We start from the raw sequence: 129,542 nt of genomic DNA, 5'->3' as shown, positions 1-129,542 counted from the left end.
AAGGTCTTTTCCAGTGAGTCAGTTCTTCACATCAGGTAGCCAAAGTATTGGAGTTTCAGCTTCAACATCAGTCCTTCCAATGAATATTCAGGACTGATTTCCTTTAGGATTGACTGGTTGGATCTCCTTGCAGTGGGACTTTGATGGGTCTGGCACACTTGCGGAGATCTCCGCAAGGGACTCTCAAGACTCTTCTCCAACATCATAGTTCAAAAGCATAAATTTTTCAGCACTCAGCTTTCTTTATAGTCCAACTCTCACATCCATACATGACTACTGGAAAAACCATAGCTTTGACTAGATGGACCTTTGTTGGCGAAGTAATGTCTCTGCTTTTTAATATGCTGTCTAGGTTGGTCATAGCTTTTCTTCCAAGGAGCAAGTGTCTTTTAATTTCATGGCTGCAGTCATCATCTGCAGTGATTTTGGAGCCCCCCCAAAACAGTCGGTTTATTATAAATAAACACTGTTTCCACATCTATTTGCCATGAAGGGATGTGACTGGATGCCATGATCTTGGTATTCTGAATGTTGAGTTTTAAGCCAACTTTTTCACTTTCCTCTTTTCACTTTCATCAAGAGGCTCTTTAGTTCTTCTTTGCTTTATGCCATAAGGGTGGTGTCATCTGCATATCTGAGGTTATTGATATTTCTTCTAGCAATCTTGATTCCAGCTTGTGCTTCATCCAGCCTGGCATTTTGCATAATTGATATTTCTCTATATTTCTCTGCATATAAGTTAAATAAGCAGGGTTACAATCTACAACTTTGATGTACTCCTTTCCCAATTTGGAACCAGTCTGTTGTTTCATGTCCAGTTCTAACTGTTGCTTCTTGACCTGCATACTGATTTCTCAGGAGGCAGGTAAGGTGGTCTGGTATTCCCATCTCTTTCAGAATTTTCCACAGTTTGTTGTGAACCACATAGTCAAAGGCTTTGGCGTAGTCAGTAAAGCAGAAATAGATGTTTTTCTGGAACTCTCTTGCTTTTTTGATGATCCAACAGATGTTAGCAATTTGTCTCTTACAATGTTAAACAAGTATAAAAGGGGGAGAAATGGAAATTTTTCTTGATAGTGGAATGTCAACTAATACATGTAGAAGAAATGACGAAATTAGAAAATCGCCATTTTGCAACCATTATACTACTAATTGATTCAGATAGAATTATCAATAGATTTTAAAATCATTGGGTGAAAATTTGCTGGGGAACATGATATTTACACAGTCTGAAAGTATCCTCGGATTTCTTATTCATTCAGTTCAGTTCGATAAAAACAGTACATCTACAGTGGAGACATCTGACAGACAGCACCATAACTAAAAGATCAAAGTTAATATCACCAATTAACAATTAATGGGATAAACTGATATGATGTAACTCTTGGATGTGAGGTATTGAGAAGGATACAGTATCTCTTTTGTAGTATTCCTGTCAAAGATATATGTTCTGAAAATAATCACAAAGAAACTATCAGAAAAATGCAAATTGAGAAACATTCTATCCAACCACTGGCCTGAAAGACTGTGGAACTGTTTTAGATTTAAGAGATTAAAGAGACATGTCACCAAAGGCAATGTGTGACCCTGGATTGGGAGAAAAGTGTTAGAAAGGAATATTTTCAGGACAACTGTTAAAATTTCATAGGGATTGCATATTAGATAATAGTATTATTTAAATATTATTTAACAAACATAGACAACATATTTGGAGAAGGCAATGGCAAGCCACTCCAGTACTTTTGCCTAGAAAATCCCATGGACGGAGGAGCCTGGTAGGCTGCAGTCCTTGGGGTCTCTATGAGTCGGACATGACTGAGCAACTTCACTTTCACTTTTCACTTTCACGCATTGGAGAAGGAAGTGACAACCCACTCCAGTGTTCTTGCCTGGAGAATCCCAGGGACGGGGGAGCCTGGTGGGCTGCCGTCTATGGGGTCACACAGAGTTGGACACGACTGAAGCGACTTAGCAGAAGCAGCAGACAACATATTAAAAAGGAGAAACATCACTTTACCCACAAAGATCCACATAGTCAAAGCTATGGTTTTTCTAGCAGACATGTATGGATGTGAGAGTTGGACCATGAAGAAGACGAATGCTAAAAAATTGATGCTTTTGAACTGTGGTGCTGGAGAAGACTCTTGAGAGTCCGTTGGACTGCAAGGAGCTCCAGCCAGTCCATTCTAAAGGAGATCAATCCTGGGGGTTCATTGGAAGGACTGATGCTAAAGCTGAAGCTCCAATACTTTGGCCACCTCATGCGACGAGTTGACTCACTGGAAAAGACTCTGATGCTAGGAAAGGTTGGGGGCAGGAGGAGAAGGGGACGACAGAGAATGAGATGGCTGGATGGCATCACCGACTCTGTGGACATGAGTTTGAGTGAACTCCGGGAGTTGGTGATGGACAGGGAGGCCTGGCGTGCTGTGATTCATGGGGTCGCGGAGAGTCGGACACGACTGAGTGACTGAACTGAACTGAACTGAAATGTTAAGTATTTTGAATTTTATAATTGTTTTGTGGTTATGGAAAAGGGTACCCTTATTAAGAGATACACACAGCAGTATTTCGAGATAAGAATTTTGATATATGCAACTTTCTGTCAAATGGTTTAGCAAAGATAAGGCAAATGTGGCCAAATGTTAAATTGATAAATCTAGGTAAAGGGTATGTGGTAGTTCATTGTATTGTTCTTGCAACTTTTCTATACTTGAACTTTTTAATTAAAATTAATATATTTCTGTACATATAACTTTTATTTCATTTCATAATTTTATGTTATTATTTTAATTTATTTTATTTTCCTTGTGTAAGATTGTCTGGCTCTTGGAACCTCCACTTGCTCACTGTGCTTCTGCCCTTCACTCTCCCAAAGCAGTGCCTTATTATATTGTGAGTTATGTTGTTTGTAAAAGTGAGAAGGAAATTGGGGCTGGAGGAGGGGGAAGGTTTAAGATTAATGATTGCTGGGAGTAGTATATGAGGGTTCATCTAAGTAGACCAGAAGCCCACATATGTACCCTAGTTAAAAATAGTTCCCATATAGATTTTTTCTCGTTTCATTAATGTTTTAATTGTTCTGTGAATGGGTTCCTCTGGGAATCTGATGAAATGCCACTTATTTAAGAACCAGAAAATACACATAGAGATCCACTAGAGCTAACAACCTCCTCCTTTAAAAGTATATCTTTTGGACAGAAATTAAGACTCATTTCTATCTGATTATTTTAATCAGATAATTAGGCCAACTACCTCCTTCCGCAATCTAGGAATACCACTTGGTTTAGGGATGGATGGAAAGAAGAGAAAGGATTGGTGGGGAATATCAAAAGGTTTCTGGCAAGCCAGAGTTCAGTGTGATGGTGCTGAATGTCTAGAGGTTAGAGAAAAAGAGGCTTGAGGTGGGGGATAAGTAGGAGGAGCTGGCCAAAGGAAAAAAAAAACTTTGGCCACCTGGAAATGCAGTAAGGGTGCCACTGAAAATCACTAGTATATTGTCAATGTAACCCTGACGAAATACATGAGGACTAAGTCAGAATATTGCAACCTTGGGATCCATGATTCAGCTCTGTTTCCTGGGTCCAAAAGATCTACTTCCCCTCTCCAGTTTTAACCCTGTATATCTCTTCTATACTTTTGCTTCCATTAATTGATAATTATATACATTGCAGCCATTACTAATACTATCCTCTTCTTGCCTTTTCCTCTCCCTCATTTTTTGCTCTTCTAGCCACTTTCTCTCTCCCTATTCCACCCTCCACGCTCCACAGGCACCACCACCCTGCCCCTCAGGAAAAGAATTAAAAGGAAAAAGGGAGAAAAGAGAAGATAGGAGAGGCTTCATACAACTCCCATCTTTTTCATCTCCAGTTTATATTGGTGAGGTAGAGTGCTCTAGTCATCAAATTTCGTACTTGCTTGACCTTTAAAATGCAGCATTCCCAGCTCAGGCTGTAAGTCCACTGTACTTGCCATCCAGTTGCTTAAAAAATATTCATGTAACACTTCAGAAAGCAAAAGCCTGTACACATAGAAGGAATTAAGAAAATGATGAAAGTTTGAGATAAGAATTAGTTCTATAACATACTTAACTTAGAATAAAGCAGACATAAATTGGGAATGTGGAATGGGAAGAGGAGGTAGCAAAGAGGTAATAGAAGAATAATTTGAAATGTGAGGAAAGAAAACTTTATGGCTCAGTGCTGTACATCTTTTGCTGAAGCAGATCCCATGAACTTGAAAAATAAATAAGTACCATATGTTCCCTTTATCATAAACAACATCTGCATTTTTGCTGTTTTATCTTTTCAGGACTGAAAAAAGTCAATACACTGGTAGACTTAGGGCTGAATTTAGAGTTAGTTCAAATAAAAAATTGGTAAAGTCTTTATTAAAATGACTTTGCTTAGAAAAAATAGATTACAAAGTTAGAATGACTACCTTCCTTTTTATAGTGCAAAAAGCAGAAAGTACATCAGAAATTCCAAATCATTGACCTGGGCCAATTACAAGTACTTGTTAAGGTGCTATTATGGAAACAAGCTAGAGGATTAACATTATGTAAAGAAAACTTTCTTTGGCTCTTTTAAAGGATGGGTAACCATGTCCTGGTTTTAATTTTTTTGAAGTGTAGTTTTAGCTGTGATGGGTCTTCTCTAAATGAAGAATGTGTGGTCCTCTCTAAACTTGTGAAATAATTTGAAAGATTTTGTACCTCCTCCCAGATGACACATTTCCTTAGGATCTTAAATTTTAAAGGGATCTTAGAATCTTTTGAGTCAATCTTCCCATTTGATACAGAAATCCCCAGATACTTGACAGATGGCATCAAGCCTTGGTTTACTGCTTCATGCTTCATTACATGTCTCTGTAGAAAATATTCTTTCTTCAGTTCTCCAGGCAAAACATCCCTGAATTCACTAGCTACCTGACAATATTTCTATTCCTTTACTCTTTCTTCTTATGCTTTTCTGGACTCTGGTTGTCAAAGTCTCTCTTAAAATATTGTTCTCAAAACTGAATGCAGTAGTCCATATGTAGCGTCAGTGGCTTAGAACACTGGACACTGAGTAGTCCCTACTTTGATTCAGACACTCATAAGAATTCAGCCATAGATTGTGCTAGCTTTCTTTTTTAACAGCCATAGCCTACAGTTAAGATTAAAGCCAACTAAAACCTCTGGCTTTTTAAAAGTAGCAATTAATATTACCATTTTTTTGAGCAATTGCTTTCTAAAAAATGTAAATGTAATTTCTGAGCGTTAAAATGTCATCTTGTTGATTTTAATTATGGTTCCAGATAATAAAATTTTTTGCATTTTTCACTCTGCTGTCTTTCATATTACCTAATCTTAGTTCTCAGAGTCATCTGCAAATTCAAAGCATGCTTCTATGGCCTTACTGCAGTTATTATTCTTTGTATCACCGCTCCTAGTACAAGTGTGTGATTCGTAGTAGGTTCATAACTAGATTGATAAACTGGTAAATAAGGCAAAGCTTGGGTCAGAATTTTAGAGCTTGTCACTAGACATCTAATTTGACTTCTAACAATTTATGGGTCAACATTCATTTGATTTGGTTTTTCATATAACTGTGAGTTCCAGGAAGATTATATGTCTAATGCTGCTTGTTGTTCAGTCATAAGTTGTGTCTGACTCTCTGTGACCCCATGGACCCTCCAGGCTCCTCTGTCCATGAGGTTCTCCAGGCAAGAAGACTGGAGTGGGTTGCCATTTCCATCTCCAAATGCTGCTGGGGTAAGATTTAAAAAAGAGGGTCCTCAACAGTCTAATATCAGTGTTTCAATATATAAGCTACCGTACTCTCTGTTACTTTCCCTTTAGTTCATTTCTTTCTATTATTGTAGTATGTTACTAATCTTCCCTAACCCCTCTTAAGTTGTGCACATCTTTGAGGGTAAAGATCTACTCTTCGTCATTTTTTAATTTCCTTAACTTTTTAGCAGAATTCAACAAGTGCAGTTTCTTTTGACATTCATTGCATTCATGTGCCTAAGCACTATGGCAGACACTGGGCATGCAAACACGAATAAGGCATGGTCTCCCTTCTTGAGAATTTATGGTTTAGAATGGGAACTCTGAAATCTATAACTGAGGAGTGAATTGTGGGTCTACCTGGGCAAGTTGCGTAACCTTTTTCTGCCTCAATTTCTCATCTGTTCAACAGTGCACCTGCCTCAGAGTATTATTGTGGTCAGGGTAGATACATAAACAAATACTAAAAAGAGGTGACAATTAAGAGGTTTGCACAGGGAGCTCAGAGGAGAGGTGATTAGCTCAGTTTAAGGGTTCATTAGAGAGCCTTCCAAAAGATGAAAGTTGAGTAGAGTTGTAAATCCTAAGAGTCAGACAGCTGAAAAATGATGGGACAAGCATTTGAAGACAAAACTGTGTGAGCCATGGTCACGAAGGTATGAAGAGACAAGATGTGCTCAGGTAACTACCATCAGTTGTGAATATCAAGACTTAGTGATGAAAGTATTTACAGATAAAACAGGAAGATACATGGGACCAGGTGGTGAAGGACTCCTTCTTCCCCTTCTAGCCAGACTGCTACTCCTAAACCTTTACACAGAGAAAGTCTAAAGTTGCAGCTGGGCAGGAAGTTGCAACTGGGCAGGAAGCTGCAGGAGTGGTGGATTCCAGCTGTGCAGTGATGAGATGTGAAGGACCAGAGAGAGATTTTGAAGATTACTACCAGGTTTTTGACAGGAGTGAAGAGATACAATCAATTATTGAGAGTATACTATGTGTCATCATTCTGTTGGGCACTAAGGTATGTGAAATAAGGACCCGGCCCTCAAAGAGCACATAATTAATATCATTCAAACATTTAAGTCCTTATTTCTTATCTATCTATCTATATATATATATATCTATATATATACACACACACACACTCTGCTGCTGCTGCTGCTGTTAAGTCACTTCAGTCGTGTCCGACTCTGTGCGACCCCATAGACGGCAGCCCACCAGGCTCCCCCGTCCCTGAGAGCCTGTTAAATAATTTGTAGAAATCAATATAAATTATGTTTGTCTACAGGAGCAAAATGAGTTGTGCTAGGAGTCAGAAGGGGGCTTCCCAGGTGGCCTTAGTGGTAAAGAACCTGCCTGTCAATGAAGGAGATGTCAGAAACACGTGTTTGATCCCTGGATTGGGAAGATCCCCTGGAGGAGGAAATGACAACCCACTGCAGTATTCTTGCCTGGAGAATCCCATGAACAGAGGAGGCTGGTGGGCTATAGTCTCTAGGGTCACAAAGAGTCGGACAAGACTGAAGTGACTTAGCACGCATGCACACATGCAGGAGTCAGATATTTTGCGTTGCTCTTTGCAAGTTCTGGACACATAATTCTGGAGCTTGGTGAGGAGATTTAGGGTGAAAATTTAGAAGTTGATAGTACTGATCTTTGCAGTCAAGTTTGTGGATGGTATCATGCAATAAAAATATCAAGACTGAAGGAAAAGATGTTGCAGCTACTTATTGCCTTATGCTAGTCTAGGAGCTTGTTATGGCTCTGGGAGATAAACTCACAGACTCATGGGGGCCAGGTTTTGCATTTTTGCCATTGTGACTCACCTCTTAAGGGAATAAACATTACAAGCAAGTATATAGTTGTTCTTTTCTCATCTTCAGTCTTGTAAAGTGTGTTCTGTTATGAAAACTGGCACTATGGTAGACTCTCCTTTACTAGTGGACCTGTTCTTTTTGGTCTTGTAGGTATATTTTTGGAGCTGTGAATATGTAAGTTTCAGTTTTTTAAATACAGTCATCAGTTTTGGTCACTATTAATTTTAACTTAGTCTTAGCAGTAACAAGTGTTTGTTGAATTTAAGTTTCTTATATTTGTAACTGAAAAAATTATTTTAAGATTTGCATTTATTTTTGGTTTTCCAGACTGAGGAATATATCCATTTGCTCAGTTCACGGCCTAAAGATAATAAAATACAAAAACAAACCAATTAAAAACTGCCCCTACCTCCCCCTCAGAAAAGAGTGAAGGAGAAGACAGAATCCTACAGCATTTATTTTGCACTCACAGGAGTGAGCAAATGGAGAAATGCAAAAAGAAATGCAGGAAGGCAAAGTGGTTGTCTGAGGAGGCTTTAAAAATATATGAGGAAAGCAAAAAGAAGAGAAAGGCAAAGAAGAGAGGGAAACATGCTCAACTGAATGCAGAGTTCCAGAGAATAGCAAGGAGAGATAAGGCCTTCTTAAATGAATAACACAAAGAAATAGAGGAAAACAATAAAATGGGAAAGACTAGAGATCTCTTCAAGAATATTGGTGATATCAAGGAACATTTCACACAAGGATGAGCAGGATAAAGGACAGAAATTGTAAGGACGTAACAGAAGGAGAAGAGAGTAAGAACAGGTGGCAAAAATACACCGAAGAACTATCCAAGAAAGATCTTAATGACATGGACAACCACATGATGGTGTGGTCACTCACCTAGAACTGGACATGCAAGAGAGTGTGAGGTCAAGTGGGCCTTAGGAAGCATTACAACAAACAAAGCTAGTGGAGGTGATGGCATTCTAGCTGAGCTGTTAAAGTGCTGCACTCAATATGCCAGCAAATTTGGAAAACTCAGCAGTGGCCACAGGACTGGAAAAGGTCACTTTTCATCCCAATTCCAAAAAATGGCCATGCAAAAGAATGTTTCAACTACTATACAATTCCACTCCTTTCACATGCTAACATGATAATGCTCAAAATCTTCCAAGCTAGGTTTCAGCAGTACGTTAACCAAGAACTTCTAGATGTACAGGCTGCGTTTCAAAGAGATAGAGGAACCAGAGATCAAATTGTGAACTTTCACTGGATCATAAAGAAAGCAAGGGAGTTCCAGAAAAACGTATGCTAAATTGATTACTAAAGCCTTTGACTATGTAGATCACAGCAAACTGTGGAAAATTCTTAAAAAGATGAGAGTACCAGACCGTCTTACCTGCCTTCTAAGAAACTTGTATGTGCATCAAGAAGCAACAGTTAGATGAAGAACAGTGTGGAGATTCCTTAAAAAACTGGAAATAAAACTGCCATACTATCCAGCAATCCCACTGCTGGGCATGTACACCAAGGAAACCAGCCTTGAAAGAGACACGTGTGCCCCAGTGTTCATTGCAGCACTGTTTACAATAGCTAGGACATGGAGGCAACCTAGATGTCCAATGGCTGACGAATGGATAAGAAAGTTGTGGTACATATCCACAATGGAATATTATTCAGCTGTTAAAAAGAACACAGTTGTGTTAGTTCTAATGAGGTGGATGAAACTGGAGCCTATTATACAGAGTGAAGTCAGAAAGAAAAACACCAATACAGTATCAGTTCAGTTCAGTTCAGTTCAGTCGCTCAGTCGTGTCCGACTCTCCAATACAGTATATTAACACATATATATGAAATTTAGAAAGATGGTAATGATGACCTGTGTGCAAGATGGCAAAAGAGATACAGATATAAAAAACAGACTTTTGGACTCTGGGAGAAGGCGAGGGTGGGATAATTTGAGAGACTAGCATTGAAACATATTACCATCATGAAATAGATGACCAGTCCAAGTTTGATGCATGAAACAGGGCACTCAAAGCCGGTACACTGGGATGACCCAGAGGGATGGGATGGGGAGGAAGGTGGGAAGGGTATTTGGCATGGGGGGACACATGTAGACCTGTAGCTGATTCATGTCAATGTATGGCAAAAATCATCACAATATTGTGAAGTAATTAGCCTCCAATTAAAATTAATAATTAAAAAAAAGAAGCAACAGTTAAAACCAGGCATGAATCAACTGACTGGTTCAAAATTGGAAAAGGAATATGACAAGGCTATATATTGTCACCCTGCTTATTTAACTTATATGCAGAGTACATCATGCAAAATGCCAGGCCTGATGAATCACAAGCTGGAATCAAGATTGCCAGGAGAAAGATCAACAGTCTTAGGTATGCAGATAATACCACTCAAATGGCAGAAAATGAGGAGGAACTAAGGAGCCTCTTGATGGGGGTGGGGGGAGAAGAGGAAAGTGAAAAACTGGCTTGAAACTCAACATCAAAAAGAAAACTAATATAATGGCGTCTGATCCCATCATTTCCTGACAAATAGAAGGGGAAAAGTGGAAGCAGTGACAGATTTTATTTTCTTGGGCTCCAAAATCCAAAAAGTGACTGCAGCTATGAATTAAAAGTCACTTGCTCCTTGGAAGGAAAGGTATGACAAACCTAGACAGTGTATTAAAAAGCACAAACATCACTTTGCTGACAAAGGTCCTCATAGTCAAAGTTATGGTTTTTCCAGTTATGTACAGATGTGAGAGGTGGACCATAAAGAAGGCTGAACACTGAAGAATTGATGCTTTTGAATTTTGGTGGAGAAGACTCTGGAGAGTCCCTTGGACAGCAAGGAGATCAAACCAGTCAATCCTAGGGGAAATCAATCCTGAATATTCATTGGAAGGACTGATGCTGAAGCTGTAATATTTGGGCCACCTGATATGAAGAGTCAACTCACTGGAAAAGATCCTGATGCTGGGAAAGACTTGAGTGCAGAAAGAGAAGGGGGCGGTAGAGGATGAAGTGGTTGAATAGCATCGAAGACTCGGTGGACATGAATTTGAGCAGACTGTGGAGTTGGTGAAGGACAGGGAAGCCTGGCATGCTGCAGTCCGTGGGGTCACAAAGAGTTGGGCATGACTGAAAGACTGAACAATGGCAATGACAAAATACCTCACCAAGAGAGGCCAGAGAAATAAAAGGAGCACGGATCAAGAGGGAAAAGTATTCTTTAAATCTAGGGAAAATTGAGCTTAAAGGAGGAGAGTTTCAGGAAGGAGGGAGTACTTTCAATCCCTGAACAGATGTCATGCAAGATCAAGATGAAAAGAATTCTTCAGATTTAGCCATGAAGAGATAATGGATGATCTTTGCAGAGGATTTCAGAGTACTGAGGGTGGAAGCCAAACTAATGTGAGTGGGAAGAGGTGAGGAAAAGTGAGTATAGACTGTTCTTTCAAGAAATTTGTCTGTGAAGGAACGAAGATAGAAGAGGATGCAGAGTCAAGAAAAGTTTGGTGTTTTGTTTTATTTTCACTGGTAGAAGTTGAAGCATTTTGGGGGAAGAGTAAGAAGAGAGAAAGATTGAAATAACGTTATTAGACATCATCTATAGAAGGCAATGAAATTTGAATGCAAGTGTCAGGAGATTAGATACCTCCTTTACTCTGATGTGGAGGGTGGGGAGGAAGCAGGGGCAACTTTGGCTGCAGGTAAGTGGGTAGTTGGCAGTCCAGGAAGTTTACTCTTGGTGTCAGTCAGTTTCCTCTGTGAGGTAGAAAGCAGATTATCTGCAGAGTGAAAGTGGAGGAATAGAAAGGTATCAACGAGTTGTGAGAGTTTGAAAATCTGCTCTGAGAATGGGAGAGGAAATTGATTAGGACACATAGAAAATTTCCTGAGCAATAAGAATCTCCAGTTGAGGTGAAAAAAACCATGACTTGGAAGAAACATCAATCCACATGGTCATGGGACTTTGTTTTCTTTAATTAATTAATTCATTTGTATTTTATTTTTGATTGTGCTGGGTCTTTGTTGCTGCATGTGGGCTTTCTCTAGTGGTGGTGAGTGGGGGCTACTCTTCGCTGTGTTTCACTGGCTTCTTTTGTTGTGGAGCACAGGCTTGAGCCAAGTGGGCTCCAATAGTTGTGGCACACAAACTTCGTTGCTCTGAGGCATGTGGAATCTTCCTGGACAGGGGATCAAACCCATGTTGTCATGGGACTTTTTGCAAACACGTTTGGTAGTGTGGTTGTCAGATTGATACAGGGCTTGAATTTACTGGGTGGATCTTACAGAATGTCAAGGGAGTTGAGGATTTGGCAAGAAAATTGCTAAAAACAATTATCATGTAGTCAGGATATATAGGAAAAGAGTAGGAGGACTGATGGGCAAATGGATGGCTCAAGAGTCTGGAGCATGAATGAGATGAGAGTCAGTACAGGAAAGAGCTTGTGGAGTTATGTCTATGCTGATGTATTTAAGCTAGATGTTGTTTTAGATGAGCCTAGGATCCAGGGGATATCCTCAAGAATGGGTGATTAGAGAGAGGAGAAATTGTCTGCCTCTTTCCTCAGTGTTTTCCCAGTTACTTCACACAATCCCTGGAATACAGTAAGTTTTCAATATATGTGTGTTAAAAAAATCAAATACAAATTCTTTATTTTCTATTCCAGTATATTATACCAATTTTCTTCCTCACATATTTCATTAGTTAACTGGAAAGTGAAGAGGAACTAAAAAGCCTCTTAATGAAAGTGAAAGAGGAGAGTGAAAAAGTTGGCTTGAAGCTCAACATTCAGAAAACAAGATCATGGCATTTGGTCCCATCACTTCATGGGAAATAGATGGGGAAACAGTGGAAACAGTGTCAGACTTTATTTTTTTGGACTCCAAAATCACTGAAGATGCTGATTGCAGCCATGAAATTAAAAGATGCTTACTCCTTGGAAGCAAAGTTATGACCAACCTAGATAGTATATTAAAAAGCAGAGACATTAGTTTGCTGACAAAGGCTATGGTTTTTCCTGTGGTCACGTATGGATGTGAGAGTTGGACTGTGAAGAAAACTGATCGCCGAAGAATTGATGCTTTTGAACTGTGGTGTTGGAGAAGACTCTTGAGAGTCCCTTGGACTGCAAGGAGATCCAACCAGTCCATTCTAAAGGAGATCAGTCTTGGGTGTTCATTGGAAGGACTGATGCAAAAGCTGAAGCTCCAATACTTTGGCGACCTCATGCGAAGAATTGACTCACTGGAAAAGACTCTGATGCTGGGAAGGATTGGGGGCAGGAGGAGAAGGAGACGACAGAGAATGAGATGGCTGGATGGCATCACCAGCTTGATGGACATGAGTTTGAGTGAACTCCGGGAGTTGGTGATGGACAGGGAGGCCTGGCGTGCTGTGATTCATGGGGTTGCAAAGAGCTGGACACGACTGAGCGACTGAACTGAAGTGAACTGAACTGAATTATGATAAATTCTCTGAAAGAAAACTACCGCTTGCTATGAGATTGTATAACATGGGGTCCTGATTTAGTCTAGGAGTGAGGGTCAAGAAGTTTTCCTAAGGAAGTGATATTTAAGGTAGGATCAGAAGACTCAGTATGAGTAAATCAGGGAATAACAGGTGGGGAGAATCCTACCACTGAAAGTGAAAAGATGTCTAAATATCTTGAGGCAGGAAAAGGCTGAAAATATTGTAAATGAATAATAAGAATGGAGATAGAAGAATGGGCCCGAAGGGGTAGGTTAGGATCATATTACATGAGGTCCTATATATATAGATCTTGAAGTACATTTTGATCCATTAGACTTGAATTGGAAAAAGTTGACATGCTATTGTTGTTAGCTTATAAATATTAAAAAGAATTATAATGTTATATGGATGTGTGATTATACACAGTGAAATTTGAAAGCTGAAAGATTATATTCGTTTAAGAAGTCTCCCTCCAGCAGCCACCACTTCCTTCTACACCAACTTATTCCTTTGGATTAAACAAAGCACATGAGATAGGCTGCCAAAAACCACTATCAAAATGTACTTAGGTTACACGGAGAGAAAGTCTCTAGGCCTTCTTTGCTGTTTTTTTTCCCCACTGGCTTTCATGATTGGGTTAATTAGGTTTTTGCATAGGGAAAAGATAAGCATATTGATGGAATGCGAAGAAAGCAAGGAGGAGAAGAGACCTTTGGCTGAGGATGGGGAAGCGAGGTTCAGGTAGGCAAGCATTGTTAATGGAGATTTTGAATTTTGGACTGTCCTGTTAAAGCTAAAATTTCAGGGAATATTTGTTTTCACAATTTTGTCTAATATAAATCTACGTAACCTCTAATTTTACTAAAATGGAGAATTACCACAGGCTGGCAGCTGATCCAAGATCCATTTTGGAGGAACTATAGGAAATAACAGGGAAAAACTCCAGAGAAATTCCCAGGGACAACAAAGACTGTTTAGAACACATGTGCATGTGTGTGTGTGTGTACACCTGAAGCCTGGGACCGAAGACTTGTGTGGAAATTAGCAATAGAGGCCCAGACCTCTGATGTAAGTATTCTCGAGGATGACAACCAGGGAAGAACAGAAGCCAGAGTATAGAAAACTGGTGGAGACAGACTGACTCTGAACATTTACTCACATCTCCCTCTGCTCCCCACTCTCTCTAGCACCTAGGAGTACTTCCTTTTAAGGCTGCTGCTCCTTTTTGGGTACAGGGTGGGGTGAGTCTAGAAGTAGGGAGCTGGTCTTAAGAGTTACTTGGCAGCATGGTACCCAGCCTAAGCAACTAATTATGTAGTCTGGTGCTTGGAACTCTCTGACCCTAAGGTTACCCCTTCCTCTCCCCTTGATCTTGCTGGATGTTGACACAGACTGGAATCTACCCTTTGGTCTTTTCTCATGCCAAATGTGAAGACAGAACAGCTGATACCATCAGAGAAATATATGCTCAAAGGCCAAAGCAATGAGATATTTCAAGACCATAACTGTGTCAAAAGAAAGTAACAACCTGGATTACAGATGCCACCAGAAGAAAATACATTAAATCCAATGGTTAACAAACATAAAATAAGCATAATAAGTAATTTATAAGGAAATCATAAAAGTCAAGGGGAAATACTGGACATGAAAAATATGTATGTAATAGTAGAAAGAACAGAATAGACATAGCTAAAAAAAAATTAGTGAGCTAGGTCAGATTAAGGAACTCTTCTGGAAGGAAGGAGGGAAGAATAAAGAAAAACGTAAAATAAAAACTAAGAGATAAAGAAGACTGAACTGGAATGTGACCTTCAACTTATAGAAAATAGGATTGTCAGAAGAGAAAAATAAAAATGGAGAAGAGGAAATATTTTAAGAAGTGTAAAAATTTTATCAGAATTAAAGAAAGATGAAAGACCTTATATTTATGCAGTTCCAATAATGAAATGGAGGTTTTACAGGCAAAAATAAAATTCTAAAATTTCTAGAGAGATGGATCAGATCGACTACAAAGGAACAAGAATCACCAGGATCTCAGGTTTTCCAAGAGTGACAGGAGATAATGGTAATATTTTTAAAGTATTGAAAATATATCCAGCCAAATTGTTATTTAATGTTGAGGGTATAATAATATTTTCAGGCATATTAGGCCTCAAAAGTTTGTTACAAAAGACCCCATATTGAAAAGAATGTTGGAAAAAGCCCTCAAATAGGGAAAGAAGCAAATCCAGGAGATACTACTAGAAGTGTATGAAGTAAAGATAATTAAATACCTGGATAAAGTTGGTGTTGTGTTTTAAAAGTTACCAAAGACCAAGAAAAGAAAACGAGAAGGTATGTCTACCATAACCTAGACTTAAATTTTATACGATATCGAAGGTGGTGTCTTTAAGTTAGACATTGTTAAGATAGAAAAAGTAAAACAATAAATTTAAAGAAAGTAGAAGGAAGGAGATTAGAAAATAGCCAAAATTAATGAAATAGGAAATAAAAATAATACAGATCAACAGGACTAAAAGTTGATTCCTCGAAAAAAACTAATAAAATAGGCAAGCCTATGGCAAGAGTGATCTAGGGAAAAAGTAATTTAAAAACTAGTATTTTCTTATCACCTTTTAATCTCAACTTTAAAACCTCAGATGTCTGGAGCGTGTATGAGATAAGAACAAAATGTGCCATGTTATTGTTTATAATATCATCTCCATACTATACAAACATATTTGAAGAAAATGGGCAAATTCCTGGAAAAATATAATCTACCAATTGAATTAAGAAGAAAGAAAAGGCCTTCATAGTGTTGTAACAAAATTAAAGCAATTTAAAAAATCATCTCACCAATAAAATTTTGGGCCAAGTGGTTTTGCAGAGAATTCTACTAAACTTTCAAGGAACATATCAGATTAAACTTGTACAAACTGTAACAAAAATGAGAGAATACTCCCAACTCACTTATGAGGCCATATAATCTTGATCTTCACATAAAGAAAGGGCAATATGAGAAAAGAGAATTATAGATTATTTCCTTAAGGTTATAAGTATAGAAAACCTAAATAAAGTATTTGCCAACTAAGCCCAGCAAAGTATACAAAATAAAATATATCATGTGGTGTTTTCCCAAAAATGCAGATAGATTCATAGAAAATCCATAAACATAGTTCACATTAACAGCTTCAAGGACAAAAACAGTATAGTTGCCTTTAAAGATTTGGAGAAATATTTCATAGAAAATGAGCATAAATCCATGATAAAAATTCTTAACAAATCAAGAATTTGCTTAACCTAATAAAGAACAGTTATATTATGACAAACATTATACTTATGAGGAATCAATAGTAGTATTCCATTTAACATCAAGAATGATTAAGGGTGCCCAGTATTATCATTTCTATTCAATTTGGTATAGCTAATGCAATAAGGCAAGAAAAAGAAAGTAGAGGCATAAGGATTGAAAAAGAAAGAAAATTGCCAATTATTTGCTAATGACATGATTGTCTCACAGAAAATCAAAAACACCAGAGGTAAAGTATTAATATTATTCAAAATAATAAAGAGAATTTAGCAAAGTCAGTTTATTTCTATACCCCAGCATCAAATAACCATAAAATGTATTAATAATTTAAAAGATGTCACTTATGATGTATTTCAAAAATCAGATATATAGAAATAAAATTTCTTTAAAAGATGTGAAGGACCTCCTTGGAGAAACTTAAAACTATTCAGTATCAGTATCAGTTCAGTTACTCAGGGGTATCCGACTGTTTGTGACCCCATGAACCGCAGCACACCAGGCCTCCCTGTCCATCACCAACTCCTGGAGTCCACCCAAACCCATGTCCATTGAGTCGGTGATGCCATCCAACCATTTCATCCTCTGTCATCCCCTTCTCCTCCTGCCCTCAATCTTTCTCAGCATCAGGGTCTTTTACAATGAGTCAGCTCTTGGCATCAGGTGGCCAAAGTATTGGAGTTTCAACTTCAGCATCAGTCCTTCCAATGAACACCCAGGACTGATCTCCTTTAGGATGGACTGGTTGGATGTCCTTACAGTCCAAGGGACTCTCAAGAGTCTTCAACACCACAGTTCAAAAGCATCAATTCTTCAGCGCTCAGCTTTCTTTATACTCCAACTCTCACATCCATACATGACCACTGGAAAAACCAGAGCCTTGACTAGATGGACCTTTGTTGACCAAGTAATGTCTCTGTTTTTTAATATGCTGTCTAGATTGATCATAACTTTCCTTCCAAGGAGTAAGCATCTTTTAATTTCATGGCTGCAATCACCATCTGAAGTGATTTTGGAGCCCAGAAAAATAAAAGTCAGCCACTGTTTCCACTGTTTCCCCATCTATTTCCCATGAAGTGATGGGACTGGATGCCATGATCTTTGTTTTCTGAATATTGAGCTTTAAGCCAACTTTTACACTCTACTCTTTGACTTTCATCAAGAGACTCTTTAGTTCTTTTTTACTTTGCCATAAGGGTGGTGTCATCTGCATATCTGAGGTCATTGATATTTCTCCCGGCAATCTCGAGTCCAGCTTGTGCTTCCTCCAGCCCAGCGCTTCTCATGATGTACTCTGCATATAAGTTAAATAAGCAGGGTGACAATATACAGCCTTGATGTACTCCTTTTCTTATTTGGAACCAGTCTGTTGTTCCATGTCCAGTTCTAACTTTTGCTTCCTGACCTGCATACAGGTTTCTCAAGAGGTTTCTTTAAACTATTGAGATTCATTAAAGAAATCCTAAGGAAATGAAGAGCAATACTATGATAAATATTTCTTATTTCTTAAATGGAAAAAACTTTAATATTATATTTCAATTCTCCTCATATTGGCTCATAGACTTAATGCAATTCTGACGAAAATTTCTGTAGAATTTTAAAGAAACTTCATAGTTTATTCTAAAATATACATATAGTGTGATGTGCTAAGTTGCTTCAGTTGTGTCCGACTCTGTGCCACCCTGTGGACGTAGCCTGCCAGGCCTCTCTGCCCTCTTCAGGCAAGAATACTGGAGTGGGTTACCATGCCCTCCTCTAAGGGATCTTCCCAACCCAGAGATTGAACCAGCATCTCTTGTGTCTCTTACATTGACAGGTGGGTTCTTTACCACTAGCGCCACCTGTGTACTTGTTCAGAAAATACTTGCTCAGAAAAATTAACTTTGGGGCAGGTAAAAACTCAGAAGCTGGCCCACGTACTATATATATGGTACTTCCGTATATGATAAATGTGCCATGACAGAGTAATAGGGAGTGGATAAACTGCTCAATAAATATATTTGTAATAAGTGGTTACCTATAATGGAAAAAAATATTGATTCCTACCTCATGTCATTTGAAAAGAGTGAAATCCAGATAAATTAAAGACTTAAATGTCAAATGTTAACTTTTATAAATTTTATTAGAAAATATAGGTAAATATATTTATGACTTTGGGGTAGGGAAGCATTTATTAAAGACACATAAAAAGCCTCTAATCATAAAAGAAAAGATCAGTAAATCTGGTTGCATTGAAATTAAGACCTGAACACCAAAGAAAAGATCAATGAATCTGGCTGCATTAAAATCAAGATCTGAGCACCAAAAGATATCTTACAAAAAGAAAAGAGAGAAGATACAAACTGGAAGAAGATGTCTGCAACCCAATTAACCAACAAAGGACTAATAGCAAGAATATAGAGAGGTTTCCTCAAATTAATGAGGAAACCCAGACAATCCAATAGAAAATGGGCAAGAAATACAAATAAGAATTTCACAGAGGAGAAAACACAGATTATCCATAAATCATTATGAGAAGGTCAACTTCATTATTTATTGGAGAAGGCATATTAAAACCACAGTGAAACCAACTTATACCCATTCGATGGGCAGAAATTAAGAAATGGGACAATGCCACATATTGGAGAGAATGTGAATTAACTGGATGTTTTATACAAACTGTTGGGAGTGTAAATGGGTATTACCACTTTGCAAAGTTTTTCATTATCTAATGTTGAACATTTCCATATCCTGTAACCCGGCAATTCTACTGTTAGAAATATACTCAAGAAAAACTGTGTACAATAGGAGAGTTAAGCAGAATGTTCCCAGCAGCACTTACTGTATTCTTACCACTAATAGGATAAATACCTTCAACTACCCACATCCTTCTCAATAGAAAATAGAAAAATAAATTGTGGTAATTTCACACAGTGGCATGTTATGTACAAATAAATAGCTGCAAGCAAAAATATGAATAACCTGAGCAATAAACTTTTTTTAAAAAGGAAATTCCCTAAGATTTTATAGAACGGACACTTTTATAATGTTGAAAATAAAGAAAACTAAAAAATATAATTGTTAGGAAATACATATATGTGATAAAGCTATTAATTTCAAAAGCAAGTTATAATAATAACTGCAAGATTCAAGGAAGGGGAAGTAGAGGAGTAGACTGGGGAGAAGTCCAAAGGTGGGCGTAAATGATTCTTATATTCGGGTGGTTGGCTCATACGTGTTTATCTAATTAATAATAAACAAATTCATAAATGGATACATAGTTCATATAAATAAAAACAAAAGGACCATTTTTAGACAGTGATGAACTATGAATCAAAGATAATCCAATTCTGCTCAGCTGAGTGCATGAACAAGATCAGCTCCCTCACTATGTTTTGCTTTTGTCGTTAGTTATCAATAATCCACCTGACAATCCTATTTTGGGTTACTACTATGATCTCCTTTTTATGGATGCATCAGGCTAGTGCGTGGTAGATTCCAGAACTTGAAATTTCCTCTGTTTGACTCTAGGGCCTAGCCCTTAACAATGGGGTTAGGCTCCTGGTCATGAAGATTGTTTTAATCACGAGGATACCACCCTCAAGTAATTGTTCTGCTGAGGATACCAGTCTCTAGATATGTGAAGGTAAGAGTTCACCGAAGAGTTCATTTAAGCATTTCACCAAAGTATGCCATGGCAAGTTGAGGAATTTGCACATGTGTGTCATAATGGAAAAACTATGTTAAAATGAAGTATCATTGAGTAAGAAAAATTTGAATGCAAGAGAGCTCAAGTGAGAAATGTCATGCACTGCTGGAAGGGAGTGATTCATTCCTCTAGTCTGCATAATGTTCCTTTCTCATATGCCCACACAGGACTGTAAAGATATAGGGAAAGTGTTCACAAAGCCTTTTAGTAGTTGTCAGTGTCCTCTACACCTAATTTATTCTGCTTTGTGACCTCACCCAGGCGCCCTGCTTTCTGGTTTCTTGTGTTTTTGAAGAATATCAAATACGAAACCCAGGCCCCCTCTACTGGTCAGTCACATTTTGACATAGTGAATAAATGTCTTCCTAAATAGGGATCCATCCATCCCGGTGAGGGAAGATAATTTGATGCTTATTTCTAGTGCCCTGATTTTTTTTGGAGGGCAGAGCTGACAGTGAGAAAGAGAGAGGAGTATATATATATTTTTTGCGAAGAACATAGAATGTCACCAAGAAGCTGGTTTGTGGGCAGATGTCATAGAATGACTTGTTCAGAAACTTTGGGGGAAGAAGATTGGAGGTGTGGAGATCAGCTTTAGAGGCAGCATCTGTAGTCTTTGCTTTTCTGCTTAAAAGTGTATTAATTTTCTTTGACTCATCATCAAAGTTAAATTTATTAGGTAATCCCACAGACAGACATTTCTTTTGGATATATCTCTACCCCATTGCCCTTGAGACTGGTGTTCTCCCCTCCTTCCTGTGTTTACATGCCAAATCTATTCATCAGAGTAAAATGAGGACTTCTGAGGGCAGAAATCACATTTAATTTTCTGTCAGGTTCAGCCCCTAACTCCCAAATAGTGCATACCACATGGTAAATAACAATTATGCTACTTAGCTACCCTTCTCAAATTGCCATGTAAGGACAGAAAACATCCCCATCCAGTAGCCCAGGGAAATCCAAATCAGAAGGATGAAAGAAGATGGTGACCACTCCCCAGAAGACTAAATACAGTAATTTTATTTTTGGGCCCATAATCACTATTTGACCGGAAACATTTCAGGATATGTTAGTTCCAAGATGTCGAAGTTCAATAATCAAATTCAGAAAACATCTATTAAAACAACTTCCCTTTTTCTCCACCCCTGAACTTCCAAATCCTTAAACACTAAAGAGAGGAAAACAAGGTGGTTCTTTTATTCTTTTGGATTCACAAGACCCGGACAAAAATTCAGAAGCAACTCTGAGCATCAAGAAGCAAACAGAAGGCTGCAGGTTCTGTAGGCCAGGAGCCAAGAGTCCCGGGTTCTGGTCTCAGCTCCACCAAATGGTGGCTAGGTTAGCACTGGAGAATCGCCTTGGTTTCTTAGTGCCTCCGTCTCTTTATTGGTAAGCTAGTAATAATCATATCTGCTGTATATACTAGGAGAAGGCAATGGCAAGCCACTCCAGTACTCTTGCCTAGAAAATCCCATGGATGGAGGAGCCTGGTGGGCTGCAGTCCATGGGGTCGCTAAGGGTCGGACACGACTGAGTGACTTCACTTTCACTTTTCACTTTCACACATTGGAGAGGGAAATGGCAACCCACTCCAGTGTTCTTGCCTGGAGAATCCCAGGGAAGGGGGAGCCCGGTGGGCTTCCGTCTATGGGGTCACACAGAGTCGGACACGACTGAAGTGACTTAGCAGCAGCAGCAGCAGCAGCAGCAGCTGTATATACTAACCTCACTGGGTAGGTAGATAATGCATGAGAAAGCATTTTGTGATCTCTGTTCCTAGGTTCTTTTCTCATTCTGTATTCTCTGTGGAACAGAGTGGAGGGGATCATATCACACCCACTCTACTCCATCATGTCTACATACTGGAGACTTCTGACAGCTCTCAGACTGGGCCAAGCGAGGCCTACCCTAGCTTTAGAGGCCTACTCTGGCTTTCAGAATCTCACCTCCACCATAAATTATTAAAGAACATGTGGCACTCAGTATTGACATAGCATGGCCATAAGCCTACATATCCACTTCAAAATATTTTTATTGGAGTAAAGGTGATTTACAATGTTCTGCTTATTTCTGCTGTACAACAAAGTGAATTAGTTATATAAACAAAGATCATGGCATCTGGTCCCATCACTTCATGGGAAATAGATGGAAAGACAGTGGAAACAGTGTCAGACTTTATATTTTTGGGCTCCAAAATCACTGCGGATGCTGATTGTAGCCATGAAATTAAAAGACGCTTGCTCCTTGGAAGGAAAGTTATGACCAACCTTGATAGTATATTAAAAAGCAGAGACATTACTTTGCCAACCAAGGTCCGTCTAGTCAAGGCAATGGTTTTTCCTGTGGTCATGTATGGATGTGAGAGTTGGACTGTGAAGAAAGCTGATCGCCGAAGAATCGATGCTTTTGAACTGTGGTGTTGGAGAAGACTCTTGAGAGTCCCTTATACTGCAAGGAGATCCAACCAGTCCATTCTAAAGGAGATCAATCCTGGATGTTCATTGGAGGGACTGATGCTAAAGCTGAAACTGCAATACTTTGGCCACCTCATGTGACGAGTTGACTCACTGGAAAAGACTCTGATGCTGGGAAAGGTTGGGGGCGGGAGGAGAAGGGGACGACAGAGAATGAGATGGCTGGATGGCATCACCGACTCTGTGGACATGAGTTTGAGTGTACTCCGGGAGTTGGTGATGGACAGGGAGGCCTGGCGTGCTGTGATTCATGGGGTCGCGGAGAGTCGGATACGACTGAGCGACTGAACTGAACTGATACATATATCCATTCTTTTTATATTCTTTTCCCATATAAGCCATTACAGAGTATTGAGTAGAGTTCCCTGTGCTATACAGTAGGTCCTTATAAGTTTATATCTAGTAGTGTGTATATGTCAATCCCAATCTCCCAGTTTATCTCTCCCATATCCCCCTTCCCCTATAAGTTTGTTTTCTACATCTGTGACTCTACTTGTGTTTTGTAGGTAAATTCATTTGTATCCATTTTTAAAGACTCCACATATGAACGATATCATGTGACATCGGTCCACCCTAAATATCCACTTTTATAACTAACAACTGTTTGTGTGTGTGTTTGTATGTTAAATCAGTCATATCTGACTCTCTGCGGCCCCACGGACTCCTTTCCATGGGATTTTCCAGGCAAGAATACTGGAGAGAGTCACCATTTCCTGCTCCAGGGGATCTTCTTAACCCACGGATCGAACTCGCATTTCCTGTGTCTTCTGCCTTGGCAAGTGGATTCTTTACCAATAGTGCCACCTGGGAAGCCCAACTAGCACTGTTTGCCCCCAGGAATATGTTTTCCAACATCTCCTGCCTTGTCAGAACAGAAGATGACTCCCTTGGAATGTTAGGAAGGTTTGTGGGTTGTGTTTTCCCAAAGATGGAGTCCCACAGTGCTGGGAAGTGTGGGGAGCATTGGGTGATGAAAATACTTGAGTAAAAGGAAGTACGAATTAATCAGTTCTTCAGACTTCTCTTTCAACAAGAATGAATACATTTTTCCATATCCAATTCAGTTCAGTCGCTCAGTCGTGTCTGACTCTTTGCTACCCCATGAACCGCAGCATGCCAGGCCTCCCTGTCCATGTATAGTTCTCACATCCATACATGACCACTGGAAAAACCACAGCTTTGACTAGACAGGCCTCTGTTGGCAAAGTAAATTCTCTGCTTTTTAATATGCTGTCTAAGTTGGTCATAACTTTTCTTCCGAGGAGTAAGCGTCTTTTAATTTCATGGCTGCAATCACCATCTGCAGTGAAATTGGAGCCCAGAAAAATAAAGTCTGTTACTGTGTCCACTGTTTCCCCATCTATTTGCCATGAAGTGATGGGAGCGGATGCCATGATCTTAGTTTTCTGAATGTTAAGCTTCAAGCCAACTTTTTCACTTTCCTCTTTCACTTTCATCAAGAGGCTCTTTAGCTCTTCTTCACTTTCTGCCATAAGGGTGGTGTCATCTGCATATCTGAGGTTATTGATGTTTCTCCCAGCAATCTTGATTCCAGCTTGTGCTTCATCCAGCCCAGCGTTTCTCATGATGTACTCTGCATTTAAGTTAAATAAGCAGGGTGACAATATACAGCCTCGATATACTCCTTTTCCTATTTGGAACCAGTCCGTTGTTCCATGTGCAGTTCTAAATGTTGCTTCCTGACCTGCATACAGATTTCTCAAGAGGCAGGTCAGGTGGTCTGGCATTCCCATCTCTTTCAGAATTTTCCACAGTTTATTGTGATCCACACAGTCAAAGGCTTTGGCATAGTCAATAAAGTAGAAATAGATGTTTTTCTGGAACTCTCTTGCTTTTTCAATGATCCAGTGGATGTTGGCAATTTGATCTCTGGTTCCTCTGCCTTTTCTAAAACCAGCTTGAACATCTGGAAGTTCACGGTTTACATATTGCTGAAGCTTGGCTTGGAGAATTTTGAGCATGACTTTACTAGCGTGTGAGATGAGTGCAATTGTGTGGTAGTTTGAGCATTTTTGACCTTGCCTTTCTTTGGGATTGGAATGTAAACTGACCTTTTCCAGTCCTGTGGCCACTGCTGAGTTTTCCAAATTTGCTGGCATATTGAGTGCAGCACTTTCCACAGCATCATCTTTCAGGATTTGAAATAGCTCAACTGGAATTCCATCATCTCTACTAGCTTTGTTGATAGTGATGCTTCCTAAGGCCCACTTGACTTCACTTTCCAGGATGTCTGGCTCTCTGTGAGTGATCACACCATCGTGATTATCTGGGTCATGGAGATATTTTTTGTACAGCTCTTCTGTTAAATTATTGGTCTCTAATACTGCTAAGTGTCCACGTGTCTTACTTCTTTTGTGTTCACAGATTTAGGGTGATTTCACAACTATTGCACATGGTGGCTGAGAAATATTTTGCAACATTATATGATTTATAGCCCTCTTAAATTGTATATATGAAGGTCTAATTAAAATATTTATGAAGCATGATACCAATAATTTGCATTGGCAACTAGAAGGGCAATCAGTTCAGTTCAGTTGCTCAGTCGTGTCCGACTCTGCGACCCCATGAACTGCAGGATGCCAGGCCTCCCTGTCCATCACCAACTCCCGGAGTTCACTCAAACTCATGTCCATCGAGTCGATGATGCCATCCAGCCATCTCATTCTGTGTCATCCCCTACTCCTCCTGACCCCAATCCCTTCCAGCATCAGAGTCTTTTCCAGTGAGTCAGCTCTTGGCATCAGGTGGCCAAAGTAATGGAGTTTCAGCTTCAACAAGGGCAATAAATTCTGAATGAAGAATCATTTTATAAACCATTTAATAAAGTTTAATTACATTTAAAAATATTAAATTTAAAATATTTGATTTAAAATGTTGACATTGGATATTCCCTTGCAGTCTAGTAGTTAGGACTCTGTGCTTTTACTGCCAAGGGCATGGGTTCCACCTAGTTCAGCAGCTAAGATCTTGTAAACGACCCCCCCTTAAAAGTTGACATTTATTCTTTTTAATTTATGTTTTCATTTTAATAGATGCTTTTGAATATTTTAGAAGAAATGTAACTTGTTTGATAATATATGAAAAATAATTCTACATTTTTATTCTTACAGTTATTTTAGTTTACACTTATAGTGAAAATATAGTAACATATTATATAGTTTGAACACACTTACATTTTACTTTTATGTCATTATTGTCACGAAAGCACAAATCTTGTGAATATCTTCATTATAACAGCTTAGTGACTTTACTAAATTGAGAGCAAGAAAAATAATAGATGCTTCATAAATATTGACTGATGGAGTAGAAAAATGCAAATTAAAAAATAATAAATCACCTTCAAGAGTATGAATTCTTCCTCAGAGCAAAAATGTACTGTATCATTTTCTCCAGTGGAGTTTTTCCAAATGGAAATGTGAGAGATGTTCCATGATTGAGGAGGGTGGGAGATTTTTCTTAAAGTCTTTCTCAAATAGATTATATCTTCAGGAATACAAAATTTCCCTTTAAGCTTTTATTTATATATGAAAAACAGAGTAGCTGTGAGATTTAAACAAGTAAGATAGACACAGGACTTTGGAGAAGGTTTATTTCCTAAAGATTGTGTTGGGCCATTTTCCCAGGGCTGTGCATTTGCACACGTGTGTGTGTGTGCATGTGTGTGTGTGTGTGTGTGTGTGTGTATGTGTGTGTGGTGCTATGTGCATTTTCAATGGAAAAGTTTAAGAAGTACTGAAAGGGATAATAACTGATGGTTGGACAAGGTTACTATGCCTGGGGAGGGATTGACAAAATTCTCTTAAAATCCTTCATTTGAAGAGGAGTGAGGAATTACACCATGTCACCAGCTTGATGGCTGGTTTTTGTGCGTGGCACAAATGAGACCAGGTCATTAATCCTCTTCCTAAGGGGGTTGGCTAGTTGAACTCTTCTACTCTGCTGAGATGGCCCTACTTTGGTCAACCTAGTGTGAGGCTGCCTGGCTGTTGACAAAAGGGGAGGAGGGAGGACATGGTGCTTTGGAAGAGCAACTGAACGAGTGTTTTCTGCTGAAGGTGGGTAAGTAGTGCTTCCATTTACTCTTCAGGGGGAAAGGAATACCTTGCAGGAAAGTGCTCAAAAATAATCCAAAACATTAGAATTAGAAAGAAACTTAGGGATCATGTAGAGACCAAAACTCTCATTTGTAAATGAGGAAAGGGGGGCCAAACAAAGTTCAGTGAATTTGTGTCAAGTTTTTCACAATTAGTACCAAGGCAGAGATGGGGTGAAGCCACTTAACTCCTAACATGCTTGTTTTGTTTTATTGACTCTTCTCCCTAGGGTTACCACTCTCATGTTGAAGAACTGAGAAAATAGAGCAGAGAGGAACAGAAAGGAGAATGGCATTCACTTAGGATGTCAGAGTGCCTCAGAGAAACAGAACTCAGAGCACAGACCTGCGCAAAGGGAGCACTGCTAACTGTTAATCTGTACCTTTTAGCTGTCCTTAAGACACCTCTCACTTCTGGTTTCAATTCCAAGTTTGGAGATTCCCAGGGCTTCCCTTGTGGCTCAGCTGGTAAAGAATCTGCCTGCAATGTGGGAGACCTGGATTCGATCCTTGGGTTGGGAAGATCCCCTGGAGAAGGGAAAGGCTACCCACTCCACTATTCTGGCCTGGAGAATTCCACGGATTGTTCATAAGGTCAGAAAGAGTCGGACACAACTGAGCGACTTTCACTTCAAAAGAACCCTTATTGTTCAGTCCCTAGGTCATGTCCGACTCTTTGCAATCCCATGGACTGTGGCAATGCCTGGCTTCCCTGTCCTTCACTATCCCCCAGAGTTTGATCAAACTTATGTCCATTGGGTTGGTGATGCCATCCAACCACCTGATCCTCTGATGCTCCTTCCTTCTGCCCTCCATCCCTCCCAGCATCAGGGTCTTTTCTAATGAGTTGGCTCCTCACATCAGGTGGTCAGAATATTAGAGCTTCAGCTTCAGCATCAGTCCTTCCAATGAATACTCAGGACTGATCTCCTTTAGAATGGACTGGTTGGATCTCCTTGTAGTCCAAGGGACTCTCAAGAGTCTTCTCCAACACCACAATTCAAAAGCATCAATTCTTTGGTGCTCAGCCTGCTTTATGGTCCTACTCTCACATCTATACATGACTACTGGAAAAACCATAGCCTTGACTAGATGGACCTTTGTTGGCAAAGTGATGTTTCTGATTTTTAATATACTGTCTAGGTCTGTCATATTTTCTTCCAAGGAGCAAGCGTCTTTTAACTTCATATCTGCAGTCACCATCTGCAGCAATTTTGGAGCCCAAGAAAATAAAACCTGTCACTGTTTCCACATTTTCCCCATCTATTTGCTGTGAAGTGATGGGGCCTGATGCCATGATCTTAGTTTTTTTGATGTTGAGTTTCAATCCAACTTTTTCACTCTCCTCTTTCATTCATCAAGAGGCTCTTTAGTTCCTCTTCTCTTTCTCCATTAGAGTAGTATTATCTGCATATCTGAGGTTGTTGATATTTCTCCCGGCTGTCTTGATTCCAGCTTATGATTCATCCAGCCCAGCATTTCGCATGGTATACTCTGCATAGAAGTTAAATAAGCAGGGTGACAGTATACAGCCTTGTCATACACCTTTCCCAATTTTGAACCAGTCAGTTGTTCCATGCCGGTTCTAACTGTTGCTTCTTGACCCACATACAGGTTTCTCAGGAGGCAGGTAAGGTAGTCTGGTGTTACCATCTCTTTAAGAATTTTCCTCTGTTTGCTGTTTTCCACACAGTCAAAGGCTTTAGTATAGTTAATGAAGCAGAAGTAGATATTTTTTGGAACTCCTTTGCTTTCTCCATGATCCAACGAATGTTGGCAATTTGATCTCTGGTTCTTCTACCTCTTCAAAACCCAGCTTGTACATGGGAATTCTTGGTTCAAATATAGCTGAAGCCTAGCTTGAAGGATTTTGAGCATAACCTTGCTAGCATGCGAAATGAGTGCAATTGTATGGTAGTTTGAACATTCTTTGGCATTGCTTTTCTTTGGGATTAGAATGAAAAATGACCTTTTCCAGTTCTGTGGGCATAGCTGAGTTTTCCAAACTTGCTGACATATTACATGTAGCACTTTCACAGCATCATCTTTTAGGATTTTAAATAGCTTAGCTGGAATTCCATCACCTCCTTTAGTTTTGCTTGTAGTAATGCTTCCTAAGGCCCACTTGACTTCACACTCCAACATGTCCAGCTCTAGGTGAGAGACCACATCATCGTGGTTATCCAGGTCATTAAGACCTTTCTTGCATAGTTACTCTGTGTATTGTTGCCACCTCTTCTTAGTCTCTTCTTCTGTTAGGTCCTTACCACTTCTGTCCTTTATCCTGCCTATCCTTGCATGAAATGTTCCTTTGACCGCTCCGATTTTCTTGAAAGGATCTCGTCTTTCCCTTTCTGTTGTTTTCCTCTATTTCTTGGCATTGTTCATTTAAGAAGGCCTTCTTATCTCTCTTTGCTATTCTCTGCATTCAGTTGGATATATGTTTCCATTTATTTCTTGCCTTTTTCTTCTCTTCTTTCCTCAGCTATTTTTTAAAGCCTCCTCAGACAACCACTTTGCCTTTCTTGCATTTCATTTTCTTTGGGGTGGTTTTGGTCACTGCCTCTTATATAATGTTATGAACCTCCATCCATAATTCTTCAGGCACTATGTCTACCAGATCTAATCCCTTGAATCTATTTGTCACTTCCACTCTATAATCATAAGGGATTTGATTTAGGTCATACCTGAATGACCTAGTGGTTTTCCCTACTTCCTTCAATTTAAGCCTGGATTTTGCAAGAAGGAGCTCATGATCTGAGCCACAATCGGCTCTATGTCTTGTTTTTGCTGACTGTACGTGTACGTTATAATGTTATGTTAGAGTAAAATGAGCATGTTTCAGCAATCCTGTGTCATCAGGATGGATAGAGCATACTCATGCTCATGTGCAAAGACCAGCATGATAACTGTCAACAAAATTTATTCACAGCTTTTTATCTATTTTAAAACACACTTCAAAGGATAATAAAGAGCCCTGGAGATCTGTCAATGCCCTAGCTGTCCATACTATTGCTACTCTCAGGGTGATTGTTGATTAAATCCCTATAAATCTCACTTGCCTTCTTGTAGATACTGTTAGTTATTATAGTGCTTTAATCCAAGCCATTCAGTACTGTCATGAAGAGATGTTTTCCCCTTTCCTTAACAGTTGTCTAAATACCCCTGTTATTACACTATAGACCAGTGATGGAATCTTCTGGGAGAAACGTTGAAAGAATCATAACCTCAGGAAAGGCCTGCAGCTGTACTCTTCGCTATTGATACTAAATGGAATAGATTCACAGGTATAGGCTTTCCTGATGTCTTGGTGACTCTGATGTCACCAAGTGTGTGATTAAATGATGACTGAGGATTTCTGGGACTTTTTTTTTTTTTTCAGGTTGAAAGCAGATGATTTTGTGACAGTAGTTAGCCAATCATACACTAAGATTATAAAATAAAAAATTAATTATCTAGTTGCTGTTCACCGCTCGGTTGTGTTTGGCTCTTCGTGACCCCACGGACTGCAGCACGCCAGGCTTCCCTGTCCTTCACTATCTTCCAGAGTTTGCTCAAACTCATGTTCATTGAGTCGATGATGCCATCCAACCATCTCATTCTCTGTCACCAACTTCTCCTCCTGCCTTCAATCTTTCCCAGCATCAGGTCTTTTCCAATGAGTTGACTCTTCGAATCAGGTGGCCAAAGTACTGAAACTTCAGCTTCTGCATCAGTCCTTCTGGTGAATATTCAGGACTGATTTCCTTTAGGGTTTACTGGTTTGATCTCCTTGCTGTCCAAAGGACTCTCTAGAGTCTTCTCCATCTAGGATGGAAGAAAATTAAGATGAAGTGCTTGCTTGTGGATAGTGTTCTATTTTCTATTGGGAAAATAAGAACATCCCTTTCTTCCTAATTTATCACTAATTTTTGATTTATCAAGTTAACTCTGTTCAAAGTAGAACAAAACATTTTTAAGGGGTGTCTTATTGACATTGGTCTCCCACAGTTCAGAAAAAAATCTATAAAATATCTTAGAAAATGGGTAATATAATAATAAATCAAGAGGAAAATCTAAGAAAAATGTTTTTTCAAGTTACAGCATTTTATTTTATTTATGTAAAAGTTTGAAATATAATTGACATATAACATTCTATTAGTTTTGGAGTACAACATAATGATTTCATATTTGTATGAGTTGCAAAATAATGACTAAGAAAAGTGCTTCTGAGGAAAACAGTAACATACTGATTGGCTTTGTCTGTAAAACTACACAGAACAATGATTAGTACACAAAGTGCCATTTACTTTTACTTTAATTTTTCATGACCATGTCATTATTTACACAGGTTCAGAACAAATCTATCCTTTTCCTATGGGGATTTGATAAAAATTTGTAACAGAAATGTCACATTCAAAACCAAATCTAATTTAATTAGGTATGGTAGGCTCACTATTAAGAAACAAGGACTGCTCTGGAATATTTGGAAAAGATGCCTACAGAATCTTTCCAGAAAACTTTCCTTCTTCTTGCTCTATGACTCGTGGAATCTCAGCCTTTCGGTTAGTAAAGAATGTTATCTCCTGGACTTCCTTGGTGGTCCAGTTTCTAAGAATCTGTCTGCCAATGCAGGGGACATGAGTTTGATCCCTGATCTGGAAGGACTCCACAAGCCTCGGGGCAACTAAACCTATGCTCCACAGCTACTGAAGTCCTTGTTCTGGAGCCTGTGCTCTGCAACAAGAGAAAAGAGCAAGTGAAAGTCGCTCAGTTGCGTCCGACTCTTTGCGACCCCATGGACTGTAGTCCATGGAATTCTCCAGGCCAGGATACTGGAATGGGTAGCCTTTCCCTTCTCCAGGGATTGAACCCAGGTCTCCCGCATTGCGGGCAGATTCTTTATTAGCTGAGCCACCAGGGAAACCTACAACGAGAGAAGCCACCACAATGAGAAGCCCACAAACTTCAACAAAGAGTAGCCCCAGCTCACTGTATCTGGAGAAAGCCCGCGCGTGCCTGCGTGCTAAGATGCTTCAGTTGTGTCCGACTCTGTGTGACCCCATGGACTGTCGCCCGCCAGCCTCCTCTGTCCATGGGATTCTCCAGGCAAGAACACTGGAGTGGGTTGCTATGCCCTCCTCCAGGGCATCTTCCTGACCCAGGGATCGAACCTGCATCTCTTATGTCTCCTGCATTGGCAGGCAGGTTCTTTAGCACTAGCGCCACCTGGGAAACCCAGAGAAAGCCCAAGCATAGCCAAAAATAAAGAAATAATAAAAAAGAAGGCTACTTCCTGACAGGCCAGGAACACTAGCTTACTTAGAGATTTCAGAGAAGGAATTGCACCCCAGTTATACAGCTACTGCAGGTAAAGATCGGCAAAGGCAAACTGGGTGCCTTTTGCTTTTAGACATAGAAAGGACAAGAGGATAGCGATTCAAATACAACACTGTAACACTGGTAGGATCAAAATAGGACTAGGGGCTTTATGAAACCTCTAAAGTGAAGTTGCTCAGTTGTGTCTGACTCTTTGTGACCCCATGGACTGTAGCCTACCAAGCTCCTCCGTCCATGGGATTTTCCAGGCAAGAGTACTGGAGTGGGTTTTCATTTCCTTCTCCAGGGGTTCTTCCTGACCCAGGGATCGAAGCCGGGTCTCCCGCATTGTAGGCAGAGGCTTTTACCGTTTGAGCCACAAGGGAAGTATGACGCCTCTATATAGTCGTTAATTCATCACAAGGCTTTAGTTCTTTTGAACCATACTATAAGGAAACCTTTTCATATTAATCAACATCTCTTGTGTGCTGGGTGTGCTTAGCTATGTCTGACTCTTTGCAACCCTATGAACTGTAGCCCACCAGTCTCCTCTGTCCATGGGATTCTCCAGGCAAGAATACTGGAGTGAGTTGTTATTTCCTCCTCCAGGGCATCTTCCTGACCCATATCTCCTATGTCTCCTTGCACTGGCAGGTGGATTCTTTACCACTGAGCCACTTAGGAAGCCTCACACCTCTTATGACTCCTATATAAATTAAACTGGCCAAATAGGAAAAATCCACCAAGTCAATGACGTGAATCAGAAAATCACTGAACAAACCTGTATGGTCAAGTTTATGCTTCAAGGTCAGGAACTTGCCAAGCAAGCAGGAGTAATACTTGTCCTGCTGGTCTCTTGACTTAGCACATCATGTACCGTAATCACAAACTCATCCCCAAATAAATCAAAAAAGAAATTCCAAATATTTGGCATTCTTAAACTAAAAAAAAAAAGGCAGAATATCCTAACACTAGCCTCTGAATGAAGACCTAAGTAAGGCCTTCTTGTAAGCTGCTCAGAGTCTAATGCAAACAACTTTATTCCTGATTTTTACAATATTGATATCCACAGATCAGCGACAACACTTGCAATATGATACAAACTGATAGTAATCTTGGCAACTTCTCATTTTTTAACTAGATACCTGCTATGTTCTTTGTTTGGAGAACATGTTTGTTATGAAGTATTGTCTCCCTTGCTAAATAGTGAAAGCAAGAAGTCTTTCTTTAAGGGCTCTATGTCTTGAGTTCTCCTTTCACAATTGGTAACTGTTGAAGCTGGGCAAATGAATTCTCCCTGATTTGGTATATGCTCTTGAAGTGTTAGTCACTAAATTGTGTCTGATTCTGTGCGACCCCTTGAACTGTAGCCTGCCAGGTTCCTCTGTCCATGGGATTTCCCAGCAAGAATACTGGAGTAGGTTGCCATTCCCTTCTCCAGGGGATCTTCCCAACTCAGGGATCAAACCTTGGTCTCCTGCATTGCAGGCAGATTCTTTATCACCTGAGCCACCAGGGAAGCCCTGTGTATGCTCTTAGATTTTCATAATAAAAGTTAAAACTGCAGAAGGGCTATACACCATATTAAAGAGATATTGTTGGTGCTTTCATGCAGAGACACAGGGCTTAGTCTAATTTTATCTAGTTTCCAAACTTGAAGGCTACTTGGAAGCTGTGTTCAATTGTAAAGCACATGCTGCTGGTAGAAATGACAGATCATCACAACGATGGCACCGGAGTTGGCATCCTGGATCCAAGGAAAGTTATCTTTGTGGTTGTGAAACTGGTGTTTTCTAGCCTCACTAGTGAGGTTAGGTTCTTTAATGTCAAACAAAAATGAAAGGAGCCAGAGTTTCTATATTATTTTCTGTGTTCAGTGTGCTTGTCAAAAATATATCCCAAAGCTATGGCAACTGAAAAATATTTGTTTTAATCAGTGTTTGGGAAACAAATGCTGGTATTGGCTTTAGGATTGGCTTCTTCAGCATTGACATTGGCAGATTCAATTCACAATAAAGTCCTACAGCATTTGTGTTGTTTTTTAAAATCCCATATGGACTTACTCTGTAAAACCTCTTGGAACACTTGCTCATTTTTTGTTTCCTGGAGGTTTCTTTGGATTTGTTTGGCTTGGTATCATGATTATTTATTATATTTTCCCTTGAAATACAAAAAGAACAAACTTGTTACATTTTGTGATCTATATATTTAACAAGTATTTATTGATCTCCTACTGGGTACAAGGCTTTATTCTTGGCACTCTGGAAAGATATAAAAATCAATCAGAGAAATACTGTGACCCCAAGGTACTTTCAGCCCAATCAGGAAGCCAAGTTATGAACCAGGCATTCGACTAGGTGCTGGGAATGCTGAGGTGAACATAGAAAGTTCGTGACTCTGTGCTACTCCACGTAATTAAGACAGAGAGCACAGAAATCAGAGAAGGCCCTGTGGAAAATGTATCCTTGATGATAGAGTCTTAAAAGACATAGAGTTAACTAGACAAAATTGAGTGGGGTGGAAGGTGTTTTTTAGGGAAACAACCAATATGTATAGAGGCCATGGAATGGAGAAGACACTGAGTCATATCTTTGCTGATCTAAAATCCAGACCCTCCCTGGATTTCAGTTGTCTCAAGGTAACTTTTCTGCCTGGTGGACTCATTTCAGTAATCAAACAAGGTCCTCACAGTTCCTTTTAGTTAAAATTCCAATCCAACCCATTACCTCACAGGAAATATTCACTATGCTCTCTTTATCATATGCACACAAAAAAGGCAGCTCCAAGTTCCCCTAACAGCTGACAGCCTCCCAGCCCATCCAGCGGGGCCAAGTCCCTTCTCTGAGCCTGAGGAAAGGAGGATTTGGGGTGGGTTCTGTGTCAAGTGTGGCGATCGGCCGTGCTGCCTATTCCAGCTCACTTTATTCAAGACTCTTTAGAAAAAAATCACTATTTTAAAATTTAAATGAAATTAACTGATTTTTGGGTGTGTTGGGTCTCTGCTGCTGTTCAGGCTTTTCTCCAGTTGCATCAAGTGGGGGCTACTCTCCAGTTCTAGTGTGCAGGCGTCTCATTGCAATGGTTCCTCTTGCTGCAAAGCACAGACTCTGGGGCTTGCAGGCTTCAGTGGTTATGGCTCCCGGGCCCTACAGGACAGGCTCAATAGCTGTGGAGCACAGACTGAGTGCTCTGGGGCAAGTGGGATCTTGCCGGATCAGGGATCAAGCCTGTGTCTCCTGCATTGGCAGGCAGATTCTTTACCACTGAGCCACCAGGGAAACCCTATTCAAGACTCTTTTATTCATTGTCTCTGGGGTAGGGCTTGGGGTGAAATATTGAGGACACATGTGGACAGGGGGCTCAGGGGCAGTTCTTCAGCCTTCATACCACCTAACTGATCTCAATCTTTAATAAAATTGGTTTTTAGAGATTCTAGATCTCTAAAACAAACAAAACAGAACTACCACCAAGCTTCTTTGTCCCTTTCCCTTTCCCAGCTTTTAGAGAATAAAAGGAAATGACCAAAATTCATGGCCTGAGACGAAGAGGGATGATACAATTATTAGATTCAACTCTCCAACCGGCAGAGGGAGGCCCTCTCTGGTATGAAGAACTAACACCTTTATAGCGCATGCCTGAGAGTCTCAGAACCATAGAGCTCCAAATCCTGCCCCTCCCAATGGGCCATGTGGCCTCTGTGTGAGCTTCCTCAGAGAAGACCTGACACATCTCATTGTTAGCAGCTATCCTCCTGTGTTTCACTGAAATCCCCCTCCCTGCTCTCTCTTGCTCCATGGAATGTCTTGATTTGGGTGGTGTGTGTGTGTGTGTGTGTGTGTGTAGGATAGATTCAATAAATCCATGACAGCTGGAAAATGCACTTTGTAGCAGAAACAGTCTTGTTGCCTCATACAATTATATTAGAAGTGCTCAGCATTCCTAACAACTGATATGCATTAGTCCTTTTTCACATGCTGTTCATTTCCCAGCTGTTACTGCTGTAACAAAGTGCCACCATCCGGGAGGCTTAAACAACAGGAAAGTGTTGTCTCCCAGTTCTGGAGGCTGGAAGTCTGAGATCAAGGTGTTGGCAGGCTTGGTTTCTTCTGAGGGCTGTGAGGCAGAACGTGCTCCCTGCCTCTGCCCTAGCTCCTGGTGGTTGCTGGCTGTCTCTGGTGGTCCTTGGCTTGTAGAAGCATCACCCCAGGTCTGCCTCCCTCTTCACATGACGGCCTCCCTCTGTGAACGTCTGTGTCCAAGTGTCCCCTTTGTATGAGGATACTGACCATATTAGATTAGAGTCCACCTGAGTAACTTCATTTGTGTGAACTAATTATGTCTGCAAAGACTGGGGACTAGGACTTCAACATACGAATTTTGGTGGACACAACTCAACCAATTAACACATGTCCATGCTGCTGCTGCTAAGTCGCTTCTGTCGTGTCTGACTCTGTGCGACCCCATAGACGGCAGCCCACCAGGCTCCCCCATCCCTGAGATTCTCTAGGCAAGAACACTGGAGTGGGTTGCCATTTCCTTCTCCAATGCATGAAAGTTAAAAGTGAAAGAGAAGTCGCTCAGTCGTGTCTGACTCTTAGCGACCCCATGGATTGCAGCCTACCAGGCTCCTCCGTCCGTGGGATTTTCCAGGCAAGAGTACTGGAGTGGGGTGCCATTGCCTTCTCTGAACATATGTCCATGCTTTGCATATATCTGTGATTTTATTCTCACAACACTTTTAGGTAGGAACGTTACCCTCACCTTTTCCCTTATTGTTTCAGAAAGTTACTTGTCAGAAACCAATAAATGTTACAGTAAGTAGAATTTCTATGATATCCTAACACTGCCATCTGGTGGTGGAAACAATTAAAGCGGCTTCTAACTTCCTTGCAAAAGTTGTTCAGTTGCTAAGTCGTGTCTGAGTCTGTGACTTGCCTTACAGGAAATGTTCACTGACTTTTTTTTGTAATTGCAACTTCAGCCAAATAAGTATGAATTCTGCTTGATAAGCTTTGCATCAAATACAATCCATATGAGAAAAATTAAGAATGGAATAGCACAAATTTTGAGTGCTATTGATGGGCTTGATGGGCTCTAACTTTTGCTAATTAAAATACATAGCTCATTATAGAAAACTCTTGAGTGACTAGCCTGTGATAATACATATTCAACAGCTTGTATTTTTGGAAAAACATATTTTGAAAAATTGGTTTCTCTTGATGCCCTTCCTCTGGTGAGTCAGTCTAGACACTATTTCATTCTGCTGTTCAAACTCAGAATTCAAAAATAACTTTAGTTAGCAATTATTGAACTTCCCTGGTGACCCAGTGGTTAAGACTCTGCACTCCCCAATGCAGAGGGCACAGGTTCGATCCCTGGTTGGGGAACTAAGACTTCTGCATGCCTCATGGTGAGGCAGAAAAAAAAAAAAGTAATTTCTAACCATTTACTGTTATTTAAAGGAAAAAAAGAGGCTGTACAGAAGAATTGACTTTGTTGCTTTTCCATCTCTGGGTGTGTTATTTCCTAGGCCTTCATTTGGTACCTCTCTCTGCAGTTTGCTTTCCACTATTAGGTTATTTATTTATTATTTTATACCAGTGTAGTCTTCTGTTTATCCAATGGGTTATAATCTATCACTATATTTATTTATTCTGATGCTTAAATTACCCCACATTTGGCCAATGCTGGCTGCGGGAAACTGGCTACTGTGACCTGTGACATAGGCCCCTCATTCCTGGCTGCATCTTTGCTTTCCTGAAAAAAATCTTTTTCCCCAAACTAATCGAGTATTTTTCCTACTCTGACCATGGAATCAGGCATTTTTTTTAAGCAGCCCTTTTGTAAATCAGCTATACTTCAATTTTAAAAAGGAACCCTGGTGTATTTTAGTGGAGAATGTTATTTACAATCCAGCTAGAGAATATATGTATGTGTATATATACGGTACGTTGGAAATCATGAAGTCACACCAGTATTTCGATCTAATACAAAAGCCCACTCCAGTTTTTCTCTTGTTTGTATCTGCAACTCTCTCCTCTTGTAGTGCGAAACCGGGCCCTTCTTCCCCTTCGTCTGCTTATTTATTTCATCACCTCCCCGTGTGACCTGCCACTCACTGTCCCTGCTGCTCCGCGGCACGTGTGGATGGCCTCCTCACCACTCAGGCCACACCTGAGCCAGGTTTCTGCTCTGGTTTGACCTCTTCCTTATCCTGCTCCGGCCTGACACTCCGATCTATGCCACCAAGCCTCCCCACATCCCCGGACACGGGTACGACCTTCCTCTGACTTACCTAATGGCTTTAGGACTGAAGTGCTCAAGAACAGGAGGGAAGGGAAGAGGAGGGAGACCAGAAAAAGCTGCACACAACTAAAAAAAAAACAAAAAACCAAACTATAGCAAATTCTCTTTCACTCCTTGTGTTCTAATGCAGTTTCATCCCCTACTAGAATGCAAACTCCATGAGAGGAATGTGTATCCGTCTTACTCATCATTTTATGCCTAGCACTTAGCATATATCCTGACACAAAGTAGGTATATGAAAGCATTCTGAATAAAGGAAGGAATGAATACCATGAAAAAATAAAGAACTTTATAGCTACTGTGCTGGGAAACATACATAATTACCAACCAACTTGTCTAAGCCTTAGCCTGACATCTGGCTGTGTGTCATGTCTGCACAGTGTGCGGCAGGCACATAGTAGGTATTCAAGAAACTATTTAAAGAATAAAAACAAATCTTTTTGGTTGCATTGTGTCTTCATTGCTGTGCTGGGCTTTCTCTAGTTGCAGCAAGCGAGGGTTACTCTTCATTGCGGTGCACGGGCTTCTCGTTATGGTGGCTTCTCTTGTTGTGAAGCACGGCTCTAGAAGCATGGGCTTCAGTAGTTGTGGCATGTGGGCTCAAGAGTTGTGGCTCACAGGCTTAATTGTTCTGTGGCATATGGGATCTTCCCGGACCAGGGATCCAACCTGTGTCTCCTGCATTGGCAGGTGGCTTCTTATCCTTTGTACCACCAGGGAAGTCCAGGAAGTTATTTTAAAATGGATAGACCCAAGGAATTATCTGATATATTCATATCATCCAATGTGTGTCACAGTGAAGAAAAAACTGGGAACTATGGCTTTAAATGATGAAACAGATCAACTAAATTTCAAACAATACCAGGATGAATAAGCTCAATGTTCAATATTTTCAAAAGACTTTTTAAGGGACTTCTCAGATGGCACAGTGGTAAAGAATCCTCCTGCCAATGCAGGAGATTCCAGAGACTTGGCTATGATCCCTGGGTTGGGAAGATCCCCTGGAGAGGGAAATGGCAACCTGCGCCAGTATTCTTGTTTGGAAAATTCCATGGACAGAGGACCCTGGTAGGCTATAGTCTATGGGGTCACAAAGAGTCAAACACTACCGAGCATGCAATTATGCAAGATTTAAAAAAAAATATTTATTTGACTGTACTGAGTATTTCAAATCCTAAAATGTGATGCTGTTAAAATGCTGCACTCAATATGTCAGCAAATTTGGAAAACTCAGCAGTGGCCACAGGACAGGAAAAGGTCAGTTTATATTCCAATTCCAAAGAAAGGCAATGCCAAAGAATGTTCAAACTACCACACATTTGCACACATCTCACACGCTAGCAAAGTAATGCTCAGAATTTTCCAAGCTAGGTTTCAACAGTATGTGAACTGAGAAAATCCAGATGTTCAAACTGGATTAGGAAAAGAAGAGGACCCAGATCTCAAATTGCCAACATCCACTGGATCATAGGAAAAGCAAGAGAGTTCCGTAAAAACATCTACTTCTGCTTCATTGACTATGCTAAAACCTTTGACTGTGTGGATCACAATAAACTGTGGAAAATTCTTAAAGAGATGGGAACACCAGACCACCTTACCTGCCTCCTGAGAAACCTGTACGCAAGACAAGAAGCAACAGTTAGAACTGGACATGGAAAAATGGACTGGTTCCAAATTGGGAAAAGAGTACATCAAGGCTGCATATTGTTACCCTGCTTATTTAATTTATATGCAGAGTACATCATGCAAAGTGCCAGGCTGGATGAAGCACAAGCTGAAATCAAGATTTCTGGGAGAAATATCAATAATCTCAGATATGCAGATGACACCACTCTTATGGCAGAAAGTGAAGAGGACCTAAAGAGCCTCTTGATGAAAGTGAAAGAGGAGAATGAAAAAGATGACTTAAAATTCAACATTCAAAAAACAAAGATCATGGCATCTGGTCCCATCACTTCGTGTCAAATAGCTGGGGAACCAATGGAAACAGTGGCAGACTTTATTTTCTTGGGCTCCAAAATCACTGCAAATAGTGACAGCAGCCATGAAATGAAAAGGCACTTGCTCCTTGGAAGAAAAACTATGACAAACCAGGACAGCATATTAAAAAGCAGAGACATAACTTTACCAACAAAGGTCCTTCTAGTCAAAGCTGTGGTTTTTCCAGTAGTCATGTATGGATGTGAGAGTTGGACTATACAGAAAGCTGAGCACCGAAGAACTGATGCTTTTGAATTGTGGTGTTGGAGAAGACTTTTGAGAGTCCCTTGGACAGCAAGGAGATCAAACCAGTCAATCGTAAAGGAAATCAGTCCTGAATATTTCTTGGAAGGACTGATGCTGAAGCTGAAACTCCAGTACTTTGGCCACCTAATGTGAAGAACTGACTCATTGGAAAAGACCCTGATGCTGGGAAAGATTGAAGGCGGGAGGAGAAGGGAATGACAGAGAATCAGATCACCGACTCAAAGGACATGAAATTGAGCTAGCTCCGGGAGTTGGTGGTGGACAGGAAGGCCTGGTGTGCTGCAGTCCACTGGGTCTCAAAGAGTTGGACACGACTGAATGACTGAACTGAACTGAATCAGGCATTAGCTGTGGGACACATGGGACTTTTAGTTGTGGCATGTGGGACCTTTTTTTTTTTTTAGTTGCAGCATGCAAACTCTTAGTTGCAGTGTGCGGGATCTAGTTCCCTGACCAAGGCTCAAACCCAAGACCCTGCATTTGGAGCATGGAGTCTTCACCACTGGATCACTAGGTAAGTTTCTCAATGCTTAATTTGAACATAACACTTAATATTTAGCAAGCCCTTGTTAAATTTGCACGTGTACTCACTAATTCAGTAGTGTTTGGCTCTTTGCAACCCCATGCTAGGCTCTTCTGTCTATGGAATTTTCCAGGCAAGAATACAGAGGTGGGTTGTCATTTCCTTCTCCATGGTATCTTCCTGACCCAGGGATCAAACCTGTGTCTCTTGAGTCTCCTGCACTGGCAGGATTCTTTACCTCTGCGCCTCCTGGGAAGCCTGCTTTATCAAGGAGGCAAAAACATAAAAACAGGTACAAACTTTATTATTAGGGACATAGCATAACATGTAATAGAGCACATGCTTGTGTGCTTAGTCCCTAAGTCATATCTGACTCTTTGTGACCCCGTGGACTGTAGCACGCCAGGTTTCCCTGTCCTTCACTATCTCCAGGAGTTTACTCAAACTCATGTCCATTGAGTTGGTGATTCTATCTAATCATCTCATTCTCTGCCACACTATTCTCCTTTTGCCTTCAAACTGTCCCAACATCAGGGTCTTTCCCAATGAGTTGGCTCTTTGCATCAGATGGCTAAAGTAGTGGAGCTTCAGCTTCAGCAACAGTCTTCCCAGTGAATATTCAGGGTTGATTTCTTTTAGGATTGATTGGTTTGAGCTCCTTGCAGTCCAAGGGACTCTCAAGAGTCTTCTCCAGCACCTCAATTCAAAAGCATCCATTCTTTAGCACTCAGCTTTCCTTCTGTTCTAGCTCTCACATCCGTACACGACTCCTAGAAAAACCACAGCTTTGAGAATGAGGACCTTTGTTGGCAAAGTGATGTCTCTGCTTTTTCCCTCCAAGGAGCAAGTGTCTTTGAATTTTATGGCTGTAGTCACTGTCTGCAGTGATTTTGGAGCCCAAGAAAATAAAATCTGTCACTGCTTCTGATTTTTTTCCCCTTCTATTTGCCATGAAGTCATAAGACCAGAAGCCATGATCTTTGTTTTTTGAATGTTGAATTTCAATCTCTTTTTCATTCTCCTCTTTTACCCTCATCAAGAGGTTCTTTAGTTCCTCTTCATTTTTCTGCCATTAAAGCAGTATCATCTGCATGTCTGAGGTTGTTGATATTTTTCTGGCAATTTTGATACCAACTTGTGATTCATCCAGCCTGGAATTTTGCATGATGTACCCTGCATATAGGTTAAATAAGCAGGGTGACAATATATAGCCTTATCATACTTGTTTCCCAATTTTGGACCAGTCTAACTGTTGCTTCTTGACCTGCATACAGGTTTCTCAGGAGGCAGGTACATTGGTCTGGTACTCCCACACTGGCTGTGTATAAACACAGAATAAGAGATCTGGGGATCCCAGTAGAGAAGACACTAATGAAAAAGGGAAGATGCAGATGGTTATCTCTGATTATAACTTTAAGACTGAATCCTCATTTTAAGTTTTAGTGACATAAGTGTGTATGTGCACACATGCTCAGTTGTGTCAGACTCTGCAACCACATGGAGCTCGCCAGGCTCCTCTGTTCATAGGATTCTCCAGGCAACAATACTGGAGTGGGTGGCCATTTCCTTCTCCAGGGAATCTTCCATACCCAGGGATCAAACCAGTGTCTCTGGCATCTCCTGCATTGGCAGGCAGATTCTTTACCACTAGTGCCACCAAATAAGTTGTTAATTCACCAGCTTCTGTTTACTTGTCCCTATGCTTCCGTCTTCCCAGGTAGTGGGAGTGCTTTCCAAACTAAAATAACTCAATTATCTTCCCCCAACACCAAGGTGGAGTGTGAAAACCATGTCCTCCAAACTTTCAAGCTGAAATATTTAGATGGATTGTACTTCACTCTGAAAGATGAACTGTTCATCCATCCAAGAAGTATTGATGGTTTACTCTGTTCGCGGCACTGCCTCGGGTGCAGGAAGCACACATCTGGCTGGGTGGATTGGATCCCAACCTTCATGGAGCTTGCAGTCTAGTAGGGACCAGAAGACAGGGGGAATGGGGAGGATAAAGCGACACATCACAGAGCCAGGAAGTTTGATGCAAAATAGGAACTTCCATGTTTTGGACAAGGGATCGGTCCTTCAGACCATATGGTCACTCTTTCTTTTTTTAAAAACTTTTTACTTTATATTGGAGTATAGCTGGTTAAAACTGTTAAGATATGGTCACTCTTTTTGCTTGAAATAGTGTTAACTGCACTGAACGCATTTCCTGAAGCAGGCATGAATGATGTTTTGTTATCCACCCTGCTCTCTGCCTTGGTAAGTCAGGCAATTGGCCATGATTAAAATTCACTACATTCGATACCACTCTGACCCAGACGAGTTTACTCTGTCTAGTTTGGGGTTCCATGTGTTAAGCAAAGTTACAAACTATTCAGAAACAAGATATACGAGGAATGGTAAAAAAAGTAAAATCATTAAGCTGATGGTAGGATGTTGCTGGTGTTTTAAATAATGGCCTTCAGAATTTCATATGGTAAATGACTGGTGTTAGGCCACTTTTCTCTGCATTTGAGTCTTAAAGTGTTTGAGATAGTCAGCTCCCCCAAACAAAAAATGGTAAAATCATTAGCATTATTTCTAATATTAATGTTGAGGCTGCAGTGAGACAAACACACAAACAGGACAGTGTGCAATATCAGGACGGGGAACACAGTCCAGCCGAGAAGCCTAGATTCAAACTTCATTTTTAGTTTCTAAATTGTTTCCAAGTTACATATTTCCAAGTTTGGATGTCAGGAGAAAGAAAAACAGATCCCCCGAGGCCACATGCAGAAAGGACTGTAGACACAAACTGACTCACATTCTGCTCCTGCTTTTGGTTTGATTTGATTCTTTGGGAAAAAACAAAACAAAAACAGAGATGAGAATTGCTATGTGTAGGCCAGCCCGATGTTAGCATACGTCAGCTTTGAAAAGCTCCTGGGACTTCTGTCTCCTTGTAATGACTGCCGCTGTACTGAAGAAGAGGAACAGAAGCCAAGCTCCACAGCACACCCTCCAAGGAAAGCACTCTCTTGAAAGTCAGTTACAACAATCAGGTATTTATTTTCTACCACGTGCCAGCCCCTGGGCAAGGTGCTTCTTGGAGGTTCCAGCCCGCTGAGGGGCTGGGTTAAGTGACACAGCCCAAACCAGGGCTCCAGCGGGGGCTCAAACCGTCTCATGCTCACCCCCAGGACCTGATCTGAGCCCTTTCACAGACCTTCTGAGTGTTTCCCTTATAGGAAAATTGCTTCTCTCTCCCTTCCCATTCTTGTCAGTTCAGGGTTCCTTCCAGGCTCCTAATAACCATAGATTTCATTTTCCACCCATCCGGACTCCTTGCTCCTCCCCGCTCGGCCCGGGGAGAACTCGTAAACGTCGTTGGTGACGAAGCCACTTTCCATGCTCACCAGCGTCACGAACCGGCTTTCAGACGGGTTCACGACCACGTTTTCATAGTCACAAGACATGGCGTCGGGCGTGGCCTCTCCGGAGCGCGCTCGGAACGAGATGTTCTTTAGGTCCGGGCGGGGCTCGGCCAGGTCAGCTTCGCTCTGCTTTCGTATGACGTTGTAAACCTCCAGGTCCGGGCTGTTCCCGGGCTGAGGAGCCGGCCAGGTGGGGCGCTGCTCCTTAGTGCTGGGGTCCGGCTGCCCCCGATTCCTAGGAAGACGGAGAACCAGGGCTGAGCAGACAAGGGGCCTGAGAATGTCCCCAGGCCCCGGTCCAGGCAGGAGAGGGGCATCCCTGCGTGGTCACTGCGCTGCACTTCTCATCTGTGTCAGCCTACAGGGCAGGGTTTCGGGTGGGGCAGGAATGAACGAGGGAAGTGTTCTATCTGTCATTCATTCAGCGTGGCCTGAGCACAGAGCAGAACTGGTGATCCTAGGGTCCCCAGAGCCCCCAGAGGGTCTGTGGAGAAAACTGCATGGGGAAAAAGGCCACATTAAAACAAATCCATCTCTAAGGGAAACTGTCCTTCAATTCTGAATGTGGGTAATCAAGCTGAATAGAATTAGTAATATCTTTGACTTGCTCACCAACGGAAATCATAGTTATTTTCATATCACAGTTATTAAGATGCCTTAAAATATTTTATGCTCATCGCTGCTTCAATATTATGATAATTATACCTAAAGAAGCGTTAATAAAGAAGTTCATGTATTACTGTTTCACACACATTTTTGGAAATATTTTGCTAGTATTTTTGTGTCTGTTGCACAAAACGATTAAAACTGTGAGTAGACTCCAGCTTCAAAGTTACAATTCCCAGATTGGGGTGAGCTGCTCAATGGGTAGATAAGGAAGGGAAATCAAGAACCAAGCACAGAGTAAGCAGTTAGAAAATATATCAGTAATTTTTTAAACTGAATTCTGTTTTTTTGGCCATACCAACATTTTTAAAATTTAGATTTATTTATAATTGGAAGATAATTGCATTACAATATTGTGTTGGTTTCTGCCATGAATCAATCACAGGTGTACCTATGTCCCCTCCTTCTTGAACCCTACCACGTCCTATGAACTGAATCCTGTCAATATTTTGTATTAAAAGGAATTAACTAATAAAAATGATTATAGGAAGAGATATTTTTGAGTGCTTATAATATACTCTGCATGTATTAACTGCTTTAATTCTAATAATTCTATAAGGAAGTTATTATTTTTTTAATCTTTTGGCCACGCTGCATGGCATGTGGGATCTTAGTTTCCTGACCAGGGATTGAACCCCTACCCTCTGTACCGGCAGCACAGAATCTTAACTGCTGGACCACCAGGGACGTCCTTAAGGAATTATTATTAAATGAAGTAGGTTCTACATTGAAATCTTATTAGTTTATTCTTAAATCGGTCATCAAAGGGAGTCAAGTCTTAAAATGTACCTTTGCTTTCCTGTTGTGAAGTGGCAATGCCACCTTCTCTATGTAGACCATGATGTTGGGGAATAAAAAGGTAGCTGAGAAGAGTTCTGGGTACCTCTAAAATGGTGGCTCCATGATCCACTAACAGAGGTGCTCTAAGCTACTACCTTAAGTAGCTTCAGTTCAGTTCAGTTCACTGAATAGGTAGCTATTTTGTAGCCATCTATACTTGTGTATTCAAGTAAAAGTCAATTAAAAGGATTCGGCTATTTTACTTTGAATGAAGTGGTTTCATTTCCGAGGTGTGCCAGGAGGCTTTGGAACAGTCGTTTTCATATGGCTCACTATTTACTCCTTTACTCGCTGAAAAAACATTTCTGGAGTGAGAATGCACATGCATGAGAAAACTTTGCTGAGTGATGTGTGGATCCACAGGTGAAGAACGCAGTCTCACCCCTCAAGTCATTTAAAATCTTCCACACCAAAAAATTAAAGAATGTAAGATTACTCTGTTAATTACAACTGAGAACAAATGCTTAGTCCTTCTGAGTGCCCCGAACCCATCAGAAGATTTATTCTCAAATCTGCAGAAGAGATTCTCTTGGAGCTGCCTTGCCTTTTAACGAAGTCCAAGTTCAGAAAACACAAAGGTTTACAGGATCAACATTTTACTTGCCTCCTTCTACAGATCCAAACCCAACATACACCTGTGGTGACCACAAGGAGGAGGAGAAGGAGAATGCTGGGGATTAGGATGTAGGCAAGATTCAAGGCAGCTTCTGAAAAGAAAAGCGCAGATAAAACGTAGTTATGGGTATGGTGTTTTACTGAGTTCTATAAGTTGTTCTAGTGAATTACTGAATGTGACTCCCTGGAATTGCAGTCAGTTGATTAGAAGTGTGGATGGCCTGGGGACCCCTGGATCTTGTGGCTGATAAGATCTTGTGCCCTTGAAGCAAGGGCAGTCTGGGTGGGGACTGAGCCCTTAACCTGTAGGGTCTGTGTTAATTTGGGGTGTCTAGTATCACGGCTGAATTGCAGTACTTCAATATCTTATTTCATTATATGGACACAGTAGATGCTCTTAGGTAGGTGAGAAAAATACTGTTACTTCTATTATGTAAATAACTAAACTGAAAAATTAAGTGTTTGTTTTCTTAAAGTTACCCAGTGACAAAAACTCAGATCTTTCTCTATTTGTTTTAATTGAAATATAGTTGACGTACAATATCATGTTAGTTTCAGATGTATCTTATGTTGATTTGACATTTACACACATTATTAAGCCTAGCTACCAGCCCAGATCTTCCTCTTGAAACTCAAGGTGTGAGTTGAGGTTGAAAGTCCATTAGCACTCCAGTTTATCACCCCATTTTCTTTTATCTTTTATGTCCATTTCCTATATTTGTCTTGTAAAGAAATATTAATCATGGTCTGGGTCTTTCTGCTCTAATTTCTCAACATTCATTCTCAATTCCCACCCCTCCCCCGACCCTGACCCAAATAACTTCTGGGAGGTTCTCAAGTCTCTGACTGTCTTCCTGAAGACTTTTTACCTCCTGTCTCATCTAATCGCCCAAATTGTCTTAGGAAAACTCCCTTTGTATATTTCACTGACAAAATCTAACATTTAATACAGTTTTTACAAAGCCCGGGTGCCCTGTCTGTTTTCATTTTTAAGCAGCCGTGGGAAGAACAAAGCAGGGTGTCTAACCATGGGGAGTTTGTAATCAGGAAGAGCCCCACTATTTTTCCCTGGGAGAGTTCTGTACAGACCTTTGCTTTCTTTCAGTGTTTCTGTGGCATCTTCTTTCTCTGTGTCTTCTGGAAGGATGGGTGTTGCTGGCTCTGTCTCTTCACCTGGAGAGAGACACATGAACTTAGAACCTGGAGAAAGGTATTAACATCCAGATAGTCTCTGAGGTCCTATCAGCTTCGGGGGGGGGGGGGTGGAGGGTGTCAAAAAGCACTAGCAAAGTGACCAGTGCAGTTTATAATCACAGAAAGTGAAAAACTGAATTTGCTGACCGAGAGGTTTACTTTTCGTGATCTTTCTGGTATGACTCTTGCTGCCAAGAATCAAGTAGGAACACAATCAGCAGGCAGCTGACATCAAGGCCCATAAAGTACTGCAGAACACAGGGGAAGGGCCAATGACTCACTTTTAGGACCACAATGATCAGTTTGACTCACTTGTCTCATTAGATTGAATTATTTCTTTCATATTGTCAATAAGGATAAGTAACATCCCAAACTGATTTGTAATTGTTCCTTTTCACATAGTTGAAAGGCAACCCTAGAGCGTGAGATTAATGAATTACGTGTCGTGTCTCGACGTGACATATAACCATCCAAAGAGTTGGTGTCTTTCCATCGAATAATCTGGTCTAAAGAGCATGTGACTCTAAACCTATGGAGAGGTTCTAAACCTGTGAAACAGCCCAAATGAACAGAAATCTCCAATGACAGTCTTACCTCCAGTCCTTGTAGAAGGAACTGTTGGTTTCTCTGCGGCAGAAAGGAATAAGAATCAGAGTAACAGGTAAATCGACACACCATCTGAGTGAAACTGGCTAGGGCACAGCTTCCATTTAGCTGCTCATTCAGTCTTCGAACCAACTTCATTTCATGCTATCAGACCCCAGAACCTGGTTAGTAAGTCCAAAGAATCCCTTCCGCACAAAGACTAGCCTTTCCCCAGCTTTGCTTGGACACTTTTTAAAAAAGCATTAAAACTTTTAAATACGAGAACTTCCAAATATACACAAAAGTGGAAAGATTGGTATAATGAACCCCTATGCAGTGTCAACGCTTATCAACATATGGCTAATCTGGTTTCAACAATGATCCCTATTCCTCCCTGGCTACACCCAGGCCTGAATATTCTATTCTATTCTATTAGGCTGCACTGTCTTGGTTGTGGCATGTGGGATCTAGTTTCTCTGACCCTCTCGTCAAACCCAGGCCCTCTGCATTGAGAGCATGAAGTCTTAGCCACTGGACAACCAGGGAGGTCCCCTGAACTGTTTTAAAGCAATCCAAGACATTTTATCAGTTCCTACTGGGGATGTTTTAGAGCAATGAATACCGACCTCCAAGCCGTGGAGGTGGCTGGGGACTAAGTAGATATGGCCCGCCCCAAAGCAGAGCTGTGATCTGGAACCTGAGCTATTTAAAATGATTCTAAGGGCCTCAGGACAGTCAGGCTCCACAGACAACCTACAGTAATGTTTTTACTTCTGGCTGAAATTGTATGTCTTTTGTACGGGCCGGGACTCTTACTCTGATCAGATACTCTGGGATCACAGAGTCAGAGTCTTTAAGGTCAAAATTTTAGAATTCATAGTCCTAAGGCCAGGATGGGCTTCCCTGGTGGCTAAGATGGTAAAGAATCTGCCTGCAATGCAGGTGACCTGAGTTCGATCCCTGGGTTGGGAAGATCCCCTGGAGAAGGAAATGGCAACCCATTCCAGTATCCTTGCCTGGAGAATCTTATGGACAGAGGAGCCTGGCTGGCTACAGTCTGTGGGATCGTAAATAGTCGGACATGACAGTGAATAACACGCACAGACAAGGCCAGGATGTCAAAGCTATTTTGAAGTTTTATTCAGAAGGGAAACTTTTAATCATATGTGTGTGTGTGTGTGTAAAAGTGGTGCACATCCATTTATTTATTAAAAACATCTGCTATATGATAGAAACACTGTCATGTTGTAAATGTTTTCATAAAAACAAACACAGTTTATCCTGATAATAGCCTTGTGAGTAAGTGCTATTCTGAATTTGTTCTCAAGGAGACTCAGGTACAGGGAAATTAAGCAACTTACTCAAACCTCACGGCTAATAAGTAGCTGAACTGGGAAAATTCAAATGAAAATTTAAGATCACAAGGAGACAAACTCCATGCTAGATATTAGAGATACACACGACTGAAGTGACTTAGCAGCAGCAGCAGCAAATAAAAAGCCGTCCCAGCTCTCTAAGGAACTTACACTCTACAGGATGGCAATAAAATATAGAATTATAGGAGAATATTCATACATATTAATTTTATGATATTATATTACAATACTTCATATATGCAATGACATTTCAGAAAATGATGCAGTCATTTTGTTGTCCCTCCATAGGTCAGTCCACTGGGCAAAACTGCAGTGACCATGGCAAATTAATGCAGCACTTCCATCAGGGGCTGCAATGGTCTGTGACATTGCCTCAGATGATTTGTCTCTGATTTCCACTGAATGTATCTATGCTTCCAGCCCACCCTGGAAGGAATCAAGTGTTCAGATCTGGCTGGCATGCTACCTACTCTGTGTGGTCATGTTGTCAAATTTAGTTTTCGATACTGTCTTTTAACTGGTCGCTTGCCCTCTGGTATAATACGATATTGTGCCATAATGTTGGAGCCATACCAGGTGACCTTCCCCTAGTCCATCAAGTGCAGGGTCAAACGTGTATTTCCAGACTTCATGCCAACCATATAGTGAAGTGGACAAACTTGTCAACAGGCAGTATATGTACTGTGTGGGTGAGGTGTTATGATCCTCATAGGAGGAACACTTAACCTAGTTTTGAGGTTAAGCCCTGGAATGATTCTCAGAGAAAGTGATTTTTTTAAAAAACTTATTTGGAAATAATTGAAAATTTATGAAAATTTGCAAGACTACTGCAAAGAATTCCCGTGTATCCTTCACCCAAATGTTATCATTTTATCACAGTTCATTTGTGTAACTATTCTCCCTGTCTTTCTCTTTATATATATCTCCATATATTTATATCTGTGTCCCGATATCTAAATCTCTATATACACAGACACATATATATATTCACATAGACACATGCATAACTTGTTTTTGGAGAATAAGTTGTAGCCATAGTTACCCATTACTCCCTAAATACCTCAGTGTGTATTTAAACAGGTCTGGGAGGGGCATACGCTATCATAACCATAGTGCAATTATCAAAACCAAAATATCAGCATTGATATGTATAGTATCATCCAACCTACAGATCTTATTCAAGTTATGCCAATTGTCCCAAAAATGCCCTTTATAGAAAATTGCCGTTGTCATCATCAAAGATATAATCCAGGACCATCTATTGTTGTTATGAGAGAAGGTGATGCTTAACCTGAACCTGAAGGCTGAGAATGAGTTGACTGGGAAAGAGGGAAGGCTGTTCCAAGCACTGGAAACAGCAGTTAAGAGATCACGGGGAACTTGGCAAAACGCAGAAGGGAACTGGATGGAGGGAATGAAAGTGGTGAGAACTGGGGCTGCAGTGAGGCGAGGGTCTGCTCCAGCCAGTCCTTCCGTGGCGTGCTGAGGTACGTGAAGCTATCCTGAGAAGGAGGGGTGGTCTACAGAAAGGCAACGTGTTAGTCTTCTTCCATGCGCCCACATCCCTCTGCTCAATCTATTCTTGGTCCTTCTCTGTGTCCTGGGAGGCTGACCTCTGGGGATGAGTCCTGGGGCTCCCTTGTCCTTTGGTTCTTGATTGGACTTAACTAATAGGAGGCAGAAGCAGGAGATTAGAGGGAAGGAGAAGAGACGGGTCCTAGTATTATTCCCCAGACATCTCTCCCACGTCATAGTGGTTTGACAGTACTGTGTTGTCTGGTTACAGCTCCTGTTGGGTGGCTCCTCTTGCATGACTCCAAGATTTCTCTGGGTTCTGCTAAAACCATACCCTCCCTTCGCTCCTTGAAGCCTAGGGGTAGTAATAGTTTCCTGTTGTAGCTGGCCCTTGGGCACTTCACCATCTCATGCTCTGTGTCCACACTTTGGTGAATATAATTTTACTATAGTCCTCTCATTAAATCCTTTGAGTGAACCAACTTTTCCCTGCCAGGACTCAGTCCAATACAGGCAACAGCACAATTAATAAACAATATTAGTTTTTAAAAAACTAACTGGTTCTAACCCCAAAATAAAAGGCTATGAAAACAAGTGCCCAAATCTCACATTTCAAAAAATGTTTATGGTACAAAATTTTAAATCATGGGAATAATAGGATATAATGAACAAAAGTGATGGGCAGCCAGTTTGTCCTAAGTGTGTTGCTTTAATTGCTCTAAAAAAGTGCCCTGCAAGTCAGTTTTGATCCTTACAACCTCCCTGCCTGAGACAACTTGATGGTGACCAGGGGAAGACCAGGTCTCTGAAGAGAAGAATTCGTCTGAAGGGGTGAAGAGGGAGAAAAACAACTTTAGCAGCAAAGGCACAGTCAAGCTCCAACAATTTTTAAATGACAGGATTGTTTAGTCCCATAACTAGAGATAACAAGTCATTCTACTCCTGTCAGGAAAAGATTCAGAATTGAGATCAAGTAGTTAATGGCAACCCACTCCAGTGTTCTTGCCTGGAGAATCCCAGGGACGGGGGAGCCTGGTGGGCTTCCATCTAAGGGGTCGCACAGAGTTGGACACGACTGAAGCGACTTAGCAGCAGTTGGCTTCAGGGTGGTGAAAAACTTCAGTAACAGCTCAAAAATCACTTCATGTTTAGATTGAAGTCCATTAAATGCAGGAATTTGGGAAAGCCTAGCACAGTGAGATTACAGGCTTTTAGCCAATTCAAAACCCTTAATAGATCTAGAAGAAAAAGCTAGTTAAATTTACAAGGCATATATAAAGAGGGTGGCCTAAGGAGTTTAAGCCTGCTCATCAAAGTGACTGCTGTCTGCCCAGTGTCAGTAAAATTGGCATGTATTATAATCTGTCTCCTGTGGTCATTAGCCTGTTTCCTTAAAGCCCGAGAAAATGGCTGGCAGGAGACATGCAAGAAGAATGGCCAGCTTCCTTTCCTATTTCTTCCTTATTCCAAGCTCCTACAGTGTACAACCTCACATATGGAGGGAATAAGAATTGTAACTGTCCACCTGGAAGGCTTTTTATTTCTTGAAGTTCTCATAATTCTTGCTTTATCATCCGTAAATTAGACCCTTTCATTTCTTCATCTCTTAGCATCTAATACCCTCTCCTTTGCTAGAATTACTCCTCAGTGAGGAGGTATCAGGTCATCTCCCTTTACAAGAATTCCCAAAGTTTAACAATGCTGGCATTTGCAACAAGCTTTCTCAGAGACTACGTGACAAGTTCTTGGAACCAGCAGCTGATTATGAAAGGAGAGAGGAGGCTGAGAATGCAGCCACATAACTTGGGAGAGAATTCATTACCATCAGAATATTTGCAGATGAAATTGTTCTTCATGGTACATCGGTCGTCATTCCACTGGAACATGTAAGGGCCCCCGATGCCGGCGGGGGCCGACGGCTGATGGTACATGACCACGCAGACCTCGCTGCCGCAGGAAGGCTCATCCACATACCAGTTCCTGTAGGAGAGGGGTCAACAGTGGAGGCAACTGGAGAAGGATCCTGCAAGACTTCAAAGCCTTTGCTTTCCTATCAAGTTCCACCGAGCTAGGAACTTAAGAGAGAGGGAGGAATTGAAGTGCAGCCAATAAGGAGAACCATGCTTTCGAATATGGACATCACAATCAATCATCTGACATTTGCCACAGCCTCTTTGCAGGGAGGAATATATTACCATATGATGTCTGCAAAGTTATTATGAGAAAAAGCAGCCAGCAGGACCAGTCTGGACAATCTTATTATTTTCTTTGCTTTTGGCTAACTGAGTTTTGTTTCTCTTTTTTAAGAAATCAGATGCACTGGGAGAGGCATGGTTTATTGCATCCAGAGCTCACCCTGCTTCCATCTCCTCATGCTTTTCAGTAGCCACAGCTGCCTTCGGAACTCTGAGGAGTGGCTAGAATATTCAAGCATCTGAGGCTCCAAAACAGGAGCCAGAGTTTGGGAAAAAGCAGGAGACCCAGCTAGTCTTTTTCAGTTTTTAAGTTGTTTCTACTTCATCAGGCTGATGAGACCTTTTGTTAGCCTCTGCTGCCTGATTTCTTGTCTTTGCCTCCCAGTTTCCTGGATGGGGTGCACTGTAGCCCCAGTGGTACTTGGAATTAAATGGTGCTGCTGCCCAGTTAGATCTGTGGGTGCCAGGTTAAAGCCTTGGAGTCCGTAGGTAGTTGAGATGCTGTGAGCACCCAGGCCATGTGCTGACTCAGGGCTGGGCTTTGTACTCTGCTTGGTTACTCACAAGCAGGTTGCTTCCAGGGCCCAGCTCTGCCCTGATGCTCAGACTGTTTAGATGAGCCCTGCTGCTCTGCCTGGCTCTTGTCACAGCCCCTCCTTATGGACACCTAAGAGACAGCTCTCTGTGTACTACCCCAGGAGAGCTCTGCTTGAGTCTGGTGCTGCGGGTTAGCAGAAGGAAAATCCTCTGCTGAACTCATTGGGTTGAATTTGCCTGGACGATAGCTGAACTTGCAACGCTGCTTGGATACTGTGTGGACAGCTGGGGTTCCTGATCAGGGGCTGGGCTCTGCACCTCACTAGTCACCTCCAGGCAATTTTCCAGTCTTGTTGATGGGCCTCCCACTTGTCTGTTCTCCCCACTGGCCTTATGGCTTTATGTTAATTTATTTCACAGATAATGGGATGGATGGAATATGACGCCTGGCATCTAGTTTCTGGACTTGAGCCAGCTTTCAGGCTTGGAACTCACTGCTAGAAAGAGGAAGGACCCTGTGCCACCCCAGTAGGTGCACGTGGTGTATGCATGTGAGCTAAGTTGCTTTGGTCATGTCTGACTCTTGACCATGTGCACGGTAGCCCACCAGGCTCCTCTGTCCCTGGGATTCTCCAGGCAAGAATACTGGAGTGGGTTGCAGTGACCCCCTCCAGGGGATCTTCCCAACCCAGGGATTAAACCTGAGTCTCTTACATTTCCTACACTGGCAGGTGGGTTCTTTACCACTAGCACCACCTGGGAAGCCCCAGGTGCATATGGTATTTTCCTCTATTCTCCCCAAGCGACCTATGAACATATATTCAAGGAACCATACACTGGGGGAAGAGGAATACCCTGATATTACAAAGGCTGTTGGACAGAATGTGCAAGTTAACATTGCTACCCAAAGAGGTGAAGTGTCATTAAGGTTATCCATTTGAGTGGGAACATATTGAGGCTAAGTATTAAGTTCTGTTTCAGGACTGAGGTAGGAGATAGATGGGCCCCCAGGCTGAACAGCTGGTGTTTGTCAAGCAAAGTTGTGTTTGCTTGAGGCTGTGTTCTCACCCAGACAGTCCAAGCACAAAGCTAGTGGGAGAAGCTGTGCTCTGCTGGAATAAAGAGATAAGATGACCACTCTTGAGGTCAAGGAAAAGTTCCCTGTCTGCCCCTGGAAGGCTCATTGGGGGAGGGGGGTCAAAAAGGGAGGGGGCCCATAATAAGTAGGTGCATGGGGGACCGCATGCATCTACAGGCATCTGTGGTAAGATCCACCTTAACAAAAAGTTGTGCGTGTATCTTGGGGAGGGTCCTCGGACCTGTCAGGGGTGAAAAAAGAAACAAGATAACTGCCCAAAGGTAAATGAAGACCCAGAAGGTTTATCCTATATCAGTGATTTCAATCACCTCTTTACTTCACCCCTCCTCATTAGAGAGGGTTCCTGTATCTTTTCTCTCCAGGTGTGTTTTTCTGCCTAGCCGCTGACTTAAACAAATTCCTTCTCTGTGTGTTTACCCATGCTTCCATGGTGGCTCAGTGGTAAAAAAATCTGCCTGCAAGGCAGGTGATGCAGGAGAAGTGGGTTGAATCCCTGGGTCAGGAAGATCCGCTGGAGGAGGAAATGGCAACCCACTCCAATATTCTTGCCTGGAGAATGCCACGAACAGAGGAGCCTGGCGATCTACAGTCCATGGGGTCACGAAGAGCAGGACAGACTGAGCGACTGAGCATGCGCCCATGTGCTCTCCCACGTGCTATGCTGCGTTTCTAATAATAAGCTTTGTACCTGTTTTATGTTTTTGCCTCTATGAGAAATGTATTTTTCAATGGGTCGGGGGAACTTTTCTTTTAGCCTCTAATCCCTGGTAGACTAGTGGCTAGGATTCCTGGTTTTCATCCAGGCTATGTAGGTCCACTGGAGAAGGGAATGGCAAACCACTTCAGTATACTTGCCTTGAGAACCCCATGAACAGTATCAAAGGGCAAAAGGATAGGATACTGAATGAGGAATTCCCCAGGTCGGTAGGTGCCCAATATGCTACTGGAGATCAGTGGAGAAATAACTCTAGAAGGAATGAAGGGATGGAGCCAAAGCAAAACCAATACCCAGTTGTGGATGTGACTGGTGATAGAAGCAAGGTCCGATGCTGTAAAGAGCAATATTGCATAGGAACCTGGAATGTTAGGTCCATGAATCAAGACAAATTGGAAGTGGTCAAACAGGAGATGGCAAGAGTGAACATAGACATTCTAGGAACCAGTGAACTAAAATGCACTGGAATGGGTGAATTTAACTCAGATGACCATTATATTTACTACTGTGGGCAGGAATCCCTTAGAAGGATTTGTAGCCATCATGGTCAACAAAAGAGTCCGAAATGTAGTACTTGGATGCAATCTTAAAAATGACAGAATGATTTCTGTTCATTTCCAAGGCAAACCATTCAGTGTTACAGTAATCCAGGCCTATGCCCCAACCAGTAACGCTGAAGAAGCCGAAGTTGAACGGTTCTATGAAGACCTACAAGACCTTTTAGAACTAACACCCAAAAAAGATGTCCTTTTCATTATAGGGGACTGGAATGCAAAAGTAGGAAGTCAAGAAACACCTGGAGTAACAGGCAAATTTGGCCTTGGAGCACGGAATGAAGCAGGGCAAAGGCTAATAGAGTTTTGCCAAGAGAACACACTGGTCATAGCAAACACCCTCTTCCAACAACACAAGAGAAGACTCTACACATGGACATCACCAGATGGTCAACACTGAAATCAGATTGATTATATTCTTTGCAGCCAAAGATGGAGAAGCTCTATACAGTTAGCAAAAACAAGACCAGGAGCTGACTGTGGCTCAGATCATGAACTCCTTATTGCCAAATTCAGACTTCAATTGAAGAAAGTAGGGAAAACCACTAGACCATTCAGATATGACCTAAATCAAATCCCTTATGATTATACGGTGGAAGTGAGAAATAGATTTAAGGGACTAGATCTGATAGATAGAGTGCCTGATGAACTCTGGACAGAGGTTCGTGACATTGTACAGGAGACAGGGAGCAAGACCATCCCCAAGGAAAAGAAATGCAAAAAAGCAAAATGGCTGTCTGAGGAGGCCTTACAAATAGCTGTGAAAAGAAGAGAAGTGAAAAGCAAAGGAGAAAAGGAAAGATATAAGCATCTGAATGCAGAGTTCCAAAGAAGAGCAAGGAGAGATAAGAAAGCCTTCCTCAGCGATCAATGCAAAGAAATAGAGGAAAACAACAGAATAGGAAAAACAAGAGATCTCTTCAAGAAAATTAGAGATTCCAAGGGAACATTTCATGGAAAGATGGGCTCGATAAAGGACAGAAATGGTATGGACCTAACAGAAGCAGAAGATATTAAGAAGAGGTGGCAAGAATACACAGAAGAACTGTACAAAAAATATCTTCACGACCAAGATAATCACGATAACGTGACCACTGACCTAGAGCCAGACATCTTGGAATGTGAAGTCAAGTGGGCCTTTAGAAAGCATCACTACAAACAAAGCTAGTGGAGGTGATGGAATTCCAGTTGAGCTATTTCAAATCCTGAAAGATGATGCTGTGAAAGTGCTGCACTCAATATGCCAGCGAATTTGGAAAACTCAGCAATGGCCACAGGACTGGAAAAGTTCAGTCTTCATTCCAATCCCAAAGAAAGGCAATGCCAAAGAATGCTCAAACTACTGCATAATTGCACTCATCTCACACGCTAGTAAAGTCATGCTCAAAATTCTGCAAGCCAGGCTTCAGCAATATGTGAACTGTGAATTCCCAGATGTTCAAGCAGGTTTTAGAAAAGGCAGAGGCACCAGGGATCAAATAGCCAACATCCGCTGGATCATGGAGAAAGCAAGAGAGTTTCAGAAAAACATCTATTCTGCTTCATTGACTATGCCAAAGCCTTTGACTGTGTGGATCACAATAAAGTGTGGAAAATTCTGAAAGAGATGGGAATCCCAGACCACCTGACCTGCCTTTGAGAAACCTGTATGTAGGTCAGGAAGCAACAGTCAGAATTGTACATGGAACAACAGACTGGTTCCAAATAGGAAAAGGAGTACGTCAAGGTTGTATATTGTTACCTTGCTTATTTAACTTATATGCAGAGTACATCATGAGGAACGCTGGGCTGGAAGAAGCACAAGCTGGAATCAAGATTGCTGGGAGAAATATCAATCACCTCAGATATGCAGATGACACCACCCTTATGGCAGAAAGTGAAGAGGAACTCAAAAGCCTCTTGATGAAAGTGAAAGAGGAGAGTGAAAAGGTTGGCTTAAAGCTCAACATTCAGAAAACGAAGATCATGGCATCTGGTCCCATCACTTCATGGGAAATAGATGGAAAAACAGTGGAAACAGTGTCAGACTTTATTTTTTTGGGCTCCAAAATCACTGCAGATGCTGATTGCAGCCAGGAAATTAAAAGACGCTTACTCCTTGGAAGGAAAGTTATGACCAACCTAGATAGTATATTAAAAAGCAGAGACATTACTTTGCCAACCAAGTTCCGTCTAGTCAAGGCTATGGTTTTTCCAGTGGTCATGTATGGATGTGAGAGTTGGACTGTGAAGAAAGCTGATTGCCGAAGAATTGATGCTTTTGAACTGTGGTGCTGGAGAAGACTCTTGAGAGTCCCTTGGACTGCAAGGAGATCCAACCAGTCCATTCTAAAGGAGATTGGTCCTGGGTGTTCATTGGAGGGACTGATGCTAAGGCTGAAACTCCAATACTTTGGCTGCCTCATGTGACGAGTTGACTCACTGGAAAAGACTCTGATGCTGGGAAGGATTGGGGGTGGGAGGAGAAGGGGACGACAGAGAATGAGATGGCTGGATGGCATCACTGACTCGATGGACACGAGTTTGAGTGAACTCCGGGAGTTGGTGATGGACAGGGAAGCCTGGTGTGCTGTGTTTCATGGGGTCGCAGAGAATCGGACACGACTGAGCGACTGAACTGAACTGAACTGATGTAGGTCCTCTTCCTGGGAACTAAGATCTCTCTTCAGAACTGCTCAATGCTGTCTCTCTGAGATAAGGACCAGTTCACAGTGGGACCCATCCAGTGGTCATTCTCCAGTTTCAAAATATGTGAATTGAAAACTTATGGGGTAAGAGTTATAATAGTGGAGAAGGTCAAGTGGAAGCCTTGAAATCTGCATTCTTCCCTGTCCTCTTCAAGATAGTAAACAATATCTTATCCAGGCAAACATGACAGAAAGTAGTGCTGCCTCCAAGGACCTAGAAAATGCCAGGATGGTATTCCCCATCACATCTCTATATAATTCACTAGTCTGGCCCCTGCAAATATCAGGCAGATTCTGAAGGATGACACTGGAGGAGCACAGACTCAACCAAGTAGAAGCCTCCATTGCAGCTGCTATGCCATATGTGGCATCTTTGCTAGAGCTGGTTAACATGTCCTTGGGTACCTAGTATGAAGATTTGGTGAATACATTCTTTTTCATCTGTATCAGAAAGAGAATCAGAAACAGTCTGCCTTCATTTGGAATGGATATCAGTATATAGTTATGGTTTTACCCCAGGACTATACTACTTTTCCTACCCTTTGTCATAATATGACACAAAGAGAGACTTCCTGGATATCTTGCAGAAAGTCACCTCGGTCCACCATATTGTTGAAAGTGAAAGTGGAAAGTCTCTCAGTCAAGTCCCACTCTTTGTGACCCCATGACTATACAGTTCATGGAATTCTCCAGGCCAGAATACTGGAGTATTTCCTTCTCCAGGGGATCTTCCCAACCTAGGGATTGAACTCAGGTCTTCCACGTTGCAGGCAGATTCTTTCCATCTGAGACACAAGGGAAGCCCAAGAATACTGGCGTGGGTAGCCTATCCCTTCTCCAGGGGATCTTCCTGACCCAGGAATTGAACCAGGGTCTGCTGCATTGCAGATGGATTCTTTTACAACTGAGCTATCAGGGAAGCCCCAAGGTTGGAGATAAATGCTATGAATATTCAGGGGCCTGCTACTTCATGAAAATGTGTAGGTGTTTTGTAGTCTAGGGAATGCCACAACACCTCTTTCAAGTTAAGGTTAAATTGTTTCATCTCACAATAATTTGAAGCATCTTGAGATCATTTGAAGAAGGAAGCCTAGCATGTGGTAGGTCCCTTTGGGCTCTAGAGGTGGCATATTTCATACCTGGGAATACTGTTCTGGTCTATATACCTGTTGACATCAAAGGCAGCTGTCTCTGAGTGGGGTCCAGAGCCAAAAAGGACTCTGAAGCAGTTCTAGGCTGTGATGGAAGCGGACTTCCCACTTGCGCCATATGATCCATCAGACCCTATTGTAAGAGGCATCAGTGGTGAGAAGAACAACGCCATGTAGCATCCACACACGCTCCAATGAGAGAATCGCAATGCAAACCCTTAAGATTCTGTAGCAAGGCCATATCACCTGTAACTGAGAAAGAAACCACCTTTTGCAAGGAACTCTGGCTTGCTACTAGGCAAGGAGTACCAAGAGACTGCACAATCCAACTTGCTCAGTGACAGTGAGATACTGTCAGACGTACATAGTCAAGAGATTAGGCAGGAATCAACTCATTATAAAATGGAAGAGGTATATTTAGGACCAAAGGGCATGCACAAACAGAGCAGACCGCCATGACATCTTCCTCTATTGCACCAGAGCCTATCCCTCAGCTTATACCTATAGCTGCATAAGGCAATCCCTTATGACCCACTGATAAAGGTAGCCTTAGGTTAGCCAAGCATGGAGGGACAACTCCGAATGGACAGCAGCTGTACTACAGCCCCACTCAGAGGTGGTTTTGAAAGGTCCAGTGGTGAAGAGACCACCTCCCAATGGCCAGAGCTTTGTTGGTGTGCCTACTTAACCACTTGGTATGTAAAGAGAAGTTACTGGACATTAGACTAAGGCAAAGAGCTTGGTCAGCTGATCAGGAGTCTAAAAGGAGAAAGAGTGGGAGGCTGAGGACAAGGAGCTCTTGGATAGAGTGACGTGAACAGACATATGGGAGTAGGTATAAAGTATGAAAATCTACCATATGTTAAAGCCCAGCAAAAAGCCTCCAGCACAGAAGAGGCACTGACTAACCAGGGAGACAAAACAGCTCAGCCCGTGAGCAGCTGCCCCTCTGCTGATGTAACAGGCGTGTACTAGACTGGCCATGGTGGCAGGAGGGAGGCCATGCATGGGCTCTGCAGTAGCTGTTCCCACTAACCAAGGCTGATCCAGCTACTGCCAAATCCAACCTGCAGGGAACAGAGACTGGCCTAGCATTTGGTGGCAACTTGACCCCACTGGACTCCTTTCACCCTGAAAGGGGCCATGATTCGTGTTGATAGGAATAGATAATCTGGGCATTGGTTTGCCTTTCCTACCTCAGGACCTTAGCATCACTATCCAAATACTTAACACAGTCTTTGACCTACCAGCTCAGGATTCTAAATAAGATCTAATCAGACTAAAAAACTGAGTTTCTACCAAAGGAGATGTGGGAGTAGGCAGGGGATTTACTAGTCGGACCACACACTTCACTCTCCTAAAGCTGCCAATCAGACGGAATGAGGAATGAGCTTATTGAAAACATACCCAAAGCACTAACTGAGTGGCAATACTTGTGGGGAGGGGGCAACATCCTCCCAGATGCAGTGCAGACTTTGAATCATCGACTTTTGTGTCATCCTGTGTCATGCAAGAGTATTCTGGGGTCTGGAAGCCAAGGGGTGTAGAAGAAAAATTTGAAACTAACAGAGGTTGGCTCATGAAGTTAAGGAAAGAAACTGTCTCCATAACATAAAAGTGCATGGTGAAGCAGTAGATGCTGCTTAGAAGCTGAAGCAAGTTATTCAGAAGATCTAGCTAAAGATAACTCACAAAGGTGGCCTCACTAAACCACAGATTTTCAGTGTAGAATAAACAGCCTTTTAATGGAAGATACCATCCAGGACTTTCATAGTTTAGAGAGGAGAATTCAATGTTTGGCTTCAAAGCTTCAAAGAGCAGGATGACTGGAGGGGATGTATGTGTGCATATCTGCTCAGGCTCCTCTGTCCGTGGAATTTTCTAGGCAAGAATACAGGGGTGGGTTCCCATTTTCTACAACCCAGGGATCGAACCTGAGTCTCTTGCATCTCCTGTATTGGCAGGCAGATTCTTTACTACCGATGGCACCTAGGAAGCCCGATATATGTACACTTACAGCTGATTCACTTCGCTGTACAGTAGAAACTAACCCAACATTGTAAAGCAATGTTAGTCCAATAAAAAAGATTTTTTTAAAAAGTTGACACAGGGAATTTGCTCTAAGGTTCAGGAAACTCAAACAGGGGCTCTGTATCAACCTAGAGGGATGGGATGGGCAGAGAGATGGGAGGGAGCTTAAAAAGGGAGGGGATATATGTACACCTACGGCTGATTCATGTTGAGGTCTGACAGAAAACAGCAAAATTCCGTAAAGCAATTATCCTTCAATAATAAAAAAAAAATAATAATAATAAAAAAAGCCGACACAGCCGGTGGTTTTAAGTTGAAGGTAGTTTTCACCAATCATTTTGAAAATTTTAGGACCCTTAAGAAATACTCTACATCTACTTGGCCTTTGCTGTATAAATGGGACAACAAAGCCTGGATGACAGCACAACTGTTCACAGCATGACTGAATATTTTAAGCCCCCTGTTGAGACCTACTATCAGAAAAACGATTCCTTTCCAAGTATTACTTCTCCTTGATGATGCAACTAGTCACCCAAGTGCTCTGATGGAGATGTACAATGGGATTATTGTCATTTTCATGCCTGGTAACACAACATCCATTCTGCAGTCCATGGATAAAGAAGTAATTTTGATGTTTAAGCTTTATTCTTTAAGAAAGACATTTCTCAAGGCTATAGCTTGCAAAAGGAGAACCCTTGCTTACCATCCTTGGCAGTACCCACTTGGGGAATTTGTGCTTCTTATCTCTGCAATGTTGAGGCGTGTGGGTTTAGAGGGCCTGGTACCCAAAGGAGGAATCCTTCCACCAGAAGATACACCACGACTGTTGTTGAACCAATGGCTGCCACTTGGACACCAAGGGATCCTTGTGTCCAGGAACCAGCAAGAAAGAGGAGTCACTGTCTTTTCAGGAGGTACTGACCCTAATCATGAGGTGACGGTATCTCTGCTGTTATAGGCAGGGGGATATGTTGGGCACTCAGGTATCTACTTGGGTACCTGTTGGTACTCATGAGCTCCATTTTGATGGTAAATTGAAAAGTGAAATCACTCCAGACTGAGAAATTCAAGTTGACTAGGGCTTCACACTCCTCAGGGATAAGGGTCTGGGTCTTCCCACAAGGTAAGCAAGCCACTGAGGCTCCCTGAGAAGACAGGAGGGGATCCTTGACAGGCTGGAGGAGGTGAGGGGGGCTCAGTAAGTATAAGTCATGGCTCTGGGGACGAGCTGAAGTGGTGGAGAGGGTAGTTCCTCCTGCTAATCTTTTTTAAAATTTCTCCCAGGAGTACTTCCCTGGCCACCCAGTGGTGAAGAATCATGCCTTCCAATGCAGGGGACACAGGTTTGATCCCTGGTTGGGGAACTAGAATCCTGCATGCCATGGGCAGCTAAGTTTGCCCCTGGCAACTAGAGAGCCTGTGTGCCGCAATGAAGACCCAGAGCAGACAAAAAAAAAGTTTCTCCTGGGAAGAGAGGCCCATGAGAATCTTGGAGGAGATGCTCCTGGAACTTAAACGAAGGTGTGGGTCAGAATAGCCAAATGGGTGGGCTTCGATAAATGCTGACACACTGTCTTAAATGGAGTAGGTAAAAAGAGATATATTCTTATGTTCATTCTTTTGATTGAAACTGAGTTTAAACTTTTCCCCCATATGATTGTTTACCAGTTAGAGTGTCTATTTTGTGAACTGTTTGCTCAGGTCTTTTGCTCATGGGTTTTATTGACATTTAAACATTTAGGGTTTTACTGACTTATATATACTATTTATTATAAAAAGATAGTAACTGTTAAATTTGCTAAAGCACGTTTCCCGTCTTAAGTCTGCCTTTCAATTTTGATATTTGTTGACATTTTCCCATGTCACCGCTTTCCTCAGGGAGGGATGATGGCAGTTCCGTGGTGCCAGGGCGAGAATGTGAAGGGAGTCCAATACTGGAGGTTTCGAAGGGTTCTGCAGACTGCAGGCTTCTTTGTGTCCCCTCTCGGCCAATCCAGAGAATTAGATCTGGCTCTAATTTCTTGCCCATCATCATAATTCCAGAGAAGGCAATGGCACCCCACTCCAGTACTCTTGCCTGGAAAATCCCAGGGACAGCGGAGCCTGGTAGGCTGAAGTCCATGGGGTCGCTAAGAGTCAGACACGACTGAGCGACTTCTCTTTCACTTTTCACTTTCATGCATTGGAGAAGGAAATGGCAATCCACTCCAGTGTTCTTGCCTGGAGAATCCCAAGCATGGCGGAGCCTGGTGGGCTGCCGTCTATGGGATCGCACAGAGTCAGACACGACTGAAGCGACTTAGCAGCAGCAGCAGCATCATAATTCCTTGTTGTCTAAAGCCCTTCAGCCCCATCGGCATTGAATCTCTCAATGGGCCTGCAATCACACTCCTGGGCATATACTCAGAGAAAACCACAATTCAAAAGTATACATGCACCCCAATGTTCACTACAGCAGTGTTTACAGTAGCCAAGACGTGCAAGCAGCCTAAATGTCCATCAACAGAGGAATGGATACAAGATGTGGTACATGTATGCAATGGAATATTACTCAGCCATAAAAAGAACAAAACAATGTCATTTGCAGCAACATGGATGAATATAGAGATTGTCACACTGAATGAAATCAGTCAGACAGAGAAAGACAAATATCATATGATATCATTAATACGTGGAATCTAAAAAAAATGGTACAAATGGACTTATTTACAAAATATAAATAGAGTCACAGATGTAGAAAACAACCTTATGGTTACCAAGGTGTAAGAGAGTGGAGGGAGGGATAAATTGGGAGATTGGGATTGACATATACACACTACTATATATAAAATAGATAACTAACAAGGACCTACTATACAGCACAGGGAATCTACTCGGTACTCTGTAATGGCTTATAAGGGAAAGGTCCTAAAAAAGGGTGGATGTATGTACATGTATAACTGATTCACTTTGCTGTACATCTGAAACTAACACAATGGAAATCAACCATATTCTCATAAAAATTTAAAAAAAATCTCTCATTAGGGTTCTAGTCCAAAAGGCCAGGTAGCCAGAACCGCTGACATCATGCATTGTGTGCTATTGAAGCAGTGCGTCTGGGCCACCCTCCTGGGCAGAGCTCTCTGGACATGAGCTGGGCCCAAGTTAAGGCTGATTTATCACCCTTGCCACACTGCTTCTGTCCATAGCTGTGCCAGTGCTGCTATCCCCTTGGGGCTCTGCCCAGCTGGGCTTCTCTTCCTGACTGGCACCAGGGATCTAGCCTGCCTCTTTCTTGAGCTGTGTCAGGTGAGTTAGCTGCTGTGAGTTCCGCACACTTACCTAAATGCTGCTGTGCTTCCATCGATCCAGGCATAAAGGTCCTGGCAGGCTGTGCCATTGCTTTGTTTGTCCTCATGCCTCCTGAGCCCAATCCAGAAATCGCCATCAGAAGCCAGGAGGTTTTCAATGAACTTTTCTATCAGTCTCTGTTCATCTTCAGACTCAATGCTGACTAGCTGGCCCCCGTTCCTCCTGCAGGCTGCTCTGGCTTCCTCAAAGTTCAGTCTTTGAGAAGCGTCACGGAAGTAAATGACTTCATAACAAGGCTTCTGGGTTCCTAACCGGCAGACTGGCTGACCTGGAGAAGAAAAGAAGCCTACCTGTTTTAGTGCCCCCCAGCACATGCTCCGGAGAAGGCAATGGCAACCCACTCCAGTACTCTTGCCTGGAGAATCCCAGGGATGGCGGAGCCTGGTGGTCTATGGGGTTGCACAGAGTCGGACACGACTGAAGCAACTTAGCAGCAGCAACAGCATATGCTCAGATGGTAAAGAATCTGTCTGCAATGCAGGAGACCTGGGTTCGATTCCTGGACAGGGAAGATGACCTAGAGAAGGAAATGGCTACCCACTCCAGTATTCTTGCTGGGAGAATTCCACAGACAGAGGAGCCTGGCGGGCTCCAGTCCATGTGGTCGCAAAGAGTCGGACCCGACTGAGCGACTAACACTTAAAATATAGCAGAGCAGGGACACTTGGAGACATCTCAATGAAGCTGGGCAGGAATTCTGATTACTCATCAGTAGACTGTTTTAGTGTCATTTAGGCTTTCAGAGCAAATTAATACCCCTTCCAGTGTGGAGATGTAGTGATTTAGACTCTGATGCCTAAATTGTGTAGGACCTCCATGCTTTGTTTATTCCATTACAGATGATTGAAAAGCAGACATTTAAAATTAATCTTTAAAAGAGCGGTGGATGAAGATTTATTGTTTCACTTAAAGGCGCACAAACAACACTTTCATGCCATTTGGGAGTCTCAGGAGATAGTGTGGTTTAAAGTGAGTTATCTCTGGTTGGGGTTCCCTTCAGGTAAAAGAGGCATTCTGAAGTCTGGTGTGGGCTTCTCAACCTTGGAACCCTCTGCCTAGGTAACAGGACTGAGAATTCACCCAGTCTGTGGTATAAGCAGAAGCTATGAGCATCAGATCCAAGGGGATTTCTGCTACTGGTCTTACTTAAAGACAACAGCTAAGGTTTAGTGAACTCTTACTATGTGCCATGCATTACACTAAGGGCTTTTACATTTACATACATACCTTATCTCACTGAACACTCAGAGTAAACCTCTGCTGTAGACATTGTTTATGCCTCATTTTACAGATGAGAAAACTGAGGCTCAGAGAAATTTGCTTGGCTAAGGTCACATAGGGCTTCCCAGGTGGTGCTAGTCATAAAGAACTCACCTGCCAATGCAGGAGACACAAGAGACATGTGTTCGAGCCCCCATGCCAACGAAAGCTCAGGTTGCACCAGGAGCCCATGTAATCTGTCTCATCTGACACCTGAAGGCCGAAGATGAAGACAAATGGATGGGACTCGACTGAGGACAGATTACAAATCCTTCATCAGTACACACCACCCTAGCTCGTGTCTGGGCTCCTGAAGCCATTTTTGATCTGTTCTGTTCAGTCACTAACTCAGGTTCAACTCTTTGCAACCCCATGGACTGCAGCACGCCAGGCTTCTTTGTTCATCACCATCTCCTGAAGCATGAATTGCTCAAACTCAAGTCCATCGAGCTGATGATGCCATCCAACCATCTCATTCTCTGTCATCTCCTTCTCCTTCCCTCAATTTTTCCCAGCATCAGTCTTTTCCAATGAGTCAGCTCGTCGCATCAGGTGGCAAAAGCACTGAAGATTCAGCTTCAGCATCAGTCCTTCCAATGAATGTTCAGGGTTGATTTCCTTTAGGATGAACTGGTTTGATCTCCTTGCAGTCCAAGTGACTCTCTAGAGTCTTCTCCAACACCACAATTCAAAAGCATCAATCCTTCAGTGGTCAGCCTTCCTTATGGTCCAACTCTCACACCTGTACATGACTACTGGAAAAACCATAGCTTTGACTATATGGACCTTTGTTGGCAAAGTGATGTCTCTGTTTTTTAATACACTGTCTACGTTTGTCATAACTTTTCTTCCAAGGAGCAAGAGTCTTTTAATTTCATGATTGCAATTCTGCACCCAAAACATTAGCCTCATCGCTCCTTTGTCCAGTCAGTATGTACTTAGTGTACTGGTGCCTGGTGCTGTGCTAGGTGCTGGGAATACAGAAACACATATGCTTCCGAGCCCACAGGAAGACACAGTATATGTTTCTGGATCCAGCTGTACAGTGAAAACCAGATTTCAACAAGGAGAATCCCTTGCAATGGAGAGCCAGTTCTTGGGCTCTTGATGTTAATTGCTGCCACAGAGCGAGGAGTTGAGGATTTGTGTTTGGAAAACTCTTTCCAGCTCTCATAGAATGTTTTCATTTTCCTAACTTGTTTTGCAACTGTGCAGGGAGCCAGATAGCATTCGTTAGTCTCCAAACTGCCCAGAGTACAGGGCAAAAGGCTGCAGACAGTGAACTGCATTTTCAGTGCTTAAATGGGACACAATACATACAGATAATCCAGAAAGCTCTGTGAATTCTTATTTTCAATTTCTTCTTTCATTGCTTTTGTAAATAAATTCCTAAATGAAAAACGTTGGTTTTTCACTTTGCATCTTCTCCCTTTCTCTGCCATTTTTCTCCTGTTGCTAAATAGAGAAACTCTAGCAGGACTGCTCCATCAGAAAATTAGGAGGCCTCCTAAGAGGAGCATTCTCACTGAGGAGGTATTCTGGAGACCTGGGGAAGGCTGGGCCAGCTCAGCTTCTAGGGGTCCTTAAAGGTGGCTCCAGATGAGGAAGCAGAGGAAAAACAAATGAGTCCCAGGAACCCCAAATCTGGAGGTGAATTTACTGGCAGCCTCCATTTTTCCATCGTTGGATCATCAAGGTGATCATCGTAACACCCTAAACGAGTTTCCTGTATGGCCCAGCCTGGCCACACATCCCCAGTCAGCTAGTGAGTGCCAGAGTGACCCAGAGTTGGAAGAAGGCCCAGGGCTCATCTGGTCCCCTTGCTTTCAGGAAGTGTCTCTCGTCTCTCACTTGCAGGAAAGGGAAGGGCGGGAGGGACTTCTGTTCCTCTTCGTGGAGGACAGAGCCCGGGGACGCGGTCACCCAAACAGCTGAATTCGGTTACCCTCCCATTTTGCCGCTCGGCACCCCACCCCATCCTGAAACCAACTTGAGTCTCTCAATCAACTTCGGAAGGATAGATAACTGAGCGGAGGTTTTCTTTCTCCTCCATCCCTCGTGGCCCATCTGTTGCCTGCAAAGGCCACGAAGGAAACCCGAGAAGGGACATGCGAAACTAATGCAAGAGGCAAGAAGCCAGAGCACTGTACCTCCTCTGAAGTCCAAGTCCGCGGCTGCAGGCACACGACAGGAGGAAGGAAGCCGAGAGTCATTCCCCCCAGTAAGGCGGGGCTTGTCCCGCGCTAAGTAGGCTGCTTTTCTAAGCGCTCTCTTTCCAGGCGCGGGATCCTGCCGCCCTCCCTACCCCCCATCAAAAGAGACCAGGAGTAACAGGCTGGGTTCCCACGGCACAGCTGAGCTAGAATCGCTACTGTACACTCCTCGCCCCCCACCCCACCCCCGTACCCGGGGACAGGAGACCTCCTCGGTGGGCAGGACAAGCCCTGTGTGGGGGTCCCGGGGACTACTGAGACTCGCTCAGTGGAGCCCACCGAGGGGCCCCTCCTGGAGCAGTTTGCTCACTGTCCCATCTAGCCTCCATCTCCCGGTATCTGGTAACCCTGGGCGGGGAGTGGACGTCGAGCTGTCCAGGACACGCAGGGAACCGGCGCTGGGCTCAGCCGCCCGGCGATTGCTCCTCTAGAAGCAGCGGGAGCCGGTGGGGCTGAGTCCACTGGTGGGGCGGGGGCGCCACCCCTCCACCCTCTCCTCGGAGGGCCAGAGAAGAGGCGCCGTGGCCCTGAAGACGGTCAGCCGCAGCCGGGGTGCCGAGGGTGCCGCAGCCGAGCGCGCCTGGGAACCAGCCCCCGCCCCAGCGCGCGCACTCACCGCTGAGCAGGCGACCTGTCGCTCCCCGGAGCCCCGCCAGCAGCGCGGCCAGCAGCACGGCCAGCGGCGCCGCTCCCCGCGGCATGGCCCGGCTCGGGGGCGCCTCCCGACCCCGGGGCGCTACGGCGGTGGAGCGGGCCGACCCGCAGCGGCGCGCTCCGCAACGCCAACCGCGGGCGGCTGCAGCATCTCCCCAGCACCGACGGACCCGGCACCGGGAGGAGGCGGGGAGGGCGAGGATCCAGCCTGTCGCCCCTCCGCCCCCGGGGACGTCACTGCGGAGGGGGCAGCCGCGCCGGCGGCCCGCCCCCTAGAGCCTCCTCCAGCGCGCTCGGCGCCAGACACCCGGCCCGCCCCGCTCGGAGCTTCCCAGGGACATCCTGCGATTGCCCGGGGCGCAGAGCCGAGGAAAATCCGGGTCTGGCTTCTCCGAAATCCGGTGAAGACAGCACTGGCTAAAATCCGACCGGGTCTCGCCCCAACTCCTCCTCCCAGCGTCCTCGGCTCCGCCTTTGGGCCAGCGGGAGAAGCAAACTCCGAGACCTGGCGGGACTCAGGAGGCTGCTGTCCAGGCCTTCGGGGCTACGTCTAAGAAAGGAGCTGTGGACGGAGAGAATAGACGCGCACCTAGGCGGGGTGCCCACTGGCCAGGCAAGTTATGCTGCAGCGTGGATACCGTCCAGCGGAGGCTAAGTTGGAGCTGTGGCTGAGAGAAGAGTGGCTCTCCCAGAGCGTCCTTGAGACCAGCGAGGAAATAATACCGCTTTTTGCAGAGGACATGGGTGTGGGTGATGGTTCGGTCTCGTGGTAGAAAGGAGGTGACCTTCTCCCCGTCCCCCCAGGAAAGAGTGACCCTCGTTTCCTGTGGTAAAACTTTCCTCAGGAACCCAGCCTCAGTGTGTGCTCCTTCTTCCAAACTCTCACAATAGTCCTGTTTTACATTTGCACCTTGTTGTAAACAAAATGTCTTCAAATATATTCAAATAATAAAAGTAAGACCCCTGTCCAAAAACTAAAGTGCTAAGTGCTGAAAGGTGGGTCTGATTTGCATACTCCCCTCCCCCATCCCCGCCCTGTCTGGTCCACTGACTTCTGAGTTTTGGTCTCAGATGGAGCCAACTCAGTTTGAGACAAACAGGCCAGATTGATCACAGGCTGGGGCATCTGTTTTCAGTATCAGCTGACCTTTTGGGAAGCTCTGCTACTGCAGAAAGGGCAGCATTGGCAGGAGGAGGGCTGATCTTTAAGGCAAGTTCATTTACAGCCTGTCCTTATGCCTGAATTAGAATATTTCATGTCCAACACACATGCTTTCTAGAAATTCCTGATTATCAAAACATCCAAAGAGTGGGTTGATATGGTGAGTAGAAGCACTTGATTTGGCCAGTCAACATTTGAAATTGTTTCTGGTTCTGCTTTTTTTCACTTAATGTCTCTGTGGACTCCAACAAGTTTCTTTGCCTACATTTAACTCTTGGTAATAAAAATCACTTTAACTTGTGAAGTTTTGATAAGGCAACTGGGTATGTAAGTGTGCAGATAGCTGGACACTTAATGGCAATTACAAAGGATTTATTTCCAATCTTACAGCACGTATTACAGCTTAGAGACGCTGTTTAACCTTGGCCCAAATAATTAAATTGTGTCCTGAGTTCTCCCTTGGATACCCTGGCCCTTGGTCCAGACGGACATTGTTGAGGTATGCAGTCAATCTAATGTAGATTACAATAGTGACCCCAATTCTTCACCCCTCCCTATATCCACACCCTTTAACTAGGTGAATTTGCAGTTCTTCTTACTAAAGGAGCAGAGTACATTGCCCCCATCCCTTGTCCTTGTGTTTGACCAACAGAATGAGCTTAGACTGGAAAAAGCCTCACATGGTTTTGTTTGTTCTCTTGCTTCTCTGCCACCCTCTGAGAGCTCAGATATCCCACTTGTCCAGGTAGATCCCAGAGAAGACATCTGGGGCGGAGCAGCCTCTGTCAATCAACAGACATATAGTGAGAAGCACAGCAGCCCTGCAGCCAGAAGCTGAGCTATCTGGCCAGACTTAGACATTCAAATCCTCAGCAGACCTCCAGATATATAAGCAATAATAAATGTTTTAGATCACTTTGTTATGCAATGCTGTTGCAGCAATACCTGACCATTACACCTGGTAATACTGAGCGATGCTGCTGGTTGCTGAAAAAGCTCATAAAATGGAATTTTTCTTGGCAAAATTGTCTTGGTCCCGGCTCCAATCCTTAGTTTGACAAACTCAAGCCCAATCTAAGAGACTAATATATTCACCCATGGAGAAACATAATCATCAGGTAAACCAAAGTTTGCCATGGTCTTTTGAGCACATGCTCGCCCTCTGGGGGGGAAAAGATTTCTCAGTGAGCGTGGCATCAGAACAAAGAGAATCAGCTATATGATTTGAAATTTAGGCTTTGATATCCAGCTATGTCCATCTTTGCGATGAGAGCTGCCTGGCAGACAAACACATCATCCTGACAGGGTAATTTTTAATCTTGATAATGCTGAGATGAGATTGCCAACTTGTAACTTTCTAAATTTCCCTTCTCTAGGTCTGATTACCTTTCTTTTGTTCAAAACGTTTTCCCCCAAATAGTGTCACTGCAGAAATGCTAATATCCACTTCTTTTAGTGATAGAGTCCTTGAATTCCAACTAGGCAGATATCCTCTCATCCACCCCCATTAAAGACTGTTTCCCAGCCTCCCTTGCAGTTTGATGTGCCCTTAATGATTAAGTTCTGACCAGTGGGTCACCCGCTCTGCTGCTGGCACTGTGGATGGAAGCTGTACTGTGCGAAGTTTATGTTCAGGAGTTGCAGGTGGAGGCTAGGAGCAAAGTGCATGGTGCTTCTAAATAGAGCTGCGAGCTCTGGAATCTCATGTACAGTCCTGAGTAGGCCTGCCAGTTGGGCAATGCAGAAGGGACAAGATCTTAACTTTCTCTTTTCCAGGGTATCCCCCCTTTGTAAGTGAGGTAGGTTAGCACTGGGATTATGGACATGTATATAAGACATGGGGACATTGAGCCAGTTATTCACAAAACTGGAAGTAATTCACATCTGACTTCAGACATGTCCCAGAAGCTGAATAAACCAAATGTTGGATAACGGATTTTTTTTTAATAGCAAGAAGACTTTAAAGTTTTCAGGACTGATCTTTCATCTCCATATCCTTATTGTTTTCACTTTTGTTGAATATGTAGTGCTTTTGTGTGGTCGCTCAGTCATGTCTGACTCTTTGCAACCTCATGGGCTGTAGCCCGCCAGGCTTCTCTGCCCATGGGATTTCCCAGGCAAGAATACTGGAGCAGGTTGCCATTTCCTCCTCCAGGAGATCTTCCTGACCCAGAGATCGAACCTACATCTGCTGCACTGGCAGGTGGATTCTTTACCACTAGCACCACCTGGGAAGCCCTTGTTTTTATGGTGGTCTATAAGTTGAGGCACATAAAGTCCCTGTTTCTTGTTTATCTGATACTCATAATGTAGATCAAATATAGAAGTTCTGGAAATACCCTTCAAATGAAAGCAAGATAAGTTGGAGCTTGAGAATATATAAAATGAGAGAGATGATAACTATGTGGTATCAAATGCAGTCGTTTTTAATAAGTAAAACAGACACAAGTATTCAATAGCTGGTATTCCTAGAAGTGCTGCATATTTAACTTTTATTTATCAGTCTAATTTAATTGATTCCAGTGATCCTGATGTAACAGCCAGTTGTTTCAAAAGTGAAGGTCAAAGTGAGCCATCCTCTCCCAGGTGTCAATCAAATTAGTCCAAGACTTTGACTTCTTCCTGGTCTTCTTTATCTGACTCTGAAATCACTTTCCTGTTGGCAGTAACACGAATCAGTTCAGAACTCTGTACAGAACTCTATAGTTGTAAACACAGTGTGGCATAAAAACAACTTTTGAAAGTTTCTCCGATAAAAATTTACTATGTTGGATTCTAACTATGGGTTAGATTTTGCAACCAAGTATAAATTTCTGTGTGGGAGGAACAGTCGTTCCACTGTGAAGTGACTTGAAAGGTTTGGGAGTGGACCTCCTAAAGGTAAATATAATGTGCTCACCTAAGAATCAAACTTCTGAGATTTCATCACTGGTGACTGATTTCTTTGGATTACCCAGTATTCCTTCTAGTCAACCCTCTTTCAAAATGCAAATATTCCTGGGTGGATTAAAAAACATAATGCCACTAAAACCTTACTGTGTACACACTTTTTCAGTTCTTTCTTTCTGACAGCATGGGACCTGGAGTATTCTAAGATCTGGTGAAGGAGTGATGGTCAAGGCAGATCTGTTTATGTAGGGAAGTTTGGGGTTGACAAGAAAGGATGGAGGGAGAGGAAAGGGGGTAGGATTAAAATAAAATTAAACTTTAAAATAAGTTAAAACAAAATCTTAAGATATTTCACAAATTTAAAAGTTGTTCACAAACTAACGTACAGTATAGAAATATTACTTTCTAAATTAGCTAATGCTGAACAACATGACATTTTTTTAGCTAAAACATTTTGTTATGTGGAATTCCCCGGTGGTCCAGTGGTTAGGACTTGGCATTTTTTCACTGCCTGGGTCTGGGTTCAATCCCTGGTGATCCCAAAAGCCATGTGGTGTGGCCAAAATATTTTTTAGTTTTTTACAAATATTTTCTGAATTCCTACAGGGAGGCACTGTGTTAGGCATTTTGTGCCAAACCCAATTTCTTTTCGAGCATATAATACAGTCACAGACAAGTAAAAAATAGGTGAAAAGCTAAATAACATAGAAGAGAAGAGTTGAATAATTACAAAATATGGGCACAAAGTAGTGCATGACTAATTGCCAAAAGAACGGTGCAGACAGTAACTGTAAGAAGCTCAGAGGAAGATGTCGCAGTGAAACAGCATGAAATTCAAGGCTTTAGAACAGAGGAGGTATACAGAAGGAATTAGGTAAGCACTTATATCATTAAGGGAATTATTCGTCCAAGTTGTGGAATAATGTTTTACTCTTAGGTGAATCCACATGTGTAGTAACAGGACTGTTCTGATCATCCCTATGAAAATATGCACAGAAATCTAAGGTACCCGGGGCTTGCCTGGTGGCTCAGACGGCAAAGAATCTGCCCGCAATGCAGGAGACCTGAGTTCCCTCCCTGGGTTGGGAAGGTCCCCTGGAGAAGGGAATGGTTATCCAATCCAGGATTCTTGCCTGGCGAATCCCATGGGCAGAGGAGCCTGGCGGGCTATAGTCCATGGGGTCACAGAGAGTCAGATACGACTGAGCAACTAACACTTTTACTTTCTCTGCGGTACCCAGACAGATCTGCTGATTCAATTCAAGTAGCAATCTTTATTATTTGAATCAGGTAAATGAAATTTTCACTGAACTAATTTTGCTCCACCCTTATAAATTAAATCAGATCATCTGACTGAAAAGCAAGAAATTAAGTTGCTAAACATTGTGTAGACAATATTAGGTCATTAAGTGACTTTTCCAATTTTTTTTTCAGAACTTTTAAAAAAATCAGTGTAGACATATTCATGTTTTCTTTAATAACATCTGATAACATTAACGGAAGTTGGCCTCAGTACCAATAAGATAAAAATTAAAATTCTATTACTTCTTGTTAATCCATGAATGTAGTATGCAAATAAACATCTGTCAAGTTAATGTTGAGTTAGACACATTGGGTTTCAGTCATAATACAAAGATGGAGACATTTTTTATTAGGGATTCTTTAGTCATTAACAGGTGATAGCCAGTTTCCTTTATACTCTTCTGGACCCTGTGCCTGGTGCTGCTCTAGCAGTATTCTGGGAATAAGGCGATTAACCCTGAACTGTGAGGCTAGCCCTTGCTACATGGATTAAGATTTAGCAATCTTAGGTATGCCTTCGGTAGTATCAGAGTTGGAAATCTAGAGGACATGCTGTTTTGCCAAAAATGAGAGGGCTCAGTGTTGGTGGGAGAGAGGGGAGCTGAGAGGGTGTGACGGCAGGTGGATACGATTCCCTGGGGTGAGAAAGGAGGGGAATGGAATGTGTACAGAGGCTCAAGGCTGATCTGTTCTCCTGTTTGCATCAACTTATGCTTTTGTATTGCACAGACAGATAAGCGGACACACACTTCTATGTAGATGAGAAGAAGAAAGTTTTCTCAAAGCAAGAAATCTCTAAAACAGTGGGTGGGTTTATTTTAAAGAAGATTTGAAGTTAGGGAGAAAATTGAGTAAGGAAAAAAAGAAGCACTTCTTTATAGGGAAACCAGAAAGGTGATGGAATTTCAGTTGAGCTATTTCAAATCTTAGAAGATGATGCTGTTAAAATGCTGCACTCATTATGCCAACAAATTTGGAAAACTCAGCAGTGGCCACAGGACTGGAAAAGGTCACTTTTCATTCTAATCTCAAGGAAGAGCAATTGCCAAAGAATGTTCAAATTACTATTCAGTTGCACTCATTTCATATGCCAGCAAGATTTTGCTCAAAATCCTTCAAGCTAGGCTTTAGCAGTTCATGAACCAGGAACTTCTAGATATACAAGCTGGATTTAGAAAAGGCAGAGGAACCAGAGATCAAATTACTAACAAATGCTGGATCATAGAAAAAGCAAGGGAATTAAAAAAAAAATCTACTTCTGCTTCCTTGACAATGCTAAAGTCTTTGACTGTGAGGATGACACAAACTGGAATATTCTTAAAGAGAAAGGAATACCAGACCACCTTACCTGCCTCCCGAGAAACCTGTATGCAGGACAAGAAGCAACAATTAGAACCAGACATGGAACAATGGACTGGTTCAAGACTGGGACAGGAGTACATCAAGGCTGTATATTGTAACCCTGCTTATTTAATTTCCAAGCAGAGTACACCATGCAAAATGCCGGGTTAGATGAATTACAAGCTGAAATCAATATTGCTGGGAGAAATATCAACAACCTCAGATATGCAGATGATACCACTTTAATGGCAGAAAGTAAAGAGGAACTGAAGAGCCTTTGACAAAGGTGAAAGAGGAGAATGAAAAAGCTGGCTTAAAACTCAGCATTCAAAAAACTAAGGTCATGGCATCCAGTCCTATCACTTCATGGCAAATAGATGGGGAAAATGTGGAAACAGTGTCAGATTTCATTTTCTTGGGCTCCAAAATCAATGTGGACAGTGACTGCAGCCACGAAATTAAAAGACGCTTGTTCCTTGGAAGAAAAGCTATGTCAAACCTAGACAGTGTTTAAAAGAGCAGAGACATTACTTTGCCGACAAAGATCCGTATACTCAAAGCTATGGTTATCCAGCAGTCACGTGAGAGCTGGACCATATAGAAGACTGAGTGCTGAAGAACTGATGCTTTCCAGCTGTGGTGCTGGAGAAGGCTCTTGACAGTCCCTTGAACAGCAAGGAGATCAAACCAGTCAATCCTAAAAGAAACCAACCCTGAATATTTATTAGACAGACAGATGCTGAAACTGAAGCCCCAATACTTTGGCTACCTGATGCAAAGAACTGACTTATTGGAAAAGACCCTGATGCTGGGGAAAATTGAAGGAGAGGGGAGAAGGGGACGACAGAGGATGTGATGGTTGGGTGGTATCACTGACTCAATGGACATAAGTTTGAGCAAACTCAGGGAAGCAGTGATGGACAGAGAAGCCTGGTGTGCTGCAATTCATAGGGTCACAAAGAGTCAGACACAACTTAGCAACTGAACAGCAACAACAACAGAAAGGTCAGACCACTTTTGACAGAGGTAAACTTACTTTGCTTTGTGCACTTTGCCTTTTGGTTTATGCGGAAGGGAAATCAGTTCTTTCTAAAACAAAACAAACATCAAAAAGGAAAATTTTTACTTCTTGCAATGACTGAAATTTACTTGGGAAAAGTATGAAGTAAAATTATCACAGAACTTATAATCACTATCTTCCTAAATCTGGAGACTGTGGCGTTAGAAATGGTCCAGATTAAGGCATTTGGGGTTCATTCAGGAGAGTGTGTTTGTACATCCATAAGACTACGGGATGCCATTGCTTTTATTGTTTGTTTATATTATTTATTTAGCACTTGTTTCTGTATGATCTAAGCCAGATCAGTCATTATAAAACAAATACAGTAAGTCCCCTACATGTGAACCTTCAAGTTGCAAACTTTCAAAGATACAAATGTGTGTTTGCACGTTCAGTCAAAAGGTGTGAGTGACACTGCAGCTCGCCCTCCGTCTCCTGCTGCTGACGATGATGCTTCAGCTCTACCATCTCCCACCTCCTCTTCCTCCTCCAGTCAGCGACTCCAGCCCCTGCAGGCCAGCTGTTGTACTATACTACTGTGCTTTTCAAGGTAACTGTACTGTAGGATTAAAAATGCTTAATTTTTATTTTTTTAATGTGCTATTTGTGTGAAAAGTTTTATTAACCCATTATAGTACTGTACCATATAGCCAATTGTGTTAATTGGGTACCTAGGCTAACTTTGTTGGACTTACAAACAAACTGGACTTACAAATGTGCTCTCAGAATGGAACTTGTTTGTATGTACTAGCAATGAAGTAGCCCATGCCAATATCTGACAGCTTTATAACAGGTGACAATAAACCCAGTGACAATAAGCCCAGTGACAACAGGACCATTTCCGTGCCAACAGAGTTGCTCACTCTGGAGATATCTTTGGTTTATCAAGGATTCTCAAATTATCTGATGTCTATGCCCTGCCCCACTTCCAGCATATAGAAGACTCTGGACCATGGGCATCAAGATTTAAAGGATAAAGCTATAAAACCTCTCAGAATTTGCCACCCCCTCAAAGATTTATCTGAATGCCTCACTATCACTCTCACCAAGATCCTTTCTTCTCTTTGTTTTCTGAAGAGTTGGATAATTTCTTCTCTCTTTTTAGCCTGTTTAAAGAGAGAAAAAGAAGTGGGTGAGTTTTTTGACTTAATAATAAAGCTTTGTGTCCATGGGAGGAGGGATGGATGTTTTTCCATTTTCCTTCTTGTATTTTGGGGCAGAAATAAACAGTTGTTTTCCATAATAGATTTATACTTTTCATCTACACAATTCAGTTTTATTCCAGAGGTGCTGCTTTACAAAATAAATTTGATTTCGATCGCAAATGGAGGGAATTTTTCTTGCCCATGTAACAATAGCTTTCACTGATTTTATTACATGAACCATGCTAAAAGCTTGATATATGTATTATATCATTATTTTCTTATAATAAGTTAGAAGTTTGACACCACTGTCATCCATTTTACATATGAGGAATGTGAAAAGTACTGAGGTTAAATAATTTACCTAAGCTTTAAAGTGGCAGGATTGTATTTGATACCTGCTCTACTTGACAACAAAACCCAAGGTATTGGTCGTTACACTAAATTGCCATTAAAAGGTAGCAAGACACACCAGCCAGCTCAAACATCATGCCAGCATGTGTTGCAATGGCATGAAGGCTTTCTTGAGCAGCTTGTATACAGAACAGAGCCTCATACCCCATCACTCCTCTGTCTTAGATATTGAGACATGCATATGCTCAGGTAAGTTTTCTTAAAAGTAAAACAAACAAACAAAAATTAGTGCAGGCACAAAGATTTACCAAGATATAGACTGTATATAGTGCTTCCCTGGTGGCTCAGGCGGTAAATAATCCACTGCCATGCAGGAGACCCAGGTTTAATTCCTGGGTTGGGAAGATGCCCTGGAGAAGGAAATGGCAACCCATTCTAGTATTCTTGCCTAGGAAATCCCATGGACAGAAGAGTCTGATGGGCTATAGTTCATAGGGTCACAAAGACATAACTGAGTGACTAGCACTTTCACTTCACTTTTTTTCAGACTGTATTCAAAGAGGCAAATACAGGTACACATTCCCCCCCTCCCCAGAGAATCCACATATGTTCAGCGTTGGAGCTGGCCAGGCAGAAATCGCATCTGGAGTACTTGAGAACCAGAGAAGAAACCTGAGACTCTGACAAATGAAACTCATTGCTTCAAATGGCCAAGCACAGTGAAAAAAGCTTAGATCAAAGCTAGAAGGAAAATAAAACTGAGAATAGACATAGATTTGTCACAGCCAGGTAAAAGTTCTAGGTCATCCATTCAAAGGTGTTGCACTACTTTCTTAGGAACTCAGTAACAAAGTATCAAAAATCAGGTGGCTTAAAACAACAGATATTTATTGTCACACAGTTCTGAAGGCTAGAAGTCCAAAATCAAACTGTAGCAGGGCCATGATCCCTCTGAAACCTGTAGGGGAACCCTTCTTTGCCTCTCCCTAGCTTCTGATCATTTGCTGGAAATCTGTGGCATTCCTTGGCTTGCAGCTGTGTAACTCCAATCTCTGCTTTGGTTGTCACATTGCTTTTTCTCCCTGATTCTATTTCCAAATAAGGTCACATTTTGATGGTACTGGGGATTAGGACTTCCACATATCTCTTGTTTCAGTGGGTCACACTTCAATCCGTTGCTAAGAATTGGTCACAAAGAGTTGGACACATTTAGCAATTGAACAGCAATAACACTTCAGTCTATAATAAGCACCTATGATATAATATTACTGTGCTAGGGGCTGGGCACGGAGAAGGCAATGGCAAGCCACTCCAGTACTCTTGCCTGGAAAATCCCATGAATAGAGGAGCCTGGTAGGCTGCAGTCCTTGGGGTCGCTAAGGGTCGGACACGACTGAGCGACTTCACTTTCACTTTTCACTTTCACACATTGGAGAAGGAAATGGCAACCCACTCCAGTGTTCTTGTCTGGAGAATCCCAGGGACGGGGGAGCCTGGTGGGCTTCCGTCTATGGGGTCACAGAAGAGTTGGACACGACTGAAGTGACTTAGCAGCAGTAGCAGCAGCAGCAGGGGCTGGGCAAAAATAAATACCATTTCTGCCTGCCAGGTGGTGGCAGGCTTGTAGGGAAAAAGACTACAATGAGGTTAGAACAGGATGCAAATAGAGAACTGAAGAGGGACCCTTAATTCAGACAAGGATGTGTATCTATGGCTGAGACTCAGAGGAGGTGATGTCCAAGATTAGACATGAAAGCGTAGTCACCAGATAATGTCACAGACAGGATGGGGAAGAAAGCTTCTAGGCAGAGGAGACAGGTGTGCAAAACCCTAGAAGCTGTGTATTGCTAAGTAATTCCTCAAGATGCTTCTTCAGTCCAGATGCAAGAGAAGCTGCAAAGTTTAGGCACACTCCACGCAGACGTGGGAGGGAGGAGGGGTGCTGGGCCTGAGTAATCAGTGGGGCACACTGCTGCTTTGGTTCTGCTTCATTCCATTCAAGTCATATTAATCTTGCTTTCTAAGAATCTACAAAGTTTTAGTTTTATTTATTTAGGGACAAGATTTCTATTTTTCACTTGAATTTAAGGCATCATATATCACAGATATTGAAAGAAGAAAAGGCATCATATATCACAGATAATAAAAGAAAAAAATTCAGAGTCCTTTAAAAACTAAGCTAAATTTTTTCAGCTACACATATACACATATCTATTCTTTTTCGTATTCTTTTCCCATTTAGGTTACTACAGAATATTGAGGACTGTGCTATTATCTGTTATCCCTGTGCTATTGTCTATTCCCTTGCTTGCATGCTTAGCATGCTTAGTCGCTCAGTTGTGTCCCACTCTTTGTGACCCTATGGACTGCAGCCCACCAGGCTCCTCTCTCCATGGGATTTCCCAGGCAAGAATACTGGAGTGGGTTGCCATTCCTCCAGGGGATCATCCCCATTCAGGGACTGAACCCACATCTCCCACGTTCTTTACCGCTGCGCCATCTGGGAAGCCCTTGCTAGTTATCTGTTTTACGTGTGCATATATTATTCTCAAACTCCCAATTTATCCCCCTCTACCTTTCCCCTTTGATAACCATAAGTTTTATTTTCTAAATCTGAGTCTGTTTCTGACAAACTAAGATAATTTAAAAGTATCTGTCAATTTGCTAAGTATTGAATAAAATAGCATTTATAGAAAAAGACCTGGGATACTTTCAATGTAGGTATAAGGTGGCACTAGTGATAAAGAATCCACTGGCCAGTGCAGGGGAGATGAGAGATGTAGGTTCGATCCCTGGGTTGGGAAGATCCCCTGGAGTAGGAAATGGCACCCCACTCCAGTATTCTTGCCTGGAAAATTCCATGGACAGAGGAGCCTGGCAGGCTACATTCCAGGGGGCTGAAGAGTCGGACATGACTGAATGACTGAGCACATTCAATATTAACTTTCTTTTCTAACTATCCCATTACACATGTAATCAGTGGGAATTAAATGCTCCCATACTGTGATTACATAGCACTTTATACTTTTATTACAGTATTGATCTTACTTTGCCTGCTTTATCTCATAGCTGCTACCATGTCTCTTTCAAAGTCTTACTCATCCTTTTATCCTTCCTTCAAGCTTAGCAGTGCCTTGTCAATGATACTCAATGAATTTCTGCTGAATTGGTTGAGTCATGAAATATGAATGAATGAAACCATTACATTGTCTAATACACAATTACTAGTCTAAGCAAAAAAAAAGTCTTAGAGATTGAAATTAAACAGTAGGAAGTTTAGTTCTTAAAATCCCCTATAAACAAAACTAATATGATTATTTTCTGTGTAATAGAAAATATTGGTTAGTCACAGGCAAGATATTAATATATTGTCATAATGCTTCTAGTATAAAAGGTCAAATATTTAGTTCAGTTCAGTTCAGTTCAGTCGCTCAGTCGTGTCCGACTCTCCGCAACCCCATGAATCACAGCACGCCAGGCCTTCCTGAATATTCTAAATAATTGTAAGGTAAATTCATTCATTTAAATTTTGATTTCATGTCCTTTTTTATTATAATGGATTTTAATATCTAATCAGTTTTATAATATAATATAATGCACCAGAAACAAAGTTTTCAAATATGATTTGATTTTTGCTTCCTGGATACATTTCCTTGGAATTAATAACAAAACTATGGTGGCTCAGATGGTAAAGCCTCTGCCTGCAATGCAGGAGACCCTGGTTCGACCCCTGGGTTGGGAAGATCTCCTGGAGAAGGAAACGGCAACCCACTCCAGTACTCTTGCCTGGAGAATCCCACGGACAGAGGAGCCTGGTAGGCTACAGTCCATGGGGTCGCAAAGAGTCTGACACGACTGAGTGACTTCACATGGTAGGCAACTGTGTCATCAGAACAAAAACATTTCCAACTACTCTAAGAACTCTCAGCCAGAATAACTAAATAAATTCAGTGGTAAGAGAAAATTCTTACAGTTTACCTTATTAGTTGGAATAAATAATTTACTTGTTAATTTCATAACAAAAGAATTCTCATTTCTAACCGCAGTGCTTTTGTTATGTTCATAATGGAATTTTACAAGGCATTTAAATCATTTATTAATTCTTAAAATGATAGCATAAGGGGGTCAGAATTCAAATTTACAATATTTTTTCTTTTTCTCAGGTTTGTTGCAATATAACTGACATACAACACTGTATAAGTTCAAGGTATACAGCAGAATTACTTGACATATATATTGTGATATGATTACCACATGAGTTTAGTTACCATCCATCACCTTATATAATTACACATTTTTTTCCTTTTGATGAAAACTTTTAGATTGACTCACTTAGCAACTTTCAAATGTATCAATACAGTATTTTTTTTAAAACTACAGCCATAATGTTGTATATTACATCCCCAGGACTTTATATCTTATATTCATAATATTTTAATACTGGATGTTTTCTTATAATCTAAAGTTTAGTTATATTACTTATATTTATATACTACTCCTGAGAAAATAAATTACAGAATAAAAAGTAATTTTAGGAAATTAGGATTTGACAATATATAAATTTAACATCTCGTAGAAGGTTCGGAGAAGGCAATGGCAGGCCACTCCAGTACTCTTGCCTAGAAAATCCCATGGATGGAGGAGCCTGGTATGCTGCAGTCCGTGGGGTCGCTACGAGTCAGACATGACCGAGTGACTTCACTTTCACTTTCACACATTGGAGAAGGAAATGGCAACCCACTCCAGTGTTCTTGCCTGGAGAATCCCAGGGACGGGGGAGCCTGGTGGGCTTCCGTCTATGGGGTCACACAGAGTCGGACACGACTGAAGTGACTTAGCAGCAGCAGCAGAAGGTTAATGAATTTTAGTGTCACTTCAAGAATTAAGTTGTTGAGTTCCTATTTTTGGCTTTTCAGAGCCAAACAGTTTGGGTGGCAACATACATTAGTTGCCAAACACATCTGGGTTTGAATCCCAATTCTATGTGATTAATGGCAAATAATATCTTAACTAATCATCCTTCTAACTATAATCACTATCCCATTTGGTCAGAGGTTTGTGACCTTGGGTAAATCAAAGAATGATTTCTCTGGGTATTGATTTCTTATCTGTAAGGAAAGGTGTGAAAATTGGAGATAATACAAACATTGCTTAACAATGCATGGCATATAGTGGATATTTATTAAAAGGAAGCTATTATTATTATAGAAAAACATTTTTCAATGCTTTTAAAATGTGAAAAGTGGGAAAAAGAGGGGAGGGATGTGTACTGCCTTCTCTGTACAGGCATGAAAGATTCCTGATGATTCAACTTCAGGTGAGTTAGTGAATAGTGTTGGAAGGAAGAAGGGAGAAACAAGAAGGGACATCTAAGGTATTATTTGTCTTTTACGCAGTAGAAATCCCTCTGTTACAAAGTCTCTAGTATATTATAAACTTTCTTCTCAGTTAAATTTCAGTTATAAAGAAGATCTTAATAAGCAGTAAACTTTAAAAGAAAAACCCTTTCTTCTCAAGAACTTGTTCTCATATGAAGAATGCATTTCTTCCTTGTACTATGCTTAAACATTTTGACTGAAACATTCATCAAAGATAGCATATGGTAGTGCTTATTTCACTGATTACCTATCTACATTACCAAAAGAAATCTTCTCTTGACTACCATTGTATAAAAGCCTAATTACTGAATTTAATCTTAAGAATATCTTAGAAGAGAACTGAACTGGTTCCAATTCAATATGCTCTTTGCTTAGTTACCTGGCAACCATCCAACTGCTTAGAGAATCCAGAAACTCTTGAAATCAGTGTGGGGTAGTACTTAAGCTCTTTGGCTCCATCGTCAGATGGGTCCAGGTTCAAATTGTCTTTACTATATTTTAGCTGTGTGACCGTGAAAAAGTTACTTGCAGGTTTCTGCTTCAGTGTCCTCATCTGCAATAGGGGTAATTATGATGCTTCTCAGACAGAGCTTTTCTGATGATTAAATAGGAATGTGAGTAAACAACTTAGTGTGTATATGCTACGTAGTTAGTTCTCAAAATATTACTATTCTCTGGTGAAAGGAGCAGATAGTCGGAAAAGGAAAAAATATGAAGAAAATAGGCTTAGGAAGCACTGGGGGAAATATATTCACTCAAATACAGATTTAAAAAAACATTCATTTTTTCCATTGACTATCAATGCAATATGACACAAACATCAAAGTATGTGGGAAAAAAGCACGTAGAGGAAAATTATATTCACACAAATCCATTGCCGAATCTAAAATCGTAACGTAAGTTTAAAATTTTAAAACATGTAAAAATTTTATTTTTTATTTTTTTAAATTGTAAAAAAAAAGAAATCACGCTTTTTATTTTATTTTTTCTCAATTTCTTTTTTTTTATTGGAGGCTAATTACTTTACAATAATATATTGGTTGGTTTTGCCATACATTGACATGAATCCACCCCGGGTGTACATGTGTTCCCCTTCTTGAACCCCCCTCCCACCTCCCTCCTCCCCATATCCTCCCTCCAGTTCATCCTTGTGCACCAGCCCCGAGCATCCTGTATCATGCGTCGAACCTGGACTGGCGATTCGTTTCACATATGATAATATACATGCTTCAATGCCATTCTCCCAAATCATCCCACCTTCACCCTCTCCCACAGAGTCCCAAAGACTGTTCGATACACCTATGTCTCTTTTGCTGTCTCAAGCAGCAGCAGCATACAGGGTTAAGGTTACCATCTTTCTAAATTCCATATATATGCGTTAGTATATTGTATTGATGTTTTTCTTTCTGGCTTACTTCACTCTGTATAATAGGCTCCAATTTCATCCACCTCATTAGAACTGATTCAGACGCATTCTTTTTGATGGCTGAAAAATACTCCATTGTGTATATGTACCAAAGCTTTCTTATCCATTCATCTGCAGATGGACATCTAGGTTGCTTGTAAAAATTTTAGAAGAACCCTAAGGGAGCTCCAAAATAAACAATCTAAGGATTTAAAAATAATACATCAAAGAGAGAAAGGCAACTAGGGAAGCAGCTTAATGATCATGATACAAAAAAACATGCTCACTGATGAAAAGAGGATATCAATTCACCCAATTAAAAATAAATGGAGACATGGAGGCTGGAATGAGCATAAAGTTGCTTAATAACCCTGACCTGACATCACTGACCTAGAGCCAGACATCTTGGAATGTGAAGTCAAGTGGGCCTTAGAAAGCATCACTACTAACAAAGCTAGTGGAGGTGATGGAATTCCAGTTGAGCTATTTCAAGTCTTGAAAGATGATGCTGTGAAAGTGCTGCACTCAATATGCCAGCAGATTTGGAAAACTCAGCAGTGGCCACAGGACTGGAAGAGGTCAGTCTTCATTCCAATCCCAAAGAAAGGCAATGCCAAAGAATGCTCAAACTACCGCACAGTTGCACTCATCTCACACGCTAGTAAAGTCATGCTCAAAATTCTCCAAGCCAGGCTTCAGCAGTATGTAAACCGTGAACTCCCAGATGTTCAAGCAGGTTTTAGAAAAGGCAGAGGCACCAGAGATCAAATTGCCAACATCTGCTGGATCATGGAGAAAGCAAGAGAGTTTCAGAAAAACATCTATTTCTGCTTCATTGACTATGCCAAAGCCTTTGACTGTGTCGATGACAATAAACTGTGGAACATTCTGAAAAAGATGGGAATCCCAGAGCACCTGACCTGCCTCTTGAGAAACCTGTATGCAGGTCAGGAAGCAACAGTTAGAACTGTACATGGAACAACAGACTGGTTCCAAATAGGAAAAGGTGTACGTCAAGGTTGTATATTATCACCTTGCTTATTTAACTTATATGCAGAGTACGTCATGAGGAACGCTGGGCTGGAAGAAGCACAAGCTGGAATCAAGATTGCTGGGAGAAATATCAATAACCTCAGATATACAGATGACACTACCTTTACGCAGAAAGTGAAGAGGAACTCAAAAGCCTCTTGATGAAAGTGAAAGAGGAGAGTGAAAAGGTTGGCTTGAAGCTCAACATTCAGAAAACAAAGATCATGGCATCTGGTCCCATCACCTCATGGGAAATAGATGGAAAAACAGTGGAAACAGTGTCAGACTTTATTTTTTTGGGCTCCAAAATCACTGCAGATGCTGAGTGCAGCCATGAAATTAAAAGACGCTTACTCCTTGGAAGGAAAGTTATGACCAACCTTGATAGTATATTAAAAAGCAGAGACATTACTTTGCCAACCAAGGTCCGTCTAGTCAAGGCAATGGTTTTTCCCGTGGTCATGTATGGATGTGAGAGTTGGACTGTGAAGAAAGTTGATCGCCGAAGAATCGATGCTTTTGAATTGTGGTGTTGGAGAAGACTCTTGAGAGTCCCTTATATTGCAAGGAGATCCAACCAATCTATTCTAAAGGAGATCAATCCTGGGTGTTCATTGGAGGGACTGATGCTAAAGCTGAAACTGCAATACTTTGGCCACCTCATGCGACGAGTTGACTCACTGGAAAAGACTCTGATGCTGGGAAGGATTGGGGGCGGGAGGAGAAGGGGACGACAGAGAATGAGATGGTTGGATGGCATCACTGACTCGATGGACACGAGTTTGAGTGAACTCCAGGAGTTGGTGATGGACAGGGAGGCCTGGTGTGCTGTGATTCATGGGGTCGCGGAGAGTCGGACACGACTGAGTGACTGAACTGAACTGAACTGAACTGACAGTGTCAAGGTGTGTGTTTTGGGGAATAGAGGTACATAGGGTAGGATAGTTGAATGGCATCATGCTGAGGACCTTGACATGTTTAAATTTACTTAGGAGAAGACAGGAACTATGTTTCTGACCTCAATATTACTAAGTTAGAAATAAAAAACAGTAAGACTTCATAGATTGGGAAATTAAAAGGCATACTTTTAAATAATTCATGAGACAAATAATAAAAATGTAAAAATATTTAAAATGGAATAATAATGAAAACCCTATATAACTTGTGAGTTGCAGCTAAAATAGTACTTTGAGGAATATTTACAACTGTAAATACTTGTATTAGAAAAGAGATATGGTGGAAAATTAAGAAACAAAGTGAGAAGGGAAGGAAGTTGGAATGAAAATAAGAACTAACTCAAAACTGAAGGGAGAATAAAAATCAAGAACTGATAACATAGGAAACAAAAATACTGTACAGAGGATAATAAAACCAAATGTTTTCAGAAAAGACTGTTAAAGCAGATAATCCTTTGTTATAATTACTGACAAAAAAGGATATGAATGATTAGAAATGAAAAGTAGTTTCATTAGAGCTACAGTAGAGATTACAGAGATGATTAAAACCACTATGAATCCTTATATCAATAAATTTGAAAATGTAGATGAAATGCATGATTTCCAAAAAAAAAAAAAAATTTACCAAATTATTTCAAGGGGAAAAAACCTTATTTACTCAAAAACAAAACAAAACAACCCAATTAAACGTACAGTACATATGCATATTAAGGTCATATTTATCATTTCAAATAATTATTTTAGTCAATATTTAGCTGATAGTTTGGGTTTGCCTTGGATTGAGTTGGGACTGCTTGCTGTACTACCCACCATTTCTAATAGCCTTGGCTTTTTCTTCTACTCTAAAGTCTCTTTCTAGGTTTCCAAGAATTGTTGCAAAGGGTGTATATAGTTGGAATATAGTAATATTCTTTTCTTACTTGATTTTTGACAGGGTTCTAATTGACAGCCACTGATCCAGACCTTCAGAATTATCATGACATTTACCTATTAATCTGTATTTGTAGAGAGAGGCATTAAGATAAATTTAATTATATTTATCTGTGATGTTTAAATTAACTTTGCCCACACAGTTTGCTCCATAGTTGAAATTTCAAAATATATCTTTGGTGGTAATTTGTCCTTTTGCAGGTTATAATAAAGACAGGATTAAGAGAAATACAGGAGGCTCTCTTGAACAGTATGAGAAAGTCAATCTTGACTGTGTCTTTTAATTAGGATGTGGATACCTGGGTGACCATGCCTTTCATAATCTACTCTTCATCTTTTGAGGTTTACCACTTTGGTCAAACCATTTCGCTTAATACTAAAGCTTATTTTGTACCTCCTAAAATTTTATTTTTCAATTATGTGTTTAAAAAAGAGGGGAAGCAGGAAAGATAAAAACAAACTTTCATTGGGCACCTACTGGATGTCAGGCTTTATGTAACTCGTCTAAATCCTGAAGTAGATGGTATTACTATCTTTTAACAGATAGAAGGAACTCAGTCAACATAAAAATTAACAACTTTTCTCAGGGTCACTTAACTAATTAATTAGGTAATTAATTAATTAGGTAACTAGTAACAGTCAGAGCAAAGGATTCAAACTCATTCTCAGTTGTTTGCATCCAGGCTTCTTTTGCTGAACTGTTAATACTTAAAACACACACTAGAGACTATGGTACATTTAAACACACACACACACACACATGCAGTAACAGAATGGTTTCTTTGATCAATCTTGATTATGAAAATGAAGAATTAATTAGGATAAACCATGGTGAAGGAGACAAATACAGTCTGCTCTCACAGAACAATTTACATTCTAGTGGAAAATGTGTGCTATGAGAATACACAGCAGGGGAGCTAACCCAGAGTGAGGTCTGCTTGATCAAAGGTGTCTTACTCCATACTGTTTGCTACATACAATCCCACCAATGGTGGGATTTTTCATAAAACTAAACACTGAACTACCATATGACCCAGCAATCCCACCACTGGGCATATACTCTGAAAAAACCATAACTCAAAAGGACACATTGGGGTCAATGTTCATTGCAACACTATTTACAATAACCAGGGCATAGAAACAATCTAAATGTCCAATGACAGGTGAATGAATAAAGATGTGGTACATATATACAATGGAATAATATTCAGCCACTAAAATGAGTGAAATAGGATCATTTGAAGAGATGTGGATGGATCTAGAGTTTGTCATACAGAGTGAAGTAAGTCAGAAAGAGAAAAATATTGTATATTGTATATATATATATGCATATATGTGGAGTTTAGAAAAATGGTACTGATGAACCTATTTTCAAGGCAGAAACAGAGATGCAGATACAGAGAATGGACATGTGGACACAGGAGGGGAAGGAGAGAGTGACTCGAACTGGGAGATTGGGATTGACATACACACAGTCATGTGTAAAATAGGTAGCTAGTGGGAAGCTGCTCTATAGCACAGGGAGCTCAGCTCAGCACTCTCTGATGACCTAGAGAGGTGGGGCGGGAGGGGTGGAAGGGAGGCTTAAGGGGGAGGGGATTTATGCATGAATGTGGCTGATTCACTTCATTATACAGCAGAAGTTAACACAACATTGTAAAACAATTACATTTCAGTAAAAAGCTAATTTACTTATTTTATAGGATCATGTAGCACTTTGCAAAAAGTGGTCCAAGGGAAAGAATAGTTGAACTGTAGGGTACTTATAAACTGATGAATTTTCTAACATTTTATTTAATGTAAATTAAATAGTTATGATAGGGCTTCCCAGCTGGCTCAGTGGTAAAGAATCCACCTGTCAAGCAGGAGACTCAGGTTTGATCCCAGGATCAGTAAGATCCCCTGGAGGTGAAAACGGCAACCCACTCCAGTATTCTTGCTAGGATAATCCCATGGACATGAGCCTGGTGGGCTATATCCATGGGGTCACAAAGAGTTAGACATGACTGAGAGACTGAGCATGTGTGCAAATATTTATGATAGGACTTTTGATATACGTTAAGTATACAATGAGAATTACATTCCAATTTTAGAATACTATCTAAGCAGAACCAAGGTTCTGTGGTTTTACAGAGATTAGAGAACATTATCAATTTTTTTTCTTGCAGCTCTAGAATTTAATTTTTATTTCTATGCCAAGAATTTCAAGTTAAATACCCAAAGGGATCACTAGGGAATCTTAGTTCTTAGTCTACATAGTCTTAATCTTGAGTAGGTTCCATTTTTATTCTGTTACAAAATGCAATTAAGAAAGGTTAAAATTACTATTGGTTTAAGGTAAAACTATGTGTCACACTTGGGCTTGATTCCAAAAGGCAGTATGTGCCCCTTGGCCTGTTGATTTTGATAACAAAATGCTTCAACTATTAATTTACTACCATCCCTTGTGTCTATTAAGTGAAATCTGTTATGTAGATTCTACAAATTTCATACAGTAAATTTACATCTACTATAATAAGATACTGGAGAAGGCAATGGCAAGCCACTCCAGTACTCTTGCCTAGAAAATCCCATGGATGGAGGAGCCTGGTGGGCTGCAGTCCGTGGGGTCGCTGGGGGTCGGACACGACTTCACTTTCACTTTCACTTTTCACTTTCCACTTTCACACATTGGAGAAGGAGATGGCAACCCACTCCAGTGTTCTTGCCTGGAGAATCCCAGGGACGAGGGAGCCTGGTGGGCTTCCGTCTATGGGGTCACACAGAGTCGGACATGACTGAAGTGACTTAGCAGCAGTAGCAGCAGCATAATAAGATACAGAAATGTTGGACCTCAAATGGTCTACCATGCACTTTAAAAGATAGCTTGAATAATCAGTGAAAAGGCTTTCTCCAGCTTTAATCTGATATTTAGAAGGTAGACCTAAAGGCAGTCATCAATGGGAGTGGATGGAAGGTGCTAGACGATTATTAATTGGAGGGAGGAAGAATGCTGACTTATAGAAAAAAAATGCATGTCTAAGCACCTTTTCATACCTCCTGGAAACTGCCTGATCCTGGCTCAGTTCCCAGCTCTGGCATATATAATTTTCATTTGAAAAATAATGGCTTACTAAAATGAGAAAAACATATCAGTCATTACATAAAAGAGAGTCAATACAATTTTTCTTAAATGTAGATTTTGGTAAAATATGAATTTATCTGTTTTAAAGAAGGAAAATGTGTATTTTCTTGATTCTGTTGTATATTTTTTCTTAATTTTGTTATATATATTTTAATGGAAAACCAATAGCAATTACCTGAAGAGCATAACTCTTGTTTTAAGTGTCACACGAAACAAATGCAGGAAAAAATAAGCATAAATTATTTTTAAAACTGCTTTTATTTATTTATTTTTAAAAAATTTCCCCAGCTTGTTTTATTTTTTATTTCTACTTTAAAAGATTTTTATTGGAGTATAGTTGATTTACAATGTTGTTAGTTTCATGTGTGCAGCAAAGTGAAAAACTGCTTTACTATTGCTTTAAAAGGCACTTATTTTTTTTAAAAGCAATAAGTGATACTTGAATCTTAATGTTGAGGAAAATATAATCATAAAATGAATATTACACTTTTAAATTCAATAAGTGGAAGTGGCTCAATTGTGTCAGACTCCTTGTGACCATATGGACTATACAGTCCATGGAATTCTCTAGGCCAGAATACTGGAGTGGGTTGCCTTTCCCTTCTTCAGGTGATCTTCCCAACCTAGGGATCGAACTTCTCATTGCAGGAGGCTCCAGCTGAGCCACAAGGGAAGCTCAAGAATACTGGAGTGGGTAGCCTATCCCTCCTCCAGCAAATCCCCAACCCAGGAATTGAACCAGGGTCTCCTGCATTGCAGGCAGATTCTTTACCAATTGAGCTATCAGGGAAGCCCTTAAAATTCAATAAAGTATAGATATATTAAAGACAAGCTGACGTTCCTTGGTGGTCTAGTGGTAGGATTCAGTGCTCTCACCACTGCAGCCCAGGTTCGATTCCTGGTCAGGGAAACCTCTCTTCTATGGGCTTCCCCGGTTGCTTATCAGTAAAGAATCCGCCAGCCAGTGCAGGAGGCTCTGGTTCAATCCCTGGGTTGGGAAGATCCCTTGGAGAAGGAAATGGCAACCCATTCCAATATTCTTGCCTGGGAAATCCCACGAACAGAGGAACCTGGCGGGCTACAGTCATTGGGGCTGCAAAGAGTAGAGGACGAATTAACAACTAAACAACAACAACAATTTTAAAGATATTTCTATATGTGATTGAATTATATATTATTGCTGACTTGGTCCACAATAGTCACCAAGACTTGTCCTTAGCAACCAAACAACTACTGAGTCTTCAAGGTTTTTATCATGTTGCTGGTTATACAGATAAGATGAATGGATGAATGGGATTGACCTCATCATTCAGGGATGTCTGTCCTGTCCACTATATTGTAATGAGGAGCAGGTGGGGGATTCCCCATCTAGATGACTCTATCTCATCTCTGGCCCACACTTCTGTAGCTCACATATTTACAGGCCTATTTGACACTCAAATAGACTTATCATTGCTTATCTCAAAGGCACCTCAAACTCCTTGAGTCTAAATGGAATGGACTTTTGTAACTCAGTGAAACTATGAGCCATGTTGTGAAGGGCCACCCAAGACTGACAGGTCATGGTGGAGAGTTCTGACAAAATGTGGTCCACTGGAAGGGGGAATGGCAAACTACTCCAGTACTTTTGCCTCCAGAACCCCATGAACAGTATGAAAAGGCAAAAAGGTATGACACCAGAAGATGAGCCCCCAGGTCAGAAGGTGTCCCATGTGCTACTAGAGAAGAACAGAGGGAAATTAATAACAGCTCCAGAAAGAAGGAAGAGGATAGTCCAAACAGGAAATGACACTCAGTTATGGATGTGTCTGGTGGTGAAAATAAAGCCCAATGCTGTAAAGAATAATATTGCATAGGAACCTGGAATGTTAGGTCTGTGAAGCAAGGTAAACTGGATGGGGTCAAGGAGGAGGTGGCAAGGGTGAACATCAACATCTTAGGAATCAGTGAACTAAAATGCAAATGAGAATGGGTGAATTTAATTCAGATGACCATTATATCTACTACTGTTGGTAAGAATCCCTTAGAAGAAACAGAGTAGCTCTCATAGTCAACAGAAGAGTCTGAAATGCAGCACTTGGATATAATCTCAAAAATGACAAAATGATTTTGGTTCTTTTCCAAGGCAAACCATTCAATATCACTGCAATCCAAGTCTATACCCCAATCAAGGATGCTGAAGAAGCTGAATGATTTTATGAAGACCTATAAGACCTTCTCGGAGAAGGCAATGGCACCCCATTCCAGTACTCTTGCCTGGAAAATCCCATGGATGGAGGAGCCTGGTAGGCTACAGTCCATGGGATCGCTAAGAATCGGACACCACTGAGTGACTTCACTTTCACTTTTCACTTTCATGCATTGGAGAAGGAAATGGCAACCCACTCCAGTGTTCTTGCCTGGAGAATCCCAGGGATGGGGGAGCCTGGTGGGCTGCCGTCTATGGGGTCGCACAGAGTCGGACACGACTGAAGCGAGTTAGCATAAGACCTTCTAGAACTAACACTAAAAAGAGATGTCCTTTTCATCATTGGGGTTTGGAATGCAAAAGTAGGAAATCAAGAGATACCTGGAGGAACAGGCAAGTTTGTCTTTGGAGTGCAAAATAAAGCAGAGCTAAGGCTACTAGAGTTTTGGCAAGAAAACACACTAATAGCAAACACCCTCTTCCAACAACATAAGAGACAACTCTACACATGGACAACACCAGATGGTCAATACTGAATCAGATTGATTATATTCTTTGCAGCTGAAGATGGAGAAGCTCTGTACAGTCAGCAAAAACAAGACCAGGAGCTTACTGTGGCTCAGATCATGAGCTCCTTCTTGCAAAATTCAGGCTTAAATAGAAGAAAATAGGGAAAAACACTAGGCCACTCAGGTATGACCTAAATGAAATCCCTTTTGATTATACAGTGGAGGTGATGATTAGATTCAAGGGATTAGATCTGGTAGACAGAGTGTCTGAAGAACTATGGGCAGAAGTTCATAACACTGGACAGGATGTGTTGACCAAAACCATCCCAAAGAAAGAGAAATGCAAGGAGGCAAAGTAGTTTCCTGAGGAGGCTTTACAATAGCTGAGAGAAAAAGAGAAGTGAAAGGCAAAGGAGAAAAGGAAAGATATACCCAACTGAATACAGGGTTCCAGAGAATGGCAAGGAGAGATAAGAAGGCCTTCTTAAATAAACAGTGCAGTGAAATAGAAGAAAATAGAAGAAATAGAGTAGGAAAGACTAACAATGTCTTCAAGAAAATTGGAGATATCAAGGGAATATTTCATGTAAGGATGGGCACAATAAGGGACAGAAATGGTAATAACCTAACATAAATAGAAGAGATATGAAGAGGTGGCAAGGACACAGAGAAGAACTATACAAAATTGGTCTTAATGACCTGGATAATGATGATGGTATGGTCATGGACCTAGAGCCAGACATTCTGGAGTATGAGGTCAAGTGGACCTTAGGAAGCATTGCTACAAACAAACCTAGTGGAAGTGACAAAATTCCAGTTGAACTGTTTCAAATCCTAAAAGATGATGCTGTTAGAGAGCTGCACTCAATATGCCACCAAATTTGGAAAACTCAGCAGTGGCCACAGGACTGGAAAATGTCAGTTTTCATTCCAATCCCAAAGAAGGACAATGCCAAAGAATGTTCCAACTACTATACAAATGCTCTCATTTCACATGCTAGCAAGGTTATGCTCAAAATCCTTCAAACTAAGTTTCGGTAGTAAGTGAACCAAGAACTTCCAGATGTATAAGCTAGTTTAGAAATGGAAAAGTAACTGGAGATCAAATCATCAACATTAGTTGATGCATAGAAAAAGCAAGTGAATTCCAGAAAAACATCTACTTCTGCTTAATTGTCTATGCTTAAGTCTCTGACTGTGAGGATCACAGCTGCGGAAAACTCTTAAAGTGATGGGAATATCAAGCCACCTTATCTGTCTCTTGAGAAATGTGTATGCAGGTCAAGAAGCAACAGTCAGAACCAGGCATAGAACAATGGACTGGTTAAAAATTAGGAAAGGAGTATGACAAGGCTGTATATTGTCACCTTGCTTATTTAACTTCTATGCAGAGTACATCATGAGAAATGCTGGGCTGGATGAATCACAAGCTGGAATCAAGATTGCCAGGGGAAATATTAACAACCTCAAATATGCCTGGAGAATCCCAGGGATGGGGGAGCCTGGTGGGCTGCCGTCTATGGGGTCGCACAGAGTCGGACACGACTGAAGTGACTTAGCAGCAGCAGCAGCAGATATGCAGATGATACCACTCTAATGGCAGAAAGTGAAGAGGAACTAAAGAATCTCTTGATGAGAGTGAAAGAGGAAAGTGAAAACACTGGCTTAAAACTCAGTATTCGAAAACTAAGATCATGGCATCCGGTCCTATCACTTCATGGTAAATAGAAGGGGGAAAAGTGGAAACAGTGATAGAATTTTATTTTCCTGGGCTCCAAAATCACTGTGGACAGTGACTACAGACATGAAATTAAAAGTCATTTGCTCCCTGGAAGGAAAGCTATGACAAATATAAACAACATATTAAAAGGCAGAGATCACTTTGCTGACTAAGGTCTGTATAGTCAAAGATATGGTTTCTCCAGTAGTAATGTATAGATGCATGATTTGGACCATAAAGAAGGTGAGTGCCAAAGGACTGATGCTTTCAAACTGTGGTGCTGGAAAAGACTCTTGAGAGTCCCTTGGTCTGCGAGGAGATCAAACAAGTCAATCCTACAGGAAATCAACCCTGAATATTCATTGTAAGGACTGATGCTAAAGCTGAAGCTCCAATACTTTGGCCACCTGATGTGAACCACCAACTCACTGGAAAAGACCGTGTTGCTGAGAAAGATTGAAACCAAAAGAAAAGGGCAGTAGAGGATGAGATGGTTACACAGCATCACTGACTCAATGAACAAGAATTTGAGCAAAGTCCTGGAGATAGTGAAGGGCAGGGAAGCCTGGTGTGCTGCAGTCCATGGGGTTGCAAAGAGTCAGATATGACTTAGTGACTAAACAACAACCCTTTCCCCCTCCCTGCAAAACCCCAACAACCTGATCTTTATTTAATGTTCCTTGTTTCATTGAATGGCACCATCTATCATGTTCTGCAAGCCAGGATACCATGATATTGTCTTTTATACCTTGCTATTTTGAACTGTGGTGTTGGAGAAGACTCTTGAGAGTCCCCTGGACTGCAAGGAGATCCAACCAGTCCATTCTAAAGGAGATCAGTCCTGGGTGTCCGTTGGAAGGAGTGATGCTAAAGCTGAAACTCCAATACTTTGGCCACCTCATGCGAAGAGTTGACTCATTGGAAAAGACTCTGATGCTGGGAGGGATTGGGGGCAGGAGGAGAAGGGGATGACAGAGAATGAGATGGCTGGATGGCATCACCGACTCGATGGACATGAGTTTGAGTGAACTCCGGGAGTTGGTGATGGACACGGAGGCCTGGCGTGCTGTGATTCATGGGGTCACAAAGAGTCGGACACGACTGAGCGATTGAACTGAACTGATGCCTCACTGTCCATATGAAATATACAATTCAAGTCCTAATTATTTTTCTTCCTAAGTATATCTTAAATCAATCTACTTTTTCCTAATCCAAGCTATCATCACCTCCCAACTGAATGATTGCACTGGCCTTCACTCTGGTTTCCTTACTTCTGGCCACTTTCAAACTATTCTCCTAATTTTTTTTGAAATAAATCTGTTATTATCCTCCCCCTAATTAAAACCCTACAATGGCTTATTGTTTAAGTACTGTGGCCTAAGTTTTCCATCACCACACTGGCCATTCAGCTTCAGACAGGCACTAAGTTGTTTCTGCTGTCCAGAATGTTCTCTTAATGTTCCCTCCACCCCATCTCTGGCTTAATTAAAGCCCATTCTTCCTTCAAATCTCAGCTGAATCTTTGCAGAAATTCTCCCTGACTCTGTTGATTAGATCAATACTGCCTGATTAGATGTTCTCCTAACAGCACATGTAATTCTTTTATAAGTATTTATCTCATTGATTAGATTATAAGTTTCAGATGAGGGCAGAGTTTGTAAGTTTAATGCTTGGTTTTTTGTTGTTGTTCATCATTGTACTCCTGCGTCTAGCACAATGCCAGACTAACAGAGATTCTCAACAAATATTTGTCAAATGAATTTGGTACAATTTTTTCCAAATTGGATTCTCCTACCTTTTGACTCTGGAACTCATCCTCCTGTTGATGGCATTGTCTGACCTTTCATGCCTGAGCTGGACACTGCCTCTTAAGTTTTTTTTTTTTTTTTTTGGCCTCTTAAGTTTTGACCCTTACCTTGCCTACATTTTTTTATCAGGGTACAAAGTTTTCAGCTGCTTTTGGCAAACATTCTGTAAATTTCAGCTTGGCCCCATGACCCCACATTTCAGTGTATGGCCCTCACCTGTATTAATGTATGAATTGAGATGCAAATAATGTCCAATTCAACTTCACACATAAAGACTAATGTCTATACCTACACCAACAACTACATCATATCTGTTTGGAACATTTATGGCCAACAGCATTTTTTTTTCTTTTCTTTTGGCCGTACCATGTGACTTGCAGCATCTCAGTTCTTCAGCTGGGCCACAGCAATGAAAATGTAAAGTCCTACCTACCAGGACTGCCAGGGAATTCCGTACTTTCTCCTATTACCTTTTAAATGTATTTTGTTTGCTATCTTTTTCTTTCTGTTATTACTTATTCATTGTTCTAAAAGTTTATCCTTTATAATAAAAGTTTCAAAGTTTAGATAAATTGTTTTATCAAATAAATTACTGAATTAGTACTACAATGAAAATACACCATTTTCCTTCTTAAAAAGTTAGAACATAGGCAAAACACTCTCCGACATAAATCATAGCAGGATCCTCCATGACCTACCTACCAGAATATTGGAAATAAAAGCAAAAATAAACAAATGGGACATAATTAAAATTAAAAACTTCTGCACAGCAAAGGAAACTATAACAAAGGTGAAAAGACAGCCTTCAGAATGGGAGAAAATAATAGCAAATGAAGCAACTGACAAAGAATTAATCTCAAAAATATACAAGCAACTCCTGCAGCTCAATTCCAGAAAACTAAACGACCCAATAAAAAAAAATGGGCCAAAGAACTGAACAGACATTTCTCCAAAGAAGACATATAGATGGCTAACAAACACATGAAAAGATGCTCAACGTTACTTGTAATCAGAGAAATGCAAATCAAAACCACAATGAGGTACCATTTCACGCCAGTCAGAATGGCTGCTATCCAAAAGTCTACAAGCAAAAAATGCTGGAGAGGGTGTGGAGAAAAGGGAACCCTCTTACACTGTTGGTGGGAATGCAAACTAGTACAGCCACTATTTAGAACAATGTGGAGATTCCTTAAAAAACTGGAAATAGAACTGCCATATGATCCAGCAATCACACTGCTGGGCATACACACCAAGGAAACCAGAATTGAAAGAGACACATGTACTCCAATGTTCATCACAGCACTGTTTATAATAGCCAGGACATGGAAGCAACCTAGATGTCCATCTGCAGACGAATGGATAAGAAAACTGTGGTACATATACACAATGGAGTATTACTCAGCCATTAAAAAGAATACATTTGAATCAGTTCTCATGAGGTGGATGAAACTGGAGTCTATTATACAGAGTGAAGTAAGCCAGAAAGAAAAACACCAACATAGTATACTAACGCATATATATGGAATTTAGAAAGATAGTAACAATAACCCTGTATATGAGACAGCAAAAGAGACACAGATGTATAGAACAGTCTTTTGGACTCTGTGGGAGAGGGCGAGGGTGGGATGATTTGGGAGAATGGCATTGAAACATGTATATTATCATATGTGAAACGAATCGCCAGTCCAGGTTCGATGCATGATACAGGATGCTCGGGGCTGGTGCACTGGGATGACCTGGAGGGATGACATGAGGAGGGAGGTGGGAGGGGGGTTCAAGATGGGGAACACATGTACACCCGGGGCGGATTCATGTCAATGTATGGCAAAACCAATACAATATTGTAAAGTAATTAGCCTCCAATTAAAATAAATTAAAAAAAAAGAAATTTAAAAAAGTTATGTAACAGATTTTTACCTCAACAATAAAATCAATTGTTGGTAAACTGACTTTTGAACGATATTTTTTGGCTTTGTAAGAAAGAATTACTATAGTTAGGTGAATTTGTCTCATACATCGATGGCTCTAAAGTAGCTATCTGGGTATGGCAGTAGGGAATGACACAAACGTTTAGGAATGTGATTGGAGTTTGGGTGAAAGATACATGCTTCTCGGAATTTGCTTCCTTTTTTTTATAGCCAAGTCTATCTCTGTGTCAGAGTTCTAGTATATATTGTCATGTCCCTTGGGTTCAAGTTTTTGTCTTGTGTCTTTGCCCAGTATCTCAGACAGCTGGGGACAGAGGCCTTGACTTATTTTCTAGTCCTGATGCTGCATTCTAATTCCCATATCAAGGTTTCTCTTACATGCTGTTGAACCTTGGCACCGTGACCTTGAATTTCTATCTACTGCCTTTTCCTGTGTCAGTTCCTTCAGAGAACAGAAATGCTCACTGGCTGTGACTTTATTCTGTGGCTTACAGAATGTATTTCCACTCTTGTCTGTGGCTTGGATATCCGTTTTTGCAACTGCCTACATGTTTGTTCAGTATTTCTGAGTCTGTGAGGCTCTGAGTCTTGGTCAATTCTATTTTGGGCCATCCTCTAATGAAATGAGTACCTCATAAGCTATCTAGCTCAAGGAACTGGGCTATCATGCAGGTGTCTGGTTCAGAAAAATTAAATAATCTATTTGTTCACTCATAAGCATTTATTTGGTAGGTTAGGAGATGATCTGATATTTGGCAGTTCCTGTGATTATAAAGTCAAGGAAGTCATGATCTTTTTCCTTAAGGAATTTAGAGCCTGCAGGAGAAACAGCTCAACTCCACCATACTACTGTGTGTCAGGAACTATGACCGGGGAATGCATAGGGTATGAGGGAAGCACAAAGGAAAGGGCATTTGTATCAACTTGGGAAAAAGTGAGTGTAAGGAAAGACTTGCATATGATTATTTTTGAAGTGTTTTTAAAGACAAGTAGGCATTGGCTAAAGGGAGAAATCGGAGAAAGGAATTTCCAAGCAGAAGAAACTGTCGACTCAGCACAGAGGTGACCATGTCTCCTAGGTTCCTGTCTGCCTTTGATCTCAACATTTCACCAATGTGAAACATTTCACCACAGTTCATCTATATACAACTTTGCTTTATGTGTTTCTCTTTACAGACGCCTTATTTAAAATAGCTTGTTGATTCACCAACATTGAACTCATAGCCAATAGCACTTGTAACTCATATCTGAATCAAGCTTATCTAAAGCATGTATTTATTCCATAACGCATGTCACAACCTTCTTGCACTTAGGAACACCACACAAGTCCTTCAGCATTTGGAGGCTATTTAAATCAGTGAAATCATTTAAAAAAGTGAAAAACACGGCACTTAATAAACTGCAAAAAGGACACCTGTTTATAAAGTATGAGTTGCAACAAGAAGACAGAACATTGTCTTGTTCAGCCTCAGCTAGGAACATGTGTGTTGGGCAGCTCAAAATTTTCACTGGTCTGTGAGTTACCTCCAGTGACCACGAAGATGCTACTAGTATTGATTTTTGGGGTTACAAATAAACTGTTGCATAGTAAGTGAATTTGCAAATATGGAATTGTGAATAAGAAGGATTGACTATATCACCAACACAGTGGCTTGGGGAACTGCAAAATCCCAGAAGCCAAATAGATAAACGGCTGTATCAGGCTCTGAGAGTATATGTGACCACACCTCCTGGGACTAAAACACCTTAGCATAGAAAATGATGAAATGAGGAAGTAAATATAGATACAGAAAATTTTAAACTTTCTTATCTGGATGCAACATAGTTTACCTACAGCTCTTTTTATCTTGCCTTTGGCAGAGGCAAAGGGAAAAGGTAGACTATGGTTTTGATTTCAGGTATGCATTCAGAAAACAAAGATCATGGCATCTGGTCCCATCACTTCATGGGAAATAGATGGAAAAACAGTGGAAACAGTGTCAGACTTTATTTTTTTGGGCTCCAAAATCACTGCAGATGCTGAGTGTAGCCATGAAATTAAAAGACGCTTACTCCTGGGAAGGAAAGTCATGACCAACCTAGACAGCATATTAAAAAGCAGAGACATTACTTTGCCAACAAGGTCCGTCTAGTTAAGGCTATGGTTTTTCCCGTGGTCATGTACGGATGTGAGAGTTGGACTGTGAAGAAAGCTGATCGCCGAAGAATTGATGCTTTTGAACTGTGGTGTTGGAGAAGACTCTTGAGAGTCCCTTGTACTGCAAGGAGATCCAACCAGTCCATTCTAAAGGAGATCAATCCTGGGTGTTCATTGGAAGGACTGATGCTAAAGCTAAAACTCCAATACTTTGGCCACCTCATGTGATGAGTTGACTCACTGGAAAAGACTCTGATGCTGGGAAAGGTTGGGGGCGGGAGGAGAAGGGGACGACAGAGAATGAGATGGCTGGATGGCATCACCGACTCTGTGGACATGAGTTTGAGTGATCTCCGGGAGTTGGTGATGGACAGGGAGGCCTGGCGTGCTGTGATTCACGGGGTAGCGGAGTGTCGGACACGACTGGGCGACTGAACTGAACTGAACTGATGTTGTGATTATTTTCTGAGTGACCTGATCCACAGAATTACGCAGTTCTTAAAAAAATTCTATTTGATTAACCCTACTGGTGGCTCAGATGGTAAAGCATCTACCTACAATGCATGAGACCCGGGTTCGATCCCTGGGTCGGAAAGATCCTCTGGAGACGGAAACGGCAACCCACTCCGGTACTCTTGCCTGGAAAATGCAATGGACTGAGGAGCATGGTAGGCTACAGTCCACAGGGTCGCAGAATCGGACACGGCTGAGTGACTTCACTTTCACTGCTTATAAGGTGTTTACTAATTTGAACAATAAGGCTTCATGCAGCTGGAATCAAATAGTTCTGACTTTATTTTAAAAAATACATGATGTTTTTTGCTTTGTTCTGTGTTCAGTAGTTTCATTTAATCATGTTTTACCAGGCAATAGTATGGGTCCTTGCCTAATTGTACTATAGGGCTTAAAATGCTTTTATTTTGTTCTTAAAGTGAATGTATACAGAAGAGAAGATATACAGATCTTTGGAAAAAAAGATGAGATGCATTTGAGGCATGACCCTATCCAGCTCTGGGGATGGGTCTCTCTGGGGCAATGAATTCAACTATTTGATCTCAAATATCATTTCTCACCCCAAGCATCTTTTGGTGGACTGTGTGTGTGTGTGTGTGTGTTAAGTCCCTTTAGTTGTGTCTGACTCTTTGTGACCCTATGGACTATAGCCCACCAGGCTCCTCTGTCCATGGGATTCTCCAGGCAAGAATACTGGAGTGGACTGCCATGCCCTCCTCCAGGGGATCTTCTCAACCCAGGGATCAAACCCGTGTCTGTCTCCTGCACTGGCAGGCAGGCGGGTTCTTTACCACTAGCACACCTAGCAAGCCTTTGGTGGACTGTAGGTGTTACTAAAGAAGATTAAGAGGGAAACCTTATCTGTCAACCTTAAATGTTTCCCAAGATTGAATAATGTTTGAAGACAAAGTGGTACACCAGACAATATAAAAGGGCAATTCATATTAATGCAATCTTTTAATTATCATTTCTACCAAAATATTTGCTTGCTATGGTGAATACACAATCTGTTTTTATTATTCTTCCACTTGAATTTTTTGACAAATTTGCAACAAGAATTTAAATAAGTATCTTGTTGGTGAAGGAGAAACTCACCACTTCCTAATGGTATTGATTTTATGGAGGAAAAGGAATTTTATTACTACATGAGAGCAGGAAAGCAAAATTAAAACAAAGCAAGGTAACACTGAGACTGAGAAAATTTTGATTTGTCTGGGAAGCCATTCCTGGGCAATTTGATACCAAAAAGGATTTTCTTTTAACTGAACATCCTGGCAATGACACTGAGGAAATTCCTTACATCTTTGGTTTGGCTCTACAAAACTGATTAACAATGATTCTGAGTGTCCCTTCAAAGTATAAGATAATGGAGGATAATATTAAAGGTTTCCACTTTTGTGATTTGGTATCTAAAAACGCATCTTTGTGAAATTTCTTAGGTTCTTCTTCTAAGCATGATCTCATCACAGAGTGATTTACTTCTGGTTCACTGAAGTGTCATATAGCAAACTGACCTTTTTTGTTTAAGAAATAGGAATTTCTTTTTTCTTAAAAAAAGATGAACATTTATTTATTTATTTTTGTCTTTGTTGCTGTGCGGGCTTTCCATTGCAGTGGTCTTTCTTGTGGCTGTCCAGGCTCTAGGGTGTGTAGTCTTAGTAGCTGTGGCTCCCAGGCTCTAGCGCAGACTCAATAGTTGTGGTGCAGAGGCTTAGTTGCTTCATGACATGTGGGATTCTCCTGGATCAGGGATTGAACCTGTGTCTCCTGCCTTGGCAGGCAGATTCTTTACCACTGAGCCACCAGAGAAGCCTGCAAATTGACTTTTGAGGAAGACTTACCCCATAGTTAGCACTGGTTGTACAGGTTGTGAGACTGAACAGATTTAAACCCCACTCCTGATAAAATGTTAGTTGCTCAGTCATGTCCAACTCTGCGACGCTATGGACTGTAGCCCACCAGGCTCCTTTGTCCATGGAATTCTCCAGGTGAGAATACTGGAGTGGGTTGCCATTTCTTTCTTCAGGGGATCTTCCTGACCCAGGGATTGAACCCAGGTCTCCTGCATTGGAGGCAGACTCTTTACTGTCTGAGCCACCAGGGAAGCTTGAGAAAGAGTATATCTTTATTGCTGATTTGCAGATGGGAACTTTTCCTTTTAAAAACCTTTCGTTTATATTCACTCAAATTAAACTCTGATTCCAGATGGATGTTTATGAATATGTTGTCTATATACATGCCTTAAAGTACTGCTCTGATCTTTTCTTCTCCTCCCTCCCAGAAAATGAATTATTTATAATCATTTTCATAAAGAGATAATCAGGTAAAGAGCTTTCTTAAAGGTGGCAAAACTAAAAAGCAAATTAGTTTTATGATTTCAAAGAATTAGCTGACTATTCATTTATTATAATGTTTTCAGACTACTTTAGAACTCTCAGAGGAAGAATAATGGGCCAGTACAGAGCTATAAGGTTTCCTTTATGGACAGAGTAAGCCATTTAATCTTGATGGACTCAAATTGTTCTTGATTTTCTGCCATGGCTATCCATCACAGAAATAGTACTTGTGATTAATAACATTTTTTTCCACTAACCAAAGTATTTATAATGTATACCTGGAAGATATTCCAAGATGGAGGATAACATTAAAGTTTAAAAAAGTTCAACAACTGAAAAAATCAATCAGTATCAGTTGGGGAGAAAAGCTATAAAGGTATTTTTAGGAGTGAGATAAATTTTTAGATTTTCATTAATTTTAAGGAGACTGCGAAAGGAAAAAAAAAAACTTTAAATGACTTGATGGGGAATATTTTTTCCCATTTTAGAATGAAAATTATACCAGAAATTTACTTACAAATGTACATGTTCAAAATATGTGGGAGATCTGCAAATTAAATAGATCATTATAAACGTTTTATTAGTTAAATAGAACCTCCTACCCTGATTTATTTTCTGCCATCAAGCTGAAAATTCTAGAATGGTGGTGGCAGCAATGTAGAGAGAGTACTACAATCTTAAAAAAACAGTGTCATCCAAAAATAGAGTCTAAGTTTTAGTAATTACAAGGAGTCACACTTTCTCCCATCATATATAGACCCATGAGGTAAAAGCAAAACTGAGAAGCAAGGGCATATGCTAAATTGATCCTAAAGTAGACTAGAAAATAGACTAGCTTTGGAGAACATTCTTACAAAAACTGTCAGCCTAGAAAAATACATGCAAAAGGCTAACCAAAATGGCATTATCACTATATAGAGCATGTTCATTCATTGTTAACTCAATTATGCAATTATTTATTCTATCAACAAATATTTATTGAGTTTCAATAGATAGACGAGCACCAGGGTCAAGCAAATAGGAAATGAACTCTGCCCTCAGGGAGGAAAAGAGAACTGGAATTTGTTGAGAGCAAACGATGGCCAGATGTTTTACATATCTAATACCAACTGGATGAGGGGGATATTTTTATCACTGTTTCTTCTCTATCTGAGGAAGCTGAGCCTTACAGGGGTTAAGTAGGCTTCTGAAGGTCACTGAGATAGTAAGTGGCAGAGTCAGGCTTCCAAACCCAGCTTGTCTCCGAAGTCCACTACACTATGGTGCCTGGAATCTAGCAGGAGAGACAGAAACATCCACATGCAGCTATAACACAGATCATGGCTTGCTCTGGGAGCACAGAGAAGGGAGCTATTCATTCTGTAGTGTCCAAGTCACCTCTGGGAAGGCTTCAGAATGAAGTTGTATTTGAGTTGAAACTTGAAGGTAAATGCGGGACAGCATTTTAGGAAGACACACAAAAGTGCACTGCAGGTTGAAGAAACAGTGCACAGTTCCACAGGGCTGGAAACACTGTTTTTCACACTTGTATTCATACCACAGTTTTGAATTTTAGAATCTTCAGCAGCATACTTGAACAATACCATGGCCATCAATCAGTACAATCAAATGAGACTCACGGGCTTTGGAATTAGGATATAGGCTTTGAATTTAGACTCAGCCACTTTCCAGTTGTGGGAACTTTGGAAGATCATGTAAGCCTCGTTTGATTAAATGGGAATAATCATCATGAGGTTATTTTAAGGAGTGTATGAATTATGCATATACAGTGCTTAGCTTAGTATACACACCACATGGTATGCACTCACTAAATTGGGTGTTATGGTATCTGAGGACATCTATTGTTGTTCAGTTGCCAAGGTGTGTCCAACTCCTCACGACCCCATGGTCTGCAGCATGCCAGGACTCCCTGTCCCTCACCATCTCCTGGAGTTTGTCCAAGTTCACATCCACTGGCCTCCCCAGTGGCTCAGATGGTAAAGAGGATATCTATAAGAGCATTCAATTATTACATGATTCTCTTAATTGTATCACACCATACTGACTCAGCTCTTCTACATCCTCACAAGGCAGTTTCAGTAATATTCTCTTTCTGTCCTGCTGGTTTGCTGCTTGGTTAGGTCTCTTCTACTCTCAACAGATAAAAGTCTTGTTTATACTGCATTGCAGAACCCGTTTGACTTAATGTACAATTTGGCAGATATCACTGGATAATGTGTATGTTTAGGTTTAGCAAAAATATATTAATATTTACCCATTTACCATCTCAGCACACATGGAAAAGGCTACACAGTGTGCCCTAGCCTAGTGGCTGAGAACCAACCGAACAGAGGGTGCTGCTTTTGGGGTAGGGGGTGGTGAATAGGGAAAGGAAGGAGAGTGGGAGAAGAGAGTCAGGTCACGGTCAGACTGGGAAAGAACTTGAACACCACGCTGGAGAGTTTGGTCTCCATCCTGCAGAAAAGCCAGGGAGAAAAATGAAACCAGATATATAGACTGAAATATATCATTCCCATCCCTACTCCTGCAATTTCTATGTTGAAGCCCTAACCCTCAGTGTAACTCTATTTGGAAACAGATCTTTTAGAAAGGTAGTTCAAGTTAAATGAGGTCTTAACAGTGGGGTCCTAATGTAATAGGACTGATGTCCTTATAAGATGAAGAGACACCAGAGCTCCTGCTACCGTGTGAGGATGCACTGAGAAAGTGGCCACCTATTGCAGGAGCCTGGAAATGCGGCTTCATCAGAAACCAACTGTAGAGGTACCCTGACCTCAGGCTTCCAGCCTCCAAAACTGCCAGAAAATAAACTTCTGTTATTTAAGCCACCTGTTCTGTGGTATTTTGTTATACGAATATAGCAAGAAAGCAGCATAACAGGACTTGGGCTTTAGGAGGATAACTAGTTCAGCATGGAGGATATTACTTGATTGATCAACTCTATACATTCTTTGAAATGCAGTTCCTTTGGGAAGAGTTCTTGAATCCTTAAGCTTGACTTTGATGTCCTTCAATGTGTTCCCATAGATCTACGTGTGTATCTCTATCATAATAATGTATTATGTGCATATATCTATCATAATAATGCATTATTTAATTGGCATTCTCCCCCACCAGATTATAAACTCCTGGAAGTCAGGGAATACATCTTTATATTCCCAGCATCTAGGATAGAACGTGGCATGTGACAGGTTCTCAGTAGATATCTGGGTATTAATTAATAATAGAAGAACCTGAGGCAAGGAAATCAGTTCTAAGACTACTAATATAATAGCCCGTTAACAGAAAATTCACTTGTAACTCCTCAAATTGTCTTAAATGGCTTGACAAAAAAATGATAAAAATTGGAAATAGTTTGCCTTTAATCTTTACTTCTAATTTCTTCCAAAAATGAAATTAAAATGTGCTGAAGAAGTAGAATTTTAATGATTTTTGCCTCACTGAAAATTAAGTTCTCTTCCCCCTCATTAAGTCCTGGTATAAATATACAGTATATAGTATCCCCAGGAGAGAAGAAAATGCTGACTATTTCTAATCACTTAATTTGTTTGGAGGAATCACCAAGAGTCCACAAAGGGAACTAATGTGATCAGCAAACTCAAATGCATTGTTCTGTAATTTATGTAGAATTCCCAATAAGTCTTTTGGAGTTTGCCAGTAGATCCGGTGATTAAAGACATTAGGTCAGACAAATCCTCCATCTTTGCTTTTATAGTACAGGAACAGTTACAGGAATGGAATCTCCCCATTAACCAAACAAAATGTTTCTATAAATCACTGTACTAATTATTGAGTTAAAGTCTGTGCCTGCAACAAGAAAAGCAAACAAAGGAGGTTGCCAAGAAGAGACATGTTCAGTTGATTTGACAACACCAATTGTGGCCTTTAATCAAAATGGTTCTAGATGACAGACTCATTCCTCTGATCATTTAATTTTGACCTATTAAGACAGTTGGTTAATCAAAGAGTCAGACATGACTGAGCGACACAGCACAGCACAGCAAGACAGTCAATTCTCTTCACTTTTTCCTGTTCTTACACTATTTCTCTTCTTACAGCTTTGTATATGATTTAGGGCCTTATTGGATAGAAAGTGTGTGAATCCATTTTCCCCATGTCCCTCTGATTTCATTGTTCTTATACATCCTTGGGCTTTTGCAGAGACTGAGAACTGCCAAATTTTAATAGAATTTCTTAATCTTCAATTAAACTTCTAATAAAGGTTCTTCAACGCCCAAGCTGATATACCAGAAGCAGAAAATTTCTATATATGTATATTAAAAAAAAGAATATTGGGATGATTTAGAAAATAATGGAGAAGGGCATGGCAACACACAGTATTCTTGCCTGGAGAACTCCATGAACAGAGGAGCCTGGCGGGCTATAGACCATGGGGTTGAAAAGAGTCAGACACAACTGAGTGACTAAAACACACAGAGAAAATAATAATGAAATTTTAATGAAAATCAAATAGCTTTCTGAAATATTGGCCTACCTTTTGGAGATACATTTTTTTCTTCTCGGATTCCTGAATCTTTAGGGTTTCAGCAGTGACATCTCTAGTCTCTAAGGAAAACAGTCAAATTCAATCTGAAATAATTTTATCATGATTTTACAATAATGTTGATAAAAATTAAAGGTTAAAAGGTAATACATAGAGTAGGAAGGTAACATAAATATGTACTGTCTTGAAACTTTATGAACCAGATTCATAAATAACTGGAGACTGAATTAATTAGCTCTGACCTTTAATCTCTTTAGAAGAGGAGTAGCCTGAGTCCAGAGATAAGAAAAGGTCTCTAAACAGAAAAAACTTGCAGTATCAGATATTACAATTCCTATTCAAAGTATTACAGGAATTTAGGCATTTTCCTCTGGATAAATGAATTGGTCCCTCAGGCAGGGTCCTGGTATGCTTTCAGAATGTTATGCCAAAGTATGAAGTTGTATCCTTATACTTATTATCTATATTTTTTTTAAATTTTTAAAAAAATTCTTAGATTTTTTAAAGAATCTAGGAATCAGGATGTCGAAAGGCATAAAACTGTACTTACTGCTTTCCGCAAGGAAAAAAGGCTGGAAGTAAGCTTTTTCTAAAAAATACAAAAGGGAAGTAAAGAGATTACTGAAAAAACCATAGGATTAAAGGTATTTAAGTTTTCTATACCTATAAAAATTGCAGTTTCCCCATCTTAGGCCTTACAGGTCAGGGAACTTGTTTCCTAATATTGACTCTGCCTTCAACCTTCTCTAGGGCTTTCATGTTTGAACTCAATTATGTAAACGACGGTCTTTCATATGCTTTCAGCCAACATTTGCCCAGACTATTCTACACTGTTTAGACAAATAGATGTCATAACCCAGGGGATATTTTCAGATGTGCTTTTAGATCTAACAAAGACACCACTGATCATTTTGGGGTGGAAAAATTGCAGAGATGATTTTAAAATTGTTTGTATAGAGGTTTAGATATTTGAATGAAAGGTTCTTTAGAACTAGGTTCAGCATTTTCTCCTGGGCCGGGCTCTAGTATCTTCCGCGTGGGTTACAGAGCTACTCACCCGGTGCACTGCTCCTGGAAGGACGCGCCACCGGCAGACGCTGGCTGCTACCTCTGGACAGCACCAGCTGAGATTCGTTGGGGGGGTACATTGACGCCCCGATCCAGAACTGCTTGGCCAAGTTGGCATCGTGATCCGAAGAACCGGTGAATACTAGCAATCCTTGGGGAAAAACTTCACAGGACTCCTCTGGGCTGCTAAGACTGCTGCTGGGCCTCGTTTCCATGGCAACTCAGGACGCTTCTCCAAGCTCCTTTGCCGGTCTCTCAGCCCCGCCCCGCCCTCACCCCGGAAACCCGCCAAGTTGGCAACCGCCACGGCCGGAAGCCCTCGGTTTGCTCGTTAGATGTTGGGGTCTGGCGCGCACTTTTGGGTCACCTGAATCCCATATGTGCAGTGATCACAGGCTTCGGGACCTGTCCAAGCCTTGGGGTCCAAATAGGCGAGTCAAAGCATCCACTTTGGGGCGTCTTGTCCTGTTGGAGTCAGTGGGGGAGCACTTCAGCTTTTTAATCCTTAGCCTCATTCCCCCCACCCTCCTTCCTTTCCCCCAAACATATCTAAATAAAGCTTTCAGTTCCTTAGTTCCACCGCCCCAAACCCTTTTCCACACCAGATTGCTGCAGCGCAGCACCCTCTATAGGGACGTTCTGGGCCTGCATTGGTTGAGGAATTCAACAGGGCAGCTAACATCAGACGGTAGGTAGAGGTCGGAACTGGGCTGATAGGTACCCATGTGTATAGTTTTTTACACATTTCCCCCCTGAATCTGTAAGACCAGTCTTACGGAAAGAAGCTTGATTTAGATTGTCAGTCCCACTAAAAGCTGCTTTTACGGCAAAAGTTGTAAATGATTACTTAAATATATCGGATAAGAGGGATGAAAAATACACTAGAAACATTTTTGTTAATATGTTTCTACAAAAATGTTTCCAAATGTTGTGTAGCTTTCCCCGGAGATGTGGCTAATCTAGGAACAATTTAACTCTTTCAGCGATAGGAAAGTTGTAACTACTGTGGGAGGAATTGAGATGGAAATCATAAAACCAATTTAGGAAAGGACATGAACATATTGGTAATAACCACAATTTCATTTCCTTATGGTACTTTATTCTTTCAAGATATTAATACAGTCTCACAAAAATATAGTTCAAAAGTTAATTACAAATCTATACAATGGCAGCTAAGGAAAAAAATTCTATTCTCCAACATATCTGAACATTTTTTGGTTCAGAGACTGAAGGGATATTGAAAAATCATATGTATAACATACATCGTATATTTAGCACCTAAAATGTTGACTTCTCTCTTGGTTAAACTATTGATAAATAAGCAATGGGCAATAGCAGCAAATTCCAATCCCCCTTGCCGAGCCCCCCACATTGATATATACATGCAGCTCATTTGGATGAATTCCCAAATCTTTTTACCTGGCCGTGTGGTTAGTGATTGGTATTATTAGCAATCAGCTAACTACACTGCCTAGTAACTAGACTCACAGGAAAACAGTTTACGTTTATCACAAACTGCGTCTCAGGTTGGTGCTCCATACATTGTAATAGGCAAGGTACTGGTTCAGTAGTAGCTCACTTGGTGACTTGGTGAATACCCTACTAAATAATCAGAGGATGAGCTGATTGGATGGCATCACCCACTCGATGGATATGAGTCTGAGAAAGCTCCGGGGGTTGGTGATGGACAGGGAAGCCTGGCGTGCAGCAGTCCATGGGGTCACAAAGAATCCGACTGAGCGACTGAACTGAACTGCTAAATGAAAAACAGGCACAACGAATCACAGCAAACAGCATTAAACGCTACGTGGGGGCTCCACCCAGCAGTTAAAAAGTCTTAAGGCCATTCAATACCACGGATTTCGCTTTGTTTCCATGGGATTGCACCGTTTTGCTTTTACTCCTAGAGATGGCTAACAGTTTAACAGTATCTAGAAGCAGCAGCTTGCAGGCGTTTGCAAGGGGCTTGCTAGCGAGCTGACAACGTGCTTCACTAGCAGCGCTAAACGCTAACGCATCAGATCTCGAAGCCCTGGGCACTCTTCTCGAACGCTTGGGGTCGGCGGTTAGCCGCCGAGGGTGGCGTCTTCCTCCCGGCAGGGCGGCGGGTGATGCTGTGCCTTGTTTTGATGGCAGTGGAACTAGTGATTGTAAGCACGAGAGTACAATCAGCTAATTACACTGCCTACAAACCGAGCACCGGGCGCCCGCGGGCTCGAAGCTCCCAGACGGTTCGCGGCGCCGACGCGGGGTCCCCGAGCAGGCGGGCGGGAGGGATCAGGCCCGCCGCGACCCCACATTTCCCCGGGGGCGACACCCGACAGTGCCGGGGCGCGAGGCCCAGGACGCGGTCCCCAGAGGACGCCTCCGAGCCGCCCCCGCAGCGGCTCTCGCTCGGCCCGTGGGGCTGGCGGGGCCCCCGCCGGACGTGCGGCGCACGCTCGGCGAGGCCGGCGGGCAGCGCTCCGGCGGGAACCTGCCGCCCGCGGGTTCGGCCCCCGCCCCAGGCCCAGGTGGCTCCCGGGGGCGCCCGGCCGGCTGGCCCCACCCGGGCCCCCGAGCCCCCGACCCCGCGTCCCCGGCCAGCAGTCTCCCCGCCTCCTGGGGCTCTGCCTCTCAGGTTCCCTTCCTTTCCTTCCCTCTTCCCCTCCGCTCTCCTCGGGCCGGCTCCCACCTCCCTCAGCCCGGCCCGGCCAGCCCCAGGAAACTTCTCCAGTTCTGGGCCCCAACCCTTCGAGCCGGCTGTTTCGACCCCGTGCGCCCCGCCGCTCCGAGTGGCCAAGTGACCGTGGCCGTGGCCGACCAACCGCCCTCAGAACCCCGCGGGTGGAGGGGGCGGGGCGGCGCGCGGGGCCGGGTGGGGGAGGGGCCGGGTGGGGGAGGGGCGGGCGCCTGTCGGGACGAGGCCCCGGACGAGGAGGCGAGGATCTTGGGAAGTCGTTTTTCCTCATCGATCGGGAGGGACGGAGAGCTCCTTCCCTCCGACCCCCTCTCCAAGAAACCCCAGGCCCTCCTCCCAGTTTTCAAAACCCATCCCCGTCCGGGCAATCAGCTGGCTGGAGTATCAGCCGGTCGGCTCCGGTTTTCTGAAGGGCGGTTGGCCTGGGTGGCCGGAGGCGTGCCCGTGAGGCCCCGCCTGCCCTCTTGGTTCCCGCTGGGTGCTCTCACGCCGTCGGAGGGCCATGCAGTGGGGGTGGGAGCCCGGTCTTCTTTTCGTCAAGAGCGGGAGCCGGCCAGCTCGTTAGTTAGGCGGGAGTGTGGGCCTCTTACGGTCCAGGCCGAAGTTTCCTGCCCTCTAGGTCAGCTTGGGTGGCTTAGTCGCTAAGTCGCGTCCAACTCTTGCGACCTCATGGACAGAGAAGCCTGACAGGCTACAGTCCATGCGATTCTCCAGGCAAGGATACTGGAGTGGGTTGCCATGTCCTTCTCCAGGGGATTTTCCCATCCCAGGAATCGAGCCCGGGTCAAATTTAGGCAAAACTATCGCTTTTGAACCGTGGTGTTGGAGAAGACTCTTGAGAGTCCCTTGTACCGCAAGGAGATCCAACCAGTCCATTCTAAAGGAGATCAATCCTGGGTGTTCACTGGAAGGACTGATGCTGAAGCTGAAACTGCAATACTTTGGCCACCTCATGCAACGAGTTGACTCACTGGAAAAAACTCTGATGCTGGGAAAGGTTGGGGGCGGGAGGAGAAGGGGACGGCAGAGAATGAGATGGCTGGATGGCATCACAGACTCTGTGGGCATAAGTTTGAGTGAACTCGGGGAGTTGGTGATGGACAGGGAGGCCTGGCGTGCTGTGATTCATGGGGTTGCGGAGAGTCGGACACGACTGAGCGACTGAACTGAACTGAACTGATCCCTACTTCTGGTACATTGTTTATTTCAATCCCTGCTATATGTTTAGCCCCTAGGGTCGTTCCACCCTCCCTATGTACAACCTAGATGGTAACACAAAATGAACACCCATTATTTAGTATACAAGACAGTGCCTCATAAATATCCAAAGGGGGTAGAAATAGGAGTGAGGGGTGGGGCATGAAGGAGAACTCTAATCGGTTAGGGAAGTGTCATGGAGGAGGTAGTACTAGAGTAGGTCCTTGAAGCAAGCGTCGTTTTGGACGTCAGGGTGAGGGCTGTGGAAGAAAGACAGTGTTTTGTGACCAGTTGCATTTTTTTATTCTCCCAGTTCCACATTTGAGGATGGAGATGTGTTTATGTGTGCATTTGGAGTAGGTTGAGCAAAGAGGAGAGTGAGGGTTTCTGGGAGAACTCTACCAATAATTCTTTCCCTTAGTCACTCCTTCCCTTTGTTTTCTTCAATGCATGAATCAGGAGAGGATGAAGAATATTGTTTGATTACACACTTTCTAGGGCTCAACTGGAAGTAGCCCTCCCTTTGATCTTTATGCACCCAGGATGGAGTACACATTATTAACCCAAATATCTTAATTCTAAATGATTGTCCACAAAGGAAAACTCCCCAGCTATAGGTTGATTCCCTAAACCCAGCAAGTGGTCTCACAGATGCCACTCAACGTGGATAGGCCCAGATGATCTAGATCATTCAACACACATTCCAATCTCACATTCTTAAAACACCAGAAGAACATCTTCTCAAGGATGAATTTGAGTAACTTATAGCATTATCTTTGAATATGAAAAACAGTACTTTTTCTTTTGTTAAATGCATCATTTGCTCTGTGTACTCCAAAGTGAAGAGTAAGAAACCGAGGTATAAAGTGTACAATACAGAAAATGTTAATTGTAAAAATTAACTTGTTAAATTGCAAAAGATAAGTTATTTACAACTAACAGTGATTTGTATTCATCATATCTTTGGGGGAGCATGATGTTGAATACATTACATAAATCCTTCATAAACCTTTAACATGTACAGTATACCAAGCCATTATCAGGCAACATGCCGTAATGAGAGTTAGCTAACCTCTAAACTCTCTAGAGATAACTGTAGAGTTCAGTTTGTACTTTTTAGTTAAATATACATATATCAATAAAATAGCTTCCATTTCATTAACCATATGCAATCTTATAAGTCTTGGTTAGGACGTGGTTACAACAGCAATTCTTTCAAATGGTTAGTCATTTTTACGCAATACAATATTTAATACCTCCTCCTGATCGATATTTTATGATTATTAGCTGCATCTTACGTGTCTTACCTGAGCTGAATTGCTGCCATCCAAGGCAGTGGTTGCAGGGAGATGCCTTGAAATTTAGATTTTTAAAACTTTTCTTCAAAGATGATTAAAAAAAAAAATTCATACATAAAAGTCATCATTATGCATTGCCTACTGAAATCAAATATTTAAAATGCAGTTTATTTTGTAGGTAGTGCAACTAAAAAATTAAAATAACGAGACAAAATGTGTGTGGGATAGTTTTGCTAAAAAAAAAAAAAAAAGAACGCTTGTTCTTAGGGTTGCTGTTGGTTTGGCCTGCAGTTACTAGAGAAACTCCAAGGATCTCATTCCCTTTATGGTTCATGTCTAGACATGCCTGGAGACCAGGGAGATCCATGATTTAATCTAAGTAAGAATGCTTGTGGTGTTTTTAAATGCCCAAACAGAAGATTGCATTTGTTTAATAAAGTACCAGGAAGGTACCATTCAACAGCTTGTTTACTGTTGTATTTGATTTCTGGGCATTTGGTGATTAGGGAGATGGGGACGGTATACTAAGGAAAGGAGGTGAGATTGGTTGTTAGGAGGAAAGCAAGAAGAGTGTAGAAAACAAATATATCCTGCTTTAGCAAATTTATTATATTGGCTAAACTTACGACTCCTAAATAAAAACTAGAATGATGAGAGTTGGGAATTTCAAAAGATGGTGAAAGCTTATTCACTGCTTTCAACATACACAAATTGCCGTCTGGACATTTTCTAGCTTCCATAGCTTTTTTTTTTCATTTAATTTTTAAAAAATGTTTGGCTGTGCTGGGTTGTCATTGCTGCACTCAGGTTTTCTCTAGCTGTCGTGAGCAGGGGGCTGCTCTCAGGTTGCAGTGCAATGGCTTCTGCTGCAGAGCATTGGCTTTAGGGCGTGTGGGCTTCGGTAGCTGTGGCTCAATGGCCAGTAGCCCCTTGGTATGTGGAATCCCCCTGGACCAGGGATTGAACCAGGGTCCCCTGTATTGGCAGGTAGATTCTTAACTACTGGACCACCAAGGAAGTCCTCCATAGCTTCTGTCAGGGAGGAAGACGTGAACAATCAGACTGACGAGAAATGATTGGAGTTTAGCAGTTTCTTTTTAAACCTGTTTTTTTAAAGGGTACATTTTCTTTTAAGAAATATGAAACCATGTTTTGATTTTTATATAGATCAATAACTATTAGAATATTTTATTAATATTCATGATACTATAAGAACTAGTTTATTTGTTGAAGCAAGACTAGATTGAAATCAGCATGGTGCCTTTGAAGAACTAAAAATCAATGAATCTGTTTAATTATGAGAGGAGATTTTCTTTCGAGCTAAAATGAACTGCCAGCAACTTTTCTAATTTTATACTTCTGATTCCATTTCATTGTACTCTCATTAGTAAGAGTGCACCAGATTCTTGATTATCTTCAGTTTCTATTTATTGATTAATCAATCAATACTGTTGCCTTCTATATGAAAATGTTAAATTGATTTATCTTTTAGTAAATCAGAAACAATCTAAAATATAAGCTTTATAATTAGAGTTGCTTGAACTCTTGGTTATGACTTAGCAGCAGGATCAAGCTTGTTGCATATTTATCATCTTTAGAGAAAACAATCTAGGGATCTATGGTCTATTAATAGAAAGATAGACAATTTCTACAATGTATAATTAAGGTAGTGATAGTATATTAATTTTATTAATATATACAATATAATAAGTTGTGTATTATTTATCAGTTCAGTTCAGTTCAGTCGCTCAGTTGTGTCCGACTCTTTGCGACCCCATGAATCACAGCACGCCAGGCCTCCCTGTCCATCACCAACTCCTGGAGTTCACTCAGACTCATGTCCATCGAGTTGGTGATGCCATCCAGCCATCTCATTCTCTGTCGTCCCCTTCTCCTCCTGCCCCCAATCCCTTCCAGCATCAGGGTCTTTTCCAGTGAGTCAACTCTTCGCATGAGGTGGTCAAAGTATTGGAGTTTCAGCTTTAGCATCAGTCCTTCCAGTGAACACCCAGGACTGATCTCCTGTAGGACAGACTGGTTCGATCTCCTTGCAGTCCAAGGGACTCTCAAGAGTCTTCTCCAGCACCACAGTTCAAAGGCATCAGTTCTTCGCCACTCAGCTTTCTTCACAGTCCAACTCTCACATCCATACACGACCACTGGAAAAACCATAGCCTTGACTAGACGGACCTTTGTTGGCAAAGTAATGTCTCTGCTTTTTAATATGCTATCTATGTTGGTCATAACTTTCCTTCCAAGGAGTAAGCTGCCAAGCATTTAGGAAAAAGGAAAGAAGAAACACACCAACAACTGGCACACAGAGAAGGCTATGTGGAAAATATGTGTCTGAGAAGGAAAAGTAGGATATAGATAAAGGGAGAAGATGGAGAGGATGCTCTTGGTAGTAGGAGCAACTTATGAAGAAAAAACACAAGCCAATTCATGGAGACTGTAATACACATGGTGGAGCAGTGAATGCATCCCCATTGGGGAAATAGTAATAAGATCAGAGAGGCAGTGAAGTAGGAGATAGATCTTGGAGGACTCCAGGTATCAGGGCAGGGAAGAATCTTATTCTTCTGTCTGAGGGACCGATGACTTACATGATGTTGTTTTATGGAGATTAATAATGTGACATAGATTAGAAGAAGGAGAGACAGAGGAGACTGAAGGCCCATTTAGGAGATTATTTTAATAGCGCAGGCATAGAGTCACATAGAATATATGGTCTGAATGAGAGAAGCTTTGTGAAGGGAGCTTCACAGGGCTTTGGTTAGAGTGAAGGAGGAGAGGACAGAATTAACCTCCAGGTTTCAGTGACAAGTAGAGCTGTTGGCAGGCAGACCTACTTGGAGGATAATTGTGAGGTATTTTAGGTTTAGGTGTGTATAGTTGTAAGTAATGGAAGGACATTGTGATGGAGTTGGGTATTTGGAGGTGGAACTCTGGAAAAAGACCAGAACTGAAAGGAGAAATTTAGTAGTTTTTCTGAAGCTGTAGTAGTTGAAGTTATGAGGATAAATTAGATTGCCAAGAGAGGTATGTTGTCTTATTTTTCACTGAACCTCCAGCACATGCTGTGGTTCACTCAGGAGTAGGTGACTTCAGCAGTGGGCTTTTTTTTTCTTTTAATTTGCTAAAATTGTTTTCTTTTCTTTTTTTTTTTTAACTTGGCTGTGCCAGGTATTGGGAGTGCAGAGTCTTAGCCACTGGATCCCTGGGAAGTTCCAGTACTGTGCTTTTCTCAGAGAATAGAATGAGAAAAGTGAAAGGCTCAGGACCAACTTTGAGAGCATCCATTTCCTATTAAGGGGCTGGCAGGTGGAAATAAACCTTGAGGAGGGTTGGTCTACAAGAGAAGCAGAAGAGCAGACTCTCACAAAAGTCAAACTGTTTTAAACAGGGTCAGAGACACATACGAATTCAAAGGAAACTGCTGTCTTGACACCACCACATCATAAAGTTTGTCAGTGGAATTAGCCAGAGGGCAGAGGGTGACCACACTGGCTCCACCAGAAGGTTGCTTCAGGGCTTGATTCAGTGGGACTTTCAAGGGGCAATGAACTTCTCTAGGCTATTACTAAACAGATTAATTTTCCTGACTGCTTTTCACCACTGATTGATCTCTGTCACCTCTCAAAAAACAAAACAAACAAAAAAACCCTCAGATTTTCAAGATTTTTAGAAATAACTTGACAATTCTAGGGATTCAGTATAGCCAACAAGTAAACAGAGTGCACAGCTGAAGAAAGTCTGTTTTTTTTAAGAGCTCTATGAAACCAAAAGGAGGACATTGGCTGTCTTGTTAATTGGTTTACAAGAAGGAAAATATGATTCTCTTAAGCATCACTCTATGTCTACTTATTCTTGTTTTTGTTTCTACTCCCCACATTTGGTAGTTAAGTCTTTTTTCTAGGCAGAATTTATATCCTTTACTTTTTAAGGATTACATAATATTATCTTTATTTCCTCTGCAAACATGGAATATATCATAAGGATTCCATCTTGCTTACATTTAGTAAAGTTCATATTGTCCTTCTCTTAGCTCATCTACTGCTGGTTTAAATCTCAAGCTCAGCTTCTACTTCCTGGGTAAAATCTTTTCTGGTGCTTTTAGCTAATTTTGGTATTTCCCTTTTCTATCTCTTTGCACTTAATGTATTCATTCTATGATTTATATCTTCCATTAGTAAGATAGTATTATTATTCAGTACTCAAATTCAATTTTGAAATCAGTCTGTAATTATAATGTTGCAATTAATTTTGCAATGAAATGCAGCAGTTTATTGTACTATCTTGTGGAAAAACCCAAATGAACTTTTTGGCTAATGCAATATTACAGGATGCTGTTCTGTATCACACACATTTATTATATTAGCACAGAATCTTGTCTATACAATATCTTACACCCTGAATTATTTTTAGTGGGCTGACTTGGTTTCCAACTTGTTACATGATACAAAGACTCCCATGGACAGAGAAGCCTGGCGGGCTACAGACATTTTTGTGATACAGACATTTTTGTGCCCTCCAGGACAATGCCACTTAACCATTATGTGTACTTGATCATGCACATGGAAAATACAAATAAAGTAGGAAAAAGGCTTGTGGTAAATAAAACACTTGTAGGTAACTTTATCAAAAAGAAGCATCATATAGTTTAAGATTCAACTTTATCAAACTTTATCAAAAAGAAGCATCATATAGTTTAAGATTCATTTAGTTGATCAGTAAATAAGTTTCACTTATTAGTGGATTAGGCAGCTCTAAACTTAATTTCTTTTGGGTTCAAATGAACATTACATGACTGCAGATTTTTATTAGATAACATTTTAGCGTATGCAATTTCATTTCCACAATTAATGTCACTTCCATTGTATGTAATTCAAATACAACAGGAGTGACTTGCTGTGTGGGTTGTAGGCTAGTTCACTGCTTTAAAAAATGGTGCTATTTAGTTGCCTATCAAAAAATATACTTTCTGCTTGAATGGGAGTTTTGGTAAAGCATCTGTATTTTTTCCCTTGTTAGCAATGATGTGCCTTTGCAAACAGTTGGATGAGTCTATGGATGTAGTTTTCAATTTAAGGAAGGGAAGCTAATGAAATCAGAGGTCTGATTGAAAAGGCTACTATCTATGACATCAAAAGTCCAATCAATTTTATGTCCAATTTAGATGATATTTTAAAAGTATTTTGCCTATTTGAAAACTTATATGCACAAATACTTTTTATAGCTGAAGTTCAGCTAAAATTAGGAAGACAGATTTCAAGATAAATTTTTGTGGTTGAACCTTGGGGCTTGAAGATACTGCAGCAAGCGAGTTGAATTCCCTCATGTTAAAATGAAGAAATGTGATTCTGGAAACTGTTATTCTAGAAGATCTTTTGGGTTATTTTCATGTTTTAAACTATTTGAATCTGTGTTTCAGGTTTAATAAGGTAAAACCTGTCTTTGATGCTCTCTTTTCCTCTGTCCATCCTTATCCTGCATGACCAGAAACCTCATGTAGCTGCCATTTTCTGTGGTGCCTCCTCCAGGCTTTCTCTGCTCTCCCAAACTTTGCCAGGTGGAACACAATTCTTTTGTTCTGCTATGAATGTGTGTATGTTGCTCAGTTATGTCCGACTCTTTGTGAACCCATGGACTGTAGCCCGCCAGGCTCCTCTGTCCATGGGATTCTCCAGGCAAGAAAACTGGAGTGGGTTACCATGCCCTTCTCCAGGGGATCTTCCTGACCCAGGGATTGAACCCAGATCTCCGGCATTGCAGGCAAATTCTTTACCATTTGAGCTTCCTGGGAAGCCCCCTCTACTATGGGTAACCCATCTGGAAATCTTGGAGAGACAGTATCTAAATCAAAGGAATGAATGTCTGATAGTGGGAATTTTATACATTACACAAAAATAATGAGAGAGCTGAGTTTTTTTGTCTTCAAAACTCAATAGCTATTTTCTATTCCACTTAAATATGAAGTTGACTTAGGCTTGCCCAGGCTAAAACTTCCGTTAATTATAGCACCCTTTCAATGGACATTACTATTTGTGTATTCAATTGATGTAAAGAAACTCAGGAGACCTCATTCTGAACCAACCATTGTTCTTTTTTTCTGGGCTATTCTGCTGAACTCAGTTATTTCAATGATAACATTATTGTCTTGGTCACTAATGCTTGAAACTTGAAGTAATTTTTGAGTATTCCAATTCTCAAGCTCTGCATCCAAATGGTCTTGGGTGATTTCCTTCTCTAGAAAACAAACCTGTTGAAAGCTAATATGTAGTGGATGGTGAGTAGATAGTCAATGAAAACACAGAGTAAATGTTAGTTATAACAGAAAGTATAATTGTCATTAATGCGTAGGAGGTGATTTAAATATGGTGTTTAAGATCATCATAAATAAGTAACTGAAGGAAGTCTTGCGTGATGTTTAGTTTCTATTTGATTGTTCTTTCCTGAAATCTAAGTACATTGTTGTTCTACTGTTCTATTCATAACTTCCAAGGCCTGCCTGGACCTGTTGCAGAAAATAATGCAAGGAAAGGGTTCAAAACTTCATCAGCTAATGTGTTTCACCAACTCAGTGTGCAATAGAATGGCATGTCATTCGGGAAGGTGAAATAATGGAAGAATTATTCAATACCATTTTAATATTGTAAATGCAAACCAAACCATTTGAAAAGGAAAAATTTGAGTATGTGCTAATACATAGGTTACCTTTGGTTCTGAAGCAAATTTTGTTTCAGCAATATATGTATGAGTAACCATCCTGATATTCAATTTTGTCACCTCTAATTTAAAAAAAATTAAAACTTTGCAAAGTTATCTCAGCAAGGGCTAGAAAAGATGAGACTAAATGATGCAAATTAGGCATAATAATCTTTGTTAAACTTAAGGCATTACTAAGCATTCAAATCACTCACCTAGAGCCAGATATCTTGGAATGTGAAGTCAAGTGGGCCTTAGAAAGCATCACTACGAACAAAGCTAGTGGAGGTGATGGAATTCCAGTTGAGCTATTTAAAATCCTGAAAAAAGATGCTGTGAAAGTGCTGCACTCAATAGGCCAGCAAATTTGGAAAACTCAGCAGTGGCCACAGGACTGGAAAAGGTTAGTCTTCATTTCAATCCCAAAGAAAGGCAATGCCAAAGGATGCTCAAACTACTGCACAATTGCACTCATCTCACACGCTAGTAAAGTCATGCTCAAAATTCTCCAAGCCAGGCTTCAGCAATACGTGAACCGTGAACTTCCAGATGTTCAAGCAGGTTTTAGAAAAGGCAGCGGCACCAGAGATCAAATTGCCAACATCCACTGGATCATGGAGAAAGCAAGAGAGTTCCAGAAAAACATCTATTTCTGCTTCATTGACTATGCCAAAACCTTTGACTGTGTGGATCACAATAAACTGTGGAAAATTCTGAAAGAGATGGGAATACCAGACCACCTGACCTGCCTCTTGAGAAACCTATATGCAGGTCAGGAAGCAACAGTCAGAACTGGACATGGAACAACAGACTGGTTCCAAATAGGAAAAGGAATGCGTCAAGGTTGTATATTGTCACCCTGCTTATTTAACTTCTATGCAGAGTACATCATGAGGAACGCTGGGCTGGAAGAAGCACAAGCTGGAATCAAGATTGCCAGGGGAAATATCAATAACCTCAGATATGCAGATGACACCACCTTTATGGCAGAAAGTGAAGAGGAACTAAAAAGCCTCTTGATGAAAGTGAAAGAGGAGAGTGAAAAAGTTGGCTTAAAGCTCAACATTCAGTAAACTAAGATCATGGCATCTGGTCCCATCACTTCATGGGAAATAGATGGAGAAACAGTGGAAACAGTGTCAGACTTTATTTTTTTGGGCTCCAAAATCACTGCAGATGCTGATTGCAGCCATGAAATTAAAAGACGCTTGCTCCTTGGAAGGAAAGTAATGACCAACCTAGATAGTATATTAAAAAGCAGAGACTAATTACTTTGCCAACTGCCGGGAGCCAGCGAGGGAAATCCTACCCGTGGCAAAGGTCAACTGGGGAAGAGGCCTGACGGGCAAAGGCTAATCAGGGCTCGAGGAACCCCCTGGACTTACCTGAGCATCTACCCCAAAGAAAACTGGAGTCTGACTGCTTTACTATCTTACGCCTCTTACCAAGTCCTCTAATACTTACAGGGGCTTCCCCCCAACCACCTTTCTCTGAAAACATTAATTCAGAGCTGTAGTTTAAAAGTTCTCCTCGGCTTAATAGGAGTGTTCCAATCCAAGCCCCTCTGATAGCTTTCTAACTTGCATGACAAGTTTGTCCGGGCTCTTACAACTATGAGTGTGACTGTTTATAGCCTCCCAGCCATGCAAGGACAGAAAGCCTAATATTCTAAAATACAGGAATCTGTTGAAGAAGTTAAAATCATTAGAATAGTACTAGAAAAGATTTCATTGTTGAATCAATGCTTGCTGCAGTTTCCTCTATTGTATCCTTGGAAATATATTAATCACATATAGAGAATATAAGTAGTAGCCTTTGATTTAACCACATCAGATCTTAAGTTAATAAATTCCTTTCTTGTAGCTCACTACACCTGTACCTTATAGGAATGTAACCTTGTCATGTGTATAGCACCTGACTTTAGGAAAGTCACCTTAAAAGAAAAGTCTTTTACTTGCTAACTAACCTATTGTCAGGAGAGAGGGCCATAAAACTGTTAGCAGGCCCCCTGGCCAGAAGATGATGTAAATCACCTAAAACTTTTATCACACAAAAATAAGCCCTGATCCTGATAAGGGTCAAGACTGCTGACCCCACGTGATTTTGGTGTGAATCTATACCTCCCTTTCTCTGTTTCTTATGCGCATAACTTAGGGTATAAAAGCAGCACTGGAAAATAAAGTTTTGGGCCTTGCTCACTGAAGCTTGGTCTCCCCGTGTCGTTCTTTCTCTTTTTCCATCCTTTTCTCTAGTCTCCTTTTTCTGGTTGAGATCTTTGGAGCACTGGGCCCTCTGAGTTTACTTATCTGCCTGGGCTTCTAAGACCCACTCGAGGGGGTGCCCTGGTGGGGTACCTCAAGTGATTCGAGAGGGCGCCTGCGGCCTACGTAAACAGAGCAAGCCCCGTGCTGGGGTTTTATTGGTTTCCAGCGTAAACCAAGGAATCATCAGCCCCTGTCTCTCTCTCTCTTTCTCTCTCTCTCTCTGACGCCGACGCCGTTCATCCCGAGGATACCCTGGGTCATATCGGGGCTGGACCCTGATAGCCAACAAAGGTCCATCTAGTCAAGGCTATGGTTTTTCCAGTGGTCATGTATGGATGTGAGAGTTGGACTGTGAAGAAAGCTGATCGCCGAAGAATTGATGCTTTTGAACTGTGGTGCTGGAGAAGACTCTTGAGAGTTCCTTGGACTGCAAGGAGATCCAACCAGTCCATCCTAAAGGAGATCAATCCTGGGTGTTCATTGGAAGGACTGATGCTAAAGCTGAAACTGCAATACTTTGGCCACCTCATGCGACGAGTTGACTCACTGGAAAAGACTCTGATGCTGGGAGGGATTGGGGGCAGGAGGAGAAGGGGACGACTGAGAATGAGATGGCTGGATGGCATCACCGACTCTGTGGACATGAGTTTGAGTGAACTCCGGGAGTTGGTGATGGACAGGGAGGCCTGGCATGCTGTGATTCATGGGGTCGCAAAGAGTCAGACACGACTGAGCGACTGAACTGAACTGAAGCATTCAAAAGTGTAAAATAAAGCTAAAATCTCCTTGATAGCTAAGAGAGATCTATCTTAATGATATTCCAACTTGGCTGCCCGTTAGAATCACTTGGAGATTTTTAAAGAATCCCAATGCCCCAGGCTGCACTCCACATCAATTAAATCAGAATATCTAGTGGTAGGAGCTAGGCATCTGTATTTTTAAAAAGATATTCAGGTGATTCTAACTACAGCAGGTTGAGAATTCCTGCCATTGAGTAAGGGGAATGAGTAACACACCATGGCAGCTGAAATAAGTAATACACTGTAGAAATGGAAGGACTAGTCTCACCTTTATATGTTCTGAGTTTATAGTGAAATGAAGTGTTAGTCACTCAGTTGTGTTCCACTCTTTGTGATCCCATGGACTGTAGCTGACCAGGCTCCTCTATCCGTGGGATTCTCCAGGCAAGAATACTGGAGTGGGTTGCCATTCTCCTCTCCAGGGGAATTTCCCGAACCAGGGATCGAACCCACGTCTCTTATGTCTCCTGCATTGGCAGGTGGGTTCTTTACCACTAGCACCACTTAAATACTCACTGAATTGAACTGAACTAGTCTTATTAAATCCTGTTGTTACTAGACATCAAGGTGTTTAACCACCTGTTTCCGCAGTGCTTGTATTATCATTTCGCATACCTCTTCAGCATCAAAGATATTACAATAGCCAATGTACCTCCTATTATCTGTATTCCATCTCAGTTCATCACTGGCGAGGTTTGTAGCAAGCATACCACTCCAGCATGCCTGGAGTCAAATATATCCATATTCTGCTACCACCAGGGATAAGGTTTTTATTCCAGCCAGTAGGTTTGTAACCTATTCCCCAAATCCCATTTTAGAGTCTGCTTCCTTAAACATTCCTGATACAAACTGTCTTAGACTGAGCTAGAAATAGAGTCTGCGATAGGGAGTGTCATGCAGAAGGTTTATTGGGGGGAGGGGGTTGTTGAGAGATACTCTCATAAGGGAGTGAGAAAGAGGATTGGGCAGAGGGAGAGGCGGGCCAGTGATCTGGTTGTTGTTGAGGCCTCTGCCTATCTTACGGGAGCTCTGGAGATGAGATGGCTCTTCAGAGTTGCTGCTCATTGAGGAAGGAGGCCAGGTTTTTTTTCTCTCAGACAGCCAGTCAATGACTGTAGGCCACCCTTTGGGCAAGGAATAACTTGTAAAAAATTAAGTTGATTAATGTGATTTAATGAATAAATCAACATATTTAATGATAAAGGCACTTTTGAGTACTTACTATATCCAGTAAATTTAGCTGGGACCCACATCTAGCAGTCTATTCCAAGGCCTTAGGGACACATCTTACCCACCTTTTTATAGATAAAGATTTTTTTAAATTAGAGAAGTTGAGAAACTGCTCCAGGTTTCTAGTCAGCTAGAGGGCTGGGAGTCAATCTCATGATCCTTAATTTCATAGCTTATTTATTAACTACTCTGCTGCACTGCCTTCCTCTAACAACTGCTAGGTAGGGCCTAGACAAGATGCTTTAATACAAAAGATTATTAATTGTAATCTCACTAACAACCCTATGAGGTCGCTATTGTTCCTTTCAGGAAACTGAAAGTTTGAAAGGATAAACAATTTGCCCAAGGTTACATGCATAGTGAGTTGTAAAGTTGCAGTTTATACCCAGGTCTGCCTGACTCCAAAGCCCATTATTATTTTTTTTTAATTTATTTTTAAAAAATTAAAAAAATACTTTAATACATTTTTAAAAGATTACTTTCCATTTACAGTTATTACAAAATACTGGCTAGATTCCCTGTGTTGTATAATACATCCTTGAGCCTGTCTTACACCCAATGGTTTATGCCCCCCAACTCCCCCACCTTATGTTGCCTCTTCTCCCCGCCTCACTAGTCTGCTGCTTTTGTGTGTATTCACTGCTGCTGCTAAGTCACGTCAGTCGTGTCCGACTCTGTGTGACCCCATAGACGGAAGCCCACCAGGCTCCCCCGTCCCTGGGATTCTCCAGGCAAGAACACTGGAGTGGGTTGCCATTTCTTTCTCCAATGTGTGAAAGTGAAAGTGAAGTCGCTCAGTCGTGTCCGACTCTTAGCGACACCATGGACTGTAGCCCACCAGGCTCCTCCATCCATGGGATTTTCTAGGCAAGAGTACTGGAGTGGCTTGCCATTGCCTTTACTAGTTTGTTGTATTTTTTAGGTTCCACATATAAGTTATATCATACAGTGCTTGTCTTTATCTGCCCTCCAAGTTTACCCATGTTGCTGCAAGTAGCAAAGTTCTGCTTTTTTTTTTAACAACTGAGTAATATTCCAGTGTGTGTGTGTGTGTGTGTGTGTGTGTGTGTGTGACATCTTCTTTATCCATTTGTCAGTTGATGGACACTTAAGTGGCTTCTATATCTTGGCAATTGTAAATAATGCTGCTTTGAACATTGGGGTGCATGTTATCTCTTCAAATTAATATTTTTGATTTTTTTTGGGAATATAGCCAGGAGCAGAATTTCTGGGTCATATGGTAGTTGTATTTTTAGTTTTTTGAGAAACCTCCATATTGTTTTCCACAGTGGCTGTATCAATTTACGTTCCTACCAACAGTGTACAAGTGTTCCCTTTTTCCCACATCCTCATCAACATTTATTTGTATTCTTTTTGATGATAGCCATTCTGATAGGTGTGAAATGATAACTCACTGTAGTTTTGATTTGCATTTCCCTGATGATTAGCTATGTTGACCATCTTTTCGTATACCTGTTGGCCATCTGTATTCTCTCTTTGAAAAAATTTCTACTCAAAGTAGAAATTTCTACTCAGTTCTTCTCAAAGCTCATATTCTTAAACATGTAGGAGGGAAAGATGTGACAAAACAATAGCATTAGTGAAAGAGACTGCTTGGCTATTAATAGTTCAGTGTGAAGCAGAGACGTGATGGCGCTACCACTAAGGCAAATGCCACCTGAGGCTGTGTTCTAGATACACAGTTTTCAGAGCAAGGTAACAGTCTCCTCTGTTCCATCATGGCAGAGCACACTTGGAGCCTTGTGTGGGATTCTGGGCTCCAGGCTTTAAAAGACGATTACTGACGCATCCGAAGCTCATCCAGATGTGAGTGATGAAATGTCTGAGTAACACGTCTATGGGAAGAATTACTGAAAAGCTAAGGATGGTTAGCTCTCTCCCTAAAGAGGAGGCTCAGGGGAGTCTCAATAGCTAGTATTGGAAGTGTCTTCCTGTGGTGGAGAGTTAGATAAAATCTGTACGGTTCCAGAGGGAAAAACTAGGCTGTTCAGATAGAGAATAAAGAGTTGGATGTAGTTTCTCAAGGAGAGGGACTGCCTGGCATTTGGGGCTTTTTAGAAAAGAAATGGGCTTCCTTATAAGAGAAAACTTCTTTTTCACTGACAAAGAACCTGAATGACCACTTACCATGGGTGTTAAAGACATATTCTGGGTGTAATGGTTCTTAAATTTAGTGGGTATAAGAATCACCAGGGGAAACTTGTTAAATATTGATTCCCATCCCAGATCTGCCTTTAGAGGTAATGATTCAGTGGATCTGGGATAAAGTCCTGGAATCTGCATTTTTAACAAGCAGCTCAGTGGGTCCAAATCAGGTGATCAGTGACCTACCCTTTGAGAACTAGAAAGACTAGATATGCTCTGAGGTCTTTTCCATCTATTTTACAGTGAAAAATGTATGGCGTCAATACAATGACTCTTCAAAGAAAGTTGTGTTTAATTTTAGAAAAGATCCAAGACAAAATGCTTTAATACGTTGACAGTTTTGAGAGACAAATGAGAGACAAAAATGCTGGAATACATTCTCTTAGGATTTGGAAGGAGAAGGATTGATTCTTATTTATGTCATAAAAGATGGGACTTTAATAGAAAAACAGAAGATAGAAATCCAGTTTGAACAACTTTAAACACTTTACGTAACGAATATCCTCTACATATGCCAAGGAACAATTTGATGGGGACCTGGAAAGAACTGTGAATTATCCTAAAGGGCAGCACCTGTGTAAGGCGAAAACCTATCCCGGCCTCAGGACCCAGATTTATATAAACTGCAGCCTGGAACTGACAAACCAGGTGTGGTGAGAGTGGCTTCTGACTCTGGCCTCCTTTCTGTTGGGCTGAAGATCTTTTGCTGGCAAGTATAATAATATATATTTGATTAATCTTAACTTTTGAATGTGCAACCTGAGAGC

The 129,542-nt window shown here is 41.5% G+C and overlaps 2 protein-coding genes and 1 non-coding gene across 8 annotated transcripts; 1 reads left to right on the top strand and 2 right to left on the bottom strand.

Moving 5' to 3' along the window:
- Window positions 1-25,418: 25,418 nt before the first annotated feature.
- Window positions 25,419-70,021, bottom strand: LAYN (layilin). 5 transcript variants are annotated; one of them, XM_055423002.2, is made up of 8 exons: window positions 69,612-70,018; window positions 65,493-65,790; window positions 53,025-53,182; window positions 48,321-48,353; window positions 47,622-47,705; window positions 46,522-46,624; window positions 44,394-44,646; window positions 25,419-30,431 (listed from the first exon to the last, which is right to left on the bottom strand). In XM_055423002.2, the coding sequence occupies exons 1-8, from the start codon at window positions 69,694-69,696 to the stop codon at window positions 30,357-30,359; spliced, it is 1,089 nt and encodes a 362-aa protein (XP_055278977.2). In that variant the 5' UTR covers window positions 69,697-70,018; the 3' UTR covers window positions 25,419-30,356. The 5 variants fall into 5 exon arrangements, with proteins under 5 accessions (XP_055278977.2, XP_088699048.1, XP_055278974.2 ...); XM_088842922.1 differs by lacking the exon at window positions 25,419-30,431 and adding an exon at window positions 30,711-38,294 and having other exon boundaries at window positions 69,612-70,019; XM_055422999.2 differs by lacking the exon at window positions 25,419-30,431 and adding an exon at window positions 38,310-42,965 and having other exon boundaries at window positions 69,612-70,021.
- A 3,078-nt stretch (window positions 70,022-73,099) lies between these two features.
- HOATZ (HOATZ cilia and flagella associated protein) lies at window positions 73,100-115,858 on the bottom strand. Of its 2 annotated transcripts, XM_055422996.2 has the most exons (7): window positions 115,620-115,851; window positions 110,425-110,900; window positions 109,918-109,956; window positions 109,359-109,429; window positions 78,450-78,509; window positions 77,380-77,432; window positions 73,100-73,467 (listed from the first exon to the last, which is right to left on the bottom strand). In XM_055422996.2, the coding sequence occupies exons 2-7, from the start codon at window positions 110,648-110,650 to the stop codon at window positions 73,410-73,412; spliced, it is 507 nt and encodes a 168-aa protein (XP_055278971.2). In that variant the 5' UTR covers window positions 110,651-110,900; window positions 115,620-115,851; the 3' UTR covers window positions 73,100-73,409. The 2 variants fall into 2 exon arrangements, with proteins under 2 accessions (XP_055278971.2, XP_055278973.2); XM_055422998.2 differs by lacking the exons at window positions 73,100-73,467; window positions 77,380-77,432; window positions 78,450-78,509 and adding an exon at window positions 103,129-107,317 and having other exon boundaries at window positions 115,620-115,858.
- Window positions 92,564-92,634, top strand: TRNAD-AUC (transfer RNA aspartic acid (anticodon AUC)). The gene has a single exon. It is a non-coding gene; the product is annotated as a tRNA-Glu (tRNA).
- Window positions 115,859-129,542: the final 13,684 nt, after the last annotated feature.

This window comes from Moschus berezovskii, chromosome 14 (genome assembly GCF_049115385.1).
Source record: "Moschus berezovskii isolate FMDL1 chromosome 14, NW_MosBer_1.0, whole genome shotgun sequence".
In the NCBI taxonomy this organism is placed as follows: Eukaryota; Metazoa; Chordata; class Mammalia; order Artiodactyla; family Moschidae; genus Moschus; species Moschus berezovskii.
This window is presented reverse-complemented; position numbering and strand designations above follow the sequence as displayed.

Coding starts and splice junctions, on each gene's coding strand:
- HOATZ (XM_055422996.2), bottom strand. CDS start 110,650: ATGGAAACGAGGCCCAGCAGCAGTCTTAGCAGCCCAGAGGAGTCCTGT. Junction 109,957..110,424: donor TTCCAGGAGCAGTGCACCGG/GTGAGTAGCTCT, acceptor TGTATTTTTTAG/AAAAAGCTTACTTCCAGCCT. Junction 77,433..78,449: donor AAAGAGAAGAAAGGATCTTG/GTGAGAGTGATA, acceptor GTTTTGTTTTAG/AAAGAACTGATTTCCCTTCC.
- LAYN (XM_055422999.2), bottom strand. CDS start 69,696: ATGCCGCGGGGAGCGGCGCCGCTGGCCGTGCTGCTGGCCGCGCTGCTG. Junction 65,791..69,611: donor GACAGGTCGCCTGCTCAGCG/GTGAGTGCGCGC, acceptor TTTCTTCTCCAG/GTCAGCCAGTCTGCCGGTTA. Junction 46,625..47,621: donor AACACTGAAAGAAAGCAAAG/GTCTGTACAGAA, acceptor TTTTCTTTTCAG/AAGCTGCCTTGAATCTTGCC.